The sequence below is a fragment of the Aotus nancymaae genome, unplaced genomic scaffold (genome assembly GCF_030222135.1).
Source record: "Aotus nancymaae isolate 86718 unplaced genomic scaffold, 86718_ANA_hifiasm-v0.15.2.pri h1tg000018l, whole genome shotgun sequence".
Classification (NCBI taxonomy): Eukaryota; Metazoa; Chordata; class Mammalia; order Primates; family Aotidae; genus Aotus; species Aotus nancymaae.
The window spans coordinates 7600608-7740246 of record NW_026988430.1 but is presented as its reverse complement, the minus strand read 5'-3'; the positions used below and the strand labels follow the sequence as shown (position 1 = coordinate 7740246).

Genomic DNA, 139639 nt, shown 5'->3' with positions numbered 1-139639 from the left:
AACAGGCCTGTCCTCCCCCTCTGCCACAAGAGCCCTTCCTCCTCCGTTAGGGCCCTTCGGGGGCCCAGGCAGGTCAAAGTGACCATGGGTCGCAGGAACCACGAAGGGGCGTGGCTGGAGCACCTCGTGCCGAGAGAGCTGTCCTTTCTTGTTCTTCCTCGGGCATCGTGCAGGGGCTGGTCCTGGCATGTTGTTACCACAGGTCCACGGGAGACCCTGCTCATTTTAATTCTGATGTGTTCTCCTGTACCTCCAGCCCAACTCTCCTGCCCCTGCCCTGTCAAGGCTGCCTTTTTTCTTTCTTTCTTTCTTTTTTTCCTGAGATAGAATCTTGCTGTGTCGCCTAGGCTGGAGTATAATGGCACAATCTCTGCTCACTGCAACCTCCACTTCCCTGGTTCAAGCGATTCTCCTGCCTCAGCCTCCCAAGTAGCTGGGATTACAGGCATGTGCCACCACACCCAGTTAATTTTTGTATTTTTAGTAGAGAGGGGGTTTCACCATGTTGGCCAGGCTTGTCTTGAACTCCTGACTTCGTGATCTGCCTACCTTGGCCTCTCAAGGTGCTGGGACTACAGGTGTGAGCCACTATACCCGGCCCAAGGCTGCATCTTAATGAGGCTATTTGGTCCTTAGCTGTGTGTCTAGCCTTACACAAGCGCACATGTGGCCGCGTGGCTGTGGACCAGCGTTATGCTGCAGCTCATGCTGTTTCTCATGACCCTGAGTATCGTGATCTATCCCTGGTGCTGTGAGCACCCCGAATTCACTGCTTCTCACTGGCCTATGGAACCCCAGAAGGGGCACCCATCACATTCTCCTCTTCGTTTACCTGGTGATGGGCATCTGGGTGGACTCACAGCCTGGGGGGAAGGATGGCTTGGCTTAAGGCTGGTGATGGCTTACATGGTGGAACAGAAGGTGGACCCCACCTCACCTGAGTGCAAAGGTGGATACTCAACCTGTATCAACTGAGTAAAAAGACAACCCACAGAATGGGAGAGCATGCCTGCAAATTATACATCTGATAAGGGTCAGATATCTGGAACATATAAAAAACTCTTATAACTCAACAACAAAAAGATAACCCAATTCAAAAAGGGTCAAAGGACTTGGATAGACATTTCTTCAAGAATATATACAAATGACTAAGAAGTATGTGAAAGGAAATGAAAGGCTGGGCACAGTGGCTCACGCCTGTAATCCCAGCACTTCGGGAGGTGGAGACAGGCGGATCACGAGGTCCGGAGATCAAGACCGGCCTGGCCAACATGGTGAAATCTTGTCTCTACTAGAAATATAAAACGTTTCCGGGTATGGTGGCGGGCACCTGTAGTCCCAGCTAGTCAGGAGGCTGACGCAGGAGAATCCAGGAGGCGAAGGTTGCAGTGAGCTGAGATTGCACCACTACGCTCCAGCTTGGGTGGCAGAGTGAGACTCTATCTCAAAAAAAAGGAAATGTAGCCGGGTGTGGTGGCTCACGCTTGTAATCCTAGCACTTTGGGAGGCTGAGGTGGGTGGATCACCTGAGGTCAGGAGTTCAAGACCAGCCTGGCCATCATGGTGAAACCCCATCTTTAATTAAAAAAAATAAAATAAAAATAAAAAATAAAAAAAATAAAGGAAATGTAAGTCAAAGCCACAGTAATATACCACTTTACACCCACTAGAATGGCTACAATAAAACCAAAACGGAAAACGAGGAGTGTAGATGAAAATGTGAAGTGGCTTAGGCCGGGCGTGGGTGCTCACACCTGTCATCCCAGCAGGCCAAGGTGGGCAGATGGCTTGAGCCCAGGAGTTTGAGACCAGCCTGGGCAACATGGTGAAACCCTGTCTCTCCTAAAAATACAGAAATTAGCTGGGTGTGGTGGCACGCGCCTATAGTCCCAGCTACTTGGGAGGCTAAGGCAGGAGAATTGCTTGAACCCGGGAGGCAGAGGTTGCAGCGAGCCGAGATCGAGCCACTGCACTCCACCCTGGCACCTGGCGACGGAGCAAGACTCTGTCTCAAAAAAAAAAAAAAATACAAAAATTATCCGGGCATGGTGGCTCATACCTGTGGTCCCAGCTATTTGAGAGGCTGAGGCTGGAGAATTACTGGATCCAGGGAAGTGGAGGGTGCAGTGAGCCGAGACTGTGCCACTGCACTCCAGCCTGGGAGACAGAGGAAGACTCCGTCTAAGAAAAAAGGCCAGGCTCAGTGGCTCATGCCTGTAATCCCAGCACTTTGGGAGGCTGAAGCGAGCAGATCATGAGGTCAAGAGATCGAGACAATCATGGCCAACACGGTGAAACCCCGTCTCTACTAAAAATACAAAAATTAGCTGGTGTGGTGGCACACGCCTGTAGTCCCAGCTACTTGGGACGCTGAGGCAGGAGAATCACTTGAACCCGGGAGGCAGAGGTTGCAGTGAGCCGAGATTTCGCCACTGCACTCTAGCCTGGCGACAGAGTGAGACCCTGTCTCAAAAAAAAAATAAAAACAGGACTGACTGCAGGGACCCAAGCCAAGGGGTGCAGGGGCTCAGAGGGAGGAGCCTGAGGAAGACCCAGGGCACAGCAAAGGCCGAGGGCGGGAGGGCGGGAACAGTGGGGACTTTTCAGAGAACAGCAACTGCCACACTGCCTCCAGCTTCTCCCCAGTGCCCTGGGACTGTCATGGCGTTATCATTTGCATCTGACAGATGAGGAAACTCAGACCCAGCCAGATTCACAGAGTTAAAGGGACGAAACCAAGGACGTGCGTTCCCCTGGCAGCCACCGGCTGGGTGAGGTCCTCTCCCTATCTGGACCTCAGTTTCCCCATTTGCACCACAGAAGGCCTGGACTGGATTCCTGGGGTCCTTTCAGCTCCAGAGCTGCCCAGCTCACCCAGGTCAATGTGTTACACCTTCGAAGGGATCTCACTCTGACGTGGATGGGGCCTTTCCTCCTGGGAGCACAGGCAGCGGCCAGGGAACTTCTCAGCTCTCGGCCCCTCCTCGAAGCCCAGTGGGAAGCTGTTTCCCGTGTCCAGTTACCCAGTAGATGTGCCACTCTGAGGGTTCACCCGTCCCCCAGCCCTGACCTGTCCAATAGGACTCTGAGCCCCCGCCTGGTTCTAGGATGATGAGAGGCAGAAGGAGGCAGCCCACAGCGTTGCTGCCATTGATTTGGGAGAACAAAAGATCTGAGGCTGTGGCGGTGGAAACGCAGGCAGAGTGCAAGATCACCTGCGGGGCCTCTCTGTCAGGCGGCCTTCAAACCATCTCAGCGGGTGGCTTGGCAAAGGGGGGTGAGGGAGGTGGTGTGAGGCCTGCGGAAGTGCCCGGGCCTCTGTGAAGCTGGGTGCTCCAGGCTTCCCGTCTTCTGTCTGAGAGGCCCGGGAGGACGGCTCCTCTGCCTTCTGCAGCCCTCAGACCCCCGATTCCTCATCTGTGCTGGAAGAGCCCCAGTGGGTAAGCTGGAGCGAAGAGGGAGGCGGGGCAGGGGGGCACTGCCTCCCACCATCAAAGGCTGCCTGCCTGGCCGCTGGACTTCTGGTGATGAAAATATGACCGTTTATTATTCTTTCCTTTTTTTTTTTTTTTTTTTGCATTTTAGATATTGTTCTTAAAAAATGAACAAAAGAATCAATGAGACATGCTGGCCTAGGATGGATATTTAGAGAAGGATTTTAAACCTGATTAGGGCCAGGCACAGTGGCTCATGCCTGTAATCCTGGAACTTTGGGAGGCCAAGCCAAGTGGATCACCTGAAGTCAGGAGTTCGAGACTAGCCTGGCTAACATGGCGAAACCGTATCTCTACTAAAAATACAAAAAGTTAGCTGGGTGTGGTGGCGGGCGCCTGTAATTCCAGCTCTTCTAGAGGCTAACGCAGGAGAATTTCTGGAACCCAGGAGGCGGAGGTGGCAGTGAACCACAGTCATTGCACTGTTGCACTCCAGCCTGGGCAACAAAAGCGGAAACTCCATCTCAAAAAAAAAAAAAAAAAAAAAAGAGGTCCCAGCACTTTGGGAGGCCAAGGTGGGCGGATCACAAGGTCAAGAGGTCAACATGGTGAAACCCCATCTCTACGAAAAATACAAAAATTAGCTGGGTGTGTTGGCGTGAACCTGTAGTCCCAGCCTCTCAGAGGCTGAGGCAGGAGAATTGCTTGAACCCAAGAGGTGGAGGTTGCAGTGAGCCAAGATCACACCATTGCACTCCAGCCTGGGCAACAAGAGCGAAACTTTTTTTTTTTTTTTTTTCTCAGGCGGAGTTTTGCTCTTGTTACCCAGGCTGGAGTGCAATGGCGCGATCTCGGCTCACCGCAACCTCCGCCTCCTGGGTTCAGGCAATTCTCCTGCCTCAGCCTCCTGAGTAGCTGAGATTACAGGCACACGCCATCATGCCCAGCTAATTTTTTGTATTTTTAGTAGAGACGGTGTTTCACCATGTTGACCAGGATGGTCTCGATCTCTTGACCTTGTGATCTATCCGCCTCGGCCTCCCAAAGTGCTGGAATTACAGGCGTGAGCCACCGCGGCCGGCCGAGCGAAACTCTTTTTTAAAACAAAAAACAAAAAACAAAAAAAGAAAGAAAATAAAAATAAATGAAACCTGGTTAGGAGTGTGTGTGTATGTGTGTGTGTGTGTGTGTGTGTATGTGTGAGGAGTGTATGTTTCTCCCCTCATCTCCCTAAGGATGGGCCAAGGGCTCTCTGTACACCCCTCTGTCCCTTCCAGCAGCCCTGAGAGGTCAGCCTCCTAGTTCCCAGTCAGCAACGAAAAAGCAGAGGCTGAGAGAAGTAAAGAGACTTGCCCAAGGTCCCAGAGTCAGCCAGCCAGTGGCACCGCTGGGATCAAAATGCAGGTCTGGGGCTCTTGAGACTTGCTCCATGGAGCCGCTGAGGCAGGTCTTGTGTGCACAATCCCGGAGGGAGCCCTGCCCACTGCAGATCCCCGGTGTGTAGTACACTGCCCCGGGGACCAAGGTGGCAGCCCGGGAAGGTCTGTCTGCTGGCCCCAAGGCTAAATAAAGTGTAGGGTGGTCTGCCCGGCCCGAGAGGAGCCAGGACCACCCTGTGTGTGTGACTGGGGAGGGTGGTGGCCTTAATCCTGAGAGACCTCCCACTGCCTGGAGTATGTGAAGACAGCACGACATGGGTGGCCGTCTTTCCATGAACCAGCTGGGTGTACTCGGTGCTGACATTTCCCTGACCAAGCTTTTCTTCTCAGAAAGAACACACAGGATGTGTAGTGACTCTGGCAGCTGTGTTTAAACGTCAGAGTTCACTTGATCTTCAGAGGCCAAGAAAGCTGACGTGTTTCTCACAAACTTCCCTATCTCTTCTCAAGGGAGCTCCTTTACTTAGAAACAGCAATTTCAGGCTGGCATAGTGGCTCACGCCTGTAATCCCAGCACTCTGGGAGGCCGAGGCGGGTGGATCACGAGGTCAGGAGATCGAGACCATTCTGGCCAACATGATGAAACCCCGTCTCTACTAAAATACAAAAAATTAGCTGGGCATGGTGGCCTGTGACTGTAGTCCCAGCTGAGGCAGGAGAATCACTTGAACCTGGGAGCCAGAGGTTGCAGTGAGCCAAGATCGCACCACTGCACTTTAGCCTGGGCAACAAGAGCGAAACTCCGTCTCAAAAAAAAAAAAAAAAAGCAAGAAACACAGCAATTTCACGATGACCCTGACTGCCAGGCACCACTGCACAGATTGTACACTGCCTAACTCCAGGGAAAATACCAGTCATGTCCCAGTCTGTATAAATGTACTCCTTTTGGGTCATGCAGTGCCCAACCTGTGCAACTGTGAGTTGTGGCTGTGTGCCCTCAGAAACATTTCCACTAGTTAGGCAGATGAGTGGGTGCCTTAAAGTTTTGAATGAGCTGATGTGCTCACTTTCTTGCTGATACACATCCTACCGAGCAGGAGAAATTGACCTGTTAAACCCGGAGGTGTATGGCCCCTGGCCCACCCTCCTTGATGAGCACTGTGTCTGTCACTTGGCTGACCACCCACTCTGACGCTCACATTCCACTGGGTGCAGGCTTGGCTTGTGCTAAAAGTTTGTGCAACAGCCCCTCCCCTGTTCTAAATTCTTGAGTAGACCTTTGACTGACCGCCTGCCATGTCGCTGCCCCCCTCACAGTCTCCGCCACCTCACATTGGCCCCCCTCCATTGCCCCACTTGCTCAGGCCTGAAACTCGAGTCCTCTCCTGGTCCAGTCGCCACAAATCCTGGAGTTGATGCCTCCATGATCCATCCAGATCCCCTCTTCTCACCACCCCACTCCTCCGGCCTAGACCCCCAGCACGTCCCACCTAATGGTGCCTCAACCATGCCCAACTACGGGCCCTTCTCTGCAAGGGGCTTTAAGAAATTAAATCAGGCCAAGCACAGTGGCTCGTGCCTATAACCCCAGCACTTTGGGAGGCCCAGGTGGACAGATGGCCTGAGGTCAGGAGTTTGAGACCAGACCGGCCAACATGGTGAAACCCTGTCTCTACTAAAAATACAAAAATTAGCTGGGTGTGGTGTCATGTGCCTGTAATCCCAGCTACTCTGGAGGCTGAGGCAAGAGGATCACTTGAACCCGGAAGGCAGAGGTTGCAGTGAGCCGAGATGGCACCACTGCACCCCAGCCTGGGTGACAGAGTGAGACTGTGTTGGAAAAAAAAAAAAAGGCCGGGCACTGTGGCTCACGCCTGTAATCCCAGCACTTTAGGAGACCGAGGCAGGTGGATCACCTGAGGTCAGGAGTTTGAGACCAGCTTGGCCAACATGGTGAAATCCCGTCTCTACAAAAAATACAAAAATTAGCCAGGCATCGTGGCACATGCCTGTAATTCCTGCTACTTGGGAGGCTGAGGCAGGAGAATCACTTGAACTCAGGAGGCGGAGGTTGCAGTGAGCCAAGATAGTTCCACTGTACTCCAGCCTGGAAATGATTGTGTTTTGAGACTCTGTCTAAAAAAAAAAAATAAGTAAACAAAAAAAAGGAAAGAAATTAAATCAAAAGAAGCCAGACACAAAAGGCCACAGAAAGGATGATTCATTTGCATGAAATGTCCAGGCCGGGCCCAGTGGCTCACACCTGTAATCCCAGCACTTTGGGAAACAGAGACAGGCAGATTGCTTGGGCACAGGAGCTCGAGATTAGCGTGAGCAACATGGCAAAACTCTAGCTTTACCAAAAATACAAAAAAAAAAAAATTAGCGGGGCATGTGACCCATACCTGTGGACCCAGCTACACCAGGAGGCATACGTGGGAGGATCTCTTGAGCCCAGGAGGTTGAGGCTGCAGTCAGCCATGATTGTAGCACTGTACACCAGCCTGGGTGACAGAGCAAGACCTTGTCTCAAAAAAAAAAAGCGGCCAGGCACATTGGTTCATGCTTGTAATCCCAGCCACTTTGGGAGGCAGACTTCCAGGTGTGAAGTCTTCACACTTCAGTTGTGAAGTCAGGAGTTTGAGACCAGCCTGGCCAACATGGTGAAACCCCGTCTCTACCAAAAATACAAAATTAGCCAGGTGTGGTGGTGCATGCCTGTAATCCCAGCTACTCGAGAGGCTGAGGCATGAGAATCGCTTGAACCCAGGAGGCAGAGGTAGCAGTGAGCCGACATCACACCACTGCACTACAGCCTGGGTGACAGAGCAAGACTCTGTCTAAAAAAAAAAAAAAGAAAGATAGAAAGAAAGAAACAACAAAGAAATGATGTCAGGAACAGAAAAAAGCAATGCGGTTGTGGGGGGGGAGGTGCAGTGACTGCTTCACGGGCCTGGGGAGTGATTCTGGACCTAGAGGTCGCAGGTGCACCATTGGGAAGGTGCTCAATGCCACTGAATGCTGTATTTTTAAGTGGTTACAATGGTAAGTTTCAGTTATGTGGATTTTACCACAATAAAAGCAAAAGTGAATCACATCACGTCTGATGAGAACCCTCACTGCCTCCCCAAAGGCCCTCTCAATTAACCCACCTTCCTGGGCACAGCCCACCGACTCCAGCACCATCCGGCCCTGGGGGGCTTGGTCCTCATCTCCCTCCACTTGTCCTCTGTCCTTTGAATACTCCCCAACCCTGCCCTGTCCCTCCTGTGCCGCTTTGGACCCGCTTTCCCCTCCCCCAGACCCTCTGGGGCTGCCCCTCCCTCCCCAAGTCTCCTCCCAGTCCACACCTCCCTCCTGCCCCGCTTCCCATCAGTCGGCTTGACTGCTTGATGTAATTTGGAGCACCTGACTCTACTGGAAATGATTGTGTTTATTTATTAACTTTGCCAATCACCTTTTTTGGACTGGAGGTGAGTCTAGGAGAGGCAGGAGCTTGGTTCACTATCTCTGTAGCTGAGTCCTGGCTGCCTGGAACCCAGGGGGCCTTTCCCTGCTGACCGACCGGAACCTGCCCAGGCTGCTGCAACCGACAAAGCTTTCTGGCTGAGTCAGACGTCTGGCCACCCTTAGTCCCCCCACAGATCTACCGAGGGTTGACCCCTGAGCAGGGTGGTTCCCAGAGCCAGCATCCTCCAGCAGTCCAAAGCAGTTCCGTCCAGCAGTCTTAATTTGTGCCTCATGGCTTTCTGCTGCTTCTTTTTTCTTTTCCTTTTTTTTTTTTTTTAAATGGAGTCTCATTCTGTCACCAAGGCTGGATTGCAGTGGCGAGATCTCAGCTCACTGCAACCTCCACCTCCTGGGTTCAAGTGATTCACCTGCCTCAGCCTCCTGATTAGCTGGGATTACAGGCACGTGTCACCATGCCTGGCAAATTTTTGTATTTTTAGTAGAGATGGGGTTTCACCATGTTGGCCAGGCTGGTCTTGAACACCTGACCTCAGATGATCCACTCACCTTGGCCTCCCAAAGTGCTGGGATTACAGGCATGAGCCACCACACACGGCCGTTTCTTTATTTTCGGAGACAGAGTCTCACTCTGGAGTGTAGTGGCACAATTGTGGCTCACTGCAACCCCAAACTCCTGGGCTCAAGTGAGCCTCATGCCTCAACCTCCCAAAGTGCTGGGGTTACAGGCGTGAACCAACATGCTTGACCTTTTTTTTTTTTTTAAAGTAATTATAGGATGGGCACAGTGCGTCACACCTGTAATCCCAACACTCTGGGAGGCCGAGGCAGGTGGATCCCTTGAGCCCAGAGTTTGAGACCAGCCCGGGCACATGATGAAATCCTGTCTCTACAAAAAATGCAAAAGTTAGCCAGGCACGGTGGTGTGTACCTGTGGTCCCAGCACTTGGGAGGCTGATGTGGGAGGATCCCTTGAGACTGGGAGGCAGAGGTTGCAGTGAGCCAAAATTGCACTCGGGGCTGGGAGACAGAGCCAGGCCCTGTCTCAAGTAAATAAACAAACTAACTATAGTTCTTTAAGATCATCAAATAGCTCACTGGAGATCACATTTTTCCAATTGGCGCACGTGTGCACACACACACATATAATATATACACACATGTATGTAATGTGTAATACATATAGTTGAATTGGGATCCAGACCCAGCACTGTAATTGATTGATATTGATATGTCTCATTTTGTCTATAGGTTCCTGGTTTCTTTCTCGTTGATCCATTGCCATTTATTTGTTGAGGAAGCCAGCTGTTCTCCCCAGAGGGTCTCTGGCAGTCTGAATTTGTGCTGGTTGCACCTCTGTGGTGGTGTTTCATATGCTCCTCTGTCTCCCGTATTTTCTGCAATTTGCTGATTGGGTCTATTGCTTACTTAGATTCAGGTTCCATTAGTTTTGATGTAAATAGCTCAGAGGCAATTCATCTCCCGGGAGGCTTTTCTGTCTGTGATGTTAGCAGCTGGATGCCTTCAATCAGCACGGTCTCCATCTCTGCCTGTTCCTGGTTTGCTATAGGCAGACCTAGGCTGCTTGCCTGTGAGGCATTTCTGGACCTCTACAGGGTGGGGGTGGCGTGCAGGTTCTCAAAGGCTGTGCTTGTTCTCCTCCACGTTATGAGTTCCCAAGACTGCTGAATGGGGCCACAGGAGGGCTCTGCAGTCAGGACTCCACCACCCAGAAGTCAGAGGTGGGGGCTTCTCTCCAGCCCTCAAGAATGGGTGGTATGTTAACAGATCAAGGTGAGAGACAGGGCACCCGGGGCAAGGGAAACAGCCCTCATTGTTGGCTTTGCCTGTGGTCCCCAAGGGGACTCACTGCACTGCCTGGTGTGTACAGAACCTGTTCTCCTGCCCACTATCCCAGGGGCCTGTGTCTCCTGGGGTCAGGCTGACTGGTGCGTGGTTTAGAGTGTGGATGCTGCTGTTAGCGTTTTTCTGGTTCCGTAACCTTGGGCAAATGCATAGTTATTTGCAGTTCTTAATTCCCTCATCTGTAAAATGGGTGTCATATTTGCACACATACATCCAGGCTTATTTCGTGCCAGATCCAATTTTTGAGTACTTTACATGTATGACTCTATTGAGTTTTCCCAATAAGCCTATGAAGTAGCTACTACTATCTTTCCCATTTGATAGATGAGGAAACTGAGGCCTAAGGACATTACACCTGGGGAATGATCAAACTGAGAAACAAACCCTATCTGTGGTGACTCCTCTGGCTGACTGGAGGGACCCGTCATACAACGCTTGCCAGGCCCTCCGCTCAGCACCTGCTGCCCAGTAGGTGCTCGGCACATGTTGGCTGCTATTACCCTGTTCCCAGCCCCCAGACTCCTCCTTCGTTTCCCACATGTGGCTAAACCTCGTCTGCCTGGGGCACGTCTTTCATCCCCTGGCTACTTTTAATTCCATTTCCCTGGAATTCCGGATTCTATATGTGAGTATCAGTGGTTATTTTCAGATCGTGTGGGAAGGCCAGGGGATTAGGGAGATGTGGCAGCTTCTCAGATGACAGTAACTAGGAATACTGTGTTTATTCTGTAGAAAACACTGACCCTGTGCCTCTGCTGGGAGAGTGACTCACTTTCCATCTCTTGGGGACAGAGTCCAGCTTCATCAGAGTGGCTGGGATGGTGTCTACTGGGAAAGGCCATGGTCACAGCGTGTTGTGGGTACCCTGAAGGCTTCCTGAGAAGCACTAGGGTAAGGCAGCAGGCAGGGTGGGAGGGTGGACAAGAGACCATTCACTTTTCTGCCGTTTTATCCTCATGTAGTCTTGGGTGTGGGGAAAATCAGGTGTGGTAGTGAGGAAGGAGACTCTTAATCACCATTAAACATCTAAGACCACCTCCCCCTGGATTTCTACATTGCATTTCAATAGGGGAAGTAAAGGCTGGCAGACCGGGTGCCACCTTTATTCCCCCTCCTGTAGATTGCAGGCATGGTATGGAGGAATCTTTCTGGGAGGCATTGTTTTTACTTAAACAGATCAAACCCCTACCTAAGTCACTGTACTCCACCCTACTCCAGGGCCCAAGACCCTTTCACATGTAAATTATAGAGCTGTGAACTCAAGACCCTTTCTTGTGTAATATCTAGAGTTGTGAGCCTTTATAAAGGCGGAGATTTCCTTTGTTAGACGAGCTTGGCTGTTAGGCAGCTATGCCGCCTTGTTCCCGGCCGAATAAATCACCCCTTCCTTCCCAGCTCGTATTCGAGAGGTTTATTTCCTGGCCTTTTCCTGCTTCAGTGGCCCTTGAAAAGATGGCCTGAGATGGCCCTCTTGGCCTAGGAGAAAGGACTTTTGACAGTAGCCCCAGATACAGGACTGGAAATCAAGGCAGACGCTATTGGTTGCTTTTTTTTTTTTTTTTTGAGACAGAGTTTTGCTCTTGTTACCCAGGCTGGAGTGCAATGGTGTGATCTCAGCTCACCACAACCTCCGCCTCCTGGGTTCAAGCAATTCTCTTGCCTCAGCCTCCCGAGTAGCTGGACTACAGGCGTGTGCCACCATGCCCAGCTAATTTTTGTATTTTTTAGTAGAGACGGGGTTTCACCTTGTTGACCAGGGTGGTCTCTATCTCTTGACCTCGTGATCCACCCGCCTCGGCCTCCCAAAGTGCTGGGATTACAGGCGTGAGCCACCACGCCCGGCCCTAGTTGCTTTTTTAATACCTATTCTTTGTGCTTAAAAAAAAAAAAAGATTCATTTGTGAATCAGTGTTCTAAGCCAATGTGACCATTTTACCTTCCCAGCCTCTTGTACTAGCCATTGGAAGCAATTCAGGCCAATAACCCTTAAAGTAGAAGTCTGCTGGGGTGATTTCTGGAAAAGCTTTTCTGTCCTGATGAAGAGACAGATACAATTAGCATGGCCCTAGGTAAGGTCTTTTAGGCTGACTGATGGTGCCATGGATGCCATGTTAACCTCTGTGACCTGCACGGACACTCCAGATGAGTTCCTGGAAAATCTAAAGTAGCTGAAAGACCAGGAAAAGATGAAAAAATGGTCACCCCTGTGGCGCCTACTTAACTTTGAGAAATTCTCTATTGCTCCTTATTCCCACCCTAATTGATAAGGCCACTCGACTTTGCAACTGACCTTGGTCAACCTCGTGACTCCACACCCTATGACCCCCTCCCAGCTTGCAAACCTACAACCACCTCCCAGCTTGCAAAAACCTGCCCTAAACTGTAACTTTCCACTGCCCACCCGAAACATATAAAACCAACTGCTAACCCTCCGCCCTTTGCTGATGCCTTTTTCGGCCTCAACCCGCCTGCACCCAGGTGAATAAACAGCCATGTTGCTCACACAAAGCCTGTTTGGGGATCTCTTCGTCCAGCATGTGCGTTTTAATACCCTAGACATTTCTCTCACCTTTGCCTGGAATCCCAGTGTGATGATTAGTGTTATGGCAGCCATCCTGTGCCTATGAGGCCAAATCATGAAAATAAAAAGGTCAGCCTGTGAGAAAACACTAAACATCTGTTTGTTAATCAAAAAAATAAACAAATTAAAAAAAATTTTAAAAAAAGGTCAGCTTGGCCTGGTGGCTGACACCTGTAATCCCAGCACTTTGGGAGGGGCCAAGGAGGGTGGATCAGTAGGTCAGGAGTTTGAGACCAGACTGACCAATATGGTGAAACCCCTGTCTCTACTAAAAATACAAAAAATTAGCTAGGCATGGTGGCACATGCCTGTAATCCCAGCTACTTGAGAGGCTGAGACAGGAGAATTGCTTGAACCTGGGAGGCAGAGGTTGCAGTGAGCTGCGATAGTGACACTGCACTCCAGCCTGGGCGACAGAGCAAGACTCCCTCTCAAAACAAACAAAACAAACAAAAACACACAAGGGTCAATATAGGGATGGCAGAGTCGAATTACCTCATGCGGCTGGGCATGGTGGCTCACGTCTGTAATCCTAGCACTTTGGGAGGCCGAGGTAGGTGGATCACCTGAGGTCAGGAGTTCAAGACCAGCCTGGCCATCATGGTGAAACCGCATCTTATTTTTATTTATTTATTTTTTTGAGACGGAGTTTCACTCTTGTTACCCAGACTGGAGCGCAATGGCGCGATCTCGGCTCACTGCAACCTCCGCCTTCTGGGTTCAGGCAATTCTCCTGCCTCAGCCTCCTAAGAAAGTGGTAAGTCCCCAAGTAACCATGGAGTCATTCGAACCCTCAATCTTCTGATCCAAAGTCAGACGCCTTATCCATTAGGCCACGTGGTCCTCGGCTCCACCTTATTTTTTAAATAAAAAAAATTATCTCAACTGCCTGCATCTAGCCTGTGTTCCATGAAAAAAAACATACACACACAACAAAACACCTCCTATTTGTTTAAGTTTCTGTTAATTGGATTTTCTGGGTTTTGTTTTGTTTTTTGCAATGTATTCCTAATCAACACAAACAAAGGAAGACAGGGCACAGTGGCTCATGCCTGTAATTCCAGCACTTTGGGAGGCCAAGGCCATCAGGTCACTTGAGCTCAGGAGTTCGAGACCAGCCTGGGCATCATAGTGAGACCCACCCCCCTATCTCTGCAAAAAAATAAGAACATTAGCCAGGGATGGAGGTGCATGCCTGTAGTCCAGATGAGGTGGGAGAAGTGCTTGAGTCTAGGAGGTCAAGGCTGCAGTGAGCTGACTGCACCACTGTATTCTAGCCTGGGCAACGGACTGAGACTGGGTCTCAAAAACAAATGAACGAACAAACCAAAAACACATAGAGGCAGAATGAGCCGGCCCGTCCTGGACATCACATGCTCAGAGATTTCCACAAACAGTTCCTCAGGATTGCTGCCTACCCGGCCCACTGCTGGGCCTTTGTTACATCCGCAAATCAGGCCAGGGCCCTCCCCTCAAGGGACTCATAGTCCATCAAGAAAAAGAACACAAATTGTGAAACTGGTACAAACTATCACACTACTCTCAGGGTGGAAGAAATCCTTTTACTTTTAAGGATCAAATTAAGCCCTACTCAAGGCCCCACTTGCCAAGGTTGGCAAAAGCTACAAAAGAATCTAATGGAGAACGGGGTCGGGGAGGACGGTAGAATCATTCAGGATCAGCCCTGGATCGCAGGACTTGGTCAGCCCTGAAAAACTGAAGGGGAATTTTGTCTTTCACCTTGGACGTTCCTGCTGACCCAACAGTATTAGTTAAATAAAATTAGTTGCTGTAACAAGTAAACCCGAAGGCCCAGGGCTCTACACATGAAGATCTATTTCACATCTATTTCATGTTGCAGTCCAACCAGACGGGATAAGGGGCCAGGGAGCCTGCATAGTCACTCAAGCACCTGGGCTCCTTCCCTCTGTGGCTCTGCTGCCCTCTAGGCCTTCAGGGTCCTCTGGCTCAGCTGGGAGACTACCGGGAAGGAGAGAGCCCAGTGTGGTGCAAGAATTCCATGGCCAGGCTGGGAGTGGTGACATCACTTCCTGTCAACTCCATTGACTGGAACCTGTCATATGGCCACACCTACCTGCAAGGGGCCCTGGGAAATGGAGTCTCCCATGTGCCCAGGAAGAAGCCAAAACATGGATATCCTGGGCATCACTTGGCCCTTTAGAAGTGGAAGTCGGCGAGATGCCTACGTACTCTCCTGGAAAGCACCACCATCTCCCAGCTTGGCTTCAAGGGAGGGCAGTTCTCCTCCTCTTGAGAGGCCCATCCAGGGATTCAGCCAGACCCAGGGCTCCCTCCTTCATCTCTGCAAGCCCCTGCCTACAGCTTCTCCTCACAGCCCAGCCGGCCAATGTCCGCCATGCACCTGCACCTTCCCAGCATAAAAACCTGAGCATGGGCCATCTCCAGAGCTCACCTAGGCCTGGGAATGGCCTCTAATGCTAAAACACACACACACACACACACACACACACACACACACAAAACTGTATTTCCACCTGGGGTCTGGACAGTTTCTCAACCTCAACACTGTTCTATTTGGGGTTGGATAATTGTCGGTTGTGAGGGCTGTCCTGCACTTTGAGGACTTTCAGCAGCTTTCTTGGCCTCTACTCACTAGACGTCCATAGCCCCCCCACCCCTACCCAGCTGCGATAACCAAAAGTGAGTCCAGACATTGCCCAATGTCCCTAGGGTGCATATGTGCCAAAAGCAGCCCCGCTTGAAAACAGTTCACACATCCCAGAGCTTTAGATGGGAAAGATTACTTTCTCCTTGGTGGAAGTAGGAGGTGCAGGGAGTCGGGGTAGAGGCACTTGTTCCCTGATGTGTCTGTACCGGCAGAAAATAAAACCAATATGGCAATTCATTTTCCATAAAGATTATCATAGTTAAAACAATAACAGAACAAGCTGGGCATGGTGGCTCACATCTGTCACTTTGGGAGGCCAAGGCAGGCCGATCACTTGAGGTCAGGAGTTTGAGACCAGCCTGGCCAACATGGTGAAACCCCATCTTTACTAAAAATACAAAAAGTAGCCGGGTGTGGTGGTGCATGCCTGTAGTCCCAGCTACTTGGGAGGCTGAGGCAGAATTGCTTGAACCCAGGAGACAGAGGTTTAGTGAGCCGAGGTCACGCCACTGCGCTCCAGCCTGGGTGGCAGACAAAGACACTGTCTCAGAAAAAAAACAAAACTGGATGAGATCAACATTGTAATGAGGACTCTACCAGGCTGTGTGGGCTCAAAGGCGGGACCGACAGAATCAACTCTGCAATGCAGGGAGGCTTTGCAGAGGACAAGACAGTTCAACCAGGTTGTGAAAGCTTAGAGGAGTTTGCCCAAAGGGCGACGGAAGAAAGAGTTTTCGGTGGGGTTGCAAAGTTCCCCAGACAGGAAAGAGCACGGTGCATTCTGGGAACTGGAGAGAATTTAAATGGCTGGAATTGGGGTGGGTACCGGGTGACCACTTTCTCCTGGATTTGGTCCTCTCCTCTCGGCTTCCATTGTCCCCTTACAGGCCCCTACTGTACCTCTGGTCACTTGCTTGGCTTGTCTCAAAGTCCTGTCTTTTGTTCCACAGTATGCCAGTCTCTCACAGATAGTAGATGCTCAGAAAATGGAATGAATGAGTGAATCCATAAATGGAAGAACTGATTCATGGAAGGGTCTCATGAACCAGCCTGGGAAGATGGGGTTTTGGTCTGGGCAGTAGGGAGTCATTGCAGGGTTTTGAGCAGGGGAGTCACCTGCTCCAGGGTGGAGGGTGCTTTGGGAAAGATGGAAGCTTGGGAGAGCCAGCTGCCTCGATTGTTCAGGTGCCAGCTGATGTGCTATTTCAGAGGAACAATCATGGGAGTCGATGACTGATGAGTCACGTCCGGGAGGGACAGGGAGGGGTCTAAGTGGCACCTGGGTGTCTGGTTAGGGTGATTGGGACCTGGGCTAGGGTCAAGGAATAGGGAGTGGAGGGGAAGGAATAGGAGGACATGGGCTGAGGTGCCTGGAAGACCTCCCCGGAGGAGTCCAGCAGGTGGATGGAGTTCAGAGTTTGAAGGAGAAGTCTGACCAGGAAGTGGAAAGTAGAAGTCATTTCTGTGTAGTGACTGGAAGAAAACACATGTAATTCCATTTCTAAGGAGCTGGCTTTAGTGATTTCCACATACATTCAAGGCAACAGCGGCAGCAGGGATGTTTGGAGAAAGAGCAGACCTCATTGGATGGGGGGGATGCTTTAAAAAGCCCTTGGTTCTGTAAAGGAAAGGCCTTGGGGTTGCCTGGAAGTGACTTCCTGGGGAGATGGAATGCTGTTCCCTAGAGATGGAGTGGGCGGGACCATGGGATGAAAGGCCAGTGGGACTGCCTCTGGGACCGAAGACTGGGTCTTCCCCAGAGACAGGAGACAATTTCAGCAACCTTGAGAAGCTGCAATTTCCAACATTCCATTTGAAACCCCTCCTGATGTGTAGTCCCGCTTCATCTTGGAATTCAGTACTAAAAAAGCAAATGACCCAATTAAAAATGGCAAAGCATCTGAGCAGACGTTTCTCCAAAGAAGATATACAGATGGCCAATAGCATGGGGAAAGATTCTCAGAATCGTTAGCCATAAGGGAAATGCAAATCAAACCACAATAAGACTTACATCTATGAGGGTGGCTATAATCAAGGAGCCAAAGCCAGAAACAAACAGAAACAAGGGCAGGATGTGGACGAATGGGAACCCTCGTGCCCGGCTGGTGGGAATGCGAAGCGGTGCAGCCACTTTGGAAACAGTCTGAAAGTTTCTCAGAAGGTTAAGCATAGAGTAACCATATGACTCGGCAATTCCACTCCTAGAGAATGCCCAAGAGAAATGAGAACACATGTCTGTAAAAACTTGTACATGAAATGTTCATAGAGCATTATTCACAATAGCATGAAAGTGGAAACGACCTATGTGTCCATCAACTGATGAATGGAGAAACAAAACGTGGTGTGTACTGACAGTGGAAAGTTAGCTGACCTTAAAAGGGAATGAAGGAGCTCTGCGGCTCACGCCTGTAATCCCAACACCTTGGGAGGTCGAGGCAGGTGGATCACCTGAGGTCAGGAGTTCAAGACCAACCTGGCCAACATGGTGAAACCCCGCCTGTACTAAAAATACAAAAATTAGCCGGGCATGGTGGTGCACACCTGTAATCCCAGCTACTCAGGAGGCTGAGGCAGGAGAATTGCTTAAATCTGGGAGGCAGAGGTTGCAGTGAGCCGAGATTGCGCCATTGCACTCCAGCCTGGGTACTGAGACTTCATCTCAAAACAAAAAACAAAAAAATAAAGTCTAAAAGTTAAAAGAACAAAAGAAAACAAAGTGGGAAGTGGTGCTGGGGAGTGTGAAGTGTGTGGCCCTGGGCCCTGGGTACCCCCCGGGATCCCGCCATTCCCAGCACCATTGAGGCATCCTAGGCACATCCCTTCCTCCTTTGAGTGAGACGCAGCTTCCCAAAGGGTTAACAGAGGCTCTCTGCCTAGACAAAGGATTGTTGCCTTTAACTTTATGACTACCCGGTGGGGAAATGGGGTCTCAGGGACAGATTTTTTTTTTTTTTTTTTTTTTTTTAGTAGAGACAAGGTTTCACCATGTTGGCCAGGCTGGTCTCGAACTCCTGACCTGAAGCGATCGGCCAACCTCAGCCTCCCAAAGTGCTGGGATCACAGGCGTGAGCCACCATGCCTGGCCCAATGAGGACATCTTTAGTCCCACTGCCTCATTCGTAAGGAAATGAAAGGAATTTTTTTCTTTCTTTCTTTTTTTTTTTAAAGACAGGGTTTCACCATATTGGTCAGGCTGGTCTCAAACTCCTAACCTCAGGTGATCCACCTGCCTCAGCCTCCCAAAGTGCTGGGATTACAGGCATGAGCCACTGCACCCGGCAGGGATTTTTTTCTTTAAAGACAGGGTTTCACCATGTTAGTCAGGCTGGTCTTGAACTCCTGACTTCAGGTGATCCACCTGCCTCGGCCTCCCAAAGTGCTGGGATTACAGGCGTGAGCCACTGCGCCTGGCCTCAGGGACAGATCTGCCCCAGGTCAGTCAGTGGGTAATTGGCAGAGCTGGTGTGTAAGGGCCAGGTGTGTCTGGCCCCAGTGGACAGGAGGGGCTTTGCTGTTCAGTCAGCTTCTGGGATGTCTCTGGATAGCAATGTTTTGAGTCTAGAGACACACACAGTTACTGCCCAGAAACGAAGACACACTTGCACAGATACTGAGCATGAATACACACTCCCCAACACAGACACACACATATACACCCACTGAGACACAAACGCACTCACAGACACACATGTCCTCACACTGAAACACAGCCACACCCACTTACATACACACTGAAAAACAGACACACACACTCACATAGATCCTGAAACACACTCACACGGAAGCAGACACACAGGCTGCAACAGACACACAGATCCATACAGTAACATACCTAATAAAGCAGACAGACACACACACACTGAAACACAGACACACAGACACAAACGCGCTCACACTCTCACACTAGGGGGTGGGCCCTGTTGTGGCTCTGGCTTGTTGCTAAAAGTGTTGGTTATGTAATAAGTCCTGGGCTGAAGGAGAGGGAACCTGCCACGAGAGGCAAGGCTGGCTTTGGGTTTCCTGTGGCCTTTGGGTCACTTTGACCTATCCGGGCCTGTTGAGGTACTTGGCCATCTGGTACCAAGCAGTCCATTCTAGATGCCCACTGAGGGCGAGTGTGAGTCAGCTGAGGGGCAAGGAGCACCTCTGGGACCAGGGCAAGGTGCTCTGGGCCACCCCCGTGAAGTGCTAAGCCCCTTCCCATTCGTTAACTCCAGAACTGTCAGAATCCTTGAGAGTTGAGGTGAGGGCTCCCTAATGGATCCCAAGGGGCACAATTAATGATAATAGTAATGGTGCTGACGGTAGCAATGAATAACTAACATTTACTAAATGCTTGCTATATACCAGGTACTGTACTAAGAGTGTGATCACCTTTAATAGCCATAACAATCAGGTCAGTACTATTACTGTACCGTTGGGGAAACAAAGATCTACTGAAGCAAAACCACCTGCCCAAGCCCTGTAGTCAGTAAGTGGTCAAGCCGGTTCTGGGACCCAGGACGGTTGTATCAGTCAGCTATTGCTGCAGTAATGCCACATAACAAACTGTCCCAAACACAGTGGCTTATGGCAATAAGTAGTTAAGCTCATGCACATGGGTCTGCAGCTTGAGTGTGGATTGGCTGATCTAGTCCAGCTGGGCTGGGCCAGACAGCTGCTTCGGTCTGCCGGCCAGTGAGTCTGGGCAAGATTCAGGTCCTCCACATGTGTTTGTTCTGGGGCCCAGCCTAAAGGGGCAGCAGTTACTCAGGGTATGTGTTTCTCGTGGGAGGTCTCCAGAGCACAAGAAGCCAAAGCAAATCGCACCAGCACATGCATGTCCTGTCCATTCTCATTCCACCAGCCAAGGCAAGTCACATGGTCTGACCCAATGTTAACGGCATAGGGCAGTATGCTCCACCCGTGGTGATGGGGAAGGGTGGGCAATATTAACCTCTCCTCAGGCTTAACTCAGGAACCTGGGGGCACAACCCACGTATGGCATCACCTCCATGACTGCACGGGTGACTGGGATGGGCCATAGAGTTGGACTGATTGGGACGGGCGTCCTGGCTCCAGCCCTACCTGGCTGCTGCTTCACCTTTCTGGGCCTCACTTTTCTCATCTGTAATATGGATTGTTATGAAGTAGAAATGGGATAATACTTGGCACAACGCCAGCACATAAGATGTCTTCCATACCCAGTAGCTGAGTGTTCGTTTTTTGGTTTTTTTTTTTGAGATGGAGTCTCGCTTCGTTCGTCACCCAGGCTGGAGTACAGTGGCGTGATCTTGGCTCACTGCAACCTCCTGCTCCCAGGTTCAAGCAATTCTCCTCTCAGCCTCCCAAGTAGCTGGGATTACAGGCACATGCCGCCCCCACACCTGGCTAATTTTTGTATTTTTGGTAGAGACAGAGTGGTCAGGCTGGTCTCAAACTCCTGATCTCAGGTGATCCACCTGCCTTGGTCTCCCAATGTGCTGGGATTACAGGCATGAGCCACTGTGCCTGGCTGGTAGCTGAGATTATTAGCTATCACCTAGCTGTTCTTAGCTGGGGGCCACAACACCCTCCTTGGAGCCGTGTGGAAATGGTTGTGGGTGTTTTGGGTTGGGGGTGAGGGCCAGTAATGCTTAACATTCTGCACCTGGTGAGACCACTCGCACCCAAAGAATGGTCCATTCAGGCCGGGTGTGGTGGCTCACTCCTGTAATCCCAGCACTTTGTGGGCTGAGACAGGCAGATCACCTGAAGTCAGGAGTTCAAGACCAGTCTGAACAATATGGAGAAACCCTGTTTCTACTAAAAATACAAAACTAGCCGGATATGGTGGCATATGCCTATAATCTCAGCTACTTGGGAGGCTGAGGCAGAAGAATTGTTTGAATCCAGGAGGCGGAGGTTGCAGTGAGCCAAGATGGCACCACTGCACTCAAGCCTGGGCAACAAGAGTGAAACTCCATCTCAAAAAAAAAAAAAAGACTGTCCATTCAGATGCCAATTACCCTCATCAAGACACTTAAACAGCTTCTAAGCCAGGCACTTCCTGTTACCGATGAAGAGGCAGGGACTGGGGAGGAGTACCTGGGAGCGTATCTGCAGCAGTTCTGAGCTCCCAGCTCTCCCCCAGATGCTCCTTTTGGGTTATCCCCTCGGGTCTGACATGAATTCAGGGAGTCTGTTGCAGCTGGGCTGTTGACTCATTCACAGGTGATTTTCCCCTTCGATCTCAAAGCACACAGAGCCTCTCTCCCATCTGGCGTCAGGAGGGAGGCAGGGATGTCAGCATTAACAAGGACGCATCGACTAAGCAACCAGGGCTGGGATGACAGCTTGCCCCGGCGTCAGCCTCGGACGCTCGCTGAGACCCAGCTGCGTCTGAGCTGCCCTCCTGAGAGGGGCTTTAAACGCCTCACAAGTCTGACAAATCAATAAGAACAGCACAGCAGCAGTGGCCATTCAGAGCAAAGAAAATAGCAAAACCCCACATGCCTTTGCAGAGGAGACCCCTGCTGTTCACCAGCGATCACGGCTCCCCGTGACATGGCACCACAGGCACCGGGGGACAGAGCAGCTCGCAGGTGACATTCTTGCAGAGCCTGCAGTGAGTCAGCGGCCCTAAACAAACCCACCTGAGGGGCCGTCTACAAAATATCCTGCTCCTGCTCTCCAAAAATGTCAGTGTCTCTCCTGAAGGACAAACACAGACCAAGGAGTGTTCCAGATCAAAGCCTGCTAAAGACAGCATGTGATCCTGGATCTGAGAAAAAAACGCACCATAAGGCTATTATCAGATCAATCAGTGAAATTTGCATATGGACTGTACGTTAGCTGACTCCATTGTATCAATGGTAAATTTCCTGATTTTGATCACAGGACTGTGGTTTCATAGGAGAATGTTTTCGTTCTTCAAAGATTTAGGGGTGAAGAGTCTGCAACTTATCCTCAAACGGTTCATTTAAAAAAAAAATCACCGTATAGAAACCGATAAAACAAAGGCCAGAAAATGTTGAAAACAAATCTAGGTGAAGCTTATAGGATGCTTAATGTATAATTCTTGCAATTTTTGTTGGGTTGGAAAATTTTCAAGGTAAAAAGTTTTTCTTCCCCCAAAGATGGAGTCTTGCTCTGTTTCCCAACCTGGAGTGCAGTGGCAGGATCTCAGGTCACTGCAACCTCCGCCTCCCAGGTTCAAGGAATTCTCCTGTCTTAGCATTCCAGGTAGCTGGGATTACAGGCACCTGCCACCAAACTCGGCTAATTTTTGTATTTTTAGTGTAGATGGGGTTTCACCATGTTGGCCAGGCTGGCCTCGAACTCCCGACCTCAGGTGATCCCGCCTGCCTCAGCTTCCCAAAGTGCTGGGATTACAGGCGTGAGCCACTGAGGGGCAAGGTAAAGCCTTATTTTATTTTATTTCATTTCATTTTATTTATTTATTTAATTTTTAATTTTTTTAGAGATGGGGTTTCACCATTTTGGCCAAGCTGGTCTCAAACCACTGACCTCAGGTGATCCACCCGTCTCAGCCTCCCAAAGTGCTGGGATTACAGGCGTGAGCCACCACACCCGGCTGGTAAAAACTTTTAATAATCACTTAAACATTACAACAGTCTGATTCATTTAAGTTAATAAATTCAAGAGATTGCTAAGACTAAGATCCATAAGCATTTTTGAAAAAAAGGCACAAAGAGAAGTTGTGTTGGTAAGTAGCGCAAATAAAACACTATTCTAATTTAAAAGAAAAGCACATGAGGGCTGGGTGCAGTGGGCATGTTGGCGGGTGCCTGTAATCCCTACTCAGGAGGCTGTGTCAGGAGAATCACTTGAACCCGGGACGCAGAGGTTGCAGTGAGCTGAGATCACACCACTGCATTCCAGCCTAGGTGACAGAGCAAGACTCTGTGAAAGAAGGAAGGAAGGAAGGAAGGAAGGAAGGAAGGAGGGAGGGAGGGAGGGAGGGAGGGAGGGAGGGAGGGAGGCAGGGAAGGAAGGAAGGAAGGAGGGAGGGAGGGAGGCAGGGAAGGAAGGGAGGGAGGAAGGAAGGAGGGAGGGAGGGAGGGAGGGAAGGAAGGAAGGAAGGAGGGAGGCAGAGAAGGAAGGAAGGAAGGAGGGAGGCAGAGAAGGAAGGAAGGAAGAAAGGAGGGAGGGAGGGAGGGAGGCAGGGAAGGAAGGAAAGAAGGAGGGAGGGAGGGAGGCAGGGAAGGAAGGAAAGAAGGAGGGAGGGAGGGAGGCAGGGAAGGAAGGGAGGGAGGAAGGAAGGAAGGAGGGAGGGAGGGAGGAAAGAAGGAAGGAAGGAAGGGAAAGGCACATGAGAAAATATCACTAATAATATAGGAAAGAGGCAAATTACATTTTTCAACTTTGAATTAACATACACATTTTTGGACTAATAATACTCTGTGCTGGTGAGTATGCAGTGAAATGGGAACTGTACTATTTTGCAGGGCGTCAACCTTTAAAAAGCAGTTTGGCTGTGTCTTCTGTGCTTCCAGGGTCAACCCTGAGGGAACAATCCTATACAAGAGTCCCAGGTTAAGCAGATCCACGTGCCACTGGAGGGAGTGTGTTTGGTGAGGCCCTGCTCCATCCTCAGAGCTAATCAGGGCTGCCTTCAAGTCGTTTTTGTTGTTGTTTTGTTTTGTTTTTGAGACGGAGTCTCACTCTTCGCCCAGTCTGGAGTGCAGTGGTGCTACCTCAGCTGACTGCAGCCTCTGCCTCCTGGGCTCAAGTCATTCTCCTGCCTTGGTCTCTCAAGTCGCTGGTGGAGGCCACTACGCCTGGTTAATTTTTGTATTTTTAGTGGAGCCTGGGTTTTACCATGTTGACCAAACTGGTCTGGAACTTCTGACCTCAGGTGATCTGCCCGCCTCAGCCTCCCAAAATGGTGGGATTACAGGCGTGAGCCACCGCACCCGGCCTGCCTTCAAGTCTTGAATGCTGCGCTTCTCCCCTCCCTGTGCTCACCGCTGCTGAGCAGTGTCTGACTCTGTGGTGACGGCCTGCTTACAGTCACTTCTGAGCTTCCGGGGCAGGACTGCTTGTGACTGTTTACTTGCACAGCACCCTCCTGTCCCCGTGGCACTAAGTTGGCACTCAGTGCTCCATGCTGCCTCGGGACTCCAGCCCTCTATCTGTGAGATTCAATGGGAAGCACTATCTTCTCATACGGTCTGGTCTCCTGCTCCTCCCCTGGCCACTGTTGCCTGAGTAGAGTTTGTCACCGACCTACCCTGAGCCAGTTATAGCACCCCACGCCCTCGGCCACCATTGCCTGTCCGTGGCTGGACCTTGTTTCTGGGGTTGAAAAAAATGCATTGTCTGGCTGGTCATGGTGGCTCACGCTTATAATTCCAACACCGTGGGAGGCTGAGGAGTACAGATTGCTTGAGTCAAGAGTTCAAGACCACCCTGAGCAATATGGTAAAGCTCCGTCTCTACAGAAAAAAAAAAAAAAAAAATTAGCCAGGCATTGTGGCATGTGCTTGTAGTCCCAGCTACTTTGGAGGCTGAGGTGGGAGGATCACTTGAATCTGGGAGGTCAAGGCTGCAGTGATCCATGATTGCGCCACCGCAGTCCAGCCTGGTGACAGACACCCTGTCTCAAAAAACAAAAAAGAAAAAGTATTGTCTAGTTTCCAAACATTGGAAGTTTTATTTTGTTTCGTTTTTTGAGACAGAATCTCACTCTGTCGCCCAGGCTGGAGTGCAGTGGCATGATCTCGGCTCATTGCAACCTCCACCTCCTGGGTTCAAGCGATTCTCATGCCTCAGCCTCCCAAATAGCTGGGACTACAGTTACCCACCATCATACCCGGCTAATTTTTGTATTTTCAATCAAAATGGGGTTTCACCATGTTGACCAGGCTGGTCTTGAACTCCCAACCTTAGGAGGTCAGGCCTCTCTAAGTGCTGGGATTACAGGCATGAGCCACAGCACCTGGCCTTTAAGTTATCATCTTGTTTTCCAGTTTAATCCTACTATGTTTAAGAGCATAAACTGCAATTTCAATTATTTGAAATCTGTTGAGATTGGCTTTATGCCCCAGCATAGGGTCTGTTTTGGCCAATGTTTGGTGCGAACTGCAATTCTACAGTTCCTAGGAGGGTTCTATGGATGTCAATCATGCTCAAATCTATAGCCTTACTGATTTTTTCTGCCTTTTCTCTCAGTTACCAAGGTAAATATTTTAAACTCCACAAGATGATTTTATTTTTCCGTGCACCTAACAGTTATTTAGCTTACCTACACATGCGCCTTTTTCATTCTTTCCTGTGTCCCCGGGCTTCCAACTGGGATCATTTTCCTGCTGCCTGCAGAGGCCACCCATGCTATTTCTTTTCAGGTTGCACCTGCTGGTGATCAATTATTTTAGCCTTTGTTTGTCTGAAAATATCTTTACTTTGCCTCCATTTTTTTTTGTTTTTGTTTTTGAGACAGAGTCTTGCTCTGTTGCCCAGGCTGGAGTGTAGTGGCGTGATCTCGGCTCACTGCAACCTCTGCTTCCCCGGTTGAAGCGATTCTCCTGCCTCAGCCTCCTAAGTAGCTGGGGTTACAAGCATGCACCACCACATCCGGCTAATTTTTGTATTTTTAGTAGAGACAGGGTTTTGCCATGTTGGTCAGGCTAGGCTTGAACTCCTGACCTCAGGTGATCTGCCTGCCTTAGCCTCCCAAAGTGCTAGGATTACAGGTATGAGCCACTGCGCCTGGCCTTTTACTCCATTTTTGAAGGATATTTTCATGGGACTTCAATTCTGACCTCCCTCATACAGCAAATATCACCTAGTGCCTGATGGATGCCAGGTGTGTACCGGGTGGGGGCAGGAGATGTGATGATGGACAGGGCAGAAGATGAAGGGACCGTTCTCACTCTCCAAGAATAGAGGGGAAGAGTGTGCCGGCAGAGTGAACGAGAGGTGCAAAGGCCCTGTGGCTAAATGAAACCTCAAAGAGGCCAGGGTGGCTGGAGTGCCAAGGGCAAGAAGAGCTGCCGAGGTGGGCTGGGCCCGGACCATGCAGGATCTCAGGGCTGTGGTGAGGAAGATGTTTTGCCTTCATCAGACCAGCAGTTTTCAACGACGACACTTACTCAGCTGTGTAACTGTGGGCCACTCCCATCCACATAAGTCAATTTCCTCATCTGCAAAGGCAGAATAACATGCCCTACCTCACAGGGCTGTTGTGAGGCTTAAAGAAAATGTGCTCTTAATTTTATTTATTTATTTTTGAGTTGGAGTCTCGCTCTGTAGCCCAGGCTGGAATGCAGTGACTTGATCTCTGCTCACTGCAACCTCTGCCTCCCAGATTCAAACAATTCTCCTGCCTCAATTTCCTGAGTAGAGTAGCTGGGACTACAGGTGTATACCACTATGCCTGGCTCATTTTTGTATTTTTAGTAGAGACAGGGTTTCGCCATGTTGGCCAGTCTGGTCTCGAACTCCTGACCTCAAGTGATCTGCTCACGGCAGCCTCCCAAAGTACTGGAATTACAGGTGTGAGCCTTTGTGCCTGGCTGAAAACGTGGTCCTAAAGTGCTGAGTTTAGGGCCTGCAGCCAGCAAGAGCTCAGACAGATTAGCTGTTGTTTCCACAATTAGGCTTTTGTTTGTTTTGTTTTGTTTTTTGAGACAAGGTCTCACTCTGCTGCCCAGCCTGGAGTGTAGTGGGCCATCATGGCTTGCTGCTGCCTCAACTTTCCAGGCTCAAGTGATCCTCCCACCTTAGCCTCTTGAGTAGCTGCGACTATAGGCTCATGCCACCATGCCCAGCTAATTTTTTTTTTTTTTTTTTTTTTTTTGGTAGAGACAGGACTTAACCATGTTTCCCAGGCTGGTCTTGAACTCCTCAGCTCAAGCAATCCACCCATCTTAGCCTCCCAAAGAGTTGGGATTACAGGCATGAGCCACCATGGCGGACCAGGAACTTCAATGTTTTTTTCTGAGACAGAGTCTCACTCTATCTCCCAGGCTGGAGTGCAGTGGCATGATCTCGGCTCACTGCAACCTCTGCCGCCCAGCTTCAAGTGATTCTCCTGCCTCAGCCTCCCAGGTAGCTGGGATTACAGGTGTCTGCCACCATGCCCGGCTAATTTTTTTGTATCTTTAGTAGAGACGGGCTTTCACCATTTTGGCCAGGCTGGTCTTGAACTCCTGACCTCATGATCCACCCTCCTTGGCCTCCCAAAGTGCTGGGATTACAGGCATGAGCCACTGTTCCCATTCAAACTTCAATCTTAATAGGTGGGTTTGGTCTCTTATTTGGGTAACAGATTTGGTCACCCTCCCCATTCCACAGACATGGTCACTGAGGCCCAGAAAAGTGGTTTTCCCAAGGTTACCCAACGTAGGAGTAGCAGAGCTACAGTATGCATTCACTCATTGGATATTCAGTGCCTGCTTTGTGCCAGAGCTAGGTGCCCAGGAGAGGAGTGTGTACAAACAGACAGAAATCCCTGTCCTCTAGCCAGGCGCAGCTAATCCCAGCACTTTGGGAGGCTGAGGTGGACAGATCACCTGAGGCCAGAAGTTCTAGACCAGCCTGACCAACATGTTGAAAGCCAGTCTGTACTAAAAATACAAAAATTAGCCAGGTGTGGTGGTGTGCACCTGTAATCCCAGCTACTCGGGAGGCTGAGACAGGAGAATCGTTTGACCCTGGGAGGCGGAGGTTGCAGTGAGCCAAGATAGCACCATTGGACTCCAGTCTGGGCAACAGAGCTACACTCTGTCTCAAAGAAAGAAAGAAAGAAAGAAAGGAAGGAAGGAAGGAGGGAGGGAGGGAGGGAGGGAGGGAGGGAGGGAAGGAAGGAAGGAAAGAAGGAATGAATGAATGAATCCTTGCCCTCAGGACCAGGTGCGCTGGCTCAGGCCTGTAATTCCAGCACTTTGGGAGGCTGAGGTGGGTGGATTACCTGAGGTCAGGAGTTCAAGACCAGCCTGGCCAACATGGCAAAACCCCATCTCTACTAAAAGTACAAAAACATTAGCCGGGCCTGGTGGTGTGTGCCTGCAATCCCAGCTTCTTGGGAGGCTGAGGCAGGAGAATCACTTGAACCCAAGAGGGGTAGGTTTCAGTGAGCCAAGATCTTGCCACTGCACTCTAGCCAGGGCAACAGAGTGGGACTCTGTCTCAAAAAAGAAAGAAAAAAAGAGGCCGAGCGCAGTGGCTCACGCCTGTAATCCTAGCACTTTGGGAGGCCGAGGCGAGTGGATCACGAGGTCAAAAGATCGAGACCATCCTGGTCAACATGGTGAAACCCTGTCTCTACTAAAAATACAAAAATTAGCTGGGCATGGTGGTACACGCCTGTAGTTCCAGCTACTTGGGAGGCTGAGGCAGGAGAATTGCTTGAACCCAGGAGGTGGAGGTTGCGGTGAGCCGAGATTGCAGTGAGCAGAGATTGCGCCATTGCACTCCAGCCTGGGTAACGAGAGCGAAACTCTGTCTCAAAAAAAAAAAAAAAAAAGAAAGAAAGAAAGAAAAAAAGAGACAGACATCCCTGCCCCTAGCCAGGCATGGTGGCATACACTTGTAGTTTCAGCTATTCTGTTTTTTTCTTTTTTCTTTTTTTTTTTGAGACGGAGTTTCGATCTTGTTACCCGGGCTGGAGTGCAATGGTGCAATCTCGGCTCACCGCAACCTCCGCCTCCTGGGTTCAAGTACTTCTTCTGCCTCAGCCTCCTGAGTAGCTGGGATTACAGGCACGTGCCACCATGCCCAGCTAATTTTTGTATTTTTAGTAGAGACGGGGTTTCACCTTGTTGACCAGGATGGTCTCGATCTCTTGACCTCGTGATCCACCCACCTCGGCCTCCCAAAGTGCTGGGATTATAGGCATGAGCCACGGCGCCCGGCCAGTTTTCAGCTGTTCTGAAGGCTGAGTCAGGAGGATCTCTTGGACTCAGGAGTTTAAACCCAGCCTGGGTAACATAGCAAGACCCTGTCTCTGTCTTTTTATTTTTTTGAGATATAGTCTCACTCTGTTGCCCAGGTTGGAGTGCAGTGGTGCGATCTCGGCTCACTGCAACCTCAACCTCCTGGGTTCAAGAGATTCTCCCGCCTCAGCCTCCCAAGTAGCTGGGATTACAGGCACCTGCCACCACGCCCAGCTAATGTTTTGTATTTTTAGTAGAGATGGGGTTTCAGTAGAGATGGGGTTTCACCATGTTGGCCAGGCTTGTCTTGAACTCCTGACCTCAAGTGATCTGCCTGCCTCAGCCTCCCAAAGTGCTGAGACTACAAGTGTGAGCCACTGAGCCTGGCTGGCCCTGTCTCTCTCTTTTTTTTTTAAGACTGGGTTTCACCATGTTGGTCAGGCTGGTCTTGAACTCCCAACCTCAGGTGATCCACCCACCTTGGCCTCCAAAGTGCTTGGATTACAGGCATGAGACACCACGCCCGGCCCCTGTCTCTTAAAAAAAAAAAAAAAAAAAAAAAAGCCAGGCATGGTGGGTCACCCCTGTAATCTCAGCACTTTGGGAGGCTGAGGTGGACAGATCACCTGAGGTGAGGTTAGGAGTTCAAGATCAGCCTGGCCAATGTGGTGAAACCTCATCTCTACTAAAGAAAAAGAGGGGGAAAAAATTAGCCAGGCATGGTGGCACCTGCCTGTAATCCTAGCTACTAGGGAGGCAGAGGGCAGAAGAATCACTGGAACCTGGGATGTGGAGGCTGCAGTGAGCTGAGATTGAGCCACTGCACTCCAGCTTGAGTGACAGAGCAAGAGTCCATCTCAAAGGGAAAAAAAAAAAGGGCCGGGCATTGTGGCTCATGCCTGTAATCCCAGCACTTTGGGAGGCAGAGGTGGGCAGATCCTGAGGTCAGGAGTTTGAGACCAGCCTGGCCAATACGGTGAAACCTCGTCTCTACTAAATTAGCAGCCAGGTGTGGTGGCTTATGCTTGTAAGCCCAGCACTTTGGGAGACCAAGGCGCGAGGATCACTTTAAATCAGGAATTCAAGACCAGCCTGGCCAACAGGACAAAACCCCATCTCTACTAAAAATATGAAAAAATATTAGCCAGGTGTGGTGGTGGGCACCTATAATCCCAGCTACTTGGGAGGCTGAGGCAGGAGAATCGCTTGAACCAGGAGGTTGCAGTGAGCAGAGATCATGCCATTGCACTCTAGCCTGGATGACAAGAGCGAAACTCTGTCTCAAAGAAAAAAAAATACAAAAATTAGCCTGGCATGGTGGTGTACACCTGTAGTCCCAGCTACTTGGGAGGCTGAGACAGGAGAATTGCTGGAACTTGGGAGGCAGAGGTTACAATGAGCTAAGATCATGTCACTGCACTAGCCTGGGCGACAGAGCAAGACTCTGTCTCCGAAAAAAAAAAACCAACCCTACCTTGGTGAAGTTCCTGTTCCAGGAGATAGGGGATGGACAGGAATTGACACTATACAAAATAAATAAGTACACTAAATATGTTTGTTAAATGATATGGCCCATGGAGAGAAATAAAATTGGGAAAGGCCCATGGCAAGTGTAGGGAGGTCAGCATGTTCAGCAGGCAGGAGACGTGGAACTTGAGCAGAACCCAGAGGAGGTGAGGAGGCTGCTGGAGGAAACACAGGGAAGAGCAACCCAGGCGGGAGGCGTAGCGCAGGCAGACGCCCTATGGTGTTGTGTCCTGGGGTGTAGACCTCCGGAAGCAGCAGGAAGGTGGGCGTTTGTACTCTGTGGACACTGTGGACTCTGAAGGGCGGGGAGGCCCTGCCAGCACCAACATCCTTGCCGGTGCTCCCCAGGCTGGCTTACGCTGTGGACAATTGGGTTCAGGTGACTTCGCTCCTGTGCCTTCTTCCCAGCAAGTAGTAGGTCCTTGGGGAAGGGGGGTCCAAAGCTCAGGGCGGATGGGAATGGGGAGGGAACTCATGATCAAGGCATACATCTCCAGATGACCTCTGCCCTGCCCCAGGTCCCACCCTGGCTCCCGCTGAACCTGATGCTCACTGGTTCCTGGCGCCACCAGGGGAAGGGTTAGGGCAATCAGGCCTGAGTCTATGAAGAGAGTGCTGGGCATTGTGGCCACAGCCCTCCACCACCCTCCTGGTTTTAACTCACTCCCAATGACAATAGGGTTTCTGATCACCCGCAGTACATGCTGTCTGGGGAGCAGCTCCGGCTGCCCCTCCTGGGCCCTTCCCACCCATCTCCTCCCAGGAATTCAGCAGGTCCCTGAGCTGTCAGCCAGCTCTGCTGGCCCCCAGTGGTGTCCTAAATCCCAGCAGCATGTCCATGAGTGTGACCTTAACCACCAAATCTCAATTATATAGAAAGAGGAGAGCCAGGTGTGGTGGTTCACATCTGTAACCCCAGCACTTTAGGAGGCTGAGGTGGGTGGATCACAAGGTCAGGCGTTCAAGACCAGCCTGGCAACATGGTGAAACCCCCGTCTCTACTAAAAATACAAAAATTACCCAGGTATGGTGGTGGGCACCTGTAATCCCAGCTTCTCGGGAGGCTGAGGCAGGAGAATTGCTTGAACCTGAGAGGCAGAGGTTGCAGTGAGCCGAGATCATGCCACTGCACTCCAGCCTGGGCAACAGTGTGAGACTCCGTCTCAAAAAAAAAAAAAAAAGAAAGGAGGGAAATATTTCTTTCTTTATTTTGTTTTTTGAGACAGGGTGTCATATTGCTTAAACTGGAGTGCAGAGGCGGGATCACAGCTCCCTGAAGTCTCTGTCTCCTGGGTTCAAGTGATCCTGCTGCCTTAGTCTCCTGAGTAGCTGGGACTACAGGCACGTACCACCACACCCTGCTAATTTTTTTTTTTCTAGAGATGGGGTTTTGCCATGTTGCTCCGGCTGGTCTCGAACTCCTGGGCTCGAGCAATCCGCCTGCCTTGGCCTCCCAAAGTGCTGGGATTATAGGCATGAGAACCTCTGCGCCCAGCCTGGTTCTTAGAACCCACTGTATGCCAGGCACTTTTGTACGTGTTATTACCTCTAATCCTCACAACAGCCTCACTCAAGAGATATTATTATACTCAAGATATTACACTCAAGAGATAGTCTACAATAGATATATTATTATATTTTATGAACAGAAAATAGATTCAGAGTAGGGAAAGGTTTAGCTTTTACCCAAAGTCACCCAATAAGCAAATGTTAATTTTAGTACTAAACCCTCCGTTTTCATGATTGCTGGGAATTTCTGCAGCCTGATTCAGAACTCAGGAGTTGGGGAGGAGGGGGTAGAGACCAGAGAGGTCATCAGGAGGTTTGCCCTGGAGCGGACTGGGAGCTGTTCAGTGATAAATGGTTTCTTATATTTAAAGAGCTCAATCAAGGGGCAAAGAGAGATAACCCTGAGGGTAGAAAGGAACTCTGTTTGTTAAAGCTTCAGGAAGGGTGACTTTGGGTTGATGGGTATCAGGACTGACCATCCCTGCCCAGCAGTGGAGCAGGCCACCTCGAGAGGAGGGGAACCTCTCATCACTGGGGGCGTGTGAGCAGAACCAACTTTTTCCCTTTGCTCAAGATGCCACAGAAGGAATGTTCCAGTGAGGGAGGTTGGCCTGGATAATTTCTCTACAGTCTCTCAGACTTCAGAGCTTCTGAAGGACCCAGGCAAGTACTTGTGCCCAAAAGTACCTTTGGCAGGAGGGTTTTTTTTTGTTGTTTTTTGTCGTTTGTCTTTTTTTTGAGGCTGAGTCTCACTCTGGCACCCAGGCTGGAGTGCAGTGGCTTGATCTCGGCTCACTGCAACCTCTGCCTCCCAGGTTCAAGTGATCCTTCTGCCTCAGCCCCACTAGTAGCTGGGATTACAGGCACGTGCCACCATGCCGGGCTAATTTTTGTATTTTTAGCAGAGATGGGATTTCGCCATGTTGGTCGGGCAGGTCTCCAACTCCTGACCTCAGGTGATCCACCTGCCTCGGCCTCCCAAAGTGTTGGGATTACAGGCGTGAGCCACCATGCCAGGCCGCAAATCTGGCTTCTGGGTGGGTGTTTGCTTTTCACGGGGGGTGGGGGGTGGGGGGTGGGGGGGCGGGGGGGGTGGAGGGGGTGGGGGGGCTGGAGAGGGTGGGGGGGTGGGGGGGCTGGAGAGGGTGGGCTGTGGTGGAGGATCAGATTGCATCAGTTTGGGTATGACCGCTTATGGTTGCCTTTCTTTGTTCTCAGATAAAGCAAACACACAAAAATTCATTTTCTGGGCTTAACAAGAGTGACCAGGTAGGTGAGAAGACTGGAGCATTGGTGAAGTGGATATGTGGTAGCGGGGAGGAGGAGAGGCTTGCTAGGAGCCCTCCCACTGCTGGGGGCTCCTAAGAAATGGCTCTGCCTCTAGCAGCTCTGCCTGGACACTGAGCAGGGAAAGGCTCCTGACACTCATTAGCAACAGTGCTAAGTCAGAACCAGCCCTGCGCCTGTGTCCCCAGCCCTGCCGGTGGCCAGTGCTTCCTGAGCACTTCCCACAGGCCAGTTCCTGGGTAATGAGTTTTACCATGTATCTCCCTTTTACTTTTGAGGAAAATGAAGGCGGGCTCAGTCACAGAGCTAGTAAATCCAGTGTCAGGAAAGCCAGTGTCTTTCCTGTCGCCTTGGCTGGCCTGCCCCATCCTAGCGATGTTGTGAAGATTGGGACTACCTATAACTCAGCCCGTGCTCGGTAAATGCTCAATACTGGTAGGTGCTGTGGGCCAAGGTGGAGAGAAATGGACTACTTGGAGCAGGAAGGAGCTGCCTTTGCAGAAGTCCTGCCTGGGCCCCAGTAGGCTGGGTGACCGAGCAAATTTTGGAACATCTCAGTCTATTTCCCCATATGATATAACACCTGGCTACAAAGGGGCTTTTTTTTTTTTTTTTTTTTTTTTTTTTTTAGACAGAGTTTCTTGTTGAGAGGCTGCAGTGCAGTGGCAGGATCTCGGGGCTCACCGCAACCTATGCCTCCAGGGTTCAAGCAATTCTCCTGCCTCAGCCTCCGGAGTAGCTGAGATTACAGGCATGCCCCACACCCCCGGCTGATTTTGTATTTTTAGTTGAGACAGGGTTTCTCTATGTTGTCAGGCTGATCTCCAACTACCGACCTGAGGTGATCCGCCTGCCTAGGCCTCTCAAAGTGTTGGGATTACAGGCGTGAGCCACTGCACCCGGCCTACAAAAGGGGTTCTTCTGGGATCCAATCATCTAAACTTTTCCCTCCCATTTGGCCCTCTCCATCAGTACTCCATGGCTCACTGGTCTTTTCTCGTTCCTGAGGGACCCCTGTCCCGTCTCCAGGCCTTTGCACAAATCATCCCTCTTCCTTGTCTGCCCTGCCCTCACACTTGGCACGTCTGGCACCTCCCCTGCTCATTCTAAGGCATCCCTCCCTACCATTTAACCCATCCCATTTTTCCATCACAGTACTTATCCAAATTATAACCCTTTATTCATGGTTTGTCTTTTATCTCAGTCAGGAGGCAGCAAGGGCGGGGGACTCTGTGTTGTTCCCCACAGTACCCTCAGCGCATAGACTTGTTAAGCAAATACTCGAGACTGAATGAGAGAATAAATGAAGGAAAAAGTGAGTGGAGGAGGGGGTCTTTGGTGGAGCTGAAGATCCTGAGCGCCGCGGGGGCGGGAGGCTCCAGGCAGTGTTCGTCCGGCACCACCTGCAGAGTAAAGCGAGTTTCAGAAGGGGGCGGGGGGCCCCGGGCGTGTGGGGCCCCGGCCAAAGTCCAAGTCCACAGGAGGCTGCGCGGGAAGCTACTTATAGCTACGACCCATGACCGCCGGCCTCTAGCCCCACCGCCGCCAGCCTAGGACAGGAACACTAGGTCAATTGGAGGGTTGGGTGCAGCAGCCGGCGATCAAAGGCATAGGGCAGGAGGCAGGATCCAAGGGGATACTGCCGCGTGGCTGCCGCGGAACCGGCAGGCTCTGCCGTGAACGACACTGGGACTTGTAGTTCTCGGTTCCTCTAGACGCTGTCGGAAGCCCCCAGATAAAGAGGCTCTTCGAGGTGAAGGGGAACTACATTTCCCAGAAGGCCGAGATAAGTCGGGGTCACCGAGAAAGCAGCCCGGCCGGTGGCACTTTCCCGGCGTGATAGGGCCGGTTCCGGGAGCGCGTGGCTGCAGTGGGGGTGCCGCGTGGTCCCTCCTGAGGCGGCCCCCGGATGAAGGGATCTGGGGACCAGGGATCCGAGCCTACGAGCAGCTCGGTGGCGGGGACTGACTGCTGCGGAGGCCTCGGCAATATCGATTTCAGGCAGGTACTAACCGCACCGAACTGCGGCGGAAAGTGGGAGAGGGATCTGGAAGGCCCGCTGGGCGTGAAGGCGTGCGGCGCCTTCAACGCCGGGGGGCGGGGCTGCCAGTTCCCTGGCAACGGGGGCGGGGAGGTGGGCGTGGCCTGGTGGGGGCGGGGCGCCGCTAGCGGGAGCGCCAGCTGTGTGTGCGTGTACGCGCGCGTGTAAACCTCAGGTTGCGTGTATCAGAGAGGGGCGTTTCTGAGCTCGTCTGGGTGTGTGCCTGTGTGTGGCCCTGAGATTGTGTGGGTCTCAGAGATTGTGCGTGTCTTTGGAATTGTGTATGTCTCACTGAAATTACGTGATGATCTGAGAGTGTGCGGGAGTGTGAGTGTGTATGACCGAGGCTGTGTGTGACGAGCGTGGGCGAGGGTGAAGGGGGCCGATTACATGTTTGGGAGTGTGTCGTGTGGCCCCTGCTCCCATCCATCCCCCAGGGTCAGGAGGCCAGCTTTGCCCACCATGAGAGTGGTGGGGACCCTGGCTCTCTCCCAGCTGGGGCTAAGCAGGCTGCACACCACCACCCACCCCTTTCGGGGCCAGGATGGGTGGGACTGACTCGCCTGCTGAGGCTGCCCTCTACAGAGTTCTAAGTGTGCCAGAGAGTGCCTGTCCTGGCATCTCCCCAGGCTCCCAGTTCTAATAGATTCCAATTTCCAACCTGTCTTGCATTCTCCCTTCTGTCAAAGCTTCCTCTTTGCCCCATTCACCTTTTTCATCACCCACTCTTCATGGAACCTGTAAGGCACATCTCTGCCCCAAGCAGCCTCTAATCCAGTTCCTTCCCTCCCTTCATTCCTTACTCACATGTGCATTTATTCATTCACTGATACAGCTAGTATTTATTCAGGGCCTGCTGAGGGCCTAGTGTCATTCAGAAGGTGAAGGGCTCTTCTGCCACTGAGCTTTCATTCTAGGGAAGGGGACAGTAGGCCTGGAAAGGCAAAGAGTTCTCTGAAGGACCTAACACTGGTTAGTGTTTTGCTGATGGGAAGGTTGGATTGAAATTCACAAGAGCGTGTTTCCCTGTCTGGGAGGGATCTGGGATCGGAGAGCTGAAGGGTCAGTCAGTGGGGCAAGATTCCCAGTGGAGGGAGGCAGGTGCGAAGTCCTCCAGGGTAAGCAGGAGGAGATGGGGCCTGGCCCTGAGGGAGCGAAGGCTTGACCAGATGGGTGCTCAGCAGAGGACAGGAAGAAGACTATTACTTTAATAAATTGTTCATTGAATTACAACATGCAGTCAGATGAGTGATGGGCATAGGTACCCCTACAGCTCCTGCGTTCTCACCAAGGGAATCTATCTCTGATAACCCTCAGATCTAGATGGGAGGTTATGATTACCCCCAGGGACTGCCCTCAGGAGAAGGGTGGGTAGGGGAGCCATGTAGAAGGGGGACAGAATGCGAGGGGGCAGTGTCTCATTGCAGACCCAGCTAGGGGCCTGCCAGTGGGCAGGGGAGACTAACTGGGTGTGAGGGGTGGGCTTTTCTGCTCGTTCTCCTTTCTCCCCGGGCTGTGCAGCTGGAGAGAGCTGGGGCTGGGTTTGGGTCAGGGTGACCCTCACTGGCTAACATTCTGTTTTTCTTCTGCTGTCCCTGTTGGTACAGTTAAGCTTCCTGTTGCCAAGGGATTTTTCTTAAAAAAAAAAAAAAGGAAAGAAAGAAACATACAACATTATGTATTTGCTTATATGGTAGCTGTCCTCCCTCCTCAGTCAAAATCTCAGTTTTAAAATATATCAGTCCTTGGCCTGAGAGAATTGCCAGGTTTTTCTTCACCCCGTGGTCATCTGAGCTGCAGGATCTCAGGTGCTAGCCCTGTGCTGTCTGGTAGAAACATCGTGTGCCACATGCATAACTTAAACATTTCCTGTAGCCAAATTAACCTAGTAAGAAGAAATGGAATAAAGCAAAGAAATAGAAAAAATAATTTTAACAATATATTTTATTGTTATCAAAATATATATCGGAAATATTTCATCCTGTGACACTCCAAGCTTGTGGCACTGCCTGTGACCAGTGGCTGCCACGTCACACTGAACAGTGCCGCTCTGGGTACCAGGCCCTCCACCAGCTCTTTTCTGGGCCTGCTTCAGCAGGTACAGAATCTTGCTTTTTTTAATTAAAAAAAAATAAGGCCGGGCGCGGTGGCTCACGCCTGTAATCCCAACACTTTGGGAGGCCAAGGCGGGTGATTCACGAAGTCAGGAATTCAAGACCAGACTGGCCAACATGGTGAATCCCAGTCTCTACTAAAAAAATAGAAAAATTAGCTGGGCATGGTGGCTCGTGCCTGTAATCCCAGCTACTTGGGAGGCTGAGGTAGGAGAATTGCTTGAACCAGGACCCAGGAGGCGGAGGTTGCAGTGAACTGAGATTGAGCCACTGCACTCCAGCCTGGGCTAAAGAGCGAGACTCCATCTCAAAAAAAAAAAAAAATCGTTGGGATGAGGAGTGTGCCTGCTGCAGCCTCATTGACTGAGGCCCTTTTGCCCCTTTTTGCCCTCCTGCCATGGGATTCTGGAGCCTTGCTCTTCAGCTGAGCAGCTGCCTGAAGGCAATGGGCCAGCAGGTGGACGGGAACAGGGTCTGATGCTTGCTGTGACAGGGAGTAGCACCTTCAGGATTCAGAAGATGGTTCCAGTAGGGCCTAGGGGTATGAGCACTCAGGCTGGCAGAGCATACTGAGGTCCTCAGAGCAAGGGCACATGCCCAGGTATCACATCCCTTTTCCATAGAGACTCACCTGCTCACCAGCACAGATGAGTGATGATGTCTCCAGCTTGGTGTTGGTGTCAAGAAGAATGGGGACAGTAAGGGGGTTACGGTAAAGACCAGAATGAGATGAGGGATGTAGAGAAGCTTTATTAAGTGTCAAGTGTCTTGAAGACCAGTCTTCAAGAAGGCCTGTATTCAGGAGGCTGAGAGACCTGGGACAGGGGACACAGGTCCCTGTGTGTAATAGGGGCTCTGGAGGCAAACCGTGATGGCAGATGCGGGCTATCTTGACCGCCTTTTAGGAAAAGACATTTGCCTCTATACAAAATTGTTTCCAAAAAAAATTTTTTTTTCTTGAAACGGACTCTGGCTCCGTCGCCCAGGCTGGAGTGCAATGGTGTGATCTCAGCTCACTGCAACCTCCACCTCCTGGGTTCAAGCGATTCTCCTGCCTCAGCCTCTTGAGTAGCTGGGACTACAGGTGTGCACCACCATACCCAGCTACTTTTTGTAGTTTTAGTAGAGATGGGGTTTCACCATGTTGGCCAGGATGGTCTCGATCTCTTCACATCATGATCTGCCCGCCTCAGCCTCCCAAAGTGCCAGGATTATAGGCGTGAGCCACCATGCCTGGCCCTAAAAATCTTTTAATTGTATTACTTTACTTGGAATAAACATTAGGCTGTTACATTAGATGACTTGCTCTGTGGTGTTTTCAAGGCCATACATTTTGGCATCAGTCAAGACAGAGCAGGGTTGAGGCTTTCCATGGCTGCTTATCAAAACCTTGGGCAAATGACGGAAACTCTTGGAGCCTGTTTCCCCTGCCTCTGCTGAGATGTCACTGCTTTTCCTTATTACGCTGTAAGCATGAATTACGTTGATGTTTTGAATGTTGAACCAGCTCTGGATTCCTGGGGTGATCCCTGCCTGGTCCTGACATAATATCCTTTTTATATATTGTTGGATTTGATTTGCTTTAATTTTTTTTAGGATTTTTTTCTTTGTCTGGTTTTATTTGGTTTAATTAATTTATTTTGAGACAGAGTCTTACTCTGTCTTTCAAGCGTGCTCTCAGGAGTGCAGTGGCGTGATATCACCTCACCAAAATCTCTGCCTTCCAAGTTCAAGCGGTTCCCCCACCTCAGCCTCCCAAGTAGCTGGGTTTACAGGTGTGCCTGCCACCATGCCCGTTTTTTGTTGTTGTTGTTGTTGTTTGTTTGTTTTTATATTTTTAGTAGCAACAGGGTTTTACCATGTTGGTCAAGCTGGTCTCAAACTCCTGACCTTAAGTGATCCACCCGCCTCGGCCTCCCAAAGTGCTGGGATTTGGCCTGGTTTTAGTGTTAGGGTAATGCAGTGAGTTGGGAAGTGCTGCCTCCCTCTTCCATATTCTGGAAGAGATTGTGTGAAACTGGGATTTTTTTTTCTTTTTTTTTTTGACACAGAGTCTCACTCTGTCACCCACGCTGTAGTGCAGAGGCGTAATCTCAGCTCACTGCAACCTCTGCCTCCTGGATTCAAGTGATTCTCCTGCCTCAGCCTCCCTAGTAGCTGGGACTACAGGCTTGTGCCACCACGCCTGGCTAATTTTTTTGTATTTTTAGTAGAGATGGGGTTTTACTGTGTTAGCCAGGATGGTCTCGATCTCCTGACCTTGTGATCTGCCCCCTCGGCCTCCCAAAGTGCTAAGATGAGTGGCCTGAGCCACTGTGCCCAGCCAGAATTATTTTTTCCTTAAATGTTTGGTAGAATTCATCCAGGGAAACCATCTGGGCTCAAGGCTTTCTTTTGTTAGGTTTTTAGCTATGAATTCAATTCCTGTAAAAGATAAAGGATTATTTCTGGAATGAATTTTGGCAGTTTGTGTCTTGCAAGGATCAGTTCATTTCATCTAATTTGTGTTATTCATAGTATTCCCTTATTATCACTTTAACGTTTGCGAAGTCAGTAGGGAAGTCCCCTCTCTTACTTCTGATACTTACATATTTTGTGTCTTTTCTCTTTTTTTCTTGGTCAGGCTGGCTAGAGGTTTCTCAACTTTATTGGGAAAAAAATTTTTCCCCAGAGAACCAGCGTTGAGTGTGATTTTTTTTTTCTCTATTGTTTTCCTGTTTTCAATTTGATTGATTTTTGCTTATATTTAATTGTCTTTTGTCCTGCCTGCTTTGGGTTTAATTTCTTCCTCTTTCTCTAATTTCTTAAGGGCAAAGCTTATATTCCCGACCTGGGACTTTTCTTCTTACTAATAGAAGCCCTGCCTTAGCCGTGGCCACAGATCTCATGTGTTCTATTCTCATTTTCATTCAGTTCAAAATGTTTCTAGATTTCCCGAGACTTCCCGTGTGGCCCTCTCTTGCATTCCTTCCACGATCGCTTTCTGTGACTGATTTCGTTTAATTCTGTGGTGGTTTGGGAGTATACTGTGCATATTTCTATTCGTTTAAATTTAAGGTTTGTTTGACGGCGCCGAGTGTGGTCTGTCTTGCTGATACCAAGGAGATTTCAGGCTGTTCCCAAAGTTGGCGTGTGCTGTGGTCAGGTCCAGCCACTGGATGGCGCTGTTCAGGTCAGCTGCGTCCTCACCGATTTTTCACCTGCGTTTTCTCAGTCACTGAGGACCGTGGAGGGCCCTAAGGAGAACTGTGGGTGTGTCTTTTCCACCCTTTAGTTGTGTCAACTTTTGCTTCATTCCTCACCTCACTTCTTGTTGTTGTCGCTGTTTTGTTTCTGACATGGAGTCTCACTCTGTCATCCAGGCTGGAGTGCAGTGGCGTGACCTCAGCTCGCTGCAACCTCCGCCTCCCAAGTTCAAGCCATTCTCTTGCCTCAGCCTCCTGAGTAGCTGGGATTATAGGCGTGCACCACCACGCCCGGCTAATTTTTGTATAGTTAGTGGAGACGGGGTTTCACCATGTTGACCAGGCTGGTCTTGAACTCCTGACCTCAGGTGATCCACCTGCCTCGGCCTCCCAAAGTGCACGCCATCTCACCCGGTCAGAGAATAAACTTTTTTGTTTTGAGGTGGAGTCTTGCTTTGTTGCTCAGGCTGGAGTGCAGTGGCACGATCTCGGCTCATTGCAGCCTCCGCCTCCTGGTTCAAGCGATTCTTCTGCCTCAGCCTCCCAAGTAGCTGGGATTACAGGCATGCACCACCATGCCCAGCTAATTTTTGAAAATTTTTCTTTTTTTTTTTTTGAGACGGAGTTTCGCTCTTGTTACCAGGCTGGAGTGCGATGGCGCGATCTCAGCTCACCGCAACCTCCGCTTCCTGGTTCAAGGGATTCTTCTGCCTCAGCCTCCCAAAATGCTGGGATTACAGGCGAGAGCCACCACGCCCGGCCCAGAGATAAACTTCTTAGAGGAAACAGACTCTGACACACTCATCCTTATGTCTTTGTACCAGGCACAGAGCTCTAACCCAAAGTTGCCCTAAATAAACATTGCCTGAGTCAACTTATGGTGCCAGGGCATGAGGGCAGCTTTGGGGGTGGTGGGGGCTGTGGCCATGCAGGCAGATTCTGCAGGGGTGATTGGTCCCAGGAGGACCCCATTCCCTCTCCCGGCAGCCCCCACCCATTCCCCCGCCCTTTGTCGTGTGTGGTGTGTGGCCTGGGATCGATGTGACTTTGCCTGTCCGGGCTTGCTGTTTGTCCATGTGTCACAATGTGACATGTTGACCTGCTGCAGATCATTCCCTGACCACAGAGCATGCTCCTGAGAACCCTGCACCCCTCGATGGAGTGAATTCCATAAGCCTGTGCCTTACCCACGCTTTGGGGTGTTAACAGCTGAGGCCATTCATCGGTGACCCGTGGGACACGAGTTATTCTGCAGCTCAGCGGACCTCCTGGCCGTGGTGGGTAGCTCCTCTCTGTTAGTCAGATTCCAAGGCCTCTGCAGCCTGGAGCCTTGAAAGGGGATTCCATTAGAATTACTGGGTATTGGAAAGCCAGGGCCTTCACTATATGAATGAGGCTGGGGCTGGGAGTGGATGGGAGACCTCCCTTTGGTCACAGGTGTGCAGTGGATGCCATCAAGGGAGCCTCTGATACCAGGAGACAGAGCCTGGATGTGGGACCCAGGAGTCTCCTGCTCTGCTCACATCTGACCTGGATTTTTTGCTGATCCTGTTTCAGGAGGGAGGGAGTTTTGGAAATGACAGCTATCAGAAAGAGACCTTCATGTTTCTGAGCGGGGAGCTGGGAGCTGGGAGGGGCTTCCCTCTGCTTCCTAGAATTCCACTCTGAACCATTAGTCATTCTTTCCAGCGAAGCAGGTGTTTTTCCGGGCAGCACAAATCTGCCTCAAGGTGACTGAGGTGACTGGATGGACACCAGCACTCTCCTGAGAAGGGCTGACCTGAGGACACTGGGACCTGGGTGCAGGAGGGACAGAGGCTGGGGAAGGGGATGGGGTGCGGGGGGCGGTGGGGAGGTCAGGGCATGTTCCAGCTTTGACCGGCTCAGCCCTTATCGGGAGACTCAGGTGGATGTCAACTGCCGCTGGGTTCACTGTTAGTTGCTTAATCTTTCAGTGCCTTAGTTTCCCTCCTGCATCTTGGCTCCCACAAAAGGTGGAAAAAGCATATTTCTTGCTCTCTTTCCAGTATCCTTGGGTTTCAAGACCCAGAAGCACTCACTTTTACCCTTGTCCCTTTTTCATGGGCCTTTCTGTCGAGCAGGGTGGGTCTTGCTCAGGCTGGCTCTGCTCCTCACTGTCTGGGCTCTGGAGGCTTTGCTCTCTTATCTGGAAAGTAGGCTAGCAACAGGGCTTTACTTTTAGGGTGGTCGAGAGGATGGCCAGAGATAAGGTCTCTGCTCACTGCCGGATCCTGTGTTTTGAGACAGAGGTTCACTCTTGTTGCCCAGGCTGCAGTGCAATGGTGCGATCTCGGCTCACTGCAACCTCCGCCTCCTGGGTTCAAGCGATTCTCCTGCCTCAGCCTCCTGAGTAGCTGGGACTACAGGCACCTGCCACCACGCCTGGCTAATTTTTTTTTTTTTTTTGTATTTTTAGTAAAGATGGGGTTTCTCCATGTTGGTCAGGTTGGTCTCGAACTCCTGACCTCGGGTGATCCACCCGCCTTGGCCTCCCAAAGTGCTGGGATCATAGGCATGAGCCACCGTGCCGGCCTCACGTCTTGTGTTTTCTTAGCACCCCCTAGAGTGAGGTCCTCCTTAGTGGAGCTCAGCATCTGGTGACTAACATTGAATTGAATTCCTTATGGGAGGCAGCAGCCCCAGGGACCATGGGGAAGTTGTGATCATTTACACTCAGGAAAATGCACCTCTCTTAGGTGTAGAGTCAGAGAGGTGCCAGTGATAGCGGAAGCTTTTCCTGGCTCTGGAAAATGCCCTTGTGTCCCTTCCCGCCTGGCTCAGTGTCCCCCAGGCCTTTCCTGCTTTCCCCTTCCCCCAGCCAAGTGGGACTCTGCTCTGTGACTCACACTCTGCCCTTTCTCCTCTTTGGCTTGACTAACGGCATGCTGGTCTGTAGGTAAGGGTCCGTGGGGAGGGCTCTGGGGGAAGTCCAAAGGCAGGAGGCAACTGAGGTCTTTTGCTGTGTCCTGGGGAGCCACCAGCCACTCCTGGGGAAGGAGTGGATTAGGTGATTGTGTAAGAGGCAGAATGACAGATGGGACATGGGAGGATTGGTAATGGGAATGAGACAAAGGGGGTGGGGCGAGGCCAGGTTTTGGCTGGGGGCTGAATGGGGAATGGGGATGGGGGAGGGATGGGTGTAGACTGGCCGCTGGCCCACTCATATGGTCTGCTGTGCGCATGCAGGTAACTCACCCTCAGTGCACTTTGAAGTGCCAGGCATGACCAAAGCCAGGACCCTTCCCTGAGCCAGCTTTCCACCTTCCCCACACTGGCCTGTCAAGGGACAGGGTCTTGGAATCAGGTGCCTAATAGGTATTATCATCAAACTGAAGAGAAGGCCAGACCTCAAGTTAAGCCCCAGGTTCTAGAAGCTTTGGGGCTGCACCACAGGCCTCCCCTCCCCTCCCCGCCCCTCCCCTCTCTCTGGGACAGGGCAGCCTGCTGTGAGCCTGGCCAAGTTGTCCTTCATGAGTGGCCAGGCCTTGTTGGCTGCAGGCACTGCGCGGTGTCCAGGGGCCGTGGCTGCAGCTAGGCAAGTGATGCTTTTTTTTCTTTCTTTTTTTTTTGAGACAGAGTTTCGCTCTTGTTGCCCAGGCTGGAATGTAATGACGTGATCTTGGCTCACCAAAAACCTCCGCCTCCTGGGTTCAAGCGATTCTCCTACCTCAGCCTCCCGAGTAGCTGGGATTACAGGCATACACCACCATGCTTGGCTAATTTTGTAGTTTTAGTAGAGATGGGGTTTCTCTCCATGTTGGTCAGGCTGGTCTCGAACTCCCGACCTCAGGTGATCATCCCCCCGCCGCTGAACCATCTTGGCCTCCCAAAGTGCTGGGATTACAGGCATGAAGCACTGCCCCCAGCCTGCAGAGTGGCTTTTCTTAGTTATTTGCTTACTGATGCCCACGCCTGCTGCCGCAGCCACTCTCCCACTCAGCGTTTCGTCCACAGATTCCAGTAGCAGCGCTCCTTTGGTCCTACAGTCAGCTCATTCATCCCTCAGGAGGCGCCTGTATTGCAGCATTTTGTTTGTTTGTTTTGAGACAAAGTGTTGCTCTGTCGCCTAGTGGCGTGCAGTGGTGTGATCTCAGCTCACCGCAACCTCTGCCTCCCCGGGTCAAGTGATTCTCCTGCCTCAGCCTCCCGAGTAGCTGGGATCACAGGTGCCCGCCACCACACCTGGCTAAGTTTTGTGTTTTTAGTAGAGACAGGGTTTCGCTATGTTGGCCAGGCTGGTCTCAAACTCCTGACCTCAGGTGATCCACCCACCTTGGCCTCCTAAAGTAGGTTTACAGGCGTGAGCCACCGCACCCTGCCTACAGCGTTTAATATCTGCTTAGCTCTGCCCTTGGCCCTGTAGTGAGATGAAGTTTCCACTTCAGGCATGCAGGCGGATCAGGCGGGAAGGCCACACGTGGGAATGATGTGAGGCCATAGTGGAAGATGGCTTTACACTGACAGACATCTGAGGCGCTCAGTGACATCCCATGGTCACATCCTGCAGGTGGCCTGGTAGCAGGCAGATTTATGTCAGGAGGCTGGTGTTTGGGGAAGCAAGGATTGCAGTGGAAGCTGGGCTCGCCCCCTGCCCGGGATGGCTGACCCTGGGCAGAAGACCATCTCCTCCCCACCCCTTCCCCAGAACGTGGGAGATCAAAGTGCTCCTTGAAGGAATTTACTGCGGCAGTGACCCGAGATCGCGCCTCTGCACTCCACTCTGGGGACAGAGAGAGACTCTGCCACTCCAAAAAAAAAATTTAAAAAAGGTGGTCCCCTGTTGGGTATGGGTGAGCAGAGGCACACCATTATTGTTTTAATTTACTTTTACCTGATTCCTAGTGAGGTCGAGCATTTCTTTACCTTTATTTCAGCTGCTTGGGTTTTCTCTGGGGTCCCTGAGAACCCTCATCCCGGAGGGTCTCCGTCACACCAGGGTTGGTGTCACTTCCTTTCAGGGTGCCGGGCACCCATCTTCAGAGGTGCTGATTTCCTCATCCAGCATCCAGGCCGACTTCTGTGGCCGCCCTCCTGACAGGGCGTGACACAGCTGATTAGGTCTCAGCTCTTTACTTTTTCTGAGACTGCACTGTAGTAACCTTTGTTGGACTTGGACGTTCCCAGGCCTCCTGGCGTGTTCCCAGAGGGTAACTTTGTCTCAACTCCTGGGGGCTCACAGGCCCTGCTGTGTCTGGGCGGTGCTGATGCTGGCTCTGTCCCTGCAGGCAGACTTCTGCGTTATGACCTGGCTGCTGGGCTACGTGGACCCCCTGGATCCCAGCTTTGTGGCTGCCGTACTCACCATCGTCTTCAATCCGCTCTACTGGAATGTGGTAAGTGCTGTTGTGCCTGACACTGTCTAGATGGGAGTATCACTGCTGGGCAAGCCCCACGCAGGGGATCGTGGCTGCCGCTGCTGGCTGGCCAGACAGACAGACAGACAGCTCTGCCCTTCCCTCCCGTGTCTGTCGCTGGCTGGTGTGGAGTACTAGGTGCTTCCTGCCATCTCGCCTTGGGGGTCCAGCAACCATTGGGCTGCCCAGGCTGGTGTCAGGATGGTCCAGGACTGCAGGGGTGGCCCTCCCAGTGTCACAAGAGCCTGCAGGAGAACGCTGCCCCACTGTGGGGCTGACATTGGTCACACGTGCCCAGCAATCTGGTGGCCTTCTCATTCATGAAGTGGCCTTCTCATTCATGAAGTAGGCTACCCAGGAAGTAGGGGCTCCCTTCCCTCTCTGCCATGTCACACAGTAAAGCCATTTGCTTGTGAATACCCCACCCCTCGTGTGTTCCATAAACATGATTATTTTTCCCACATGAGACTTCCTGCAAAATGACCTGCACACCTCAGACCCGGGCGAGCTGGGTAGCAGAAACAAGCCGACATGAGTTGAAAACAAGCAGCTGGCGTGGCGCCAGCGCATGACGGGTGCCAGGGGATGTTTGGATGCCCGAGCACCAGCACCAAGGGGTGGGTGGACTGCGTGGGAAGTGGGCTTCGGGCCCTTTGAGGAAAGTGTGGGAGGGGAGGGCCGTCAGCTCTTTCTGCAGCCTTTCTGAGATGCTCCCTGTACCCGTAAGGTTGTGGGGTAAAGCTCTTGGGGTTCCTGATCTGTTCTCCCAAGGCTGTCTCTGGGGTGCTTCTGGGGCTGCTTCCCATGGATCCTGCTGGGGGCGCTGGTGGTCCCAGGCTCAGCAGGGCGGGCTGGGCTTGCTGATGCAGAGACCTGAGTGCCCTGTGCACCCCTGAGGCTAATCTGCAGAATAAGGCAAGATCAGCGTCAGCAGCACATTGCTCCAGGCAGCTTTCATTTAAGGTGACCCCTTGATCCCAGGGCAGAACAGGACGTGTTTTTCATTTAGTTTATGACTTGAGATTTTTCTGCATCTGGCGAGAGAAGTGGGTGGGGGCTGGCCTGCTCATGTCAAAGACAGTGCATTCCAAAGAATACATGCTGGACACGCTTGCGCCGCCGGCCCACAGAGGAGGGGCTTCGAGGGGAGGACCAGAGGTGGGACTGAGACTGGCCAGCTTGGTGTAGCCAAACACCGGCCTCCCGGACACCCCTTCCTCCTGAGAAGCCTCGGCTGGGCTGGGGAGCACCTGCACTCAGCCACACCGTCCCCCGCTGGCCCCCACCTCCTGACATGGGCCCCTGTAGCCAGGGCTACAGCTGCCATGCTCGGCCTCCTGGTCGTTCCCTGCCACTGCCTGGCCTGCAGACACCCAGGCGTATCCAGCATGCCATAGATATGAGGTGGCGAAGGGTGAAGAGGGTGCTTGGAGGCTGAAAAATGGCCCCGTAAAGACGTTCACATCCTGTGAGGTTCTCTTTTTCTTTTTCTTTTTTTTTTTTGAGACTGAGTCTCGCTCTGTTGCCCAGGCAGGATCTTGGCCCACTGCAACCTCCACCTCCCAGGTTCAAGTAATCCTCCTGCCTCAGCCTCCCTAGTAGCTGGGGTTACAGGCACGCACCACCATGCCCAGCTAATTTTGCTATTTTTAGTAGAGATGGGGTTTTGCCATGTTGGCCAGGCTGGTCTCGAATTCCTGACCTCAGGTGATTGGCCCGCCTTGGCTTCCCAAAGTGCTGGGATTACAGGCGTGAGCCACTGCGGCCGGCCTAAAGTCTCTTATATGGCGCATACACAAGGCTCTTTGCAAATGTGATAAAGTCAAGGAGCTTGAGCTGGGAGATGGTCCTGAGTTATCCAGGTGGGCCCTAAATGCCATCGTGCGCGTCCTGTTAACAATGGGGTGGCACAGGGACGTCGACACACAGGAGTGTGTCTTGTGACCGTGGAGGCAGAGGCTAGAGTGACTAAGACACAAGCCCAGGAAGGCCAGGCCCACCAGAAGCTGCAAGAAGCAAAAAACGGAGTTTCCCCCAAAGGCTCTGGTGGAAACACAAGCTGGTCGACACCTTGATTTGGCCCAGTGGTAACTGATTGGGGATTTCTGTTGTTTTCAGCCCCTAAGTTGGTGGTCATTTGTTACAGCAGCTATAGGAAGCGAGGCCAGAGCATTTAAAAAGCAGAAAGGTCAGTTGCGGTAATCCCAGTACTTTGGGAGGCCGAGGCGGGGGTTGGGGGGGGTGGGGATCACGAGGTCAGGAGTTTGAGACCAGCCTGACCAACATGGTGAACCCTGTCTCTACGAAAAATACAAAAATTAGCTGGGCGTGATGGCGCACACTTGTAATCCCAGCTACTTGGGAGGCTGAGGCAGGAGAATCACTTGAACCCGGGAGGCGGAGGTTGCAGTGAGCTGAGATTGCGTCACTGCTCTCCAGCCTGGACAACAGAGCAAGATTCCATATCAAAAAAAAAAAGCCGAAGATCCCTGTCGGAAGACGTTGTGGGCCTAACCCTTGGGGTGTTGGGTGCGCCACTCTCTTTTCTGTCCATAGGCCTTCTCCAGGGAAGATGCTGGAGGGGGTCCCTGCTCTCTGGCTTGCAGGCCTGGCCTTGTCCAGCAATCAATGAGGTGCACATGGGTCTCCCAGCACTGGGGGGTTGGCTGGCTGAATGCATAGCGGGTCCTGAGGACACTTTTTTGTATGTACAAGCCCCCTCAGGTCACTTCCTGCTGGTCCAGCCAGCAGTGTGTTTTTGTGCAGTTCAGTGTGAAGGTTTTCAGTGGCTCATGAATGGCAGAGTGGTTAAGATGCAGTAAGATTTGGCCGGGCGCGGTGGCTTACGCCTGTAATCCCAGCACTTTGGGAGGCTGAGGCGGGCAGATCACCTGAGGTTCAGAGTTCGAGACCAGCCTGGCCAACATGGTGAAACTCTGTTTCTTCTAAAAATACAAAAATTTAGTTGTGTGTAGTGTCACATGCCTGTAATCCCAGCTACTTGGGAGGCTGAGGCAGGAGAATCGCTTGAACCCAGGAGGCAGAGGTTGCAGTGAGCTGAGATCACGCCACTGCACTCCAGCCTGGGCAACAAGAGCAAAACTCCATCTCAAAAAAAAGAAAAAAAAAAAAAGATGCAGTAAGATTTGGAAGACAGACAGCATGTGTCTGTGTTTGGCATACAGTTTTTTTTTTTTTTTTTTGGTCATAAGCTTTTGATTAGTCTCATTTTGAGAAAGTTTTTCACTGGAACAGTTTGTAGTCATTAGTGGGAGAGAGAGAAAGCTCTTCAAAGTGGTTTCAAAAGGAGAAAAGTTCCGGGAACATGTTGCCATTCAGTGGGCTGCTGCAGGGGTGCATATCCGGGGGCATCTGGAGCGGGATGGCAAAGCCCAGCTCCACGATGCCGGAAGCCCGAGAGGCGGATCAGTTGAGCCCAGGAGTTCGAGACCATTCTGGGCAACATGACAAAACCCCACCTCTACAAAAAATTCAAAAATTAGCCGTGTGTGGTGGTGTGCACCTGTTGTCCTAGCTACTGGGTCGGTTGGCTGAGGTAGGAGAATTGCTTGAACCTGGGAGACAGATGTGGTGGTGAGTGGAGATCGTGCCTCTGCACTCTAGCCTGGGCGACAGAGTGAGACCCTGTCTCAAAAATCAAAACCCAAAACAAGCCAACAGGCCACAACAAAGGAAGCAGTTAAATAACTTAATAGTTATCAGTCCCTGGGTATCCACAGGGATTGGTTCCAGGACCCCATGGATACCAAAATCGGTGGCTGCTCAGGTCCCTGATAGAAAATGATGTTGTATTTGAGTGTAACCTATGCCCACCCTCACATAAACTCTGCGTCGTCCCTAGATCACTTATCATACCTAATACAGTGTACGTGCCAGGTAGCTATACTGGTTTATTTCTTTTTTTTGAGACAGAGTCTTGCTTTGTAGCCCAGGGTGGAGTGCAGTGGTGTGATCTCGGCTCACTGCAACTTCTGCCTCCTGGGTTCAAGCAATTCTCTGCCTCAGCCTCCCAAGTAGCTGGGATTACAGGTGCCCACCACCACGCCCGGCTAATTTTTGTATTTTTAGTAGAGACAGATTTCACCATCTTGGCCAGGCTGGTCTTGAACTCCTGACCTCATGATCCACCACCTTGGCCTCCCGAAGTGTTGGGATTACAGGTGTAAGCCACCACGCTCAGCCTGTATTTTTTCTTTTCTTTTCTTTTCTTTTGAGATGGAATTTTTCTCTTTGCCCAGGCTGGAGTGCAGTGCTTGATCTGGCTCACCACAACCTCTGCCTCCCAGGTTCAAGCGATTCTCCTGCCTCAGCCTCCTGAGTAGCTGGGACTACAAGCATGCGACACCGTGCCTGGCTAATTTTTGTATTTTGAGTAGAAATGGGGTTTCACTATGTTAGTTAAACTGGTCTCGCACTCCTGACCTCATGATCCTCCTGCCTTAGCCTCCCAAAGTGTTGGGATTACAGGTGTGAGCCACTGCACCCGGCCGCTCCTGAATATCTTTATCCACAGTTGCTGTGGAAGGCTGGCTGGCAGTGGCTGGACTTAGGCTCAGGTGTTATGCGCAGTGCATTTCGTGTGGTGTTTCAATGAACCTTCACAGCAAATGCTGTTAATCTCCTCTTTGGAGACTGAAGCTTGAAGAGGTTCATTCATACATTCTTCAAATGTTTATTGAGTACCTACTGTGTGCTGGGCACCGTCCCAGGCCCTGGCCCTCATGTTGTGGTGAGCAGAGATTGCTCACAGCATGCAGCGGCTTCAGTGGCAAATGAATATATAGCACTGCCGGTGACGCAGCAGGCAAGGGGAGGGACAGAGCGGGTGGTGGTCAGGGCAGAGTGCCCTTTCACCAGAAACCTGACTCCATGCAGGAGGACCCTCAGATGTCCGGGAAGAGCATTCTAGTCAGGAAAAAAGTGCAAAAGTCCTGGGGCACTCTGAGTGCCCTCAGAGTTTTTTTGTTTTTGTTTTTGTTTATTTTTTCGGCAGGTGAGTTTTTTTTACACACTCCTTAGCAGATTCCAACTTCCATGGCCACCATCCTGCTTGTCCTTGGAGGTTTTAAGGGACAGCTGGAGCTGAAGCCGGGCAGAGGGAGAATGGAGGAGCAGGACAGAGAGGTGGCTGGGGATGGTGGTGCAGGCCTTGTGGGCCGTGGGTGGACATTCCATGGAATCTGAACTGGGAGCCATTGCAGGAACGGAATGATCTGAGTCAGAGTTTCAAGGTCACTGCATGAAGGACAGAGAAGAGGCAGAGGTGGAGCTGGGAGGCCAGCAGGCTCCAGATGGCAGCTTGACCACAGTGGGACTGGTGGAGCTGGGAGGAGCGGTCAGGGAGAACGGTGAGAGGCGGTATGGCCAGCCCATGGCTGGGCCTGAGTGACCTGTGGGAGGCAAGGCCGCTGGCTTTCCTGGGGCAACCGTGGGAGGAGAGGCTTGTGGAGGAAGAGAGCTCGGTTTTGCCTATGTCCGACACGGATGTCCTTGGGCTCCAGACTGTGTGTGAAGGCCAGGCATGGTGGTTCACGCCTATAATCCCAGCACTTTGGGAGGCCAAGGCAGGAGGATCACTGGAGCCCAGGAGTTCGAAACCAGCCCAGGCAACATGGTGAAATGTCATCTCTATAAAAATACAAAAATTAGCCAGGGGTGGTGGTGAGTGCTGGTGGTCCTGGCTACTCAGAAGGCTGAGGTGGGAGGGTCACTTGAGTCTAGGCTGCCGTGAGTCATGCTCAAGCCACTAAACTCCAGTCTGGGTGACAGAGTAAGACCCTGTCTCAAAAAACAAAAACCCAAACAAAAACAGACTGTGTGTGAGTCTGGACTCCTGGGGAGCTGGGGGCACTGGAGAGGAGCCTTGGCCCCAGGCGCACCACGTGCCTCTCTGGGCTGTGGGTCTCGGGAGTGTCTTCCCAGCACTGGGCTGGGGTGCTGCCCGCTCCTGCACCCGCCCCGTCCCCTCTGCCTTTCTAGGCTTCCTAGGTGAGCCACCTGCTCCTGCCCTCCCTCCACGTGGCCAGCTGGCATCTCCTCCACTCTGCTAGAACATTTCTTCCCAAGGCTTCCTCCTGCTCCTCTTTGTTCAGACCAAGGGAGGCTTTCCCGGGCTTCTCCTTCTGGTTCTTTCGGGGAGTTCACACCGCGGACCCTCACTCTCCCTGCGTGCCACGACGCTGACTGGCTCTCTTCCTGCTGTTGTGAATTCCTCTTCCTCTGCCTGGTGTTCGTTTGTTCAGCGAATAGTCACCGAGAACCTGCCAGGCACCAGGCAGTGTATACGTCCTCAGAGTGAATGACCTCTGTCCTGCCAGAGCACGGGCACGTTTGTAATGAACGCTGTGATAAGGGCTCAGGAAACAAAGATGGCCGTGCCACAGAGGGACCGACAGGCTTTTCCCTCTGTCGTCTGGGTCTCAGTCTGTGGCCTGGACTCCTCAGGGCTCCAGGAGCTTGGGTCCAGGCACTGTGGCCCTGCCTGGGAGTCTCCAGTCTCCAAAGGGAGCCCCTGTCAAGACCTCCCCATTCTTTCTCTATCGCTCCAGATGCCAGGGCTGAGGTCCAAGGACCACCATGGACTCCCTCTTCCCACCTGCCCCCAGGGCCGGACCCTCTCAGACTCCACCTGGCTTCATGCCGTCTCCCCCCAGATCACCAGCAGCAGCTGTTTGCAGCCTGTCCCTGCACTGCTCCTCTCTAGCCACCCCGGAGGGCCTTGCTCACAGGCCCCAGGTCTTCTAGGTCTTCCAGGAGGCGGAACTTTAGCCCTGGCCCGGGAGGCCCTTCCAGCAGGCATCCTCCCACCTGCATCCGCAGTCCTCCCAGGTCTTGGGCCTTCCTGGGTAATCTAGCCTCTCTTGTCCAAGGCTGTCCACAGACCTTTGCTACCACAGCCTAGAGTGGCCCTTGTCAGGTGTCCTCTCCCAGGCCCCTCCCCACCCTGCCCACTCTGGCTCAGGGTTGCTGACATTCGGGACCATCCAGGCACTATAGGTGTCCAGCAATGTCCCCGTCCTCTGCCCACTAGGTGTCAGTAGTACCCCAAGTCCAGGCCATCTGAACAGTTTCCAGACATTGCCCAGTGTCCCCGAGGGGCATGGCTGCTCGGGCGGTCTGAGTACCCACCCCTCAGCACAGCCTGGCATACCTGCTGTCACTGTTTGTCCCTCACTGTCCCCTTAGTCAGAGCATCTCAGGGGCGTCCTAAGAGAGTCAAAGCGGAGCCTGCTCTGCTCCTGTGTTCCTAGCTCTGGCACGTGCAGTTCTCCTGGTAGCAGCTGCTGCCGACCTTCTGCGTCAGGGAGGGCAAGGCACCTGTTGCAGCTCAGTGCCTGTGCCCGGCACCGTGTCTGGCAGAGATGAATGTGCAGTGTTTATTGGCTTTGTGAGCGTGGATTGGCCATGGATGGGTTTTCTGCTGTGGCACCTGGTGGACATGTGGACCTCCGGGGCAGGTCCCGCATGTATGCTGCAGGGAGGGAAGGCATTTGATGGGTCAGCTGCAGACAGACGTTCCGGCACTCTCCGCCAACCAGACCAAAGCCCCTGCCCTCGGCCCTGTGGAGGACACGTATGGAGGGCAGCAGGCCCTATGTCTGTATCAGGATGCTGACCTGTCCCTCTGGCTGGGGACTTTCCTAGTTTTAGCCTGAAAGTCCCTTTCCCTGGAACCCAGGTCAGTCTTGGTAGTTGGCCACCCTAGTCTGGAGAGTTAGTTTGGGAAGAGGCAGCGTTTCCTTTCCGGGAGATGAGAATGTGCTTGCTGTGCTGGGCCGCTGGCTGGGCCTGGGGTTTCCAGGGCCTGAATGTTTGACCTGCTTGCTGGTACTGGCGGCAGCTGCTTTGGAGGGCGCCCCAGGGTGGCCAGACGGTAGGTGGCGCTGTGGGCAAGGTGAGGCATGCTTCTCCTGGCTCCTGGGAGGAGGAGGTGACAGCCAGGAGGAAGAGGTGTGGGTGCTCCTGCCTCACCTCAGTCACCTCAGCTGCCGCTCCCTCACCTGCCTACTGCTCTTCGTGTGTGTTTGCTGCTGCTGCCTCAGTTTCCACTTTCAGATCTCCAGCCAGCGGTCTATGGCTCGTTTCTGAGTGCCCCAGGGTATCCCGCCAGGTGCTGGAAAAGCCGACCTCATGGGTGCCGTGGAGTCAGCCCAGGTCCCATGCCCTTGTCATTCACATTCCCTCCCTGGGCCTCAGTTTTTCCATCTGTAAAATGAGGACGCTCAGCTGAGGCCCTATCCAGCTCTGAAACGCTGCAGTCCCCTCACCTGACCAAGTCCGGGCTCTGGGGCAACTCTGTGCTGGGACAGGACCCTGCCCTCTGGGAGTGGCGCTGGGTTAGCAAGGTCAGACTGGACATTAGATGTGATGGAGAAAAATCAGCATTTGGTCAGTAAGAAAGCTCACAACTCGAGGAGTTGCAGGAGAGAACATAACCAGGCAAGAGGCGGGAGACAGGGTCGTGGGGCCTGGAGGGTGGCAGTGGGCCACGGGCAGGGCAGAAGTGGGCCCACGGGGGCTTTTTGGAGGAAGAGTCGGGGGAGGTGGGCAGGAGCCAAGGAGGCCAAGGAAAGGGCTCTGAGTAGACAGAGAAGGTGGACTGCAGGTGGGCCTGGAGCTTGTGAGGGAGAACCCCACATGCTTACCTGCAATCTGGACTGTCTGCTCAAGGATGGTGGCGTGTGCATGTGAGTGAGTGTGTTTGTCGGAAGTTAGGATAGGGGCATGAGCCAAACTGTCTGAGACCCTTGCTTCCATCTGGCTCAGAAATCTGGCTCCCGGGGCATGGCCACATACCCACTGGGCTCCAAGCCAGTGGTTCTGGACCAGAAAACATAGTCCTCTGCCAGGGCCTCTGCGCTTGCGGGAAGGCCGAGCTGAGCTGGGCTTACTGGCAGAGCCTGTGGCAAAAGAAGCGTTTTTTCTTTGAGCACAGCCAGCTGGCTCATCAGGCCTGACAGAGACCTTGGCTCTAGGAGCCCAGGGCTCTTGTCCCTTCAGACCAGTTTCACCTAAGATACCATGGCCCTCCCAGCTGTCCCCGGCTCCTGTCTGGGCTGTGCTCACAGCTGGACTCCCGTGGAATGAATGGCAGGTCTAGCTTCAGCTCCACGGCTGGGGACAGTCAGTTCCTTGTCCCCAGCGCCCACACTCACTCCCTGGGCTCCTTGATGTTGGCTCTCAAGTGCAAGCCATTCCAGGGGCCACGAATGTGGGATCTTTCAGAGTCAGACAGTGGGCGTGGGCTTTTAGCTGGAAACAGCCCTGCTGCCCCTGGGGCGCCGCCTCCCTCTGAATGGCAGCTGAGCTGGGCAGCAGCATTGCTCTGTGGGCCACTGGCACCGGCCTGGCAGGGGGCCTCTGCCATCGTGCTAGGGCTAACTTTAGAATTGTGGTGTCCGAGCGACGTGGTGACAAAGTGTATGACAAGGTGTCTCGAACTAGGTCAGCTCACAGTCTGTGCCAGGATGGCTGGGAGTAATATGGACAGGAACAAAAGGGAGGGGAGAGGGAGCACACCCTCCTACCTGGAGCCTGGAGGGCAGGGTCCCCACTGAGCCGAGCTCTTCCCCCGCTTTCCTGCAGGCTCCTAATACTCCAGAGATGGCTGGGTGGGAGCCAAGCGTGTCTTCCCTGGATGATTTATTTTTGGTTCTGGTGTTTACAGCATGATAAAGGCTATCAGACACTATTAGTGTGAGCTGAATCACACTAACCGAAAGGCAGAGGGCAGCTCTGGGCGCTGTGGTTTGGTGTGGGCATGGCACAGGGGAGAGGAGGCAGGGGACCCAGGCGGCCTTCGTTACTTCACCTTTTCTTAGGCATTTCCAGTAGGTTGGGCCTCCTACTTCCACCTTTCTGTAGACCTGGCTGATGGCCTTCAGGCTAAGCATGGCTGGCTGGAGAGGTTCGTTCGCGACCTGCCCCCTGCACCCAGTTGGGTGTTTGTCGGAAATTAGGATGGGGCATGAGCCAAATTATCTGAGACTTACCTCATCTGCCTCTCCTGAGACTTATCTCCCAGAGCCTGGGCCAGGTGACCCACCGCTGTTCTAGAGACACGTTCTTCTCCTTCCCTCTGTGCCTTTGTACTTCCTGCCTCCTCCTCCACGCGGGCTGCCCCGCCTCCACCCGGCTGCCTGGGCTCCTCCAACCTGGCTTCCCTGAGCCCTGGCCCTGTGCAGACACGGCCGGGCCCTCCTCCCCAAGCCCCTCCGAGCCCTGCGGCAGTGCTGAGCACCAGCCCTGGGAACTAAGGTTGAAAGTGTGTGTTTTGCCTCCTGCCTAGACTGAGAGCTCTTGGAAACTATGGGTGGGGTCTGAGGCGCCTGTGGGTGTCCTGGGCCTGGGCCGGTGTGGTGAGGGATGGGTGGTGAAGGGTACCCTCTTTCCTGGAAGAGGAAGCCATGCAGCCAGGCACAGTCACCCCAACTCTGCCGAGATCACGCAGAGCCCGCTGGGCTGTTCCCCCCCTCTTTCTCATGTCTTCTTTCTTCCCCTGTAGAAAGGGTAGTAACTCCCTGCCAGGCCTCACGCCTGCGCTGTCAGGAACTGAGATGCAGCCCAGCATGGCTGTGCTATCTGCTTTACCCCATTCCTGGGTCTTCTCTGGAGGCTGAATGAAATTCCATGGACAATTTCCAAGGCATGAGTTTCTGTGCCATTTCTCTGCTAACCTCCTTGGTGACCCAGAACAAGACCCTTCACTTGGGTCTGGAGGAGCAGCCTCTGCCCCACTGTGCTCAGCAGTGGCAATAAGGCCTTCAGGGAGAGAATGGGTGTAAAAGGGTTTGGGCTCCATGGAAAAGCAGCCGTGGGAGCTGCCTGGCTGCTCCATCTCCAGAAGATCCTGAGTGGAAGCGCCCCGGCCTGCCTCTTCCAGCCACTGTTCCCAGCTTTAGGCCAAGCACTTTCACTTGGCCCCAGAAACTCCTGCCCAGAAAATTCTCATGGCCTAGGGATACATCTGGCGGCTCTCTCTCCAGGAGTGCGGAGTCAGCCTGGGAGGGACAGCGTGAGACTCAGGAGCTGATGGATGTGCTCGTTCTTGGCCAGTGCTGCGGACCCACACAGCGGCAATGGTGTTGGGTTCTCCAGTGTCACGGATGCTGCCGCCAGGGTTCATCAGTTGCCCTAGAGGCAGCCCTGTTCCTGCCACCTTGTCCCGGACTCCCCGCCCTCCCGATTCCCTGCCAGGCATGGCACAGTGAGACTCAGGTGGGCTCCAGTGGGAGATGGTAAGTGCTAGGCTGCCCGCTGGGCATCCCGGGTTCTGAAGATGCTGGGTTGAGAACACAGCTTCCAGGGGAGTTTCCCTTGTTTGTGTTACTGCTGGACCTTGAGATGATTCCATCATTTTATTCAAAAGAGGGGACACTGGCCTGACACAGAGGTGTGGTCTCCTGCAGGTGTTGGTGGCTGGTGAGCCTGGGCTGGCTGTGGGGACCCTTTGCTCATAGGCCAAGGTGTGCCCTGGGTATTGGGCAGGGATTTCAGGAGAGGCTGAAATGGGGGCAGAGCATTCAGCTCTGAAATGGGAGCAGAGCAGCCCGACCCAAAGGTCGGGGAAGGGGGATAGAGAATCTGATTGTCTGATGGGAGGTGGCAGTTGGAGGGTCCTGAGGATGGTGCAGAGGGTGGGAGACGGAGGCTGCAAAGATCCCCCAGCCGGTTTTCAAAACCAGGTGCTATTTTGAAAGGCACTGGCTGAGTCCTGGAGGCAGGCACGTGGCTCCGTAGGTGTGCAGGACACTCCAGACAGCCGCTGGGCTCACCCCCCGGGAAGACATTTGTCTCATCACCCCATGCTGAAAATGACCCAAGGCAGGGACCCCAGCCCACGTGTGCAGTGCAGGGTCGTGTGTGCTCGCTCAGAGGCCTTGCTCCTAAGGCCTCCCCGCCCAGGGCACCCTCCCACGCTGAGTCTCCCCTGTACAGCTGATGTCATAGCCTCTCACATGAATCAGCATGGGCAGTGGGTGTGAGCCCCTCTAGTGAGAGCAGCATTGACAGCTGCTACGCACTGTCACCCTTGGGCAGCTATGGGAGCAGAGGGAAGAGAGATTGGGGGTACCCGCCTTCCCAGGTAGAGCGGGCTGCCCATAGGACTTGCTGGAGTTTCCAAGGAGACTGAGGTTTGGGGGTTGCTGTGAGCTGGCTGGATGTGGCTGAAGGCCTCTGCCCTCTCTGGCCTCTGTGCCCCTGTCCCGTGTCGTGCTGTTCTGCACCACCCTGCTGTGTGGACTTGGTGAGTTCTGGTCACCGCTGCTACTTGAAGTTTCCTGGGCTAAAATCAAAGGAGCTAAATTATCTCCCAAGGTCCTTTCCATTCTGGATCTCCTGTCAATCCAAGGAAGATGGGGAAGAGGGCTTGGAGACAGCTAAGTTCAGGGATGAAGAGTCTGCTGGGGGCAGAGGGGAGGCAGCATGAACCCCACACCCAAACCCCATACTCCATCTCCATCCCTCACTCCCTGCCAGGAGCAGAATGTTGGCGGATGCGAGTCCAGGAGGGAAGAAGAGCCATGGGTGGGGTGCAGCTGTAGGGCCAGTGCCACCACCGCTGCCCAAGGACCTGGTATTTGATGCCACATCCTCCTGGTGGCATCCGTGGCTCTGCTCCTTCCCCATGACCCCCCCACACCTCCATCCTGGCGCCTGGGGCCGGTGGGATTGCTCTCAAAACCACCTCAGCCAAGAGGGCTCCTTCCTAGGACTCAGGAGGAAGAACGTATGGGACAGCCAGGCCTCAAGGGGCAGGGCAGGGGCTCTGGAGGATTAAAGCTGCCAAGGCCAAGCCCTGCCCTGTGAAGGCCTCACAAGACCTGTGCAGGCCAAGTGCTGGAGAATTCCCTCTTCCAGGAGCCAGCGCCGTCACGGGGAGGTGGGCAGACTGTGCCCTACTCCTGGGTGAGGTGGGGGCTGTGCATGGGGCGGGGCGGACAGAACCCCACCCAGGCCAGCCAGCTTGCCCACCTGCTGCCCGCTGGCTGGGCCACTGGAGCTGGGTGCCCTCCTGGCCTCAAACCTGCTGTGCCTTCTTAGAAAGGCGTTTGGTCCCTGCTGTAAGAGGAGAATGGCGTCCTTGCCTCAGGGCTGGCTGAGGAGTGCGGTGTGCTCCGGGCACACAGCGGCTGCTGCACACCTGCTGCTTTGCCTGCCACCCCCCCATGGCAGCAGCGTGGTTGTCATAAAGCTGGAAAGCCAGTGTGGATGGACCATGTTGCAGTTGCCATTAACGATCTTTGCTCGTAAAGTTTTTAGTGGCCTCTCTGGCCTTCCCCCATCTCAGGCCCAAACTGCCCCTTCTTCCTAAGGGCGCCTGTGCTTCTTCCTGCACAGTCCTGGGGCTTCCCCCTTCACATTTCCTCGGAGCTGAGAGATGGCACCTCCCTGCGAGGTGGGGCTGAGAGGGCCCTGCAGGTGTGGTAACTGGAGGGGCTGAGGGGTCAGAGGCCAGGTTTGGCCCCGCCGATGACTGGCACCAATAACAACGCCACGTAGACCAGGTGTCTGCCCAGAAGCCCCTTGGGCCTGAGGTCGGAAGCCTCCCTGGGAGGTGAAGGTGGCGTTGACCGGCAGCTGGTGGGAACCCGCAATGTGCTTCTCTCTGTGGGCCTCGGGGCTCTGAGTCTGCCGGTTCCTTAGGCCGAGCCCTCCTGCACCCCCAGCGCCCACCCTCCAACTCTCCCCTGCTGCTTTCAGAGACAGACCTTGGAGCCTCGGCCAGGCTGTCCTAGTCACAAAGTAAGTGTCCAAGGCAGGGGTCAAAGTCACCAGCAGCCACTCGAGGCATCCTTCCCATTGAATTGAGAGGCATGGAAAAGGCCGCTTCTGTGAGGAAAGGGTGGCCGTGTGCAGGTTCCTTGTCAGGTGGGAGGGACCTTGGACACATCTGATGTCAGAGAAGCCACATGGGGCCGGGGGAGGAGGGACCAGGGTCTGGTGGGACTTGGGGGCATTTCTCTCCCTTTTTTTTGAGACAAAGTCTTGCTCTGTTGCTCAGGCTAGAGTGCAGTGATATGATCTCCACTCACTGCAGCCTCTGCCTCCCAGGTTTAAGAAATTCTCCCACCTCAGCCTCCTGAGTAGCTGGGATTACAGGTATATGCCACTATGTCCAACTAATTTTTATATTTTTAGTAGAGACAGGGTTTCGCCATGTTGGCCAGGCTGGTCTCAAACTCCTGACCTCAGGTGATCTGCCTGCCTTGCCCTCCTAAAGTGCTGGGATTACAGGCGTGAGCCACCATGCCCAGCTGGGAGATTTGTCCTTGAAAGCATATCTCTCCCAACTGCCTTTGAAGGTGGGATCAAGGGATTGCAGCTGTCTTGAGGGGCAGGACGTCCATGGCAAGGGACAGTGCCCTCCACAGCAGAAGCTCAGTGCTGACTGTGCCTCCACTGTGACTGTCACGGTGGTCAGCCTCATTGTCATCATCACCACTCCTGCTGCTGTAATGGCTGCCGCCACAGCCAGCATGGTGCCTGAGACACAGCACATAGGCTGAGAGGATCCTATCCACCCTGAGGGGCAGCCCCCGGTGTTACAGAAGCAGCTGAGGGCCCGAGAAGTCACTTGACTTGTCCTGGCCTGGGCCATGCGTGCAGAGCTGGGCCAGCCCTGTGCTTCATGCCCCCCACGCCCCTCCCTGCCTGGTGCAATGGCAGGAAGGTGGAAAAACAGCCCCGGGCCACAGCACAGTGGGGTCCGATGGACCAGAACGCCGGCCCCGCTGGCAGGAAGAGGCCCTTCGAGCACCTCTCGTGGATCTGGCCCTGAGGCCCCTCCTGCTGGAGCCTGGGGTGCTCTCACGTGCCCTGCGCCAACTTCGAGACAGCCCAGCTTCCCGGCTGCTGTGTGCCCTGCCTGTGTCAATATTATGACTGGACTTCCTGCAGGTCGGGCCACACATGGGGCGTCCACGTGAGGCAGCCACGTGGAAGTGGTATCCCCATGTCCTCGAGCCCCGTGGAGTCCGTCCCCCTTGCCGTCCTTGGGAGCCCCGTGCGGTTGTGCCTCCATCATCTCTCTGGGCCTCTTAGCACACAGGTCTGTCCTGGCTCTGAGAGCATGAGGGACCTGGGCAAGATTCCTGGCTTCTTGGAGCCTCGCTGTTCTGGTCGGTGACGCAGGCACAGCTGCCTGGCTGACTGTTACAAGGGCTGGGTGGATCAGGGCTGGAGCTGCGCCTGGAGCCGGCTCAGCATCAGTGACTCTCTGTTCCCTCTTCCCACCTCCGGCCTTACCGTCGCTTCCCCTGAGAGCGGCCGCCCCAGGGCATCTGTTGTGGGACTGCTCTGTGGGGTTTGTCCTTGAAACCTTTCCAGGCTTCTTCAGGGCGGGCTCAGGCAGGGACTCAGGGGACTTGGCATCCAGCTTGCAGCCTTGCAGTGAGGTTCCGGGTGTGGCCGGCCATTTGCTATGCTAAGCTTCAGGCCTTGGCGTTCTTAACTGTGAAAGCGGTTACCCGTAGGTTCCACCTCGGGTCTTGGGAGGATGAGTGACACACTCCTCGTGCAGCGCAGGGAGCCAGGCAGAGTCGAAGCCTGATAAGTGTGAGCTGGGAGTGGCTGTCATCCCCCGGGCCCTGCCCCACGGTGCCCAGTACATGCTTGATGACTGCGGTGTGCGTGGGTCCTGCTCATCATGCGAGACTCACTGGAACCTGGGGCAAATAGGATTTGCATGTGGGGTCTGGAGGAAGGGAGGAGAGAGGGGAGAGGAAGGTGTGGCTGGGTCCTTGCTGTCTTTAGTCACACTGCGCACATTGCTGACTCCTAGACGGCTCCCAGGGCCCAGGGGATGTTTGGTTAAAGGCAGCCTTAGGAGCGGGAAGGACAATGGGTGGCCCAGGCGGTGTGTAGGTGAGGGTGGGGCAGGGCAGAAGTGTCGAGGAGTGTCGAGGGGGGCCTGGGCACCTTGCTCCTGTGGCTAGGGCGGCAGGGAGCCTGTGTAGACATGCAGCTGGTGTGGATGGGAAGGGTGGCTTGGTCGGGACCTGTCACCTGGTCACCGTGCTGCTCCTTGGCTAGGCAGAGCTTTTCCTCAAGGGCCAGTTTGGTTAAAAGGTGGTGATGTCTGTACAGATATGGCTCCAAGTTCCACCATCCCCAGGGGCCCATGCCTCCGCTCCCAGTTCTCTCACCCCTCCCTGGGGCCAGTGAGGTGAAAGAGAGCACAGCCTCGGGGCCCCAGGCAGCCCCTGTTGCTCCTTAGCTATGTGGCAAGGGCAGGTTACCTGCCCACCCTGTACCTTCATCTCCTTCATTCCTGCCTCTGGTGTCCCCGAGGGCGGGACCCAGAGCCTTTCCATCACAGCTGGCACACTGGAGGCCTCCCTGTCTGCCCTCACCCGATGCCTGCCCTGACTGTGTGACGGCCGAGGAGTGCACAGTGCAGCACATGGGGTGCTGTGCAAAGGACATGCCCCAGCCAGGTCACCGGGGAACTTTCTGGCCAGATCAGGTGTGGCTTCGCTGTGATTGTCTAAGAGGCTGGGTCTTGGCAGGCCTGGTGGAGACCTCAGGTGGGGTCGAGTAGCTGGCGGGCCTCAGAGGCTTCGGCCACCTCTGACTTCCCAGCACTCAGGTGGGGCCCACCAGGCCAGGGAGAGCACTGTGCAGGCAGCTGTGCGGTGGGGCTCCAGCCCCAGTCACACCACTGATTGGCCTGGTGTGGCCGTTTCACCACTCTGAGCCTCAGTTTCCCCATTCAGAAACTGGGAGGAGGTGGGGCTGCACAGTGGGCCGTTTTTGCCCCATACTTCTGTTGCCACCCTGTTCTCAGGCTACCCTCGGTGTTTCCTGGGAATCCTGGCCAAGACACTGATAACCACGAATGCCTGCCCAATCCAGAGACCACAGTTCCTCTATGCCCCCTTGGATGCCCCTTACCAGCCAGAACTGCCCTTCATCCTGGCTCCACCAGCCTTTGGCACCTCTGAGGAATCACAGGCCCGTTTCACGGAGCCCAGTGCTGGACTGCCCCTGACAGAGATGACCTCTGTCCCTCTCCACAGGCGTCCAGGTTCTGGCTGGCCCCATTCACAGCAGGCTTCCTTCCCCAGCAGGCCTTTGAGGGGCAGGTACCCACCTTAAACAGGCTGCCTGGCTTCCAGTCCTGTTCTGTCTGCCTCAAGCAGGTCAGTTAGCCTCTGTGAGCCTCAGTTTCCTCTTCTGTGAAATGGGTACAGTGGTGTTGATCTCATTGGCAAGGCTTGCATGGAAAGTCCCCTCAGACCCCACTGCCTCCAGCCCTCCCCAGGGTCCCCTTTTCTGAAGTCCTGTGTTATGGAGCCAGGCGTGGAGAAAGGGCTGGGGCCAGCATTGCTGGCACACCTGCTAGCTGTGTAGCCCGGGCAGGTCATACCAGGCCTCTGGGACCCAGTCTCCTTGTCTGTAAAAACGGGGAGAGTGAGAAGCTGCGACAGGGTGAAGTGAGCAGAGAGGAGGTCTGATTCGGGTTTGATGAAGGTTTCTGCAGCCATGGCAAGGATGCAGAGAGAACAGGGCTGGGCTGGGATGCGTTTTGTAAATGTGACCTGCTGAGATGGCTTCGTTTCTCTTAGTGCCCTGGCTGGGTGGGCTGGCCTTGGAGCGGTGCTTCCTGCTGGGTGGTGGGGGTAGGCTCTTGGAGGGGCGGCGGCTGGAAGGGACCTCGTTACAGTGCACGTGGAGCACCTGAGGCCTGGGGGGGCTCAGAAATCACTACAAACCTGTTGCCACGCCAGGTTTGGTCCACTCTGCTGCCCTTTCTTTCTTTCTTTTCTTTTTTTTTCTGAGAGTGGGTCTCCCTCTGCCCAGACTGGAATGCAGTGGCGTCATCTCTGCTCACTGCAACCTCTGCTTCCTGGGCTCAGGCGATCTTCCCGCCTCAGCTCAAGTAGCTGGGACTACAGCCACGCTTCACCACGCCTGGCTTATTTATTTATTTATGTGGAGACAGGGGTCTCACTCTGTTACTCAGGCTGATCCCAAACTCCTGGGCTCCAGCGATTCTGCCACCTCACCCTCCCAAAGTGCTGGGACTGCAGGCGTGCGCTCACACGCTCAGCCTCACCGTGCCTCCAGCCAGTTCCTCTGATAATCCTGTAGCAGGAAGCCACTGCAGGTGCCAAGCTCTTGGGGTTCTGGTGTCCAGCCCAGCCAGCCAAGCACGGTTCTGTCCCTCGGCCAGTCCCCGGCCCTCCCTGGCCATCCACTCAGATGCCATTTCCTCCTAGTAAACCCTGGGGAGGGCAAGGCCGGCCTGAAGCTCAGCTTGGCGGCTGCGGGCCCCAGGAGCCAGTACTTTACCTCGGGATCGCCTGCCAGTCCTGGATGCCTGGCTCTACTGGAATTGGGAGAGTGGCCTATCATGGTCACCAGCCCCCTGCAATGTACCCCTGCACTCCTTGGTGCTGGCTGGGGCCCATCCCATTTCGGTCCTGCTGAGCTTTGCCTCAGTTCTTTATTCATTTGGCAAACATCTCCTGGCATTTGCCCCACGGAAAGCGCCGTCCTGGGAGCTGTGGGCTTCTGGAGATGAGCGGGAAGCTGACTCCGGAGGCTCCTGGGACCTGCTCAGGCATCCTTGTTACCACCCAGGTCCCAGAGCGAGCCAGGAGCTTCTGAGGCTACAGAAGCTTCTCAGCCTGGTCCCTGGCTCTCCTCCTCCAGGACTTTCTGTGGGCACCAGCATCTTCCATTTCGCGTTTCCTGTGTGTGATTTTGTAAGCACGTCACGTCCCTTTCATAAGGAAGCAAGGGACAAAGAAACAAAGGCCAGTGGAGCCCAGTCCAGGGTGGTCAGAGGTGTTGGCTCCGGGTAGGTCCGCCACTCTGGTGTGTCCCTGCGTGGGGGTCAGGCTGGGGAGGTGGCGTCGAGAATCAGCCAGGCAGGAAAGACTAACAGGCTGCCCAGAGGCCGGGAGCTGGTGCATAGGTGGTGGTAGCTGGGGGCATTGCTGAGTGCAGGGGCTCCCGGGGAAGCCAGGGGTTCAGGAGGGGACACCAGGCAGGCACCTGACCTGGGACTCAATCCTCTGGCGGGAACCTAGAACCTCTAGCTTGGCAAGGTGAGGGAGATTTGAAGCATCGGAGGCAAATTCTGCCTCTCTTAGAGCCCCTGGAAACCTGCTCTTAGAGCCCCTGGGAATCTGCCAAGACTGAGGCCTTCTCTGTCTCTTTTCGGCATCCTGTGCTTGGCTGAAGATGAGAGCCTTGCTTTCCCACTGAGAGGCAGCAACGCGGGAGCCACCACGTCTGCAGATGGATTTGATTCCTGCATTAATAGCAAAGCTCCCACTCCATGGATCTTCCAGCAGACAAAGGGCATTTTAACCTTCCTCTCACTTCCAGTAGCTTGGAGTGGCTCATCTGGCCTCTCTGAAGGAGGGAAGAGACTTCAGACAGCTCCATGTGTGTTCAGAGGCAACAGAAATTTCCAGGAAGGGCCAGGCGAGGTGGCTCACACCTGTAATCCCAGCACTTAGGGAGGCCGAGGTGGGTGGATCACCTGAGGTCAGGAGTTCGAGACCAGCTTTGTCAACATCGTGAAACCCTGTCTCTACTAAAAATACAAAAAACAGCCAGATGTGGTGGCACGTGCCTATAATCCCAGCTACTTGGGAGGCTGAGGCAGGAGAATCACTTGAACCCAGGAGGCAAAGGTTGCAGTCAGCCGAGATTGCGCCACTGCACTCCAGCCAGGGTGACAGAGCGAGACTCTGTTTCAAAAAAAAAAAAAAAGAAAGAAAAAAATCTGCTGAATTCACTCTGGTCGTCACTGATGAAACCGTCAGGGCAGGGGCTCCATTGGCTCAGCCTGCGCAGCTCACAGCTCACGTTTGCTGGCTTAGAAGCAGCCAGAGTGGGGAGGCAAGCTGCCCACCCTTCTGGCGCACACCCTGCCTTCTGGACACGTTCCTGCACTGCCGGCCCTGCACGGAGGGCCGTGTTCATGCCTCCGGGGCCATGACAGCTCTCTCTAGAGCAGGACAGGGGATGCGCTGCTGACGTCTGGGGCAGCATCTTCTCTTCTTGGATTGTCAGGAACTTCACCCTTGTTTACTGGGGAACAGAGGCCAGCCTCCCACTGGCTTGTAGCTGAGGGGAGGCGGCCGGGTCTCTGACAGTGTCTTCTTTGTACTGATAACCCAAACACCTCTGCACAAGGTATGTTTGTGAGAGAAACAGACCAGAGGACAGAACGGAGCAGTTGCTGAAAGGGTTGCTGTTGGCTGCAGGATCCTGGCTACCAGGACCCCAGCCAGCCAGCTCCTGCTCACGGACTGGGGTCTCCACCCCACCCCTGTCTGGGTGTGCACTGGGCGGGAGGGCTGTGACTGCCAGGCAGGAGGGAGGAAGGGAGGGAGGGAGAGAGAGTGGTTCCCCCAAGTGTGGCTCCTCTCCTGTCGTTGTGGGGACGTGGCAGCCTTCAGGACACGCAGAGGACATAGTGGGGAACTGAGGACAGTTGTCCAGAGAAGTTTCCAGATTTGGCTCAGCTTTCCATGTAGGGTACAGCGCTGGAAGGGACCATGTGGCCACATCTGACTGCCAGGTGCTGCCGGGGAGAACCTGCTGAAGGTCCTAGATGTGGCTCTCCTTGGAGGAGGCCACACGGGGGAGCTGAGCTGAGCTGAGCAGGGGATGCTGGGTCAGCTTAATGCTGGTGGTTGGGTGGACACAGGCCCATCACTGGCCTGGGAGCCACTGTGGGCTTAAAAGGTGCAGAGTTGGGGGGCTCCAGAGTGAGGGACTGGAGCACAATTTCATGTGAGGGGTCATTCTGGGACAGTGGCATTACCAGCAGACCAGGGTGGCCACTGGTAAGGGCCCATGTGTGTGGTCACCTATGCTCTCCCCAGCTCTTGTCGGCTCCTCACAGCCTCCCCGGGAGACAGGGATAGTTACAGGGGGGACTCGGAAAGTCTGAGGTGTGCAGGCACCCTCCATTCATTCCCACAGCCAAACCCCAGGGGGACATGCTGCCCTGAGCCAGGACGGCATGTGGGGTGCCCTCCCCGACCCAGCTGCCAGGTGGGGCCTGACACCTTGTTCTTTGTCCCTGCCCCAGGCTTTGTGGCCTGGATAGACAGAGGCAGTGACATTAACTCTTTCCTGGCTATGGGTACAGGTCCCTGAGGACACCATGCGTGGGGACAGCAAAGCCTTCCTAATCCCCCAGCCGCCCAGGCACCTGCACACTTAAATGGAAACCTGCGTGTTGGTTTCCATGAAGAAAAGTTTGTGATTGCGGTTTCTGGGAGGCCAGTGAGGGGCTGGGACTCCACAGAATAGAGTGGACCCAGGGGGACCGGGCCACCCTCCAGCCAAGGCTCCTGACTGGGGGAAAGAGGAGAAAGGGATGAGGGGTGCAGGGAGCAGTGTGTTCAGAAAACGTTCCCTGAGAGCAGATTTGACACCGCTTCACTGTCAGCGCTGACACGCCTGTGCCCTGGGGAGCTCGGAAAGTCAGGTGCAAGATCCAGTGGCCTAATTTTAGATCTTGGGTCTCCATGTCAAAACGGCAGCAGGGTAACTAAAAAAGAGAATAAAAATGACAGCATGGCCTTGACCTCTTGTTAATCATGGCTCCAGCACATTTCCATGAGAGAGGGCCATCTCCACGCAGGGCCACCGTGGCCACATTTGTGCAGCCTGCAGGTCTCCGTGGCACCCAGACCCCTCAACTGCCAGCCTGGGGGTGGGGGCGGGGACTCCCGACTGCCCTGAGGGGGCTTGGGTGCGCTGCAGGTGAGGAGCAGCGTCTCACCCACATGGGTGTCTCCCCCATGGAGCCCAGTGCAAGGACAGGGGATGGGAGGGACGGAGGTGGCTGTTTCGGGCAAGGCCCTTATTAGACATGAGAATCCCAAATGCCAGATGACATACCCATTTACCCAGGCCCCTCCAGGAGGAATCCATTTTGCATCAGAGAGTTTTCCACTTTTCAGTGAAACTTTTTTTTTTTTTTTGAGACGGAGTCTTGCTCTGTGGCCCAGGCTGGAGTACAGTGGCACGGTCTTGGCTCACTGCAACCTCCAGCTCCCAGGTTCAAGCAGGATCAAATAGCTGGGATTACAGGCACCTGCCACCACGCCCGGCTGATTTTTGTATTTTTAGTAGAGACAGGGTTTCACCGTCTTGGCCAGGCTGGTTTTGAACTCCTGATCTCGTGATCCACCTGCCTGGGCCTTCCAAAGTGCTAGGGTTACAGGCATGAACCACCGCGCTCAGCCACTTTTTTTTTTTTTTTTCCAGACAGAGTCTCCCTGTGTCACCCAGGCTGGAGTGCAGTGGTGTAATCTCGGCTCACTGCAACCTCCACCTCCTGGGTTCAAGTGATTCTCCTGCCTTAGCCTCCCGAGTGGCTGGGATTACAGGTATGCGCTAACATGCCTGGCTAATTTTTGTATTTTTAGAAGAGATGGGGTTTCGCCATGTTGGCCAGGCTGGTCTCGAACCCCTGACCTAGGTGATCCGCCTGCCTTGGCCTCCCAAAGTGCTAGGATTACAGGCGTGAACCACCAAGTCTGGCCTTCAGTGGCACGTTAAATGCCCAGTTTTTTTGTTTCATCTTTAAAAATTTAACCGTCTGTCTCAATCTCAGGTAGGTTCCCTGCCCTCCTCCATCCAGCCATGTCATGGTGATGAGGGGTTGCCAGCCAGCAGCTCACCAGAGCGGGGGACACAAGGCCTCATGCCCTGTGCTGGTGGCTGAGGTGCTACACTGTTTCAGACTCTGTGCTTGTTTGGTGTTTCTGGCCCCTCCTTCCTGTGTCACATTGCTGCTGGTGGTGCCTGTGCCTGTCCCACGTCCCTCCTGTTTTCCTGCTTATCTGCTGTTTGGGGTGCCCTGTGACACGCCAGTTGGAATTTTACGAAGAGTGAGAGCATCTCAGCCCCAGACAGGCCCGACTGCTCCCACACTGGCTTGTGTTCTCATCGGGGCCTGGGCTGGGCCCGTGTGGATGCCTGCAAGCCTGCGGCAGCTTCTCTGCTCTGCTGGACCTCAGAGGAGCTGTCAGCTCCAGCTCACCACTGTGTGTGGTCCACTGCCCCTCACCCCCTGGACAGGCTTAGTCTGCAGTTATTATGTTCAAAATGTTAAATTTTTAAGCAGTTAACACTGATGCATGATGAAAATTCCAACAGCACAAAAAGGCGGAGAGTGCCAATGTCCCCTGCATCCCTCTCCCCTGCGCGGCTTCCCGGTGTCCTGGGTCCCTTCCCGAGATGTTCTCTGCAGTCCTTTGCGTGGCATTCAACATCTTTTCCTTCATCAACAGTCATGGATTACAATCCTATAGGAACAACAGTAATTAACGTGTATTAGCATTTCCCAGGTGTTAGGACCTAGGAAGATAAGTTCCAATTAACCATCCTGGGAGCTCTCAGTGGATTTTGGAGCTTGCTTACTTTGGCATCCATGGATCTATTTTGCTCCCTCTTGTGGCTGCGTGGCATTCCACTGTGTGGATGGCCTGTGACCTATGCATCTGTTCTCCCACTGAATAAACCATTTGGTTTTGTTTTTCTTTTTGAGACAGAGTCTTGCTCTGTTGCCAGGCACCAGGCCGGAGTTCAGTGGCGCAATCTCGGCTCACTGCAATCTCCACCTCCTGGGTTCAAGCAATTCTGCCTCAGCCTCCCAAGTAGCCGGGACTACAGGCGCACGCCACCACGCCCAGCTAATTTTTGTATTTTTTAGTAGAGAAGAGACGGGGTTTCCCCATGTTGGCCAGGATGGTCTCGATTTCTTGACCTCGTGATCTGCCCGCCTCTGCCTCCCAAAGTGCTGGGATTACAGGCGTGAGCCACCACGCCCGGCCTTCATTTGGTTTATTTCCAACTTTTCCTACGATGCACAGTGCTGAATCAAACCACCGCATACCACCGATCTGCACACGCAGGCAGAGGCATGCAAGATCGGCGGCAGGGCCTGGAATAACATCCTTTTCTTATAGGTTGATGATAAAAAAGTTGATTCCCTGCCAGGGCCACTGTCTGCGTGGAGTTTGTGTGCTCTCATGTGTGCCTGGGTTTTCTCTGTGTACTCTGCTTTCTTTCACATCTCAGAGATGTGCACATTCTTAGATGTGAAATGGCACATCTAAATGGTCCGAGTCTCAGCCGGTGTGAGTGCGAGGGTGTCCTGCGATGGGACAGCATCCTGTCCAGGCTTTGTGCCCTTGGGAGAGGTTCCAGACACCTGTGACGTTGAACTGGAGTAAGCGAGTTGGAAAATGAATGAATGAATACAAGTAGCAGTCAACTAAAAATTCGTGGTCTGCAACGATGACATAAATGCACCACAGTAGCGATGGGATCCGAACGCACTCTGAGCCCGCCCCTTCTGTTACTGTTTGGTTTTGAACAGTGTGATGGTAGGAGGTGCTGTGGGCGTGCCCTTGATAGCTTCAGGGAGTGGTGGGGAGGGGGGTCCTGAGGCAGACCGTTCAGGTGTGGCTTGTGCATATGCCTCTTGACCCCCAAGTGCCACAGGGGACCCCAAATTGCGTCCCAGCTGTGCATTGGCAAAGCTCAAATGGACTCCTGTTTGAAATTCAGCCTGATCAGTGGCACAGAAAAGCTGTGAAGATCATCCCCAGAGAGACCGCGTGCCAGCAGCCCCTGGAATAGGCAGAGACTGTGCTGTTCTGTCCTGTCCCTCCCTTCCCTGTCCTCAGAGGATCACGAGAAATGTTCCGGAGGGGGTTGTGGAAAGTACAGTTAGCACGGAACGTGGCATTTTGAACCCAGGCTATATTGGCGAGAAGAGAGGGTCCCTGTGCCCAACCCTGCTGATCCCCTCCCCACTGCCTCCGCTGTCTGTCGGGGAGGAACTGTTTTCAGGGACAGTCACACCATCCTGCGAAGGAGGATCCATTTCCGTCAGCACCCTGCCTTCTCGTGTTCCTCCCTGCCATTGGGCGGCGTGTGCGCTCCTCGCTGCACCCACACTGCCCACCCCCCACCCCCACGTCGGCATGGCCTCTGGAAACTTCACAGCCTCTGGAACCTGCAGGAACTGGGTGTTTATAGGTACAGCATGGCTGCATGGCCCAGATGAAGACGTGCCTCCTGTCTGCTGGGCTGGAAAGCTGCGGAAGCCTCAGACCCACCTGAAAGGCACAATTTTGTCCAAGGGATGGACAGATTGTCACAGCTGTGGTTATCAGAAGTGGCCTGTGGCTTTGCGAGGTATTAGCCTCAGAGAGCTAGTGGGGACACACAGGCCCGCCCTGTGCTGTCTTTGCAACTTTCTTGAATATCTAAAAGTGTTCCAAAATAAAAGGTTACCTTTTAAAACGCCATGGTTGGCTGGGCACAGTGGCTTGTGCCTGTAATCCCAGCCCTTTGTGAGGCTGAGTGAGGCAGGTGGATTGCTTGAGCCCAGGAGTTTGAGACCAGCCTGGGCAACATAGCAAGACCCCATCTCTACCAAAAATATAAAAGACATGCCTGTAATCCCAGCACTCTGGGAGGCTGAGGCAGGCGGATCATGAGGTCAGGAGTTTCAAGACCAGCCTGGCCAATATGGTGAAACCCCATCTCTACTAAAAATACAAAAATTAGCCAGGCGTGGTGGCACGTGCCTGTAATCCCACCTACTCGGTAGGCTGAGGCAGGAGGATCACTTGAATCTGGGAGGTGGAGGTTGCAGCGAGCCGAGATCGCACCACTGTGCTCCAGCCTGGGAGACAGAGTAAGACTCCATCTCAGTAAATAAATACATTAATAAATAATTTTAAAAGGGCATGGTGGCACATGCCTGTAGTCCCAGCTACGCGGGAGGCTGAGGTGGGAGCATCACCTGAGCCCAGGGAGGTCAAGGCTTCAGTGAGCTGTGATTGTGCCGCTGCACTCCAATCTGGGTGACCCTGTCTCAAAAAGAAAAAAGAAAAAAATTCCATGGCTGCTTGTCACTGCAGAGGGTTGGTCTCACGGCCTGGTCGGGGTCCTGCTGTAGGAGCTATGACCTGGTCCCCTTGCCTTCTGGACACAGGCCACGTAGCGTGGACACACCACCCTCCACACAGTGACCAAACAGGTTCTACCTCCTGTCCTTCTAGACCCGTATTCACCGTAAAGCCCTCACAGACTCTGGTATGAATTTAGCCGCAGACTGGATGTTCTGACCCCTCAAGGAAGCTTCTGGGTCCCTCAAGAACCCAGGTGACATGATCTCCAGTGCAGCCTAGTGCTTTGTAATCCTCCTCCTTCTGCCGGCCCCCTGGCCTCCTGGAGACCCCTGGGAGCCCAGGGACCACTCTAGAGTGACATGTTGTATACACACCACCCCTCCCTGCTGGATGGCCAGCCCTCAGGGGCAGCGTGGCTTGGCCTAGCCTACCCAGCCCAGGGCACTCAAGCTTTGGCGTCACCTAGAGCCAGGCTGGACTCTGGCAGGGCCGTGTGCAGCTTGACCTGCTTGGGAGCTCCAGTCTGTGGACTGCCGCCATGACGACAGCTACCTCAAGGGTTCTTGAGAACCAAGGGAGGTCGCTCCTTCCCCTCGAGGGAGACGAGCCTAGTGGGTATCCCAGGGGGCGGCTCAGATAGAGCCTTCCTCTGCTGTGTGTGTGGCAGAGCGGCTGCTGTCAGGTTTCTTTGGTGTGGCCTGCACACTGGCTCTGATTCGATGGCTCTCTCTCTGTTTTCCAATTTTCTTCTAGGCTGGAGTGCAGTGGTGTGATCTCAGCTCACTGCAACCTCCATTCCCCGGGTTCAAGCGATTCTCCTGCCTCAGCCTCCCGAGTAGCTGGAATTATAAGCGCACACCACCGGCTAATTTTTGTATTTTTACTGGAGACGGGGTTTCACCATGTTGGTCAGGATGGTCTCAATCTCCTGACCTTGTAATTCGCCTGCCTCGGCCTCCCAAAGTGCTGGGATTACAGGTGTGAGCCACCACGCCCGGCCTTTCTGATTTCCCTTGCTCTTAGCTCCTTCCTTCTGGCCTCTCCATCTTCTCAACCCATTTTCCTCTGTCCTGTTGTTTGGAGCTGTTCCCACAGAATTCAGTTGTGATTTAGATTTTCCATGCCCCTTGCTAGCATGTTCTGGTGTCTGTCATGCAAAGACATCTTACCCTTAAATACAAATTCCGAGATACACCTGCTTTCAGTTCTCAGGCACCTGGAGGTCCTGGGGGTTCTGTCCTTGAACATGAGGACAGAGATGCTCAGGGCAGGGCCCTGTGGCTGTGCCCCAAACAGAAGGAGGAAGAAGAGGGAGGCTTTCCAGACACGCAGGCAGGGCTGGGGGAGCAACGCAGGGGACAAGCCAGGCTGCACTCAGGACCTCTGCATGCAATGCCTCTGCCTGGACGGCCATTCTTCCTGTGTTCTGTGCCGTGCCATCTTTTCATCCTGCAGGCCGAAGTGTGAGGATCACCCTCCCTGCCTGCCCTTGCTCCAGGTGATTCTTTCTCCCAGCACCCTGTTCTCTGGCATCTGCGGCACAGACAGGAGGCACCCCTGGGCAGAGGCCCTGGACGCCTGGCCTGCTCGCCCTAGAGCCCCAGGGCCTGGCACTTGGCAGCCCTCCATAGCTACCTGAAGAACAGATCTGTGTGTGGAGAGGGGTCGGGAGCTCTGCACTTTCGGAGGCCTATGGCTGGCATTTGCTTGCAGGTGAGCTCGGGCTGGTTTGCAAATATTTCTCTCTGCCTCAGCAGGTGTGAAATAACACCTCGGAGCTCCTTGCCTGTTCAATTATTTCCAATTGAATTAATTATCTTGCAGTAACAGCAGAGCTGCTAATAGGGAACATTGCGTGCCCCCCGGAGGAGCATGTGACTGGAGAGCATGCTGGGAGCTGGAGAGCTGTGGGCAGCTCAGCTCCTGGGGGGCACAGCCTCCCTGGGCCTTTTCAGCAGATGGGCAGCTTCATCCTGCAGTCACCAGTGCATGCAGAGGTCCAGCCGTGTTCACCTCTTTCTTTTCTGTCCTTTAAATGGAGAGGGTCAGCACGTAGCAAATGAACCAACTCCACTTTGACTGCAGCTGTGAAGATAATGAGGCAGGCTTGGTTGGCATCTAAACTCAGCAATGGTTGGGAGCTAATTGGGATTTCGTGGGCTTCTTCCAAATCACAAGCCCTGTTGAGCTACTGATGCCCCACCTTGTCCCAGCCTCTCCTTGGCCACAGGCTAGGCCAGCCCCAGGGTGGACAGGGAGGCTCCCCCAGGGTTGAAGACAGGTGCCTGTAAGCAGAGGCCTGGGGGCTGGATGGGTGGCAGGTGGCCAGGTTACTCTTCGTAGCCCAGCTGATGCCATCCCGTTGTCTTGTAAATTTCTTCCCATGGCCTTCTCAGACTTATTAGCAAATGTCAGAAACAATGAGGGTCACTTAAACCTGATCATGCCTACTGCACCCCCGACCAGGCTGGCACCAGTTTGAAGCCTGCTTCTGAAAATGTGGTAGAGAAAGCCCTGCTGCTCCTGGGAGGGGCCCAGGCCATTTGACTCTGCCTAGTGGGCTCAGCACTGTCTGCCCAGCCGCCAAGACACGGGAGAGCAAAGCCTGGCCAAACTTGGGGGCGGTGGCATCCAGCAGGCATCGGGCCAGACTGTGGCCCACATATGCCCTTCTCCACGGGTGCCATCATCTCCTTTCTTCCTGTTAGTGATGGCTTCATTGGCCTCAGGTGACATCACCCCCTAGCCCAGGCAGAAGTGCCACGGGATCCAGCCAGAGTGTCTGTGCGTTAGCCCCAGGGAGGTTCAGAGAGGCTCGACCCCACCTGGCAAGTTTCCAGGCTGCTTGAGGAGATAAGATGGGTACAGATGAGGCTTCAGGGCTCAGCAGATGCTGTGCTGTGAGCGAGCCCAGGCGAGGTATCCCAGGGACAGAAGATGGAAGAGGTCGGTCATGGCCTCCTTCCAGAAGGAAAGAGATTTTAGCAGGAAGAGACAGGCGAGGAAAGGACTTGGTTTTTCAGGCAGAGGGGGACTTTTTAAAAATTGGCCAATTCTAAGCCTACGGAAAAGTGGAGAGAATGAACCTCCAGGCACCAGCACCTGGGTTCCAGAACATCCTGCGTTGGTGGCTGCCGTCACGACGCCATGACCTGTCCCCTGCACTCTGCTGTAGCATCTCTAAAACAGAGGACGTTTCCTACCTCAGCACAACTTCGTTAGCACAAAAGAGAACATTTTGAGCAAAAGTTTGGAAGCAGGCAAGAGTAGGGTTTGTTCTGGAATGGAATGAATAAATGAGTCACTGGCTGTTCCTGGCCCCAAGGAAAGAGCAGAGGAGGCCGTCTCTGGTGGAGGAATTGAAGCCAGGACTCAGCATGCAGGACAAGGAGTCCAGCCTGGTGGCGTAGGCTGTGGCTTCTCCAGTGGGCCTGTGGGAATGGCCCCGGGGTGGGGACCCGTGGGGATGGCGGCCACAAGAGTAGGATCTTCAGTGTGGCCTGACAGCCCCTGTAACATAGGCGGGCAGCGGGCTCCCAGGTAGGCAGTGGGCTCCCAGGTAGGCAGTGGGCTCCCAGGTGGCAGGAGCAGTGTGAGGAGCATGGAACCTCTGGAGACCCCGGGGCATGTGTCCTCCGGGCACACCCTGGACAGACCTGGGTGAGAGGTGGGCTGGGATGCCAGGACAGTGAGCAGCTTCACGCTGTGTTCGTCCTTTGTCCTTACACAGGTGGCCTGCATAGGTGGGTGAGGTCCCTCAGAATGCTCTAGAACAGTACAACTGAGGTCCTGGCTGCCCCACTCAACACACCATGATTCCTAGACTGCCCTGAGAGGTCAGGCTGGAGTGCAGTGGCGCGATCTCGGCTCACTGCAACCTCCGCCTCCCGGGTTCAAGCGATTCTCCTGCCTCAGCCTCCCAAGTAGCTGGGACTATAGGCGCGCAACACCACGCCCAGCTAATTTTTTGGTATTTTTAGTAGAGATGGGGTTTCATCGTGTTGGCTAGGATGGTCTTGATCTCTTGACCTTGTGATCCGCCCCCCTCAGCCTCCCAAAGTGCTTGGATTACAGGCATGAGTCACTGCGCCCAGCCTGAGAGGTCAGGTTTCAAATAGGGTGTGACCTGGCAGGGACACAGAGGGATGTGGGGCCAGACAGCTCCTTGGCTGCCCACACGGGAGGCTGAGTGACCCTTTGGAACGGGAAGTGCCTTGTCCAAGTGAGTGAGGGCCTGGGCCCACCTTGGACTCCCTCTGGAGGGAACGGCTCGCCTGCTTGCCTACTTTCTCCTTCCTTCCAAAATCACATGTCCAGGTCCCTTGATGAGAATGCTGCAGCTGGGGTCACTCTTGGGACTGGAGTTTGGTGGCTAAAATGCCCACATTTCTGCCCCCTATTTCACACATGGATGACGGTCCTGGGTCAGCAGGGAAGATGCTGTTGGACCTGTGTCTGCCGACTGGGAAGTGGAGGAGGCAGCCTTGTTCCGCCTCCATTTTGAAATGTCTTTTCTGTTGGGAGGACTGAAGGAAGCCAGAGCTGGTTCAGATGTTTAGAAGCACTTGGGCCAGCCCCTGCCCATCACGTGTGAGGACACCAAGGCTGTGGTCTGTGCAGTGAGTCAGGGCAGTGGGGGGACTTCATGGTTAGAAACACAGCTGGAGGCCAGATGCGGTGTCTCACACCTGTAATCCCAGAACTTTGGGAGGCTGAGGCAGGCGGATCACCTGAGGTCAGGAGTTCAAGACCAGCCTGGCCAACAAGGAGAAACCCCGTCCCTACTGAAAATACAAAAATTAGCTGGGTGTGGTAGTGTGCGCCTGTAGTCCTAGCTACTCGGGAGGCTGAGGCAGGAGACTCACTTGAACCTGGGAGGTAGAGATTGTGGTGAACTGAGATAGCGCGTCTGCACTCCAGCCTGAGCAACAAGAGTGAAACTCCATCTCAAAAAAAAAAAAAAAAAAAAAAAAGGCACAAGCTGGATTTTGCCCTTTGTCGTGAGAGCATTTCATGCCTTCATGAAAGTCACTGCGGCTATGCTTTGGGCAGAGGGCCAGGGTGCCAGGGGGCGTGGGCTGCCTTCTGTGGACTCTTCAAAGGTCAGCCACCTTCCCAGTGCCAAGGGAGGTCGCGGCCTGGTGCTGCCTGCTTAGAAGGGCCACCGAATGTGGTGAAGGGCTGGATCCTGGTCTGAGCCTGTTGAGACTTCTGCGGGATTCACTGCCAGGTGCCGGAGGAAGGCGGACAAGGGAAAGGACAGTGTGGAGCACTCAGCAGAGCCCCATGGTCGCACACGGGAAGAGCGCCCTGGCAGTGGACAGTCAGTGGCAATGCGCTCGCAAGGCCCTCAGGACTCCGTAGGACACAACATGGCTTCTCCACAGTCCTGGGGATCGGGAGCAGACGCAGAATGTGGCTGAGTGGCCCCGGCCAGGGCCTGAGAGTCTGCTTTCTGACACGCTTCCCCGGTGGTGCTGCTGGTCTGGGAACCACACTGGGTTTAAGTAACTGGCTTAGGGGACGCAAGGAGGCCAGGCTCTGAGGGAAGGCAGCTGGAGAGGAGAATGATGTCTCTACGCCCCTTCCAGCCTCAGGGTACTCCGGACCCAGCAGTGTACAGGAACAGCAGCTTTACTGCCTGTCCCCTGGGGTGGTCCCTGAAGCCTTGGGCCCCGCTCCCCCAATGGTGGCAACAAAGTGCAATGGAGGGGACGGCCTGGGGCCTGCAGGCTGCCGTCAGCCTGGGTTTGCCCGTCTGTGAAATGGGATCACATGTATAATCCCGGCTGCTTCGCAGAGGCAGGCGACGGTTGGATGGACTTGTGCATGTGGAAGAGCCCGAAACTGACAGATTCTAGAAACACCAGGATCGTGGCCGCTGTCATTACTGGAGGGTTCAACCCATTGCCTTGTTTTTCCTCCGTGAAAGACAATCTCACCAAAACACGGAGGCCCTCCCCTCCATCTGTTTGTGTCCTTGGCATGGTTCAGCCTGCTCTCCCCATGGCCTGGGAGGAAAGCGTTAGCCAGGAGGGTGGTTGGAGGTGGTGGGAGGTAATCCTGGGAGACTGTGGTGAGCTGAGGCATGGAGAAGGCTCATCTGGGGTGACCTGAGCAGTCACTCTCTATCCCAAGCGAGTCCCCAAGAGGCCACCCGGGCCCTTGTTTCTGGATTAACTGAGCGGGAGCTCAATCAGGCAAACCAGGTTGCTTGGCATGGTGCTTACCTTAAAGAAGAAGAAGGTGGGTCGGGCGCGGTGGCGCACGCCTGTAATCCCAGCACTTTGGGAGGCTGAGGCGGGTGGATCACAAGGTCAGGAGTTCGAGACCAGCCTGGCCAACACGGTGAAACCCCGTCTCTAGTAAGAATACAAAAATTAGCTGGGTGTGGTGGTGAGTGCCTGTAATGTGGGAAGCTGAGGCAGGAGAATTGCTCGAACCTGGTAGGCAGAAGTTGCAGTGAGCAGAGATCATGCCACTCCTCTCCAGCCTTAGCAACAGAGCAAGACTCCTTCTCAAAACAAAAAACAAGGTGTGCTGTGCCCTTTTGGCTCAGGCACCGATATTCAGGGGGCAGTGCCGGGCAGGTGGGCCCTGGGTGTTGGGCTCACGTGTCTGGGGCCTGTCATTTCAGCCTTGGAGCCGGGTAGCGGTGTTTCGCTCTGGGCAGGGGGCTCATGAAGAAACCTTTCTGCCTTGGCAGCCCAGGCCACAGCTGTGCCGGCTGCAGATGCCCTGGGCAGGCCCCGGTCGCAGAGGAGCCTTCTTGGGCAGGTTGCTTCATCTCTGAAGCTCAGAATCCTTTCCTGGAGCACAGATACCAAAATATTTACCCCCAGAAGCCTCGATAAACCTGTGCTCACCGCTGCTTTAGGCCCTGCAGCGACCCCAGGTCTGGCAGATGTTTCAAGTTCAGTGAGTGGGCTCTGGCTCACTGGAGCAGGGCCCAGGTGACCGGCGCCTTGGGATGAAGCGTGCCATGTCTGAGCCTGCCCACACCCCTGTGCTGCTGCAGCTGGTGGTCCTGGGGCTGCCTGCCAGCCTTCTCTCCTTGGGTACTAAGTGGGGACAGGTGCTGCGGGCCACGCTTCACGATGCTCCCCACTCCCTGTTCAGGGGGCAGCCTGGGTTTTAGGAAGCTGTGTGTGAAGCTGGAGGAGCTGAAGAGCTGGGGCTCAGATCAGGTGGTTTCATCGACTCGGGGAACTTTGAGGCACCACTGCACCTGTCCATGTGTTGAGGGAACATCTTCCTTGTAGGGCTCTGGGAGGATGAGGTGCTTCTGAAACGCCCAGCTTTGGGCCTGGCGCCTGCCTCACCCAGGTGCTCTATCCAGCAGCAGGCCGAGCACAACTCCGCCAACGTCAGCCACAATCCTGTCGGTCGGAATAAACATGCAGCTGCACCTGTGACCCAGAATCCCAGCGGCGGCTCCGTCCTGTCTCAGGCGAGCACTCAGGGTGCCTGGACTCAGCACGGGGCTGGCTGGCACAGAAACTGGAAGTGCTGTCAGTGCCGGCAGGTAGCGGAAAGACAGTAGACAAATACCAGGCAATGGAGACACTCCCTGCCCACTGCAGATTTATAATCAGCAAGCATTTATTGAGTACCTGTTGTATGCCTTGAGATGCTCAGAGTAGAGCCCTCGGGAGACCCATTCACTCACCAGGGATGAGTGGGCAATGTGCCAGGTGCCATCCAAGGTGGGTAGGGAGGGGGCACTGCGGGAGAGGGTGGGAAGGAGGCTGCATGCAGCCAACCCTCTGAATCCTGAGCCTGCCTGGAGGAGGGGGCTGCACTTCGGGGACCCTGCTGGAGAGGGGCAGTGTGGGGAGCGGGGGAGCCTGCCTGGGGCCTCTCATCCTGCAACTGCCTGGAGCTTGGGCTCCTTCTGACCGTATCCTCAGTAGATGCAGGTTCTGGGGTCTGGCTGGGGGAGCCCAGCTGGTGCTCCTGACTCACTGGCTCTTCTCCTCACACAGTGGCCGCCACCTGCCTAGGGAGTCTTCCTGGGGCTCGGCTCCCCTGAGCCCCCCGACACAATGCCAGAACCCATGCTGGCCGGCCACCCTCTCCCGCGTGTGCTATGCTCAGCCCAAAGTTGGTGCCTTCGCCTGCCTGCTCAGATCAGGGCGGGGGCAGAGGAGGCACTGGGATAGAGCCCATGTGGATCCTCTGTCGGGGGAGGGAAGGTTGGAGCTGGGATTGGAAGGCCCCTCTGCAGCTCTCCTTTTTCCACGAGCCCTCCAGGCCCCGCCCGCCATCCTGCACCCCTGCCCCCGCCCCACCCACAGCCAGGGCTGGCTGCTGCCCACTTTGGCCCCTTCCCTCGCGGCATTGCTTCTTGGCTCAACTCAGATTCTGTCTTTTCCAGAAGGTGTCTCTGTCCTTCCAGGCCCCCAACCTTTGTTCCTTGCCCTCCCCGGCGCTTGCGCTCCTGTGGTGGGCCCTCTGTGACGCTGTGAGCTCCCTGCCACCTGCCTGGTCAGTCTTCCCCGCACCAGCCGCCCAGGACCCTTCCTGCCCACGGTCCTGAGAGGTTCAGGTGCTGGTGCATGGGTGGACACAGGGGCTGAGGCAGACAGAGGGTGGCAGTACAGGGGTGGGGTCCCACAGGCCTGATGCCCCTACACTTCTCAGCTGCGGGGCTGTGCCCAGGGCTCTGTGCCCTGAACAAGGGCAGTGGTTCCCTGCACAGTGGCCTTACCAGCTAACTCAGGCCCCGCAATCGTGCTTAGCTGACAGCGCAGTGACCCTTAGAGAAATGAAAACACACGGTTACACAAAACCTGTTTACAGTAGCACAATCCCATGAGCAGTCCCTCAGCTGGGGGTGAGTCACGGACTGTGGCACTTCCACACCAAAGAATCCCGTGCAGACACAAAAAGGAACAAGTTGGGGACACACGTGACCCCCTAGGTGCATCGCAGAGGCATCACACTGAGTGCAGACTGCCACGGCCACTCGATCCCATTTCTGTGACACTGGAGGAGGGAAACGGGAGGGAACACAGGCCAGGAGTGACTGGAGTGGGGCAGGGAAGGGCCCGGCTCTGGGATGGAGCCTGGAGCCGGCTAGAAGCGCTCCGTGTCCTGACGCGGTGGTGGTATGCATTTGTCACGAGTTGTAGACCTGGTCGGGGCACAGTGGCTCACAGCTGTAATCCTAGCATTTTGGGAGGCCGAGGTGGAAGGATTGCTTAAGTCCAGGAGTTGGAGACCAGCCTGGGCAACATAGCGAGACCCCATCTTTACTAAAATCAAACAACAACAGCAAAACTCATAGACCTGCACATTAAAAAGGTCCATTTTACCGTATGTGTTACCTTAATACATCTGACCTAAAATTGAGCTTCAAAGCCTCCTCTTCTAAAATGTGCTAGCCTTTAAAAAAAAAAAAAAAACAAAAAGCTGGCTGACAGTGGGTGCTACCACTGGCACGTGGGCGTTGATGATGGTGATAAGGTCTCTCGCCCATGAAAGGCCGGCTTGGAAACCTGAGCCGCAGCTGCTCATCGGCCTGTGTCACCAGACAACCATTCTGCCACTCACCAAATATTTTCAAATTTCCTTTCCGAGGCAGGCTGAAGTCCAGGTCAATATTGACCCAAGAAGGCAGACCACACTTTGTGCTATATTTGGTTAATAGTTGGAGTCACTCCTAGTTTTGTTTAAAAAGAAAAGACACTTTAAAAAGGTGTGCATAAATCAGACATCATAAATGCAGTAGAAAGCCTCCCTATTTAAATGGCTCTCAGCAAATCTTTTAATGAAACAACTGCCTTTTCCCCTTTCGTGTATTTATTAATTTTTTTTTTCTCTTTCTGGAGATGGGGTCTTGCTCTGTCACCCAGGCTGGAGTGCAGTGGTGCAATCGAAGCTCACTGTAGCCTCAAACTCCTGGGCTCAAGCGATCCTCCTGCCTCAGCTTCTCAAGTAGCTGGGACTATAGGCATGTGCCACCACACCCAACAAATTTTTCAATTTTTTGTAGAGCTATGGTCTTGCTTTGTTGCCCAGCCTGAGAGCCTGAGGTAATTTATTTATTTATTTATTTATTTTTTGAGACAGAGTCTCACTCTGTCACCTGGGTTGGAATTCAGTGGCTCGATCTCAGCTCACTACAACTTCTGTCACCCAGGTTCAAGCAATTCTCCTGCCTCAGCCTCCCGAGTAGCCAGGACTACAGGCACCTTCCATTGCACCTGGCTGATTTTGGTAGTTTTAGTAGAGATGGGGTTTTACCATCTTGGCCAGGCTAGTCTTGAATTCCTGACCTTGTGATCCACCCGCCTTGGCCTCCCAAAGTGATGGCATTACAGGTGTGAGCCACCACGCCTGGCCAAATTTTTAAATATGTATTTGATTTAAGTGAGGGCTGTGACAGCAATGGCACAATGCTGCCTCTGTCCCAGCCTGGGGCTCTCTGGGGCGCTGGTGGCCATCGTCTTTGGGTAAGCTGCTGGGCATGTATTGATGGAGTACCCTCCCTGCCTCCCTGTCCGACTAGGATCAGGTACCCAACTCTTTAGCACCCTCTCTCTGCCATCGTGGGACCTGCGGGTCTCTGAGGGCTGGGACCCAGGCCCCGGACTGGCCCCCTATTGCAGCGTCAGGGAGGCTACCTCAGACAGTGAGGACCGGCGTGCCATGGGTCCCGGGAGCAGCAGTCTCTTCCTGAGGGCATTCGCCAACTGACCACTCCCTGGAGGACCACTCCCTCCACTCCCCTGATCTTCCCTGGAGGTGGCAGATTGGACAAGGTCCCACCCAAGTCACAGCTGTGTGACTGTCTTCCAAGTCAACAAACATTCCCGGAGCCTCCTGGAAGGCTGGGTGGCGGGAAGGAAGGACGCCTGCCTTCTGTGCCATGCTGGGCCCTGCAGCAGGCACTGTCTCGAAGTCCCCTCCCCAAGAACTCCAGGCCCAGGGAGAGCTGGTGACTCGTGCAAGGTCGCACTGCTGGAAGGCCTGTCTGCCTCTCCGAGCCTCGGGGCCAGAGCTTCCAGGAGCAGCCAGTGGTCAGGGGATTTCCTTTTCTTCTCCCTCTGTCTTATCTCTCCTCCTGCTTTCTCCCAGAAGACAAATATCCGGGATGGGAGGTGGCCGCGTGGCAGAGCGTGACTAATTGGCAGCTGTGGCACACACACAGGGGATCCCGCCTGGGGCCTGGCCCATCTTGGGGAAGATCCCTGCAGGCTGCAGGGCATGGGGCTGGCTCAGGGTCCTGGGCTGGGCCGGGCTTGGGGGAGCACAGGTGTGTTGGGGCTGGAGCTGGCTTCTGCTGTTGCTGGACCACAGTCACCTGTGGAGGGCGTGGCCTGGGGACCTGCAGGGACGGCATCTGCCCTCTGGCTGGCAGGGTGCAGGGTGAGGGGGGTCCTTAGCAGCAGGGTAAGGGGAAGGTAAAGGGGGCCAGGCCCAGGACCAGGTGGGGCTTCCTTACAGGAGCAGGGCAGGAGCCGAGCAGCTCTGGGCTCTCACCTCCAAGCTGGGCTCTGAGCATCCCGGCTCCTCCCTTCTTTCCAGGCAGCACCAGCCCAACATTCAGGACAGAGCCATCAGTGTAAGCAGAGCTCAGAGACCCTCAGACAGATATGGAAAAGGAACAAAATGTATTGTCATCGTTCAGCCTGAAATCTCCACTGGGACCCGTCAGTGGAGCACATGGCAGACACCCTGTCCCTCCTGTGCCCGCCAGCCTGTAAGGGCAGCTGAGGCCATCTTTTTTTTTTTTTGAGATGGAGCCTTGCTCTGTTGCCCAGGCTAGCATGCAGCGGTGCGATCTTGGCTCACTGCAACCTCCGCCTCTCGGGTTTAAGAGATTCTTTTGCCTCAGCCTCCCGAGTAGCTGGGATTACAGGTGCCTGCCACCATGCCCAGCTAATTTTTGTATTTTTAGTAGAGACAGGGTTTCACTCTGTTGGCCAGGCTGGACTTGAACTCCTGACTTCATGATCCACCTGCCTTGGCCTCCCAAAGTGCTGGGATTACAGGCCTTAGCCACCGTGCCCCGCCCAGCTGAGGCTGTCTTATCTGCCGAGGGAGACTGCGCACCCCTGACTTCTGGGCTGGGTGCTGGCACTGGTGAAGGGTTTCAGGCTGTGGGCCTTGTGCCTTCCACTCAGACTGGCCCAGGCCTGACAATACCATGAACAAGAGCCGCCCTGAGTAGGGGCTGACACTGCCAGGTCAGCCTCATCCCACTCCCGGCCACACCAGGTCCCACCAGGCTGATGGACCATTTTAGCGGATGCAGGAAGCATGGAGCATGAGTCACACCTGGTGGACGGACAGGTGTGGCAGCCCCTTATGAGAGGAACCACCACTGACTCTCCCACCGGGTCAGGAAGGGATAGGTCCGTGCCATTTCCTTCTGCTTAAACCCACCAGAGCAAGCCATGGGGTGGACACTCCCATGAAGTCACCTTTACTCCCATGAAGTCTGTTCCTTGCAGGACTGCTGAGTTCCTGACAGAGGTGACAAGTGTCCCTGGGGCTTCCTTGTCCAGGAGGAAAGTTGGAGGCTACCTGGGTGTGCTTTGGACCCAGGGGCAGGCAGAGGAGGCCTTTGAACTTGGCCTGAACTTGTTGGGTGAAGCCAAGGACGGAGGCTGGGGTCCCAGTGAGAGGTGACGGTCCTGTGAAGTCAGATTGGCACGGATCCCGTGAGAGTTGGAAGGCTTCGGAATGTTCAGGAACAGCATGTGGCAGGGGTCGTATGCTGCCAGACCTGAGTTAGAATCCATTTGCTCACTGTGTGTCCTTGGCAAGTCCTGTACGGTAGGCACACTATCAGACTCTTGGACATCCCCGTGGGCCTGGCCTGCGGGTTGAATAGGATACATGGCTGGACTCACCACAGCGCCTGGCACGCAGCAAGCCCTGTGCTGGTGTCGGCTGATGTCACTGTGCCATGGTCATCCCATCAGAGTCTGCATGCCACAGTTAAGGTGACTGCAGTCCCATGGGGAGACAGTGGCAGAATTAGGGGGCCATAGCCAGACACTGGACTGAGACCCCCACAGAACCCAAGGGAGGGCAGGACAGTCCCTTGCTCACTGATGGCGACCCTCACTCTTCAGGAAGATGGAGACCTGACTGAGCTCACACAGCTGGGAAACAGCAGAGTCTGGATTTGCCTTCTAACTTTTTATTTTGAAAAATATGCAACATTCACAAAACTAGAAACATTCAATGACCCCTTCAAGGATTCTCTCACAATATGTCATTCTTGTTCCATCTGTCTTCTGCACCATCTCCGCCTTTTCCTGTCTGCTTCCTTTCACTAGAGTGTTTTTTTTTTTTTTTTTTTTTTTAATGGAGTCTTGCACTGTCACCCAGGCTGGAGCGCAGTGGCGCTATCTCGGCTCACTGCAACCTTCACCTCCCAGGTTCAAGTTGTTCTCCTGCCTCAACCTCCCAAGTAGCTGGGATTACAGGTGCCCACCACCACTCCAGGCTAATTTCTTGTATTTTTAGTAGAGATAGGGTTTCACCATGTTGGCCAGGCTGGTCTCAAACTCCTGACCTTAGGTGATCTGCCAACCTCAACCTCCCAAAGTACTTTGATTATAGGCTGAGCCACCGCACCTGACCCTCTCTAGAGTGTTTTAAAGCAAATCCAGACACCAAATTTCATTGGTAAATATCTCACATACATATGAAATACAGAATGTATCTCTAACAAGTAAGGACTTTTAATAATATAATATAATAAACATTCAGCAAAGTTAATTATTTCATTTTAAAATAGCTTTATAGTCCGGGTGCTGTGGCTCAGCCTATAATCCCACTACTTTGGGAGGTCGAGGTTGGCAGATCACCTAAGGTCAGGAGTTTGAGACCAGCCTGGCCAACATGGTGAAACCCCATCTCTACTAAAAATACAAAAATTAGCTGGGCATGGCGGTGTGCGCCTGTAATCCCAGCTATTCGGAAGGCTGAGGCAGGAGAATTGCTTGAACCCTGGAGGCAGAGGTTGCAGTGAGCCTAGACTGTGCCATGCACTCCAGCCTAGGTGGCAGAGCAAGACTCCATCTCAAAAATAAAATAAAATAGACTTATAGAGGAATAACTGACTTACAACAAAGTGCACCTATATGAGTTGTGTTTTTTAGAGATGGGTCTTGGTCTGTCATCCAGGCTGGAGTGCACTGGTGCTGCACTGTCGAACTCCTGGGATCAAGTGATCCTCCCACCTCAGCCTCCAGAGTAGCTGGGACTACAGGCATGTGCCACTGCACTGGCTAATGTTTTTATTTTTTAGAGATGGGGTCTTACCATTTAGCCTAAGCTTGTCCTAAACTCCTGGGTTCAAGCATTCCTCCCGCCTTGGCCTCCCAAAGTCCCAAAGTGCTGGGACTACAGGCGAGAGCCGCTGTGCCCCACCTACAATTTGAGTTTTGAAGTGTGTCTACAGCCAGGAGGCACGTGCTTAATGAAGATTGTTGACATATCCATTCCTACCTTTGAGATCCCCCCAGCCCCTCTTGTCCTTCCTAACCCAGGCTGCTGCTGATCTGTTTTCTGTCACTGGACATTAGTTTGCATTTTCAGGAATTTTATAAATATGGAATCATGGCCGGGCACAGTGGCTCACGCCTGTAATCCCAGCACTTTGGGAGGCCGAGGCAGGTGGATCATCTGAGGTCAGGAGTTCGAGACCAGCCTGACCAATATGGTGAAATCCTGTCTCTACTAAAAACACACAAAAAATTAGCTGGGCATGGTGGCACGTGCCTGTAGTCCCAGCTACTCAGGAGGCTGAGACAGGATAATTGCTTGAACCCAGGAAATGGAGGTTGCAGTGAGCCGAGATTGTGCCACTGCACTCCAGCCTGGGCGACAGAGCAAGACTCCATCTCAAAAAAAAAAAAAAAAGGAATCATACAGTATACCCTATTTTTGTCTGGCTCCTTTCACTCAGAATAGTTATTTCGTGGGTGATAGATGCTGTTGCATGGACTGGTAGTTCTTTTTCAGTGCTGAGTACTATTCCATTGTATCCATTTACTGTAGTTTGTTTATTCATTCACTAGTTGATGGACATTTGGGTTGTCTCCAGTTTTTGACTGTAACAAGTAAAGCTACTGTAAACATCCATGTTCAAGTCTGCATTGACAGCTGCTTTCATCTTTCTTAAGTAAATACTAGGAGTGGAATGGCTGGGTCACGTGGTGGTAAATGTGTGCTTAATGCTTTAAGAGACTGCCAGATTGGGCCGGGCGCAGTGGCTCATACCTGTAATCCCAGCACTTTGGGAGACCAAGGCAGGCGGATCACCTGAGGTCAGGAGTTCGAGATCAGCCTGGCCAACATGGTGAAACCTGTCTCCACTAAAAATGCAAAAATTAGCCAGGCACGGTGGTGCGTGCCCGTAATCCCAGCTACTTGGGAGGCTGATGCAGAATTGCTTGAACCCAAGACAGACGTTTCAATGAGCCAAGATCATGGCACTGCATTCCAGCCTGGGCAACAGAGCAAGACTCCATCTCAAAAGAAAAAAAAGAGAGAGACTGCCAAACTGCCTTCAGAAGTGAGCACGCCATCCTCCATTCTGACCAGCAAGGAGCGAGCATTCTCTCCAACCCTTTAGCCTTTTTGTAAGAATTCTTTATATATTCTAGATACAATCCTTTATCAGATAAATGATTTACGAATATGTTCACCCATTCTGTGGGTTTTCTTTGTATTTTCATGATAGAGTCCTTTGAAGTATAAAAGTCTAAACATTTGATAAAACCAATTCATTTTTTTCTTTTTTTGCTTGTATTTTTAATGTCATATCTGAGAAACCATTGCCAAATCCAAGGTCATGAAGATTTACACCTATGTTTTCTTCTAAGAGTTTTATAGTTTTAGCTCTTAGATTTAGATCTTTCATCCATTTTGAGTTAGTTTTTGCATATGTGAGGCTAAGAGTCCACCTTCATTCTTTTGCATGTGAATATCCTGTTGTCCTGGGGCTATCTGCTGAAAAGACTATTCTTTCTGCATTCATTTGTTCTGGCAGCCTTGTTGGAAATCACTTGCTGTGGAGGTGAAAGTTTATTTCCGGGCTCTCCATGCTATTCCATTGGTCTATGTCTGTCTCTGTATTGGTGCCACGCTGTCGTGATTACTGTTGCATTGTGATAAGTTTGAAATCAGAAAGTATGAGTCCTCCAAATTGGTTTTTGTTTTTTTGTTTTTTGAGACGGGATCTCGCTCTGTCACCCAGGCTGGGGTGCAGTGGCGTGATCTCAGCTCACCCCATTTTTTTTTAAAGATTGTTTTAGATATTTTGTGACCCTTAAATATCCATATGGATGTTAGAATCAGCTTGTCAGTTTTACAAAGAAGCCAGCTGAGATTCTGATTGTGATTGCATCGAATCTCTAGATCAGTTTAGAGAGTATTGCCATCTTAACCAGTCTGTGGTTCATGAACATGGGATGTCTGTCCATGTATTTAGATCTTTTATTTCTTTGAATAATGTTTCATTTTCAGAGAGTAAGTTTTGTACTTTGGTTATATTTATTCCTAAGTATTTTACTCCTTTAAATGCTCTAGTAAGTGGAATTGTTTTCTTGATTTCTACCTTCAGACCTTTTATTGCAAGTGTATAGAAATGCAATCATATCTTGTAGCCTTGCTGAATTCATTTATTAGCTTGAATTTTTTTTAGTGGATTCTTAGGACTTCTAATGTATGAGATTATATCATCTGTGGATAGTTAGTTTTACATATCTCTTTCCAATGTGAATGCCTTCATTTCATTTTCTTGCCCAATTGCCCTGGCTGAAACCTCTAGTACAAAGTTGAGTTGCAGTGGTAAAAGTAAATGTCCTTTCATTTTCTGGTTGCTGATTTTACGGGGAAAGCATCCAGTCTTTCACCATTAAGCATGACGTTAGCTCTGGGTTTTTCTGCTCATTGAAAAAAATTGAGTTTTTTTGTTTTCTTACTGTCAAGTTTTGAGAGTTCTGTATATATTTTGGATGTAAGGCCCTCAAGAAGTATGGCTTTGCTGATATTTTCTGCCAGTCTGTGGCTGATCTTTTCATTCTATCAAGAATGTCTTTTGAAGAGAAGTTTTTTTTTATTTATTTTGTCTCTCTCTCTTTTTTTTTTTTTTTTTTGAGACGGAGTTTCGCTCTTGTCACCCAGGCTGGAGTGCAATGGCGCGATCTCGGCTCACCGCAACCTCCGCCTCCTGGGTTCAAGTAATTCTCCTGCCTCAGCCTCCTGAGCAGCTGGGACTACAGGCGCACGCCACCATGCCCAGCTAATTTTTGTATTTTTAGTAGAGACAGGTTTCACCTTGTTGACCAGGATGGTCTCCATCTCTTGACCTTGTGATCCATCCACCTCGGCCTCCCAAAGTGCTGGGATTATAGGCGTGAGCCACCGCACCCGGCCTTCTTTTTTTTTTAAGACGGGGTTTCACCATGTTGGTCAGGCTGGTCTTGAACTCCTGACCTCAGGTGACCCGCCCGCCTTGGCCTCCAAAGTGCTTGGATTACAGGCGTGAGCCACTATGCCCGGCCAAAGAGAAGTTTTAAAAGTTTGGTGAATTTCAAGTTATCACGTTTTCTTTTATGAATCATGCTTTTCATATTGTGCCTAAGAAATCGTCATGTAATCCAAGATCATAAGATTCTCTCTAGTCTATTTTCTTCTAAAAATTTTAGAAGGTTTTATATATTTAGATTGATATATTTATATGTAGATTTAGGTTTTATATTTCTATTTGTAGTCCATCTTGAATTCAATTTTTATATTTGATCTGAGTTATGGATTGAAGTTGTTGTTTTTTTTTTTCATATGATAGCCAGATGCTCCAGTGCCATCTGTGGAAAGGCTGTCCTTTCTCTACTGAATTGCCTTAGTACCTTGTCAGACATTTCAAAATCTGGTGTGTTAGTTCCACTTTGTTCTTTTTTTTTTAAGATGGAGTTTTGCTCTTGTTGCCTAGGTTGGAGTGCAATGGCGCGATCTCAGCTCACTGCAACCTCCACCTCCCAAGTTCAAGCGATTCTCCTGCCTCAGCCTCCTGAGTAGCTTGGATTACAGGCGTGCACCACCACACCCAGCTAATTTTGTATTTTTAGTAGAAATGGGATTTCTCCATGTTGGTCAGGCTGGTCTCGAACTCCCAACCTCAGGTGATCCACCCACCTCAGCCTCCCAAAGTGCTGGGATTACAGGTGGCTCAGAGCCACTATGCCCAGCCTGTTTTTTTATTTCAAAGTTGTCTTGACTATTCTAAGTTTTTTGTATTTTCATATCCATATATTTGTGGATGGTGATTGTTGTCCGTGAATAAAGTCAGTAAGAGACTGAGACCCTGTCTCATGAAAAATAAAAAAAAAATTCAGAATAATGCGTTAGTGTCTTAGCAACCTCAGCATGTCCGTCTTTAGCCAGCTGGGGGCCCGTCGAGTGCTTCTTAGTGTTCTTCCGGTATTTCCACCGTGTCTTTCATAGCTTTCATTCTCAGGTTCAACATCTTCTGTTCCCAGAGTAGACTGGAATTAGCCTTTTAACCAAGGAGCTCTGGTTACTTTTAGCGGAGAATGATATTTGGGGACCACATTTTGAATGCTAGGGTACTCACTGTTCCAGGCCTCTGTAGGAAAAATGAATTTTTTAGAAATAGAAATAAATCATGAGTTCATACCAATATTTCTATTTCAAACGTTGTTGTTCAACCTTTTAATTTCATTTTGGTATCACTTTTCTCTTAAAGGAAGCTTGGATCCTAAATATAGTAACATAATTAATGTGTATATGATCAAAATAATAGTATCTGTATTATTACATATTTTCTCACCAACAATAGATTTACTCCATGCGGTCTAGAATCTTTCTGGTTCTTTTGTCCTCAGGCTGTGCTGTAGGAGGGAGGATTAGTCAAAATACTATGCTTCAAAATCACTTGAAACTTTTCTCCTAGGCTGGAGTGCAGTGGCAAGATCTTGGCTCACTGCAACCTCTGACTCCTGGGTTCAAGCGATTCTCTTGCCTCAGCCTCCCCAGTAGCTGGGATTACAGGCAACTGCCACCACACCTGGCTAATTTTTTTGTATTTTTAGTAGAGACAGGGTTTCTCCATGTTGGCCAGGCTGGTCTCGAACTCCTGACCTCAGAGGATCTGCCTACCTCAGCCTCCCAAAGTGCTGAGATTACAGGCGTGAGCCACCGTGCCAGGCCAACGAAACTTATCTGTGTTTTTACCAGTTTCATTGATTGAGTTTTTGGATTTTTAGTAGTTCCTTTGTTCTTAATTATGCAAAACATTTACTTGGTTCCATAGTCAACAAAGGACGTTTGTAAATGTCTGGCATGTCTCCCTCGTCACCTGTAGGTCATACTTTTGATCAGTTTTGGGTTTGTCCTTCCCCTTTTACTTTTTGAAAACGTAAGCAAGTGCTGTGTGTGTCTCTCCCTCTAACTCCAATTCATTTTCTCACACAACAGGTTGGGCGCACTTTCTTCTGCACCTGCTTTTTTAGTTAATAAATGTATCCTGGAGCTCACACCGTAGCAATAGATCGAAATCTTCCTCCTTCCCTTCTCCAAGGAGCCCTTCCCCAGGTGAGGCTGTAGCACAGTTCGTTCAGCCCCCACCCCGCCCCCGCCCCACCAGTGGACATGGGTGGGTTCCATCTTTACAGGATGCTGTAGGAAGTGCTGAAGCTAGAATTTGAACTCAGAGCCTGTGTTGCTATCGCTCTTTCTTCTGTGCTACGTGGGCTGTTGTAATGGAGGGGCTGAGAGCAAAGTGGAGTGAAGAGGTTGAGCGTGAGCACTGAGGCTGGAGGAGGCGAGCGTTCTCCGTTGTGCCATGACCCGTCAGGTGCGAAGCTGGGTCACGCCGCTTTGCTGGGGCCTCGAGTGCGGGTTGTCTGGGAGCGGGCAGCTGGCGCTGAGACCTGCTCTCCGGCACTGCAGTGAAAAGGGCATCCACCGCAGGGCGAGAGCTCAGGTGTACCTTGGAGAGTGATTGATTCACTCGACTAGCTGGTGGAGCGGGCAGGCAATGACTGTTGGAGGCCGCGGGCAGGCTGTGTCACATGGAAAGGCACTTGAGCCATGTGCTGTGGGGCGGTTTGGATGCTGGCCTGAGCTGCTGCTGGTCCTGTGTCCTGGAGAGGGCCTAGCCCAGGCTCAGTGGCACTGGCCAGATTGGGGCAGATCTGAAAGGAGCCAGGGCTGTGCACACCCGGCAGGGCAGGGTGGAGCTGGGTGTTGGGAAGGGCAGGTGTGATCCAGGTCACTGGGCTGGCTGGGCCTGGCATGTGCAGGACAGAGGGGGCTGACACGGTGTGGCCAGGGAGAGCCGCCTGCTCATATACACACTGGCTCGCTGGTCCAGGGCCTGCCTAGCTGGCAGTGGCTGGGTCCTGTGCTGGGCTCTGCTGAACTTTCACACATGCACCCTGTTCATCATGAGCCCTGGTGAGAAGGGAGAGGGGTCCAGGCCCTGTTGGGATGTGCCGTGTGGACAGCACTTGGGATGTGCCGTGTGGACAGCACTTGGCATGCGCAGGGGACTTACGTGACAGTAGCACAGTGACCTTGATCTGGGGCTGGGGAGGAAATGCCTTGATGGGCTGTCCTCATGCTGCTGGGCCTGGGCCATTGGGGCTGGCCTAGAGGGTACCTGGTGGCCTTGGCAGCCTCAGCCATCCTTGTCAACTCCAGTGGGCCTGAGAGATTCCGAATCTGAGTTTGTTTGGAAGGCTGGTGGAGGGCTAGGCTCTGCTGCCTCTGAGGTCCCTGACCTCTCATTGGAACCTGTGTTTCTGGAGGGCCAGGGTGGGATGAGGGAGAGCCAGGAGTCATGGGCAGGCTGCCTGCTGCCCCCGGGACCTCTCACTCAGACGCCTGTATGTCACCTACAGAATACCCTGGGAGCCTTAGGGCCCCTCCTCTCTTCATGGAGCCCAGCTAGTGGCCCCCTCCCTTTCTGGCTCCCTGCAGGGTGAGGGAAAGAGGAGAGGAGAGAAGGCCTTGGTGCGCTGATCATTCCATGCAGACCCAGGCTTGTTGAGCGCCTCCTCGGTGGCAGCCCCTCCGGGATTCAGCATGGTACAGGCAGAGGCGGCTGCAGTGTGAACTGTTAGGCCGCGGCCACGTCTCACCAGGGCTGCGAGGCAGGAGTTCAGGAGTGAGAAGGCACTGGCCGAGGCTCCTGGGACTGGAAAGGGGGCCAGTCAGGCCGGTGGAGGGGTGAGTCCAGCTGTAGGAGCGGGGTGCGGGGGGTTCGGGAGGCAAAAACAGGAAGGCAGAGGGAAGCTTGGATCGCAGGAGCCCCTCTGTGCTGGTGCACGGCCCATGTCCTCTGAACGAAAGGGACGCGCTCCTTCAGTGGTTCCGTGGGCCCTTTGCAAAGCTCATGGAAACGCCGGCTCCTCCCCAGCATTCGTTACCAATGCGAAGCACTAGCCCTTTGCTTGGGGCATTCTAGACCCCCAGGTGCCCAGGCTGGGAGCCCTGGACCCGGTGGGAGTCCTGGCTGTGGAATCCAGATGGGACCTGCCACTGCAGCCGGGTGGTAGGCAGATTTAGCCAGGGAAGGACGAGGTGGGAAAGGAGGAACTTCTGAGAGTCAGTAGAGGGCCGGCTGCAGAGGGAGAGGCCGGGCGGCTGGCAAGCCCAGTGTGGCAGGGGTCTGTCTGCCTGTCTTTTCCCTGGGGACGTTGCTTCACAACAGACTTTCCTCATCAGCTTTGCCGGGGCCCGTCGGGCCAATAGCGCGGCCTGATGCCTCTCCTACCCTTTGCCCACTTCAAAACAAAACAAACAGCAGCACCGCCATCCACGCCGTGGCGTAGATATTGCTCCAGGTATTTCATGGGCAGGAATTCACTTAATCCGCACGGCAACTCTGTGAGGCAGTAGAGAGTATTATTAGATCCATTTTACAGATCAGGAAACAGAGAGAGGGGAAATCACCTGCCCCAGGTGCAAGTTGAGTAGCTGGTGCTTGAGAGCAGACCCCAGCTCTGGGAGCAGTGAGCTGCCCTGCTGGGCGTGCCCATCAGTCCTTCAGTGACTTGGAAGGAGCCTCGTCTCACTTCAAAAGGGGATTAAAAAACTCTGCCCTCTGCAGCCTCACTTCAAGGACACGTAGGAAATTTGAGAGGAAAATAGGAAGTCTCCAGAAAAGGGTCTTGTCCCCAGAAAGGAGTCCCGCTCCTTGGATGCTCACTGCATAGCTGGGCTGGAGGCTGTGCTCATTTTCAAGACTTTTCACCGTGAGTGGAAGCCTTGGCTTTTGTGTGAAAAACGCCGAGTGTTTCATTGTTGATCCAAATAGTTTAAACATGCTGTGAGTTTGACCAGAACACATCTTGGGCTGCCAGCTACAACCTCTGAGTCCAAGGATGCCAAGAATAGAGCCCAGGAAAGGGCAGGGAGGAAGCCTGGGTCCTGGCGTGGAGACGGAGGCTGGAGCTGCCACCTCAGGCTGGACGGGCACCATGGGCATGGGCAGAGGCGGTTCCCACTGAATGGGACCCAGAAGGAAATCAGATGTAGTCCCTGCTCTGAGCTGTGGACAGAGGGAGAGATGGGAGCTCTCACGTGCCCCGGGCCACATACCAGGGCCAGAGCCGTTCATCCCTCGCCTGCTCTGCCCCTCCCACCACACTGGCAGGGGGATCGGGTGGGGGTACTGTACATCCTGTTTTTCGTACTTTGCAGCTGACTCAGTTGACGTATCGGGCAGCTGAGTGATTTGCCTGTGAAGTGCCAAGCGTGAAGTGTTGGCGAGCGTCGAGGCCAGGATGGTGTCCCTGGGCCTCGACCCCACCCCTGTTTTCTTCCCGCTCCACTTGCCTTGGGCCTGTCTCTTCTGCCCTAAGGTAGAGGCTGTGGGTGAGATTTGCAAAAAAAGAAAAGAAAAGGAGTCAGCATTTGGGAAGGAGACCTGTGTGTTCCAGAGCAGAGCTGGGGACTCGTTGCCAGGGTGTGGGAGAGACCGGGCTGCAAACACACACCCAGGGCCTGGGTGCGTATTAGGGTTCCAGGTCAACAGCACATGACTGTTTCAGGATGAAAAGCAGTCCCATGGGACAACTTACACCAAAACATGGTTGTTTTGTTTGTTCATTGGTTTTTTGATATGGAGTCTTGCTGTTGCCCAGGCTGGAGTGCAGTGGCGAGATCTCAGCTCACTGCAACCTCTGCCTCCAGATTCAAGGGATTCTCCTGCCACAGCCTCCCTAGTAGCTGGGACTACAGGCACGCACCACCATGCCCGGCCTCCCAGGTTCAACCGATTCTTCTGCCTCAGTCTCCTGAGTAGCTGGGACTACAAGCTCCCACACCATGCCTGGCTAATTTTTGCATTTTTAGTAGAGATGGTGTTTCACCATGTTGGTCAGGCTGGTCTCTATCTTCTGACCTCAGGTGATCCACCCGCCTCAGCCTCCCAAAGTGTTGGGATTACAGGCAAGAGCCACCTCGCCCGGGTAGGCATTTATCATTAGGGAAATGCAAACCAAAGCCACTTGACTACAATTTTTTTTTTTTTTTTTTTTTGAGATAGGGTCTTTCTCTGTTTTCCAGGCTGGGGTTCAGTGGTGCGCGATCTTGGCTCACTGTAGCCTCGACCTTCTGAGCTCAGGCAATCCTCTGGCTAATTTAATTCTTTTTTTAGAGAGACAGGGTCTCAACTATGTCTCGCAGGCTGGTCTTGAGCTCCTGAGCTCATTCTCCCAAAGTGCTGGGATTATAGGTGTGAGCCACCGCGCCCAGTGTCCCCCACCCTGAAGGCTACAACTGTCGGAAAATGACTGGCATTGGGGAGGATGTGGAGAAACTGGAATCTTCATGCATTGCTCACGGGGCTGGAAAATGGGGCAGCCACTGTGGAAAAACAGTTTTGCAGTTCTTCAATAGATGAAAATAGTTTACCCTATGACCCAACAACTCCACTCCTAGGTGTATACCTAAGAGCAATGGAAACGCGTGTCCACAAAACACCTGGGCACGAGTGTTCCCAGCAAGTGCCCGAGTGCTGCTTGGCTTTGGCTGTGGCCACTGCGGACAGTGCCGCCAAAGCAACGCAGGTGTCCAGCAGCTGCTGATCAGGGGGACAGAATCTTTATATACTGGAGTCGCATTCAGCCGTAAGAGGGAATTACGCACCGTGGCACGGACGAACCTTGAGAACGTTACACAAAGTTAAAGCAGCCAGACACAAAAAACCATGTGGCATGTTATTCCGTTTATATGAAACGTCCAGAACAGGCGAATCCATAGAAACAGAAAGCGGTGTGTGGTTGCGAGGGGCCGGCCGAGGGGAAAGGGGAGGGGCTGCCGACGGGGGCGGGGCTTCTACTGCGGTGGTGAAATGTTCAGATGATGGTTGCCCAACTAAAAACTACTTTGAGTTTTATCTCGAAACTGGCACGAAACAAAACAAACAAAGCAGGCGGTGGTCCTGGGCCCGTGGTGCTCTCTGGAGGCTGCTTCTCTTCTGCCCCCACCCCACCCCAGGCATTCCCAGCAAGGTCACTGCAGCCCCAGCCCACCCTCCCCTGCAGCGCTCATTTCTTCTTCCCTTTGAGCTTTCCGAAGTCAGCAGCGGCCACCTGCTGAGAGCTGGACTAGGGCCTGCTTACCTTCTGGGAGAATTCGTAGCAGTGCCAACAGCTGATTGAGGGGACGGCCCAGGAGCTACCTCCCTCACCTCTCCTTCCTGTAAACTTTGGCGTCCCCCCATCCTCCTCCCCCCCACCCCAGCCTGCCACTGCCAAGGAGCTCTGAGGACAGGGCCCAGGACTGGCCAGAGGACTCACTGGGGAGCCACCTCCTGGGAGTCAGTGGCCTTGGGGCAAATGATCGCTAATCACTCTCCTGCTGCAACTGCCGGGAAAGGCAGGTTCCTTTGGGAAGTGGAGCAGGAAGCAGTCATAGCTGGGGCTGGGGTGGAGATAGGTGGTGGCATGGCATCTCCGCTGGGAGCAGGCCTCTGAGACCCTTCCTGTGCACACAGGTGCCGGTTCTGGGCCCGCAGGTAGCTTGCTCACATGACTAGAGCCCAGCCCCGACTCCAGGCTGCACGCTTGTCTTTTGCATCCTCCTTGCCCTACCCTCCCTTCTTTCCGCTCAGTCCTCAGTGTCCTGGGCCAGGCCCTGGCAGTGACCAGCTCGGGACTGTGGAGACAGCAGAGAGGCAGGAAGAGCTCCCTTCTCTCCACTGTTGGTGGCCAGATATTGAGATTCCAGATGTGATTAGTTTGAAAAAACAAAAGGATTCTGAGGCTAAAAGTCACTGTTGGAAAGTCTGTGTCTTGGGAGGAGCACTCGGGCAGAGGGAGGAGGGTGAGGGGTATTCTTTTCCTCGCTTTGCCCCCATGATGGACACTTTGTGAGGCCCCAGCGGGAATCTGGGCCTGCAGTCCTGGGCGCCTCTGGCAGTTCTGCTGGGGCCACGGTAGGATGCACTGGGCAGCTCCAGGCAGGGCCTGAGGTCAGAGCCCATGTGACTGCCCAGGGATAGGTGTTCTCAGCCAGACATCGCTTTCTGCCTCTTGGTGGGTTCATGGCTGTGTCTGGTTGAATGGTTGTTTCCAGAAGGACCTTGTTGTCTGTCCAGATGAACTGAGCAAGGGTGAAAATCCCTCTGGAACTTGCTCTAGGGCAGATCATTCTTGGCTGAGGTGCACGTGGTGGTTGCTTCCGTGTAATTTTCCTTCCTCGGGAATGCAGAGAGGGGCGTGTTCTCCCCACCCCCGCCCTGGAGTCTCCCCAGCAAACATCTCTCTCTTGTTCTCTGCCCACGGTTTAGGTTGCACGATGGGAACACAAGACCCGCAAGCTGAGCAGGGCCTTCGGGTCCCCCTACCTGGCCTGCTACTCCCTGAGCATCACCATCCTGCTCCTGAACTTCCTGCGCTCACACTGGTAAGCACAGCCCTCTCCCTGGGGAGCCCAACCCCTAGGCTAGCGGGAGGGCCGCTGTTGGTGGTCCGTCGTCTCTCACCATGCGGGAGCCTTGAGTCTGAGCATGCAGGGGTCAGCTCTCAAAGCCACCTGGAACAGCAAGCCACCTTACACCTCTCGGCCATTTAGACTCCAGCCAGCCGAGGAGCTCCAGTGACCTCAGGAATGGGGGGATGTGATGGGGGACAAGGGACAATGCCTGGATGGTCCCAAGGTCACATCCCGACCTCTGCTGTGCAGCCAAAGCTGTTTTAGGAGTCCCCTACAGGAAGTGCTGGGTCAGAAGGCAGACGCCGGGTTGGGAGCCCTCTGGGGTCAGGCCTGACTGTCTCTCCAGGTTAGACTTGAAAGCTTCTTTGAGGCTGGGCTTGGTGGCTTACACCTGTAATCCTAGCACTTTGGGAGGCCAAGGTGGGCGGATCACCTGAAGTCAGAAGTTTGAGACCACCCTGGCCAACATGGTGAAATCCTGTCTGTATTAAAAATACAAAAATTAGATGGGCATGGTGGTGTGTGCCTGTATTCCCAGCTACCTGGGAGGCTGAGGCAGGAGAATTACTTGAACCCGGGAAGCGGAGGTTGCAGTGAGCTGAGATTGCACCACTGCACTCCAGGCTGGGCGACAGGGCGAGACTCCATCTCAAATTAAAAAAAAAAAAGTAAGCCTCTTTGCCCATCTCTGGACTTGGGGCAGGCACCTTCCTGCCGTCAAATGAAGTGGTCAAAACAGAGGAACTGGAAGTAGATGATGAGGCACAGCCCACTGCACTTGGGAGGAAATTTGTCTGCCCAGACACCAGGCTGGACATGGCCCTCCTGCATGGAATGTGATGGCTGCAGGTGACCTGGGGATGCGGGCTGTGCCGGGCAGCTGACCTCATCTCTGGTTCTCTGGTCTCACCTCCCACAGTGCCCTGAGAATCATTGCACATGGCAGATCTTGGGCTAAACGTGGACCACATGGTTCTTGAAAAAATGAGAAACTAACTGCGCCAGTTTTGACTTTTTGGGACAGACCAGAAAACCTGTGTGTGACTGGCCACACCCCACGTGGAGCACTCATTGGGGCCGAGGCGCAGCTCCGCTCCTTTGGACGGGGCACGTGCAGCCTTGCTCTCCCCGCTGCCCTTGGCCTCATCTCCCCCGGACCAGCCTGGCCTGCAGGCACTAGGTGCACACAGGAAGGGGCCAGCAGATGCTCCATGCCGGCACGTGCGGAGCTGGGGCAGGCCCAGCTGCTGGCCAGGCCCCTCACACACTCACTGAGGGTGGCCCAGGCCTTCCCCCTCCGTGGCCAGGCACACTTGCTGCCTTCCCATCATCATCGTGGGCTTGGCCTTCCTGTGGATGAGCAGCGTGGTCAGGGTCCTCCTGAGCTCAGCCATCCGCACAGGATCCCTGGCTCCTGGCCTTTGCTTCTTGACCCTTTGTCTGTAGGCCTGGATGGGTATCCCAGGGTTGTGGTCCTCAGAGGGGTGTGTCCCCTAGCACCTGCCCTGGGTTGAATTATGTGACGAGGCTTCCCCAGAGAGGCCTTTTCACCCCTCAGAGGGCAAGGGGCTTGGCCCGTGTCCCTGCCTCAGGGCTGTGGGTCTGCATAGCCTGCGTGCTGACAAGCTCCTCAGCTCTCCGGCCCTGGGGAGTATGTTCATATTTGTAGACTCTGGGTGGAGAATAGTCCCATTGTGCAGATGGATGAAGCGAGGCTTGGCAAGAAGCAATGGTTGGCCTGAGGCTTTACAGCTCAGGGAGCCCAGACAAGCAAGGGTGGGAGAACAGGCAGCCTCCAGCTCTGTGACGGCTTGGGGAGAAAAGACTCCATTCATTTAGGCCAGAGGAACCTGTCAGGCACTGGCACCACCCAGGCTGTGTTCATGGGCATGGGCTGTCAGGGGATGGGAGATAGGCCTCTCTCCCACGCCTGCTGTCTCTTGGGCCACTGGCAGAGTGTCCCTCCTTACCTGGGATGGGGCTCTGGCTGCATCGGCAGGACCGTGGGAGCCTGCGCCTTCCAGACCCCAGGCCTCCGCACTCCCCGCCAGCTGGGAGGGAGGGGGCTGGTGCTGGCGGACTGAACTGCTTGGTGCTCGGAGCCCGCCACAGGAACAGCGAGGCTGAGGACAGGCAGAGGGCTGGAGAGGGTTGAGACTCAGCCCAGGGCTGGCATGCTGAGTGATTCCCCCACCCCCACTCCCCAGATCATGCCGGGGCTGCCATCAAGGCCACACAAAGCAGGAGGAGTGGGATGGAGCCCACAGCCCTCACGGCTCCAGGGACAGCTAGGCCAGGCCAGGTGACTGCCCAGAAATAGTGGCCAGTGCCACAAGGCAGCTGCCTCCACCAAGCCCCTCCTGCCAGCCGTGCCCCTGGGAGTTGCTCTGAGCCTTTGCTGAGTTCTCACTTCCTGCCAAATCCCATCTTGCGCTAGAAACGTCGAGCTTCCTTGAGTGCTTCCCATCACCTCCCTGCTGGTCCAGCAGCCCAGCCTGTGATCTACCTGACCCTGGAGGTCTGCCCCTGTCATCTACCCCTTTTCAAGGCAGAGAGTAGAGGGCAGTGGCAGGGGCCATCCTTCCTCCTCCAGGCCCCAGCCCGGCGCTGTGTGTACCTAGGAGACCGGGGGACAGGCCCACCCACAGCCCAGCTCCAGGCGAGTAGACAGCAGCAAAGCGTTGTCTGGTTTATTCTGGGAACCCAGGCCCTGGGCATCCTCCTAGGGTAGCTGGAGGAAGTCAGTTTCTTACAGATGGCAGCTCCCAGCTTTCCCTCCACTCCCGTGTGACAGGCACAGCCAGGCTGAGAAGCTGCATCCTGGCCTCGGAGTGCGGCCGTCAATCAGGAATCTTCCTCGACTTGGTGGTGCTCCCATGCTGGGCTGGGAGGCACCTGGAGGGGCAGGGTGGTCCCTGGAAGGTGGTCTGGGTGGGTGGGGTGTAGGCAGGGTCCTGGCTGAAGAAGCGTTGTGACTGAGGCCTGGAGGAGTGAGCCGGGTGGGGCCTGTGAGTCTCAGGAGAGGGCGACCCCCACTCACAGGCTGGGCAGCAGCGGCAGGGCAGGTGGGGACACACCTCAGTGTTCTGTGCACTAGAGGCCATGGGGCAGGTGCGACCCCATGGGATGCTGGACTTACCCCAGGGCCCATCTCCCCAAGGGAAGTCTGTTTTCAAAAACTCCCTGATGGTTCTGAGGCCAGGCCCTCGGGCACTGTGGCCCTGGATGAGGCTGGCACACATGGCCCTCTGTCCCGGTGGCCACATGTCCTGGTCACTGCTGCATCCCAGTGCCTGGCCGGACCTGCTCCAGGTCGAGTGACTGCATGAAGGAGGGAGGGCATGGAGCCGATGGGACAGTTTGCTTCCGATGGAGAGATGGAGGGCTGGACGTGTGCAGCGTCCCGTGGCAGAAAAAAGTGACTCCTCCCGTCTTGGCAGAACAGGCCAGGATTTTTAAAGAGCAAAATTTTAGAGTCTGCGGACTGGGAAGCAAAGCGTATTCATTTCCTACTGCTGTGTAACAAATTCCCACAAACTTAGCGGCTCAAACTATACAAACTTATTACATGACAGTTTCTGTGGCCAAGAGGCTGGATGGGGGCGGGGTCTTTGCTCAGGGACTCCCCAGGCTGGAATCCAGGTGCCTGCCCGGTGTGAGCTCACCCAAGGCCGGGTCCTCCATGCTTTCGGGTCTCGGGCAGGACGCAGGTCTTTGAGGCTCAGCTCCTGGCGGCCTCCCCGCAGCTCAGCAGGCAGCTCTGCGGCTTTGGCTTCGGGTCTCTCTGGCTTCTAGACCCTTTGGGAAAGGCCTACCCCGGGTCACCTCCCTTTTGATTAACTCAAGGCCAACTGATTAGGACCTGAATTCCATTTGTGAAATCCCCTCACCAGAGTGATTCCCTGAGAGCAGGTGCCTGGGGCAGTGGTGGGGGCGGGGTCCATTCGGGCAACGGGACAGTAAGACAGGGTGTAGGGGCGGGGTCTCAGGGCCCAGTTAGGACAGGGAACCCAGTGTAGGCTTTCCTGGGCATAAGGGGGCCCAGCTGCTGTGAAGGGAGGAGGGAGAGGGGCTAAAAGAGTGGGTTCCAGGCACTGGTAGAGCAGGCCAGGCCGGTGGCTGAGGGGCTGCAGCTGGGAAGGCAGGGAGAGGCACCCTACTCGTCCCCAAAGCACACACCGCCAGGAAGTCTGGGAGAGTGGGTGTCAGCCAGGATTCCCAGGTGCAAGGGGCCCTGGGAGACAGTGCTGGCCTTGGCCTGCCCTTGAGGCTTGAGCCTGCCCCACTGTTCCCAGGTTGTGATGAGGCGGGAGAGCCTACCATCTGTTTCCCTGTTTGTAAACCAAGACAGACCATCCCTCAGCTATTGATGGGTTTTGGAAACACTTTGGAAAGGTGACGTGTGATTCAAATGCTCAGAATTAGTGCGGCGTCGAAGCCCTAAATTCAAGTCCCTTGATGATTTCAGGGAGTGCATAGATGAACATTTTTTGTTTTAGTAGTTACCTGCTTATTTTAATATGCCTTGGAAAAGAAATGAGCCCATCGGACAACTCATTTCATGGCTAGCCTGGTTTAGCTGAGACGGAGTGGAAACAGCGAGTCACTCCAAGCCTGGGGTGAAGCACGTGGAGTACCCGGCACGCAGGCCACGCTTGGATATGGACGGTGTTGGGGAGGTGCCCCAGAATGTCCAGAATCAGGGAAGTGTTTCTGGTCGGCAGCAGATAGAAACGACACAGGCCTGTGCCGGGCGGGGCCCTGTGCCAGTGGCCTGTGGCCTAGTGTGTGGCCCAGGACTGCCGGCTGGGGGCAGAGTGGGGACACTGAGGGCAACGATGCCTCCTCCCCACCCCAGGGTTTCCGGGATTTTATGGGAGCAGAGTGCAGACAGCCTCAAATCACATTAATGACCGAAGATTCAATCCAGGTCTTAAAAATAGAACCCAAGGCAAATGAATGAGTCTCCCTCCCCCACCCCCAGTGCAGAATACTTCCAGGAGAAATTGCGTCCTATTACCTCATTCTGTTAGGGAGCTTGTGGTCACAGAGCTACTCATCCATCCACTAATTTTCCCTGTGGAATGGACTGACTGTGCTTTCCTGGCTTAATGAAGGAGCTAGAACAGTGTCAATCGCCTAATTGGGGTCATGCAATTCCAGTAAGCCTGGAATCTGGAATCTGGAATGAGTGTATTTGGGTAAAAGGAGCCACCTGATGAGGACGGCAGGCAGGCAGCCCAGCCCAGTTCCTCTGCTGACTGAGCGAATGACCCACAGAGCACTGTGCCGGGAGCCAGCCCAGGCTGTCATCTCAGAGAAGGGAAAGGAAAGGCCCCAGGACTGGGGACCCAGGCAGGGGAGCAGCTCGGGGGCTGGGCGTCAGGTCTGGGGCTGATCTGGGGCCTCTCCCACCTGCTCCCTGGCCCCAGATCTGCCCTTCATCAGGAATCTGCTTCCAAACAGATCTGATTTTCCTACTGAGCCATGCCCCTAGGGAACCTGGGCCCTGAACACGTTGGGCTTCAGGTTGGCCACACCAGAGGGAGGAGGTTCCCTTTTATCTGCTGCCTGCTTGTGTGATGCAGACGAATTCTGGCAGAGGAACCCTGAGCATGGGGCATGGACCCAGACCCTGGCTTAGGTCTCCGCAGGAGGGGGTAAGAGCGACAGGGTCTCCCTCCAGAGTGACCCTCCAGCGTCCTTGGGCCCGGCCTCAGCGCCCACCCGCTATTGCAGCACACTGACGGGACTCCCTGGTTCTGGATTTTCCACAGCAGGCAGAGTGCATTCCCAACCCTGCCGGGCTGAGGCCTGCACCTGGCAGGCTCCTTCAAGCCTTCCCTGCTCCACGCCCTGCCCCAGACTCTAAGGCACACCAACTTGCTGTTTCCTCTTTCTGGAATGCTCTCCCCTGTCTGTTTTCTGGTCCCCACTGCAGTGGCAGCCAAGGAGCCAGATGCCTGCAGAGGAGCCATGCTCCTGAGCAGAGCGGGGACCCTTCCTTTCCCTCCCACTCCACTGTCTGCAGGCAGGAGAGTGGAGGGTGCCAGGCAGGGGAGGTGTGCCTGGCTCATGGCACTACACTGGGTGTGCATGTAGCCATCTGACTCCATGGCAGCCCGTGACCCTGAGCCAATCCCAGAGGCTTGGCCTGGAGCTGCAGGGTGACCCTGAGCCCCGGCAGCAGCAGGATCGGGGCAGGGCACTGGTGGGTGGAGAGCTGGGGGTGTGGGCAGCGTGCCCTGACACCCAAATGCCGCTGTTTGACAGGTCAGTGTGCCTGCCTCTGCCGCTGGGTCCTGGTGGGTTTGTCCAGAGGCCATTCTCCCTTTCTCCCCGGCTCCTTCTCTGCTCTGGGAGATGGGAGGAGGAGGGAGGAGCAGCTGCTGCTTCTCTCCCGTCGATGAATATGCACTAAACTTGGTTCTGCAGCCCAGGCCAAATGCTGGAGTGGGGGGTGGGGTACTCAGGGAAGGAGGGGCAGCTTCTGTTCCCCAAGAGCTCCCAGTTAGCTGGAGGAAGGAGTTCCAGGGAGGCATAAAGACTTGTCTGGATGTCCTTAGCTCAGCATAAGGAGTTTCGCAACAATCTGAATTTACCAATGGATCAAATGAGTGGATAAAGATGGGGCTTTGATCTGCTTGAAAGCCTGGCAAACAAAGATACTTCATGGCGGATGGACGGATGGTTCCATTCACTGATGGATGGATAGATGGACAGACGGATGGAAGTGTGGGTGCACAGAGGATAGACTGATGGATGGAAGGATGGGCGGGTGGGTGGGTGGTGAGCTGCCCCTGCTGTGAGATGCCGTCTGCAGACTGGGTGTCAGGCGTTGCCCTGTGTGAGGCAGCAGAGCTCCATATCTCTTCTGTGTTGTGATTATGGCGAGCATGGGAAGTGCACATTGGGTCACACGTATCTGTGCTCCCACACACACCCTTTCCTGTAAAAGTGCTTCTCATCTGGCACCCGGGGCTGCCTTCCCACCAGCGCCCACTCCCTTGTGATGACCAAAATGGGATGACTATGATAGCAGCCGGTCTGGAGGCTCAGGTCCTCCAGTTGGTGCCAGTGGACCGAAGGCCTGGTGCATCACCACGTGCCCAGCCCCTGTGCCCTGTGCCCTGCCTGCACCAGGCCTGCAGTTCACTGGAGCCAACTGGAGGACCTGAGCCTTTAGACCCACTGCTATCATAGTCACTCCCTGTTGGTCACCCCACTGCCTTTTTTTTTTCTATGAGACTGAGTCTCACTCCATTGCCCAGGCTGGAGTGCAGTGGTGTGATCTCAGCTCACTGCAACCTCTGCCTCCCAGGTTCAAGCGATTCTCCTGCCCCAGCCTCCTGAGTAGCTGAGATTCCAGGCACCCGCCATCATGCCCAGCTAATTTTTGTATTTTTAGTAGAGATGGGGTTTCACCATGTTGGTCAGGCTGGTCTCAAACTCCTGACCTCAAGTGATCTGCCCACCTTGGCCTCCCAAAGTGTTGGGATTACAGGCGTGAGCCACTGCACCCAGCCCCCACTACCTTTTAACAAGGCCTTCGGTGTTTTGGCTCCAAAGGAAGCCTAGTGGGGGAGTTCCAGTGTGGAGGAGGATATCAATGGCCCCCAACGTGCCTCTAAATACAAGTCAACCCACCCAGGATGTGGCCAGGCCTGCAGGGGCTGTGGAAGCTGAATCCACAGCACAGAGCACGCTCCAGGCCTCGGGGCACTGAGTCTGTTGGGGAATGGGACGCCTAGGGCTGCGCTGCAGCCTGGCACCTGCGTCTGTCTCAGCCTTGCTTTCCTCCATGGTGTGAGCTGCTCACGGGGCAGGATGAGCATTGGCAGCTGGCGGCCTTTGGGCTGCACCCAGCCTGCCCACGTGCAGGTCTAAAGTGGAGTTCACGAATTGTCTATTTCTAAAAATTAGGATATTTCACATATGAGTCAGGATTTCTGGCTTCTCTTGAAAAAATAAAAAAAATCTGGCAGTCCTGGGCCCCTCCCTGTTCCTGTCACCTCCCTTCCAGGTGGACCAGGCCCCACCTGCTGTCTGCTCCACTCACTCCGGTGCCTGCCTGGCCTGGCAGCCCTGGGCTGGCTACTCTCTGAGGGTCCCTGGGGAGGGGGCGAGAAGGTGAGGTCAGCCTCCTCCTGGGCCGTGACATCGTCCCTGGCCTGATATCCTCCCTCTCCGTCCCCTGCCCGCAGCTTCACGCAGGCCATGCTGAGCCGGCCCAAGATGGAGAGCCTGGACACGCCCGCGGCCCACTGCCTGGGCCTCACGCTCCTGGGAGTGGGCATCGTGCTCGTGCTCTCCAGCTTCTTTGCACTGGGGTTCACTGGAACCTTCCTAGGTAAGAGGCTGGGGTGACCCTGAGCAGGCCCGCTGGAGTCCCAGGGAGGAGCAGGGTCAGGTGGCTGCCACCCTGCTGTCCGTGACATCGGTGGGAGTGCTAGGGACCCCACTCCATCGGGGCATCCTCCCTCCTCCGTGGTTAGCACGGGAGGCTGGTCTCCAGCAGCTCCTCTCAGCCCAGGCTGCTGAGTGGCTGCCTCCTGGGAGTCAGGACAGCTCCTGCTCTTCTCTCCAGCTAATGAGGATGCACTAAACACCCGTTCTGCGGCCCGGGCTGGTGCCGGACTCCTTGAGTCCGGCACCAGCCCCAGCTCCCCCTTGCCGAAGGCCCTCAGGCCCCGTGGCACAGAAGGCTAAGGTGGTGGTGGTGAGCTGGCCACCTCCACGGCATCTCCGGCTCTGCCTTGGGCAGCTCCCAGCACATGTGGCCTCAGGCCAGGCAGGATTGCGGTTTGTGCCGTGTTTGGCAGCATGCAGGGCTGGCGTAGGTATGGGGAGGGGTGAGGGGTGGAGGGACATTATCCTTTCCCCGTTCCCGTCTGCCTGTGGCTGAGGTGCTTTCATGCTGTGAGCCCAGTGCTGGCCTGGCCAGACACCCACTGACCCTCATGATGACAGCAACTTCCAGCTCCTTGGAAGCTGGGAAAGAAAAGCAGCCATGGGAAAGCTGGGGGGGCAGGGGTGGGGGACAAGAGGGGGCCTTCAGAACCGGGAAGGAGAGAAGGAGGCAGCCCTGTCCGAAGGGAGCCCCTCCCAGCGAGCAGGGAGTTGGCCCAGCTAGCCACGGTGCCCCCGGTCTGCCAGGGTGGGGGGGCCCACGTCTTCCTCTCCATCAGCCCTGGCCTGTGCTGGAGCTCGGCAGGTCATTCGGCTTCAGTGGCCTCATGGCCTCATGGGACCAGCGGAGCTCCCGGGCCTGCCTGCCATCTTCATCCCTAGATGCCGGCTGCAGCTTCTTTGGTCCAGCCCCGAGGGCACCGTGGGCTGTCACAGGTGCTTGAAGCTCTCCAGGAGTCTGCACCCAGCAGCAGGGTCCCCCAAGGGAGGAAGTGGTGTCTGTGGGTGCACCATTCTGGATTGCCCATGGCCAGGCCTCAGTGGGACTGTGGGGGTCACCTCCAGGTGGTTCAATGCTTTCTGCTCAGGCAGGAGCTAGAGGGAGTTTGGTCCAGGCAGGGGGCGGCAGCCCGGGGCATCTGGATCTGCCAGGCAGGGGCAGGTGCAGGCAGGTAGGGAAGAGGAAAAGGCCTTGGTGCATGGAAAAGGAGGTTGAGGGCAGAGTGGCGGGTGGCTGGAGAGAGGGGGGCAGCTGGACTGGCCACACAGGCGCTGTGGGTCAGGACAGGGCTGGAGGGTGAGCCGAGGCCCCAAAGACCATGCAAGGGGCTGAGGCTCCATCCCCAGAGAGGTGGGAGCCATAGAGGGGGTCCCAGCAAGGAAGAGGTTGGACTAATGGAGCTGGGATCAGAGGTGGGGCTCAGGAGGAGCTGTGGAGGGCGGAGAGAGCCACACAGGGAGGTGGCTCCGAGCTGTGCAGTCAGGTCCTGTGGGAGAGCAGCGGCAGGGAGCGGCCAGGGCTCCGGTGGATCTGGGCAGGGAAGGCTACAGGCAGCGTAGGGAGAGCCAGGGTGGTGGGCAGAGCCCCTCGGCAGTGTAAGAACCAGCTGGGGGGCCCCTGGACAGTCAGAGGGAGGGAAGGAGTCCACAGACACCAGTGGCCACAGCCTCCCGGCGGCCCTGCCAGCAGACATGGCCTAGAAACCCCGGGGCCAGCAGCGCGGCATGTAGGCAAAGGTGGTCACTTCCCACTGTGACTCAGCCGGAATTGGGTTTCTGTGCCATCCACCCACACCCCGCTGCCCCACTTCCTGCTTCCCGGGAAGAAAGAACTTTCCAGTGGTCCTGGGCCCTGCCTCGTGTCCCCAGATGGTGACGCAGCTCCTAGACCCCCCTGCCTGTGCTGCCCATTGTCGGGCAGCTGCCCCACTTCCTGCCTCGGATGGAGCTCCATTGTCCTCCTGGAGGAGAGACAGATGAGAGGTTTCTGGGGACAGAAGGCTGGGAGGGACGAAGCCGCACCCTTTATGGAGCGGTTACTCTGTCCAGTGGGACTGTCCTGTGTGGGCCTGGGACAGACACTGTGACTGTGATCCCAGTGCCACCTTATGGCTCAGAGCAGCCCTGCCAGGGGACGCCTTGTGGCCGTGCGGCTGACGGGTGCATGGCTGGCTTGTCTGGAACTGGCTGTCCGATAGCCACCCTCTCTCCACTGGGTCTAGCTCCTCTGGGCAGCTGGGTAGGAAAACAATATTACCAGGGCTGACCTGCCAGAGTGACGGGAGGCGTGCCATGGCCAGGCCCTGGTGCCAGAGCCACATAGCCTGGGGCGTGGAGCAGAGCAGCCCTTTGCAACCAGCTGAGGCCCCCAGAGGGCGAGGAACTCACCAGAGCGAGGAGTAGCAGGAGGTAGGACAGGAGGAGGAAGGTAAAGAGGCCACATGAGCAGAGGGAGAAGGGCCCGGGGAGGAAAGGAGCTGTCTTCGGAGAGCAGGGAAAGGCATTGCAAGGGAGGGAACAGCATGTGCAGAGCCAAGAAGAAGAGGAAGGCCAGCGTGGCTGGGCCAGAGCGTGCAAGAAGAGGAGGAGTGGGGTGGGGGTGGCGCTCAGCCCCTCAGTCCCTGGCCCCCCACTCTGCTGTCCATGTGCCGGTTGGGTCCCTCTGACTGCCCACTGTTGAACCCCTGGAGTCTCCTGGAAGGCAGGGCCCTGTCTCACCTGTAGGTCCGCCACAGCCCGCTCTGGGGCCTCCCTCAGTGATGGCGTGGCCAGGGCTGTCGATAGCCCAGGGACCCTGCCTTCCCTCATCCACAGGTGATTACTTCGGGATCCTCAAGGAGGCGAGAGTGACTGTGTTCCCCTTCAGCGTCCTGGACAACCCCATGTACTGGGGAAGCACAGCCAACTACCTGGGCTGGGCCATCCTGTGAGTACCTGGCTCGCCACCCCTTTGCCCTGCTGGCCGCTGTTGAGGCCTCGGGGGCCGGGGCCCCTGCAGAGAGTGAAAGGAAGAGCGTGGGACGAACATCATTTGCGGTGGCCTAGGGCGCCCTGGGTCTCCCTTTCTCAGAAGCGTCTTATCTATGGTAACAGAAAGAACACCCCAGAACGGGGTGGCCGGCTTCTCTAGGAGGGCTGGAGTGCGGAGGCTCCAGGGCCGCAGGCAGGTCACAGCCGCTCAGCTCCGCTCCCGCTGCGCAGAATAGCCGCAGACGCAGGAAAACGGATTCACGTGCTCGGCGGCAGCCCAGCTCCACTTTCAGACACCGGGGCCTCGATTTCAATTCATTTTCATGTGTCATGAAACATTCTTTTGATCCTTTGCTTTTAACTGTTTAAAAATGTAACAGGTGTTCTTGGCCCGTAGGCTGTAGTTTGCGGACCCCTGTGCTGGGGGATGGCAGCAATGGCCCAGGAGCTCATTAGAGATGAGCCCTCACCTGGCCAGACGCTGACCCGGCAGGGACCCCTGCAGGCCTCCCGTAGCCCATCTGTCTCTCACCTGCCAGGGCCTCAGAGATGGGCCTGCAGGTGTCTGAGCTCCCCAGCATGTAGGACCCCGGCAGGCCCATGTGGACTAGAGGACCCCAAAGGAGTAAACAGTGAATGTCAGGAGCAAGATTTTCCTCCTGGCTCCCTGCCCTCAGCGCTGGGACTGTAGCAGCTGGGGTTGGAGACAGCAGAAGCTAGAAGGTGGGTTGTGGGTCTGGCTGGACCCACCCCGCCCCCACCCCACGTCCAGGCCAGGCAGTTCCCAGGGACACCTCCTGCCTGCCTTCTGGCCTGGCCCCTCTGCCTGAAGTCAGGCAGTGTGTTCCTGAGGCCCCAGACTGTGTGCACCCAGGCTCCCCCACCATGGAGCACCCCCACTGGGGACACAGGATGAGCCCAAACTCAAACAATCCCCCCACCCAGGTCGTCCCTGAAGGCTTAGGGTTCCCAGCACACCTGGTTCCCCTCCTCTGTGTGTGCACACACATGCGCGTTTGCACTTACACGCTGTTCCTTTGCCCGGAACCCTCCCACTTATGCCCCTTCCAAACCCCATGTGAGGTGTCCCCTCCTCCAGGAATCCCTCCCTGACTGTCCCCCCTCCATACCTCCCCAGTGACTTAGTTTCCCCAGCAGTGCCTTGTGCCCGGAGTGAGAGTCACCCTTGGGCTCAGGGCTGCCAGGCCAGGGCTCGGGGGAATGCATAAGCTGCCTCCTGAGGCCGTCAGCCACACGGTGTGCTGGGGGATGGCAGCAATGGCCCAGGAGCTCATTAGAGATGAGCCATTACCTGGCCAGACGCTGACCCAGCAGGGACCCCCGCAGGCCTCCCATGGCCCGTCTGTCTCTCACCTGCCAGGGCCCCAGAGATAGGCCTGCAGGTGTCTGAGCTCCCCGGCAGGTAGGACCCCAGCACGCCGGTGTGGCGGTGAGCCGGTGCCAGGGGACAGATGGCAGAGGCGGTGGCTGGGCTGTGAGGGGCAGGGGGCCTCCTGCTTCGTGTTGTGCAAGAGGGGGCTCCTGTCCCCCTCGGCACCCACAGTGGGGTCGCTGCTGGATGCCAGGCCTGGAGCTGGAGCCTGGGCTTGGACCTCTGCTGTCCTTATGTCTGCCCTGTCTCCTGCAGCTCCCAGTCAGGCAGACCAGTGTGAGGTCCGGGGGTGAACGGCAGTGGGCAGGGCAGAGGGTCCCTGCAGGGGCCACAGGTGTCCTCCAGCCCTCACCTTGGTCCAGCCCTGCCTGAGGCTCTTCTGATGGTTTGGCTGGGGAGGGGGCAGCTTGGCACAGGCGTAGGCAAGGAGGGCACAGCCCCTGGCCCAGGCCTGCCCATGTCCCCTCTGTGCCAGCAAGGCACCTCCTTCCCTCCCTCCCTCCCTCCTCCCCGGCAGCAGCCCAGCGCCTGCGGGAGCTGTGGGATCAGAGGTAACTATAGAAATAGATTGGGGGACAGCTTGACGACAGCTATTTCTGGAAACCCAAGGCAGCTGCGCCCGGGCTCTGCGCTGCCGTCACTGACGAGCTGCCGCTGCTCACTGGTGTGGTGGGGTCAGGAGCTGGTCACCAGCAGAGAGCCCCCAGCAGTGCTCCATCCAGCCTTGGGCCTACTGCACATTCGGCATGGAGCCTCCCGTCCTCTGGGCCGGGGCGACTAGGGGCCCCTGAGTGTGGGGCTGCTGTCCCACCACCCAGGAGAGCCCAAGCCGGGCTGGGTGTTGAGGGCTGGGTGGGACGGCAGCCTAAGCCCCTCCCCTGCAGCCAGATCCTCCCAGGGCATGGCCATGGGCTGCACCTCCCAGGGCATGGCGGGGGCTGGGCCTCAGGGTGGACCCAAACTGGCTTTGGGGGACCCTGGACCCGTTTCTAGAAAACAGTCTTCATTCCTCAGAGCATGGTTTCTGGGGGCAGGGGAGCACTTGCTGTCCCAGAACCTCCTTCTGAGCTAGAATGAAGTCCTAGCCACTGGGACTCTTCTCCCTGGGCCTGGAGACCCAGAAAGAAGGAGCAGATCCCTCCCTGGGGGGACCCAGCCAGGCCGGACAGGCAGGCAATGATGGCAAATGGATCAGGACAGAGAACATGGAGACCCTGGTCCTGGCACAAAAGCCAGACTTGGGGCCAGTCGCCGTGGCTCACGCCTGTAATCCCAGCACTTTGGGAGGCCAAGGCAGGTGGATCGTGAGGTCAGGAAATTGAGACCATCCTGGCTAACACGGTGAAACCCCATCTCTACTAAAAATTCAAAAACTTAGCCAGGCGTGGTGGGTGCCTGTAATCCCAGCTCCTTGGGAGGCTGAGGCAGGAGAATTGCTTGAACCTGGAGGCGGAGGTTTCTGTGAGCCAAGATGGCTCCACTGCCTGGCAACTGAGCAAGACTCGATCTCAAAAAAAAAGAAAAAAGCCAGACTCAGGAAGGGGCAGTGCTGCCTGGGCCCAGGTTGGTCAGAGGGCCTGGGTCACAGCAGGAAGGGCCAGCCTGGGCAAGTGGGCGGTGGCCCTGAGGACCCTGGCTCTAGCCAGGCCTGACCTGCCTCTGTCCCTGCAGGCACGCCAGCCCCACGGGCCTGCTGCTGACGGTGCTGGTGGCCCTGACCTACATGGTGGCCCTCCTGTACGAAGAGTGAGTAGGGGCTGTGGTGGGTGGGGGCGTGGCTACCCGACTGGCCCTGTGTCTCTCTCTAGAACCTTTCCCTGTGGCCAGGGCAGGCTCAGGACGGGCTGTCGTCAGCCAGGCCATTCCAGGGGTCCCAGGTCAGAGCAGCCACAGTGGGGCCTGTGGGACCCAACAGGCAGCCAGACGGTCTCCCCTCCCTCCTGCTCTCTGAATGCTCCAAGCCAGTTTGCCCTGTCGGCTCTGGGGAATGAAGGGGGTTCTGGTCCCCGCTGGACACCCTCAAGCTAATGGAAGCAGAGCTCTGGTGTAGGCGGTGGGTCACCCCCAGGACCTGCTGACTGCAGCCTCTCCCTGCTGCTGCAGGCCCTTCACCGCTGAGATCTACCGGCAGAAAGCCTCCGGGGCCCACAAGAGGAGCTGATGGGCTGCAGCAGCTTTGCTGGAGGCCTGGCTGGCCCCCTGGCCTGCCCCAAGTGCCAGGCCCTGCCAGGGAGAGAATGGCGCTTGAGCTGTCAGGGCTCACCCCGGGCGTGGGCTGCTCCAGTGCCTTAGAACCTGCTGCCTTGGGGACCGTGGATATGCCACCACGTGGCCATTGAGTCCCAACCTTGACACATTCCGACTCACCAATAAAGGCACTGTGACCCCAGCATCTGCTCCAGCCTCTGTCTGTCCACATGGGGAAGGAGCAGGACTAGGGCCCACGAGCGTCAGGCCCAACAGCTCCCGGGCCACACGGACCCCCAGCTTCCTCTCAGAAACCTCAGAGCTGAGGAGTGGGCACCTCTCTCCAGGCCTCCAAAGAAGGTACTTAGGAGGCATTAGGGGCTCACCTGGTCATGGCTTCACCCCCAGGAGACTTGGTGTCCTGTGTCACCTGCTCCCACCCCTGCCTCAGCACATCCAAGGCAGCCCCTCTGCTGCCTCTTCCCTTGGGGATCAAGCCCCATGTCAGCCCGAGTGAGGGTGGAGAGGTGTGGCCATGCTGTCCTTGGCCACCCCGTCTAGCTGGCAGATGACACCGTCATTCTTTTTTTTTTTTTTTTTTTGAGACGGAGTTTCGCTCTTGTTACCCAGGCTGGAGTGCAATGGCGCGATCTCGGCTCACCGCAACCTCCGCCTCCTGGGTTCAGGCAATTCTCCTGCCTCAGCCTCCTGAGTAGCTGGGATTACGGGCACGCGCCACCATACCCAGCTAATTTTTTGTATTTTTAGTAGAGATGGGGTTTCACCATGTTGATCAGGATGGTCTCGATCTCTTGACCTTGTGATCCACCCGCCTCGGCCTCCCAAAGTGCTGGGATTACAGGCGTGAGCCACCGCACCCGGCCGACACCGTCATTCTTAAATGAATGGCCTTGTGCTGACTGGCAGCTGGACACATGTTGGCACCCTGTGTCTCCATATGGGGGTGGGGGTGCCGCGGCTCACCTGGGGGAAGCAAGGCACAGTGACCAGGAGTGTGGGCTTGGGCATTGCCACCAGGGCTCCTGAGGTGGAGAGGAGTGACCCTCCCCTCTTCTCCTGGCACCCATGTGGCCACTTTCTGCTTTTATCCCAGTTCTGCTCCAGGTGGCGGGGTCACCCCTCAGTCCCCAGGACTCTAGGCCACCTGACTGAGGCAGGTCGGGGACTTCTAAGCTTGGAGAGCTCTGGGGTGATTTTCCTGAGGGTGGGGTCCTCAGCCCTTCAGCTTTGGTCAGCATTACCCCTCAGGGTCTCTCTGTGAGCCCTGAAGGCCAGTCAGGGGCTTCCGGAGGCCGTGTGGGGATCAGGGTTCTACGGGGAGAGACCTCCACCTGTTCCAGCCTCTCGCCTCTTCCAACTGTGACCTGAGGCTGGCCACTGTCCTCCTCTAGCTCCGGGGGTCCTCAGTCAAGCTCAGGGACAGTGGCCGAGGGCTGGCTTTCCCTTGACATCCCGTTACTGCCATGGCCTGAATGGACATTTACAAAGCGCCCTGGCTCCAGGATTCCCCTGCTCACCCCGTCAAGGTGGGCTCCCCGGCCGCATTCCTGAGCCGTCCCGGCAAACCTGGCCCTCTCCTCCGAGGGCTGGAGGGGGCTTCGAGGAGACTCACCCCCCAGCACAGGAGTCCCCAGGCCAGAGCTGTCAGAAGTCACGGGGCTTCCGAGGAGTGGACCTGACCCTTTGATCACACAGCCTCTTGCCCCACTTCCTTGGTCCCCAGGGCACTCGGTGGAGGCAGGCTGCCAGCCCTGAACTCCTGTTGCCCCAGCCCCAGCCCCCTCGTCCCTGGCCCTGGGCAGGTTCCCCAGCTTCCTGCTCTGCATGAGGAGGTGGGGTGGACGATGGTGCCAGGGCTGCTGTGCCAGGCTGACCCTCCCTGTGTCCTCACTATCCCAGGTGCCCAGCCAAATGGGCCCCACAACCCAGGCAGGTGGCCCTAAGGGTCTGGGCCGCAGAGCCCCTCCACCCCTCAGCTGTGCCGACTCCTCCTCTCTCTGAGCCTCCCATGTCCCCAGCCAGGATGCTCAGCCTGGGATTCGGGCCATGGGCTAGAGGTGCCGGAAAGGCTCAGCCTGAGCGCTGCCATGTTCCCGGCAGTTCCCTGGTCCCCACCACCACTCCCTGTCGGTCCCAGCCCCCACTGGGGGCTTTATTTTTAGGTTCCACTTACTCAGCACCCAGCTGTGTGTGTAGCTGGAGGAAGCCTGGTTCCCTGGCAACCAGCCTGCTCAGTCCAGTGGGCCCCTCCCCTCGGGGCTCCCACCTCCTACCCACTCCCCCCTCACCCTTGGGCTTCACCCTCACACCACCACCCCCTGCCAAATGCAAATGGGATCAGGACACCCCCTCAACTCCCTGTTGTCCTTGGAAGGAAGTCTTGGTCCATTACCCCGGGGGCCCAGGACTTATTCTCTCTCCAGAGCTTGTCCCATCGAGACTTCCTTCTCTCCATCTGGGCTCCTGCGATGTGCTCAGGTCTCAGATCACCTCTGCTTATCCCCCGAGTGCGTCTACCCTCGCCACTCTCTCCACCTGGACACTCCTCCCGTCTATCCATCCATCCATCTGTCCATCCAACAATATTGAGTCAGTCCTTCTATGACACAGGCAGGGGACTCACGCAGCAATGAGCATGGTTTTCATGCCCTGCCCTCGGGGGCATGCCACCGCTCAGGACAGGCCACTGCAGGATGGGGACAGGGCGGGATGTTTTCATCTCATTGCTGCCATGATCGATCTGCGTCCTCAGGCTCCTCGGAATCCTTGCTGGTGAGGTGAGTTTTGAAGTCAGATCTGGGATGGGCAGGTGTCAGGAGGTGAGGTGGTGGGATGGGTGAGGCGCCTTCTCGCCCAAGGGAACAGCACATGCCCCGGCTGCGGTGGGCCAGCCCAGGAGAAGGTCGAGGGCCCCAAGCATCCCTTGAAACAAGCAGGCCTGGTGAGGGGCTCGGGTTCCCGAAACAGACGGAGTGTGGGGAAAGCGACAGATCCCCCTAGCTGCAAGGTAGAAACAGGGTCTCCTACACTGGTGGGAAGGCCTCCTAGAGGGTTGTTCTAGGCAGAGGTGCTGGTGCTGGGCCCTTGACAGAGGCGTGAGGTGGGAAGAGGGGACATGAGAGATGTGTAAGGGGGAGAATGTCCAGGATTTGGGGGTGAATGAGGGAACAAAGGGGTGTGGCCCCCATGGTGGGCAGGTCCAGGGGAACTGGGAGAGATCCTGAGTTCCTCTGCAACAGGCAGGTGGCTGCCGGGTGCCTGGAGAGGGCCGGGCTGGAGCTGGTGCCTGTTCACCAGGGGGCGGGGTCCTCGCTTCTCAACCTGGAGCCCACAGTCCTGCCACCCTGCCAATTTCATGGTTTCATCTCAATTATAATTTTAACATCTTTATTGAGATATAATTCACAGCCATACATACAATTCACCCATTCAAAGTGTACAATTCTGTGGGTTTTTGTTTATCCACAGAGTTGTGCAGGCATCACCACAATCATTAGAACATCGTCATCACTCCCCAGAGAGACCCCGTACCCCCAGCTGTCAGCCCACACCTCCTCTCCAGCAGTCATCGCCACCAAGCCACTCTCTGTCTCTATGGATTTGCCTCTCCCGGATGCTTCATATAAATGGAATCAAGGCATCTGTCCTTCGGGGTCCGGCTTCTCTCACTCGGCACTGTGTTTTTGAGGTCCAACCGTGTAGTGCCATGCCTCAGCACTCTTCATTTTTACGGCTGCGCAATATTCCACTGTGTGGATGGACACACTGTGTTTATCCATCAGGCAATGGACACTTGGGTTGTTCGTACCTTCAGGCTGTTGCGAAGAATGCTGCTGTAAACACTTGTGGACAGTTTTTGCGCAGACACATTTTCATTGCTTTTGGGCAAATAGCTAGGTGTGGAATTGCTAGGTCACATGGCAGCTCACGTGTCGGACCTACACTACGGAGCTTCTAGCCTGTTTTTCACGGCACCTGCTTCCTCTTACATGCCTACCTTGATGATAATTTTTTATTTTTATTTATTTTTGAGACAGAGTTTTACTCTCGTTGCCCAGGCTGGAGAGGAGTGGTATAATCTTAGCTCACTGGAACCTCCGCCTCCCAGGTTCAAGTGATTCTCCTGCCTCAGGCTCCTGAGTAGCTGGGATTATAGGCACCTGCCACCACACCTGGCTAATTTTTTGTATTTTTAGTAGAGATGGGGTTCACCATGTTGGCCAGGCTGGTCTTGAACTCCTGACCTCACGGGCTCTGCCAGCCTCGGCCTCCCAAAATGCTGGGATTACAGGCGTGAGCCACCATGCCTGGCCTGTTTCACCTTCTTTCAGCCTCTGAGGGACCCCTGAAGGCTGGCAAGGGCCAGGCTGTGGGAATGTGCTGTACTGGGGTTGAGGGCAGTGCAGGATTCACTTCTTCAAATTCCACTCGCAATACTCCGGGCTGGGGACCGGAGCAGGAGAGGGCTGGGGCTGTGCTCCGGGACTTTCAAATTCCACTCCACAGTTGGGGAGGAAGGGCACAGGGTGGGGCTGGGCCAGATGGACACTGCACATGCTGACCCTGCAGCCCCTCCTGTGTAAAATGGCCGTCATAGTCATGCCTGCTTTGTGTATACAGCAGGTGCTCAGGCAATGCCTCCCTCGTCACCCATGGAGCTCCTCAAGGTTTTCTCTTTGGCTTCTAGAATCCAGAATCTGTCTCAGGGCTTGAGGGGCATGAGAGGCGTCTGGTCTGACCGGCCCTGCCTCTGCTTGCACAGGTGCTCACCCCCTCCGCCAGCGCCTCTGCACACACAGCCTTTGAGGACGGCCTGAGCCGGCAGCAAAGCTCCGTACATCCCGAACCTTGGATCCTGGGGCAGGGCCGGGAGCCTTGGGCTGAGCTGGCTTCTGCTGGAAGGGTCTGCTCTGCCCACAACAGAGCTCATCAGAGTTATGATCTCAGCTTGCTGAGGGGAGCCTGTCGGAGGGAACCCAAAGCCAGCTCTATTTGCCCCTTTCCTCCTCTTCCGGGGGTGCGGTGCACCAGGGTCACACAGGACGCAGCGCACCCCAGGGCCGCCTCTGTGCAAGGCACTGGTGATGGGCTCCGGCTACACAGGCCGGCACGGCAGTTCCTGTCACCCGAAGTGCCCACTTCTGGCCCTTGAGTAGACTCTGTCTCGGGACACCGCCACAGGCAGAGCCCTGACGGGCTGCCCAGCATTCTCCTCTGGCCAGCTCTCAAGAACTTCCTAATTGATCTTTGCCCTCAGACGAGGCTGTGTGGCTGGCGTTTCCTGCCTGCGGGGGTGGGGTCGAGCGGCTCACCCCCAGACCATGCCCGGCATTTCGTCAAAATTTTAAACAGTTGCCCTCCCCTCTGAGCAGGAAAATCTCTGTGCTGCAAGTAAGTACTATTTACAGACAGGCTCACAGCCTCCTAAACGATGTTTGTTGTCTCCTGCCCCAAACACACAGAAAACAGAATTATCTGCTGGAGACAGTGTGGGAGTGTGACGGGCCTGGACATCCAGTGCCCGGATGGCTGGCAGGGCCCGGGCGGCGGGAGCGCTGGGAAGCCTGGCTGCACGTGCTTCCTCTGTGTGGGGCTCCAGGGTCCAGGGGCAGATGGTTCTGCAGGTTGCGAGTTGTCCCTGCTTGTCTTCCAGCTCCCAGCCCTCCCCGGCCTCTCTGATTAGCCAGCCTAGGGCAGGGCCTGGCATAAAGTTACACAGGCAAACCCCAGAAGAAGGAAAAAGGACACCTGCATTAACGAAGAGCCGGGTGGCAGAGGCTGCTCGGGGATAAGGCTTCCTTCGTGTAGTTGGGAGTCTGGCCACATGGGGACATCAGGAGATGCCACCCCACAGGACTGGTGGCTAGGCTGTTCTGGGTGTGCCTGAGAGAGGGCCTGATCCCAGCGTGTGTTTCATTCTGGCCCTTTCTGAAATGGTTTGGATTTTATTACTTTTGTAATAAAAAGAAAGAGATACCCTTTTAAAAGAAAAGAGGAGGGGAGAAACAAGGGGCCTTGCTTGTGACAGTGAGGTACCAGAGGCCACCTCCGTGACAGGAGGCGCTCTGGGGCATTCAGAATGGGAACCCAGCATCCGTAGGGCAGACAGCTGTGCACAGATGGTACCAGGAATCATTGTGGCTGAAGACTCAGGCTGGACCAGTGCCTGCCAGTGTCATTCATGTTCCTGATTTAAGAGGCCAGCCTGGACACTGACCTGGGGAGAGCTGGGCTGTGACCCTTACCCTCAGGCCCTCCACTTTTATCAAATGGACTCTCTTGGAACTAGAGTCCCAGGAGGCAATGGCTGTGTGGGGTCCACCTTGGTCATCAGTCACCCTAAGTTACAGCCTGGCTGCCCATGCAGTGCCGTTGTGGGTGGCACAGGAAGGCGGTGCTCAGTCTGGAGGTGGTTCAGGCCCGTACCTTGACTGAGCCCCCCATGCACCCTCAACTGGCTCCTTTCTGCAGTGAACACCCGGGACCGCTGCACACTGCAGCCCGCTATCCAGGGCCAGGGATTCGTTTTTCTCCCAGTCTCTGGCAGACATACCTCAGATGGGGAGGGAGGGGAGCCTCTGTGGGGGCAGGAAGCAAGAATGGTGAGACACCAGCCCCAGGGGCCTGTCAGATAACTCCTGCGTAAGTGACACCAGGAATCAGAGCCAGGCCCGGGGCCACTGACATTTCTTAGATCCAGCTGATGAGCCCTTGGATGTGCACTGTGTGACGTGTGCATTTGAAATATCTGACAGTAGAGTCAGGCCTGGGAGAGACGCAGGGACTCTGAGGATGCGGGCCCAGCTGGGCTGAGAAACAAGTAGGAGTGTCCTGCAGCAAGCGCCAGAGCAGGAGGGGCGAGGGTAGGCATGGGTGGGAGGATGGCAGCCACCACACTGCCCACGGAGCACCATCACCTGACTGGTGGGCTGGTGGAGCTGGGTAATGGCGCCCTAGGTTTCTCCTAAATCAGATGTGGCCAAAGCAAAACACTGAGCGCACAGCCTTGCCTGTAGTGGCCGGGAGCAGTGGCTTCCTCAAGCGCTCCGGGCTGAGGAGCAGGCTGCAGATAGCTTATTGCCAACGTTCAGCAACAACACCCCGGGACTCCTGTCACTGATCAACCTCGCGTGCGCTTGAATGCACCCCCGCCAGGCCCCATGGATCAATACTACTGTTATTGTCGCGATTGCCACGCCCCGCCCTCCTAAACTATTTGCATGTTTTCATCCATAATCACGGAACCAGAATTACCATCTTCCAGAAGGGAAAGCTGAGGCCCAGGAGAAGGCAAGAGGCTGTGCTGTGCTCCCATGGCTCACTGTGGCTTTGAGCTCCGGTTCTCTCAGCTAGACAATGAGGTCGGCCCACGTGCCGCAGAGTAAAGATCCAAAATGCTACAGGGGAGGGGGGGCCGCTGGCTGCAGAGCCCTCCATGCCACAGAGCATCTCTGGCTGGAAGAAAGGAGGAAGCTGAGGCCTGCAGCAGAGCGCGAGGTTGGGGACCGCTCTTGCTGGGCCCCAGCCTGGCGCTCCGAGGCCCCTGCCCCATCCCTCCCGCTCCTAGCCTCTGTTCCAGCATTGCGCGCGGCGCCCGCAGCCTCCCCGCGCCACCGGCCGTGCCCTCTGCTGCCCTCTGGCGGCCAGAGTGCGCGGTGCCGAGCTCCGCGCCAGAGGCCCGGAAACCCGTTGTCAGCCCGGCTTCCGTCTCCCGGGAACAAGCGCCGGGCTGGGGACCGGAGCGGGAGGGGGCTGGGGCTGTGCTCCGGGGACTTCAATATACGTTCCGCGCAAGCCCCCAGCAAACGCTGGTGCTCTTACTGGGTTACTTACTAGATCTCTCTGGGGAAACTGAGAACCAAAGAAAGTGAGTGTACGCGCGCGAGAGGAGCTGGAAGGGGTGTCCTTGTCAGAAGTCGCAAAGGGTCAGGGGCACCGCGGAGACCAGAACCCCAACTCCCCTGCGGCCGCCGAGCCCGTGGCGGTGGAAGAGCGCAGAGTCCAAGCGCCTCCAGCCTCAGCCCCACCCTGGACTCAGTTTCCCCCAGCCCCCGCGCCCACAGAGCAGGAGCGGGGCAGCGGTCGGCGAGGTCGCCGGGGCCGGGAGCGGGTGCGGGGGAGGCGGGTCCTGTGGGGCGTGACGCACCGAGCTGGGAGGGCCGGGGCGGGGCGGCCACGCAGGCTGTATATAAGGGCGGCGGCCGGGCGCAAGAGCCGCTAGCGAGTTGCCTGTGCCCAGAGCCTGGGAGACTCTGAGCCGAGCCGAGCCCAAGCCGAAGCCCAAGCCCAGCCCGAGCGAAGCCGCAGCCCCAAACCCGAGCCGCGCCCAGCCCGAGCAGAGCCCTCCGGCCGCTCACCCGCGCACCGCCCCAGCGCCTCCGGCCGCTCTCCGCCCTTCGCTCGGCCCCGCTCCCGCCCTCGCGGCCCCTTTGCCCAATGAAACTGGCTGCGATGATCAAGAAGATGTGCCCCAGCGACTCGGAGCTGAGTATCCCGGCCAAGAACTGCTATCGCATGGTTATCCTCGGCTCGTCCAAGGTGGGTAAGACGGCCATCGTCTCGCGCTTCCTCACCGGCCGCTTCGAGGACGCCTACACGCCCACCATCGAGGACTTCCACCGCAAGTTCTACTCCATCCGCGGCGAGGTCTACCAGCTCGATATCCTCGACACGTCCGGCAACCACCCGTTCCCCGCCATGCGGCGCCTCTCCATCCTCACAGGTGAGCCGGGGGCCGGGCAGGCGCGGGAGGAAAGGGCGGGGAACCTTCAGCCAGGGCAGCCCGCGAGCGTCGGTCCCGCTGCCGCGCGCCGAGTCGTGCGCTTCGCGCTTGGAGAGGCCAGCGCGCCCCGCGCGGCCCCGAAGTCAGCCCAACTTGTCCCCTGGACGGCCCCCCTCACCTTCTCCTTTTCTGCTCTCTGTGCCCCCTCTAGGAGACGTTTTCATCCTGGTGTTCAGCCTGGACAACCGCGACTCCTTCGAGGAGGTTCAGCGGCTCAGACAGCAGATCCTCGACACCAAGGCTTGCCTCAAGAACAAAACCAAGGAGAATGTGGACGTGCCCCTGGTCATCTGCGGCAACAAGGGTGACCGGGACTTCTACCGCGAGGTGGAGCAGCGCGAGATCGAGCAGCTGGTGGGCGACGACCCCCAGCGCTGCGCCTACTTCGAGATCTCAGCCAAGAAGAACAGCAGCCTGGACCAGATGTTCCGCGCGCTCTTCGCCATGGCCAAGCTGCCAAGCGAGATGAGTCCGGACCTGCACCGCAAGGTCTCCGTGCAGTACTGCGACGTGCTGCACAAGAAGGCGCTGCGGAACAAGAGGCTGCTGCGGGCCGGCAGCGGCGGCGGCGACCCGGGCGACGCCTTCGGCATCGTGGCACCCTTCGCGCGCCGGCCCAGCGTGCATAGCGACCTCATGTACATCCGCGAGAAGGCCAGCGCCGGCAGCCAGGCGAAGGACAAGGAGCGCTGCGTCATCAGCTAGGAGCCCCACCGCGCCGGCGGCCACACAACCTAAGGAGGACCTTTTTGTTTAAAAGTCAAATCCAACGGCCCGGCCCGGCACTCCCCGTGCGCCGCGGGCCGTTAGCGCGCGGACCGGACTAGCGTCTTCCCTCCCCGCGATCCGCCCCCAGCGCTGGGGAGGCGCCACTGAACCAAGAAGGGACGGTCATCTGCTCTGGAAGGAAAGAGAACTGGCCAAGACTGAGACTACTCCCACCCCTACCCCATCCCATCCCCACAACTTGGCAGGGTGGGGGGCAAGGGCCCAGCCGAGAGTGGCTTTGTCTTCTCAAAGACCTAAGACTGAGCACGGGGTGGGGGTGATATGAAGTTATCCAGCCTGTTAGGCTTCAAGAAACCGTCCTGCCCGGCTTGAGGGTCAGGACCCACGGGGCATTATCTTGTCTGTGATTCCGGGTTGCCATGACAGCTGGCAGAGCCTCTGCCCTCCCGAAACTAAGGGGGGCTGGGTCAAATCATAGCCAAGTGACTTGTTTACATGTGAGTGAAACTTGCACTTTAACAGTAGTTCCGGTGTCGACACAGACACCAACAAAACCTTACCCTGGTGTTTATACTGCGTGTGTGCGCGTGAGGTCTTTATTACTGTTGGTTTTTTAATATACAATAAAATAATTAAAAATGGAAAACCGGTTTTTGTTTGCTTTTAGAGATGGCTGGAGGCTGAAAGGATAGGGAGAGGGAAGGGGCTGGGCTTTGACTTCTGAGGAACTAGAACTTACCCTACCTCAGAACTGGAAAATACCCTGCCCTTCTGAAAGCAGCTTTGGCCGCCAGAAAAGCCCTAGGTGCCTGGGGCATCTATGCAGGAGATGGTTCCCTACAAAACCAGGACTAATGTGAAGGATTTCAGGGTCCCTCCTGGAGATAAACTCTAGCCATCTACCCGCTTAATTTTCTTTGGGTTTGATGACAAAAGGCCTCATTTTCTGAGAGAACGTTCTGAATTCTCCAGCGCAAGGGCCACTGGAACCGTGCCTAGCCAGTTTGTCACCAGACTCAGTGTGGGCCCAGGCGAACTCTCAGACTGTTGTAAGTATCACTCAGGCCCTGAGGAAAGAGCCTGAGACCCACCTGGAAGCAGGTCCATCCCGGTGCCCACTCCCACCCCCTCCCTCCAGGGTGCCACCCTGTCAGGAAACAGCTACCCCTGGGTGTCCGCTCCCCTCTAGCTCCAGGCAGTGCTCAAGGCCAGGAGTGGAGCCCCATTCACCCCTGAGCCTTGCTGTCTCCCTCTCATGGCTAAGGCACCCAGGAACACCTCTCTCTGTCACTAGTACTGCAAACCTGGGGCAGAGCACCCTCCGCATGGGCTTGCTGTGGGGATTAAGTGTGATGTTTGAAAAGTACTTAGCACAAATGCATGCCACCCAGTAATCCAAATAATTAGTGGCTTTAAGAAGGTGCTCAGCCCTGTGAGGGACACTCAGAATTGTCCTAGAAGGACTTCAACCCTGCTCAGGGAGGGAAGTTCCCGGCAGGACTGAACCTCCTCCAGTCACCAAATGGCACAGCACCCCCACCCCCACCCTGCCACCCCACCAAAGGCAACCACGGACGCCCAGGCCTGTGCCAGGCAGGGGCAGGGATGACCCGCCAGGCAAACTGCCCTTGAGGCCAGCCGGGAGAGGAGTTCCTGTTCCACACTGGTTCAGCAGGTGAGTGTAGAAGGAGGTGAGGAACAGAGGGCTGGTTCTGTGTCTGAACAGAGTGAGAGAAACATTTTCCTCTCAACGATCTGAGAGCATCCCACTATGAATTTCTCAGTACAGAAAGCATGATGTCCTGAGACAGCAGAGCACAAGTCCTTTTAATTATGCGTTTGAAAAATGTCACAAGTCAAAACAAGAACACAAGGTAGGCTCCGGCTCGCTCCGGCTCCCTCCGCCCCTGTGAGGAGCCCTTGTTCATTTCAGCCTTGCATTCAGACAGACCCCGAGGGGCTTGGATTTCCATGTGCTTCATGTTTCATGGTATCTGTCAGAGCCCTTTTTCATTTCAGCCTTGCATTCAGACAGACCCCGAGGGGCTTGGATTTCCATGTGCTTCATGTTTCATGGTATCTGTCAGAGCCTTAAAACTGGCCCACCCACTACTGTGAAATTTCAAGGAAATAACTGATTCAGTTAAATAACAGTCCCAAGGTAGAACTGGTCTAACAGGTGACCACCCACTTGAATCCAGAGTCTACTTTTCTGTGCAAAGCCACTGAAAACTGGTCTCCTCCTTCACACACCCCCAGGTCCCCAATATGCCACCCACCTTCTGACAGGTGGCTGCAGTTGGACACTAATGGCAGCTCTGCTAAAAACATCTCCACCCAGTCCTCCTGCCAATGAGGTCAGTTGGCAGGCATCTGCTAAGCCCCCAAAGTGGTCAGCGCAGTGTACGTGCCCATTCCTAGACCCAAACAACACTCCAGACCTTCGCACCTCCCCTTAGAGAGGCAAGGGTGAGAACTACTCTCACCTCAATTTGACAGTCAAGGGAGAGCACACAAAGAAAATGTGCCATCCGAAGAAATCAGGGACGCTGGGGAAATGAGGGCTGCTATCAACCTTTAAGAGCTCAAACTTGGCTGTGTCACTGTCAGGCCTAGCTCATGGCTGGGGACCACCCGAACTGCCCCCCCGAGCTGCCCCTCTCTGAACACAAGGTGCATTGTGAACCCCTCTGCAGCATAGTACACATCACTGCCACAAGTGAGAAGGCCAGAAGGGAAAGACCTTTTCACCAGGGCAATGGGAATCTGAAATGGAAGAAGAGGGAAGGTCTGTTCGCCTGAAGACCTCTTCCAGCCTGAGTGGAAAGGACGGCCCCTTGCCAGCCCTGGGGAAGCACTGCAGATGGGAAGTGGTCTGGCCACTCCTGGGCACTGACTGAAGGTGCCGAGCGAGGAAGAGAGCAAGCGCTGAATTTAGAGGAGAGCGCTAGGAAGCAGGGAAGCTGCAGCCAGGGGCTGCCTGGCAGGGCTGTGGGCTGACACCCCCACAACTACAGTTCCTTCACGGCTCAAACAGAAAAGGAACCAAACTGGGAAAAAAGCCACCCTCTGGCCTTTCAAAACATTCTCTCACAGCTCTATGCCATATGAGTGCAGGCTTAATTTGTCCAGCGGATTCTATGCAAATGTTTCAAGAAGCTGCTGCTAACAGGAACAATATGTACCTGGTACACACTGATCCTATGGGGGTGGGAGGAGGGGGAAGAAAGGAAGCAGAGAGGAGCCACCTCCCTTCCTACTGTGTTCTTCAGATCTGTCAGGGGGCTGGACGTGCAGCAGATGGCCCCCTCCCCAGAGGCAGGGGAGAGTCCTCCACCCCCTCCGCAGCCTCCAGGAGCATTCTGACTTCCACCAGCAGGCACTCCAGTTATTATGCATCTAGACATATGGATCTACACAAGGAAGCCCCAGCACAGCCAAGCTCAGCGCTGGCTCCCGCACAGGCGACTCGCACAGCACAGGAACCCCGCCCCTGCAGCTTGAAGTTCTGAGCTGGGGTCCACAGGAACTGTGCCCCAACAAGCGTTCGGCCGGGGGCGGAGGGTGGCCGTGGGGTGACAGGCCATTTGCTTCCCCCTCTTTCTCAGGTGCTCCTGGAAGTCGGCCTCGCTCTACTCCTTGGGGATTTCAAACATGCAGAGGCTCTTGTACTTTTGCAGAAGCTCGTTCTTGGTCCTGACTTGCTCCCGGAGGCTGTGCAGCTGCTGCTGCTGCTGTTCGGGGCTCAGGTGGATGCCGGGCATGGTGCTGATGAGCTTGCGCATCTCCTGGAACTTGGTTTTGAGGGCATTCAGGTCCTGGTGGACCTCGGGGCTGTCCTTGTCCATGCTGCGGGGGCAGAAGAACAGCCGTGAGCATTCACAGCTTGATACTCATCTTGGCTTTCCTGCCCTGCACCCCCTAGAGCTGGCTGTCATTCCTGCAATAGTTTTTAGAACACTTTGTCAACTGTTACTCTGTGAGGTCAAGGACCACGTCTGCCTGGTCACAGGTGTCTCCCTACCCCTGGCCTAGTGTATAGGGCACTGCAGGCACTCAAGAAATATCCATGGAAAGAATGAATGCTTGGCAAATAAGCTCTCAGAACATGTGTTCAATGAACAAACCAATACCAACATCAGGTGACAAATGCCAAACACAACTTGCTGAAATACAACATTTCGTCTAATTGGAGACATTTCCAGACCAGTCAGGAGGCTTTACCAGGTAGCAAGAGCTAACTTTAGCGGAGGTTTTGATACTGGCTTGAACCTGTTAACATAAAGACTAATTTCCACAGAGCTGTTCATAAATTTTAAAGTTTAACTAATGTAAATGCTTCAGCAGACATAGGCTCTCTTCTGCCTTGGTCATGTACACTCCTTACCCTTTGAGTCAAGTTCACTTTCAAGGCAAATCATTCGCTCCATCTCACAGCTACTATTAGCTGCACAGAGGTCCCACTCAATGAAAAACGAGGCAAGAACAACCTCACCTGAGATCAAAGAAACAGCCTGAAAGTTGCTCCTATACATTTTTTTAAAGTTAGTTAAGTGGACCGGGTGTGGTGGCTCACACCTGTAATCCCAGCACTTTGGGAGGCCGAGGCGGGCGGATTACCTGAGGTCAGAAGATCAAGACTATCCTGGCCAACATGGTGAAGCCTCGTCTCTACTAAAAATACAAAAATTAGCTGGGCATGGTGGCGCGTGCCTGTAATCCCAGCTACTCGGGAGGCTGAGGTAGAATTGCTTGAACCAGGGCATCAGAGGTTGCAGTGAGCCGAGACCACACCACCACTGTACTCCAGCCTAGTGACAGAGTGAGACTGTCTCAAAAAAAAGTTAGTTAAGTGGTTGAGACCAAAACTAAAAGGCAATTCAGTAAGCTGTTCTAAAAGGAAGTCATTGAGGCGTAAGAGGGAAAAACTGTCAATGATCATTAATTTTTTTTTAATAAATGTTCATCTGTAGTGGAAAAAATCAACCCAGATGGTGCTAATTCATCTTTACTATTCATCATTTCTCCAGAATATCCATCTTTCCTGGCGATCCATCAGTTACGTCTCATACCTTGCAATAAGATGGCCACCATGGCTCAGTATTACCAAAAAAAGATGGCTCAGTATTTACCAACAGCTCCAAACTCAGAGCGGGGGTACGGAGAATCAATCACTTCTTCCAGGAAATGAGAGGCCAGCCAAACATTTGCCATTTGATGCCCTCAACTGAGAGACACCATTAACAGTATACCTTATCTCAGATTCTAGGGAGGACGAACTGGTAGTCACATGAGAACTAAAAATTGTTTGGAAGGAAGCAAACAGGGAACTTCTTTTATTTCAATTCTTTGAAGTCTCAGCTCTGATCCACAAACGTGGACAGAAACCATCTGGATGTCTGAAATCATTCTACTTGGATGGCATGCGTGTTAACATACTGTTAGGAGTTTAAATCCCAAGGAAGTTTCAAAATTAAAATATGGTTTTAAAAACACCGACTCACATCACATGAGCCTGAAAGGAAATGGTAAAACAAACAAAAAAGTACACAAAATAGAAAGTTGGATGACAGATAATTCCATTCTTGAAGCAAACATAACCTGGCCCAAAAGAAAATTTAGTTCTGAAAGTTGAAAGTGGGTCATATTTAAGATGCTCATCTCTGAAAACCCCCAAGTTGCAGGGGCTGCCTGTTCTTTGGTGAAATGTCGGAAAGGAGACAGTCTTCAGATAATAAAAAAGAAGCCATAAGACAAGACAAGCCACCTGGAGGGAGTGGAGCCAAAAGGGGCGATGCGGGCCACAGGGAGGGCCCTTTGCAAGCCCAGCTGCCCTAGCTGGTGGGGGTAAACAGCATGGAACTCCTGGCGTGAGGAAAACATGCTGTTCAGAAGTGGGCACCCGCTAAGCCAGGATGACTGTGAAATATTCAAGCCAAAAGAAAAGGGACAGGCCCAAATACTGAGTGAATAAAAGCAGAAAGCTCTAAGTGGGCCTGCCTTTGTGTTCAAGGTTAGTCATCGGCCAACTACAGAAAGAATGATAAAAGCCACTAGGTCAAGGAGGATGAACATCACACAAACAAGGCAAGGTCAGGGCACTCTGGTCCCACCCACTATGGCTTTCTTAAAGAGTGGACAAAAATACTCTCGCTAGGGGTGATCTTCCGAGCGTCCTTCCCATGGATGACAGACATTTATATCTGTGTCACCAGACTCAGGGGCAAACATCGCAGGGTTTAGGCGAGGGTGTCTGAGAATTACGCCCTGATTTTCTTTGTTGTTCTTGTTTTTAGTATGGATGCTTTAGTACAGATGCAAACTGGCCAGTAACTGTGCTGGACCCACTGCCACAGACTTCCTCCCAAACAGCAACTTCTTTTGACCTCATGGTGACACCTGACTCAGTTTCCCGTTTCTTCTTCCTCACAGCTTCCCTGCACCGTGCCTCCCGCCCCACTATGTCCTAGCTGCCTCGCCCTCAGACCAGCCCTTACCAGTCCACTCCTCTGCCCGCAGACTCTCCTCCCACCATGCTAACTGCAGTACCTTTCATTTTTCTAAGATCACTTTTTAAAAAATGACAGTAATAGGTACTTGAGGGAAAAAATTCAAAAGTGAGACACCAGAGGCTTAGAAAAGGGAAATCTCTTTAAGAGATAAGCTATGTTAACATGTGGTGTCCACTGTTTCAGATGGCTTTGAAACATACAATAGCATACAAATACACACAAACTTTTCTTGTTTTGACAGGAATGTGACCGTACACGATCCTCATTCTTGCTTTTTCTACTTAACAATGCACCTCAGATGTCCTTCCACGTTAACACAGATACAACTACTTACACAGCTAAATCACCCTGGCTATTCACAGGCAGTTGTAATGTTTGTAATTTATTAGGATGACAGTGAATATCTTGTACTTACATCCTTACGTACTTGTGCAAGTATTCTGGTAAGATAATTTCCTAAAAGTAGGGAATCTGGGTCAAAGGTTATGTATATCTAAATTTTTGACAGATATTACCAAAATGTCCTCCAAAAAAAAAAAACTGTACTGACATAGATTCTCTGTGGCATGGAGGGCGGGCTCATCCCTCCCGCCCCGATGATACTGGTACTACTTACCTATCAACTGTGTTTCTCTGCTCCAGTTCTGCCAGACCTAGGAGGCCTTCCGGAGAGAGAGGCTTAGAACTCACACCCTTGCTTTCATCTGCTCACAACATTACATGTAAAATATATTCTTTTTAGAGAAGAGTGACAAAAGGTTCTGCTGCTAAATGGAATCTGAAAATCACCGCTCTACAAAATGCCTGGACGGGTTCATCCACTCCCAACCCCAGGACACGGAGGGCGCCTCCCCAGCCAGCCCTCCTTCCTGCACCTCAGTTTCCTCCCTCCACAGTTACCAAGTCACCTCTGCCTGGAATGTGGAGATGGCAATTGTCCAGCATAGACTCGCTGTCAGCAGGGGATGGGTTGGGAGGGTGCAGCCCCAGCCACACACTCAACTGGCTGTGCTAGAAGCCTGCCCCACCAGACCCCCAGACTCACACCTGTGTGCCCCCTTCTCCCAGCCACCGTCCTGCCAGCTCCACCTCCTCCAGACCAGCCACCTCCCACTGCCATTGCCTTCCTACGGACCCAGGTCCTCCCCTCTCCTGAAACACTTCTGTCTTACCTGCCGTTAGAAACCAAAGTCCGAGTAGGTCACTATGCTGCTTAAAAATCCGAGATGGTGGCTGGGTGCGGTGGCTCATGCCCGAAATCCCAGCACTTTGGGAGGCTGAGATGGGCGGATCACTGGAGGCTGAGGTAGGTGAATCATTTGAGGCCAGGAGGTCAAGACCAGTCTGGCCAACACGGCAAAACCCCATCTCTACTAAAAACACAAAAATTAGCCAGGTGTGGTGGTGTGTGCCTGTAGCCCCAGCTACTTGAGAGGCTAAGGCACGAGAATCGCTTGAACCTGGGAGGCAGAGGTTGCAGTGAGCCAAGACCCAAGACGTGCCATTGCACTCCAGCCTGGGTGATAGAGTGAGGCTCCATTTCAAACATAAAAAGTAAAATAAAATAAATTCCAGATGGCCCCCTATGCACAGATAACACCTCTCAGGCACATTCAGACTGTGAAGGAACCCACCCAGTGCTACCACAAGCGCCTCCAGCCTTCCCAGGACCCACGTAAATGCTCCTCTGGCATTGTTCATGGCCACTAAGGAATTGCTGACTCGTGAAGGCCTGCCTTCGTGGGGCTTGCCTTCTGGTGGGGCCCACTTTCTGGTTATAAGTCATACTGAGTGGATGGAAATGACACGGCAGAGGAGTGAAGAGGCTTTTGGGCAGACTAGAAACACCCCATCCGAGCAGTCTATGAACACCCCCTATATGTGGCTGCTCGTCCTACTCCCTGGGGTGTGGCTGAGGGAGAAGAAAGTGAAGGGCAGTGGGCTGCAGTAACTGTGTGCGGACCATCCCCAGGAAGCCAGTGTGGGCACTTAGCAGGGCCGCTTCCTGCACAGCCCAGGAACAGGTCTCAGCTGGCATGGAGGGCCAGGCAGATTAAACTAGACACTTGAGTGGGCAGAGACAGTCAATAACACCCTGTTCCCACAAAAGAGGTCTGGCTGGGGCACTGAGGGCTTGCTGACCTGCTGAAGCAGCCAGGCCAAGCTGGGGGGGGGCTGGGACAGATCACTTGAGCCCTGTCTGTGGTGGCAAGGACAGCTCCCCACTACCTACCTAGCAGCAATAGACCCTATAAAGAATTAAAAGTACCCATGTCAACAGATTACTCTTACTAAGTGGGCCAGGACCGTCAGGGAAGCCAGCAACAACGGGCTATTCACAGGCCTAGGCTGGGCTACTGCGTTCCAAACTCAGACTCCATGTGTTCAGTTTGAAGGAAAAAGTAATAACTTTTCCCGCTCTAACAGACCCTATTTCATTACTCCTTTATGATGTATTTTTAAAAGTTAGCATCTATATATATTAAGAAAGTCTCAAAAGTTGGGATTGACAATATTTCTTATAGGCACAAAAATGAGATTTCTTTTCCCCTTCCTCATTCTTTAAAAATAATATAAATAAATTCCAAAACAAATTCCAGGAGCCTCAAAGAATTAAAAGTAAAAAATGGAACCATGAAAGTTCTAGAAAAAAGGGATTAATACCTATAATTTTAGAGTGGGAAAGCCTTTCTAAGTAGGACCAAAACTCAGAATCCATAAGGAAAAGGCTTAACAAACCTGACTACATGAAATTATATGCATCTGAATGAAAAACAAATACAAAAACCATGACTATGAACAAAGACAAAGAAAAGGAACACCTGGGGGAAGTATTTACAGTACATTTGACAGTATTTCCTTTCTGTACATAAAAACATCTGATAGAGAAATGGGCAGTTTACAGGGGAGAATACAAATAACATATAAAATCACCTATGAAGAGATGCTTTACCTAATGTAATGAAAGAGCAATGTGTCATTTCTGACCTATGAGATTTGCCAAGTTAAAAGTTTAATGGTGATGGCAAGTGATGGGGAAAGACACACTGGGGACGCATAAATCAGGGCATTCTTTCCAAATCTGCTTATAGTAACCAAAATGGTAAATTAACATATCCCATTGCTAGAAATTTACCCCCACAGAGACTACCAAGAGTTCACCGAGACAGCAAGAGCAAAGATGCTTGCTGCAGTGCTGATTCCAACAGCAAAATGCAGAAACAATGACGGTATCCTTGAGCAAGGAACTGTTTACATCAACGACAGTACATTCATAAAGTGGCATATTACACAGTTTTGCAAGGGAGCTGGGAGCAGGGAAGGGAGAGGCCCTCTTTCCATTTCACATCCATGGGTACTCGCAGAATCCATCTACAACTTTAATTTTTGTTTCATGCTTTCTCGGTGGCAGATTTATAGGCCTTTTTAGGTTAACTGAAGCAGTCCAGTCTACAAGGACTGAATTTTGGAAAGAGTTCGCTAAAAAGATGTAGTGCTCTAAATTTAGCATAACTATCACAATAAAAAATGTTTGTACCCTATGCTCCAGCAATTCCACTGCTGGGATTTATCTGACCATAAACTTGCTCATATACAAGGATGCCAACCCAGCACTGCTGGGAATAGCAAAAATCAGAAAAACACCTAGAAATCCATAAACGGAAAACCAGTTGCATAAATTATGGGGCAGCCACAAGATGCCATTTTCTGCAGCCGCCTTCATGAGGTAGATCTTTATGTGCAGTATGGAAAGGTGGCCAAAACAGACTAATCAGGGAAGAAAGTCAAGTAAAACATCATCTCAATTTGTATACATTTTGAAAAGATATGCGGTTACTGTAGGTGAGGGGACTTGCGGGGAGGAACCCTTCTTCCATTTTACACTTTTCTGTACTTCTAAACTTGCAGTTGTTACTTTTATTAAACAATTTTTCAAAAACTCTGAATTCTTTATGAGAACAAGAAAGGCTAAATTCACTACTTCAGGTTTTAGCTCCTTACTCATCCCCTGTGCAAGAAGTAAACAAATAATAAAGGATCATAGAGGTTATAGGAAAGGAAGGGACCCAGGCTCAGAGAGCACCACCCTAGGTGACTGGATATGGTCCCAACCCTTATCTCCGCCCACCAGGACTGTGACTTGACTGACTTCCAGCCTGTCAGTCTCACCAGCTCCCCATGCCTCAGAAGACCGCTGCCCTCTGTTTCCTGGCTCTTCTCTCCTCCCCAGGTCCCTCTTTCTGCCCTGGATATATGCATAGCACCACCAAACTAGAAGCTGACTCCCATGAGTAGATGCTATTTCTTGGCTTCGTGTCCTTACACGTTTTTCCTATACCACCCTTCCTCCTGCCTCCCTTTCCTAATTGAAGACTAATTGTTGACATCACTCTTTTTTTTTTTTTTTGAGACGGAGTCTTGCTCTGTCACCCAGGCTGGAGCGCAGTGGCACAATCCTGTTTTCAAGCCTCTCGAGCAGCTGCCTCAGCCTCCCGAGCAGCTGGGATTACAGGCATGCACCACCACACCCAGCTAATTTTTGTATTTTTAATAGAGATGGGGTTTCACTATGTTGGTCAGGCTGGTCTCGAACTCCTGGCCTCAAGTGATCCACCCACCTCAGCTTCCCAAAGTGCTGGGATTACAGGCGCGAGCCACCATGCTGGGCCTGTTGGCATCACTCTTACCAAGCCTTCTGACTCCTCCAGGCTTCATGAGGTCTCCTCTCCCTTCCTCCTCTGCCCTTATTCCTCCCTCATTAGCCTATAAACTCAAGGACACAGCTACACTGAAGGTTTCTGGGTTGGATCCAACTTCTTCTCATGTTTACAGTTGCAGCACCATCCACTCCTTTGTGCCTGCTGTTTCCTCCAAGTGGCTTTTTCTGCTCTTCTGTCTTGTCGTCTTTCTTTCTTTCTCTTTAAGAGACAGGGTCTATGTCATCCAGACTGGAGTGGAGCAGTGTGGTCATGGCTCATTGTAACCTCAGCTCCCTGAGCTCCCACCTCAGCCTCCCAAAGTGCTGGGCTTACAGACAGATATAAGCCACTGTACCTGACCTGTGTCTTTCTTACCAGGGGTTCTCTTCCCATGCTTAATGGCCTTGGCCATCCACTCATATATTTAAGAATAAAACACTATCCCAGCACTTTGGGAGGCCGAGGCGGGTGGATCATAAGGTCAAGAGATTGAGACCATCCTGGTCAACATGGTGAAACCCCGTTTCTACTAAAAATACAAAAAAAATAGCTGGGCATGGTGGCGCGTGCCTGTAGTCCCAGCTACTCAGGAAGCTGAGGCAGGAGAATTGCTTGAACCCAGGAGGCAGAGGTTGCAGTGAGCCGAGATCGTGCCATTGCACTCCAGCCTGGGTAACAAGAGCGAAATTCCATCTCAAGAAAAAAAAAAAGAAAAAACACTAAAAGCCTTAGTGGAAGCTCTGCAAATGAGTGATGCTTGTTCATTTTCTCAGAATTAATTGACTAGGCTTTTTTTTTTTTCAAGGTCTTTTCTCTTAATTGGTCACACACCATAGAGAGGGCACTTCCACTCTTTGGCTGCCAATCTAGAAGCCAGGTGGGGGAAGGCTCAGGTGGGGTCTCACTCCTCAGTCTGCAAATTTTCTCTTAATCCCTCTTTTCAGTATGGCTCCCCCACCTGCTCCTGCAGTGTACCTGGTGTCCCTCAGTCCAGATACTCACTGGTTTATTCCTTCCTAAGAATAAATCTAGGGAAAGTAACATTTTAACGATTTGCCAAGTTGGAAAAAGGTAGTCACCCGGCCGCTTGGGAGTAAAACAGTAAAACAGTGGGAAGTGGGATAGGGCTGTGGGGACCTGCTTCTTAAACAGACTTCTAAGTAATCTTCCTGTTCTTAGACCCATCTTCACCCCTGTTTCCAGAGGGTCCTTGCACTAGAGTTCCTGAAATATGGGGGTAGGTCATGGTTAACAAGCCAGCTGCTTAGGAGTTGGCAGATGAATTAGCTCTAGCCACCCACTTTGTGGCAATCAACTCCTGTCCTGTTCTTTTTGGTTTCATGCTTTTGTATTTTTGAGACAAGGTCTCACTCTGTCGCCCATGCTAGAGTGCAGTGGCGTGATCTGGGCTCAAGTGATCCTCCCACTTCAGCGTCCCACGTAGCCAGGGCTGCAGGCACACACCACCATGCCTGGCTAATTTTTTTTTTCTATTTTTTGTCGAGTCAAAGTTTTGCCATGTTTCCTAGGCTGGTCTTGAGCTCCCAGGCTCAAGTGATCGGCTGACGTCAGCCTCCTAAAGTGTTGGGATTACAGGCATCAGCCACTGCATCCAGAGATTCTATCCTTTTTGTTTGTTTGTTTGTTTGTTTAAAGTCCCTTCTCTGTCCTTTTAGACAGAACAGAGACAAGCACATGTGATCAACCCACTATGTTTCACAGGTATGCTCTTGAGTACATCCTCCCAACAATCCTATGACGTAAGTATTCCCATTTCATAGCTCAGAGAAGCTAAGCTACTTGCCAAGGTCATCCAGTCAGCACATTATAGAGCTATTACATAATTTGAACCGATCTTCTGAGGTCCACTATGGACATATTAGAGATAAGAAGATTATGGCCTAAAAAGGTTAGGCATTTATATCAAGATTAGAAGGCAAGAAAGTGTCAGTACACAGGTTTGAACCCAGAACTGTCTAACTTCAAAGCCTGTTATCTCTAGTGAAACTTACTACTACATCTTTAAGGCCAGCCCAACCCAGTTGCTCTACCAGGGCTCAAGAATACACTCCCAGGGCTTCAAGAGCTGTCTTTGTGAATGTGTACATTTTGTGTTTTCATTTTTCCACATTTTTTGTAAAACCAGTAAATTGGGGTTAATCTGAATAAACCCTTTATAATCCAGCACTGACCTGGGATTACAGGGGCTGCATATGTATTTCTGTCTGTGATCATTATCACAGGCTCACAAAAACTGAACAGGCTGACTTACCCTATAAACAGTATTTTCACACGAAGTGAAGCCAAATGAAGCCAGGGTCTAATGGGAGAACAAAGCCTTTGTAGTTATTTGAAAAGTGGCAGAACAGCATCAGGTCATCCCACAGCAAGTGAATCTAGTTTGTTTAAACTCAAAAGAGGCTGGGCCACTAACAGTCAAGACCTTCACGTGAGTAACAATTCCATTTCAGTAAAACAGTGAAGAGCACATTAATGTTCACCTGAATGTTACTGGAATCGTAATTTTAATTTACTTTGTTTTGGTCTTTAATGGTTGAATAAGAGTTACAAGCCTAGGGGCTGACAGCTAGTATCACGTGGATACACACAGTGAAGTCACATAACGAAAATAATTTACGGCCTGGGCAACGTGGTGAAACCCCACCTCTACAAAAATTCGCTGGGTGCGGTGGCTCATGCCTGTGGTTCTGGCTACTTGGGAAGCTAAGGTGGGAGGATGGTTTGAGGCCAGGAGGTTGAGGCTGCAGTGAGCCCAGCCCAGATCACGCCACTGTACTCCAGTCTGGCTGACAGAGCAAGACCCTGTCTCAAAAATAATAAAAATTTAGGCAAACATGGGGATCAGTGAGACTTCGGTTTTCTTGTTTTTGGCTTTTCCTTTACAGAGTCACTTTGAAAACTCAGGCTAGTCTGGATGCTGGCCAAAAGGATGACAGTCATTTCCTTTGGTACTGTTAGTACAAAGTCAGTACAGGTAGGATTAATCATCTGAGGCAACTTCTGTGACTTTGTTTAGTCTAACGTCTCCCATCGCCACTGCTCCTCTCTCAATCTTTTTGAATTATGGGTTATTCCCAATGATATCTTTTTTTCCTTCTATCTGGTGAAACCTTTGGAGTGAAAAGTTGGCCCCTTTTATTGTGCCCATCCCATAGCACCTGGCAGTGTCCAACACAGGGAAGATGCTTATCTGCTGAGTCTGTTGAAATAAGGAACTAAAGTATTACCAACATTAAAGGTGAGAAAACTGAGCCTTAGAGAGATTTAATTTGCTCAAGATAGCTGGGATGCACACTTGAGCCTCTGGACAAGAGCGTGCATTTGGTCTCTAAGCTGGCATTATTCTTAAAGATATCGCACCTCTCAGGGCCCAAATCGTTTGCTTAACTCATGGAATGTCTCTGTGGTCTTGGGAAAGGCCTCTTCCCGCTCTGAGCCTGAGTTTCCCCAACTGTGAAACGGGGGCGTGCCCCAGAGCGCCAAGGCCTCTTGCAGCTCTGAAAAGGGTGAGACGAGAAGCTGGAAGGAGTATGAGGTCTGGTCCTCTCCTAGGTTCTTACCATTTGATGATGTTGTGAACCAAAGGTAAAAAGGAGTAGTTCTCCTCCTCCCTCGCGCGGGCCGGTGACTGAGGCCGCGGCGCCGGCGACTGCTGCGGTTGAGGCGCAGCGACCGGCGGCGGCGGCTGAGGAGGCGGCAGCGGCTTGTTGTCGGGTAGTGGCTGGTCGGACGTCGGCGGCAATGCATCCTCTGCTTGTCTCCCGGCTGCCACCCCGGCAGAGGCCATGGCGCCGGGGTTAGGTTAGCCCAGAGGTCGGATCAGCGAAAGCGTCGCGGACTCTATACGTCACCACCGTGCGCCCTGCAGGGGCGGGGTGTGGAAGAAGGCTCTGAGCGTGCGCACTAAGCACCCGGTGGGCAAAGGCGCGGAGGAGGGGCGGGAAAGCTGTTGCTAGGCAATGGGCCGTGGGTGAGTCCGGGAGGGGGGGTGCCTGGATTTGGATTGTGAGTCAAGATTGCTAGATGATTAAATAGTGAGAAATAGGAGATTTATTTCAGAAATAACAATCTTCTTTTTTTTTTTGAGACGGAGTTGCGCTCTTGTTGCCCAGGCCGGAGTGCAATGGCGCGATCTCGGCTCACCTCAACCTCTACTTCCCTGGTAAAAGAGATTCTCCTGCCTCAGCCTCCTGAGTAGCTGGGATTATAGGCATGCGCCACCATGCTTGGCTAATTTTGTATTTTTAGTAGAGACGGGGTTTCTCCATGTTGGTCAGGCTGGTCTCGAACTCCCAACCTCAGGTGATCCTCCCACTTCGGCCTCCCAAAGTGCTGGGATTACAGTCGTGAGCCACCGCGGCCGGCCAGAAATAACAATCTTCTTATTTCTATTCACACAATGAAGAGGGCCCCAAAGCCACAAACACAGGAAGCCTTGAGATTAGTAAGGCACAGCCTGGCCTAGTGCACCCAAGTCTGGAGAAGAACCGGCTGGACCTGCTTGTGGCATGGACGGCACTTACCTGCTGGTTGAGGCCTGGGCTCCGCAGGCACTGGGAATCCAGAGAAGAGGGACCTCCAGGGCCGGTGGCTCCAAACCCTGCCTGGCCCACAGTGCAAGAGGTGGAGACCTCCTGCTTAGCCTTAAGGACACAGAGGCAAAGGGATTGCTGTCCCTCCAATACTGCATGGCCACTGAGAGTCTAATAATCCAACTCAACACACGTTTAGTATGCACCTGCTGGGTGGCCACGTGTACGTGTTGTTGCAGGGAGGCTGTCCTTGCTTTCAATAGAAGGTAGAGGGGATTGGTGCCAGGAATGAATATTATATCCTGGAAGAATGACAGGTCAGGTACTTTCCATACCTTCGGGCCAGTTCCCCAAACCCCTAAGTCCTAGTTTCCTCACCCCTAAAATCATGTTTAGTTCAGAGTTATGGCAGAGCCTAAACTGCATTCTAACTTCACATACGTGGCTGATCCCAAAAGGTCTTGTTGGCATGAGGACTCCCTAGGATCATAGGCCAGAGACAGGTTTATGGTAATGCTTCTCAAAACAAATTTGATATGAGAGCTATGGAATAATTTTCTGGGCAATGGGGGCACCCACCAAGCTTAGTTAGTGAATAGAAGACATGAGTGGAGAAAGCTGTCAACTGGTGAGCCCATTCTGCTGTAGTCCACCATCGTGGGCAGTACAGAGAGGCAAAGAGGTCCACATCCATGTAGCATGATAAGGGCAAGGTGGCCAGGGAAAGGATCAATACTGACATTTCCAGGCACATTGGGAAGGCTGTGTGAAGGCAGATCCGTGGGGAGTAGGACCATAGAAGGAGGCGCTGTTGGGGGCAGCACTGTATAGGTTCTGTAGTAAAGAGCCTCAGCACAGCTCTCTGCAGCGAGAGCTGCCCACGGTGCCCCAGAGAGAGAGCAAAGGAAAGGAGCAGGTTGCAGGGTTTTCTTCCTTTGAACCATGGACCTCTCCAACTAAGGGAAAGTTCAGAAGTCCTGGTAGAGCATGGAGGAGAAAAAGTCCTGTTAGAATAGGGCCAGATGTGCTTGAAGAGACTCTATGCCCTTGCAGTCATCTGGAGAAAGATGATATAGCTAGTAATAATAATAGTAATCACCACAACTACTGTGGAATAAAAGTAGATACAAGGAACAGAGTTACAGCCACTGTCCCACTTAATCCACAAAAAGAGGTCTAGAAGATGGATGTCAGGATTCCCACTTTACAAATGAGGAAACCAAGACTTAAATGGTT

At 53.9% G+C, this 139639-nt stretch overlaps 3 protein-coding genes and 1 pseudogene across 11 annotated transcripts; 3 read left to right on the top strand and 1 right to left on the bottom strand.

Annotated features, from left to right (window-relative positions):
- The first annotated feature begins 35385 nt into the window (after positions 1 to 35385).
- PEMT (phosphatidylethanolamine N-methyltransferase) lies at positions 35386 to 113308 on the top strand. 8 transcript variants are annotated; one of them, XM_012436985.2, is made up of 8 exons: positions 35488 to 35565; positions 42009 to 42177; positions 46147 to 46254; positions 98002 to 98117; positions 106352 to 106497; positions 109371 to 109482; positions 112591 to 112665; positions 113023 to 113308. In XM_012436985.2, exons 3-8 carry the CDS (start codon positions 46162 to 46164, stop codon positions 113078 to 113080), a joined length of 600 nt encoding a protein of 199 aa, XP_012292408.1. In that variant the 5' UTR covers positions 35488 to 35565; positions 42009 to 42177; positions 46147 to 46161; the 3' UTR covers positions 113081 to 113308. The 8 variants fall into 8 exon arrangements, with proteins under 8 accessions (XP_012292406.1, XP_012292411.1, XP_012292408.1 ...); XM_012436987.2 differs by having other exon boundaries at positions 35498 to 35565; positions 42027 to 42177; XM_012436986.3 differs by lacking the exon at positions 35488 to 35565 and adding an exon at positions 40817 to 40887.
- LOC135275670 (collagen alpha-2(I) chain-like) lies at positions 75505 to 75980 on the top strand (annotated as a pseudogene).
- An 8038-nt stretch (positions 113309 to 121346) lies between the features above and the next one.
- Positions 121347 to 123284, top strand: RASD1 (ras related dexamethasone induced 1). 2 transcript variants are annotated; one of them, XM_012436980.2, is made up of 2 exons: positions 121347 to 121849; positions 122061 to 123284. In XM_012436980.2, the coding sequence occupies exons 1-2, from the start codon at positions 121564 to 121566 to the stop codon at positions 122612 to 122614; spliced, it is 840 nt and encodes a 279-aa protein (XP_012292403.2). In that variant the 5' UTR covers positions 121347 to 121563; the 3' UTR covers positions 122615 to 123284. The 2 variants fall into 2 exon arrangements, with proteins under 2 accessions (XP_012292403.2, XP_012292404.2); XM_012436981.2 differs by having other exon boundaries at positions 121514 to 121849; positions 122135 to 122312.
- Positions 123285 to 124644: 1360 nt separating this feature from the next.
- Positions 124645 to 137709, bottom strand: MED9 (mediator complex subunit 9). Its single transcript, XM_012436979.2, has 2 exons — positions 137432 to 137709; positions 124645 to 126487 (listed from the first exon to the last, which is right to left on the bottom strand). The coding sequence occupies exons 1-2, from the start codon at positions 137656 to 137658 to the stop codon at positions 126271 to 126273; spliced, it is 444 nt and encodes a 147-aa protein (XP_012292402.1). The 5' UTR covers positions 137659 to 137709; the 3' UTR covers positions 124645 to 126270.
- Between the last annotated feature and the right edge of the window lie 1930 nt (positions 137710 to 139639).

Bases quoted from the DNA above. Each gene is read 5' to 3' on its own strand.
- PEMT (XM_012436983.2), top strand. From the start codon at position 35,470: ATGAAGGGATCTGGGGACCAGGGATCCGAGCCTACGAGCAGCTCGGTG. The intron at 46,255-98,001 runs GTAAGTGCTGTT...CCCACGGTTTAG, and splicing joins ATCCGCTCTACTGGAATGTG to GTTGCACGATGGGAACACAA. The intron at 109,483-112,590 runs GTGAGTACCTGG...CTGTCCCTGCAG, and splicing joins TACCTGGGCTGGGCCATCCT to GCACGCCAGCCCCACGGGCC.
- RASD1 (XM_012436980.2), top strand. From the start codon at position 121,564: ATGAAACTGGCTGCGATGATCAAGAAGATGTGCCCCAGCGACTCGGAG. The intron at 121,850-122,060 runs GTGAGCCGGGGG...TGCCCCCTCTAG, and splicing joins GCGCCTCTCCATCCTCACAG to GAGACGTTTTCATCCTGGTG.
- MED9 (XM_012436979.2), bottom strand. From the start codon at position 137,658: ATGGCCTCTGCCGGGGTGGCAGCCGGGAGACAAGCAGAGGATGCATTG. The intron at 126,488-137,431 runs GTAAGAACCTAG...CTGCCCCCGCAG, and splicing joins GTTCACAACATCATCAAATG to CATGGACAAGGACAGCCCCG.